The 144,179-nt window shown below is 42.4% G+C and overlaps 3 long non-coding RNA genes across 6 annotated transcripts in view; 2 read left to right on the top strand and 1 right to left on the bottom strand.

Annotated features, from left to right (window-relative positions):
* Nucleotides 1–8,594, bottom strand: part of LOC112134585 (uncharacterized) — a 10,354-nt gene extending 1,760 nt beyond the window's left edge. The window contains exon 1 of the long non-coding RNA XR_002915972.3: nucleotides 8,426–8,594. This is a non-coding gene — a long non-coding RNA (uncharacterized LOC112134585). The remainder of the gene's footprint in view (nucleotides 1–8,425) is intronic.
* Nucleotides 8,595–44,332: 35,738 nt separating this feature from the next.
* LOC129060916 (uncharacterized) lies at nucleotides 44,333–72,757 on the top strand. 2 transcript variants are annotated; one of them, XR_008527809.2, is made up of 3 exons: nucleotides 44,333–44,507; nucleotides 50,089–50,548; nucleotides 72,660–72,757. It is a non-coding gene; the product is annotated as an uncharacterized LOC129060916 (long non-coding RNA). The 2 variants fall into 2 exon arrangements; XR_008527808.2 differs by lacking the exon at nucleotides 72,660–72,757 and adding an exon at nucleotides 51,355–51,977.
* A 6,646-nt stretch (nucleotides 72,758–79,403) lies between these two features.
* On the top strand, nucleotides 79,404–110,412 carry LOC129060917 (uncharacterized). 3 transcript variants are annotated; one of them, XR_008527811.1, is made up of 5 exons: nucleotides 79,404–79,599; nucleotides 80,159–80,247; nucleotides 81,635–81,741; nucleotides 106,121–106,159; nucleotides 106,501–106,845. It is a non-coding gene; the product is annotated as an uncharacterized LOC129060917 (long non-coding RNA). The 3 variants fall into 3 exon arrangements; XR_008527810.1 differs by lacking the exon at nucleotides 81,635–81,741; XR_008527812.1 differs by lacking the exons at nucleotides 81,635–81,741; nucleotides 106,121–106,159; nucleotides 106,501–106,845 and adding an exon at nucleotides 110,210–110,412.
* Nucleotides 110,413–144,179: the final 33,767 nt, after the last annotated feature.

Here is a 144,179-nt window from a genome sequence, read left to right as displayed (position 1 = left end):
TTGTTTTATTTCCCATCCTGCATGAGTCATCCTTTCTTCTTCCTATTGCTTTGGTCAAAACTCAGGGACGTGGCCACGCCTGACTGCAGGGGAAGCTAGGAAATGTAGTCTACTCCCAGGAAGAGTGGAAGGGGTTTGGTGAACAGCTAGCCAAGTCTCTATCAAAGGTAGGTATTCATATCCATATTTTACAGATGTGAAAATGAGTGGGTACCAAAAGCAAACAGAAGGGCCCGTTTCTGAATTGGGGCACTTATTTCATTTCTTTTCAACCTTCTGAGAATTATATTTCTAAATTTCCAAGTACACATCTGAAATAACATATTTTTACTAAATAAAAAGATCACATTCAGGCAAAAGGTAAATCAGAAAAAGTTAATTATAGTGATTCTTCTCAAGATAGAATATGTGTTAATAAACAAGTGGATGTAAGACGATAGACTTAGCGTGGTACACCCAAACTATTAGTTTTTGCTTATTAGTAAGTCATTTTAAATGTTTTACTATTGAAAAAAAACCTGAATATATATAGAGAGGAATCCAAAATTGGTCTGAAATTTTAAGATTAAAAATGGCACTTTAAATAAAAAACGTGGTTGCAGTGGGCACTGCCAGACCCTTGGACACCTAGGAGTTCAAGATCACTCCTTTTAGTTTTAGTGATAGGAAGATTTAAGATAGTTTAGATTTTTTTAATGAAAAAAATTACATGATACATTTATGTGTAATTTCTGACTAATCTTTACTGTAATTATTCTAAATATCAACTTATGTTTTGGAACTCACACAAAACTTTATTTTGGTTGTTTATGTTCTACCCATTTTTGGACCTCAGCTTTGTGAGTTTGGGGGTTCTAAAGACTCAAAGCATATCTCAGCTGACAGATTACCTCCTCCTTCAGGGATAGTCTGTTCCTTCCCCAAATCGAGGAATATCCTGTTTTATTTCTTTTTTTTCTTTTCTTTTCTTTTACTTTATTTATTTATTTTTTTGAGACAGAGTCTTGCTCTGTCGCCCAGGCTGGAGTGCAATGGCACGATCTCGGCTCACTGAAACTTCCACCTCCCGTGTTCAAGCGATTCTCCTGCCTCAGCGTCTTGAGTAGGTGGGATTACAGGCATGTGCCACCACACCTGGCTAATTTTGTATTTTGTAGTAGAGACGGGGTTTCTCCATATTGGTCAGGCTGGTCTTGAACTTCTGACCTCAGGTGATCCACCCACCTCGGCCTTTCAAAGTTCTGGGATTACAGGTGTGAGCCACCGTGCCCAGCCTATCCTGTCTTATTTGTTTAGTTTGGAGCTACGTTCAGCTTTTTCTGAGTGAAAATCCTCTTTCTGCTCCACTGGGAATAATAAAACCTTGTATGCTTTTCTTACCATATCAAAAGAACATCACCCCAACTCCTCCTATCTGCTTTATATATTGAATTAACCAATGTAATCTGCATATAATGACTGAGGCTAATTAATAGTTTTCCCACAGCTGGTTCCCTCTAGAAACATTTAGCAACTGCCTTCTAGTAGAAGCTGCCCCAGAAAGAAGAGTTCAACTTAGCAGTATCTCTTTATAATAGAACAGCGCGTTTTCACACTAACTGCCTTTATCGCCAAAGGCGAGAATGGCTCAGTGGTATTGTGGATCAGCAAACATCTGGATGTGTGACTCAAAAGATGGTGGTGAAAGTCCCTTCCCATCTATTATGTATTTCTTTACTTCCTGCTTATTTATTTCATTCCGTTTTACTTTTTCTTTTGCAACTTTTCCCTTACTCCTAAGTGACTTCGCATCTGATAATATCTTCACCAAATTGCATTTTAATGTTTTTCCTATTTTTAAACTCTCTGTGGACCTTAGGTCCACAGAATTGGATCAATTCTATCCTTAGTACATCACTCAGTTTCACCACAGGGATTTATTTAGTTATTTTTAATAATATAATGAGCACTCACCATCAATGCAAATAAAAGCTCAGCCATTGATAATAAACCTAATCTAACCATAAGGGTACCTCCGCCTCTTCACTTCTTCTGGTTTCTTCCGTCTGAGGCAACTCTTATCCTGAATTTTGTATGCATCGTTTTTGCTTTATTTTAAAAATGGTTTTATTTCACCTCTTTGTGGTCCTAGAAAGTCTATTTTGATTTTAGTTATTTTAGACTGTAAAAATGATATAGAGATTTATGTAATCTTTGGGGGGTAACTTTCCCATTTAACATTAAATTGCTAAGATTTATCTCTATTTTCACAAATTATAGCTTATTCACTTCCTCTGTTTATAATATGTGATCATTTCACCCTTTTATACTTGGTTCATTCATTCTCCCATTGATGAGCATTCGGGTAGTTTCAACTTTTTTTGCTAAGATGCACAGTGACAATATGAATGATTTGTATCTATTTCCTATTGTATATGCTTATACATTTCTTTTGAGTATTTAATTAGGAGTGGAATTGCTGGGTTATAGGTTGTATAAATGATCAAATTTAGGAAACATTACCAAACTGTTGTTTAAAGTAGTTGCACTTTGAAAAACCACTGATGGACAACCATTTATGCAATTTATTGCATCAGTCTCAGTTGCAATGTGATCCTATGAATTCACATCTTTTTTTACACTTGATTTTGCTAGACTGGTATGTATTTTGCCAGTTAATTAACTATAAAATGGTATCTCATAGTGATCTTAGTATTCATTTCTATAATTAAATAAATCTTATGATTTTTAGCCATGCATTTCTTCTGTGAAATATCCATTTGTACATTTGTCTATTTCTCTATCTGATCATTTGTACTTTCTCTATTGATTTGAAAGAATCTTATTTTCTATATGTAATTGTTTGTTGGAGCTAAATAATAGAAATGTCTTCTCCCAATTTGTAAATTTTTTTCACTTTCTTTAAATAATATTTTGAAGAATATATGTATTTTAAGATGGAGTCTCACTCTATCACCCAGGCTGGAGTGCAGTAGTGCGATCTCAGCTCACTGCAACCTCTGTCTCCTGGGTTCAGGTTGATTCTCCTGCCTCAGCCTCCCAAGTAGCTGGGATTACAGGCACCCACCACCATGCCGGGTTAATTTTTGTATTTTTAGTAGAGATGAGGTTTCACCACGTTGGCCAGGTTGGTCTCAAACTCCTGACCTCAGGTGATCCACCCACCTCGGCCTCCCAAAGTGCTGGGATTATAGGTGTAAGCCACTGCGCCCGGCCTATTTTGTTTATTTTCTGTTCAAATCAATTTCTCCGTTTCTTTGCTTCTATTAAAATATCTAATACAATTTAAAAATTATCCTTGTAGAATCTTGCATGTCTTTTGTTAAATACATTCTTAGCTATTCTCTGATACCATTATAAATGGTGTTCTGGGTTTATATTTTCCAGTTGTTTCTTGATGCATTATCAATTGATGTTATTATATATCCGACACTTTGCTAAATACGCCCATTCTTGTCATTTATCCATATATTCTTGCTGGTTGTCCACTTAAAAAACTACATCCTCTACAAATCCTTATGAGTCTAATTTCTTTCTTGATTTATTTTGCTGTCTAAGATTTCCAGTACAAGCTGGAATATAAGTGGGAATTGTAATTATTCTACAATCTACAAATATGGGATCATATTTTACCTAGATTTTAAAACAGATATTCTTCATAAGAAAGTTTTTGTTTACTATGAATTTAATGATAATTTATTATGAGTGGATATTGAGTTTTATCAAATTATTTTCCTGCATTAACTAAAAAATTATATATGTATTCCTTAATGTGGTGAATTACGTTTCTTAATTTTCAAAGTATTAAATTATTATTGCATACCTGGGATAACATCAGTTTGGTCAAAGTGTATTTTCTTTTAAATATGTTTTTAGGTTACTTGGACTTTTTAAATATTTTAAAAACTATTTGCATTCATATTAAAAATGGAATGGCATGAAATTTTTGCTTTCTGTAGTTTTAGTATTTGGGCTATTCTGAACTCATAAATAAGCTAGGGAACATGCCCCCTTTTCTATTTTTTGCAAATATTTGAAAAACTCATAGTTGTTTATTTCTTAAAAGTTTAGAAAAATATCAATAGTCAAATATTTTATTTGTGGGAAATTTTAAGGCACAGTTTTAATTTCTTTAATAGTTCTAAAGCTGTTTATAATGTCTTTTTGAGTTGTTCTAGTTCGTTACTATTTTTGTAAGAGTTTCTTCACTGTATCTAAGTTTTCAAAATTACTGGCAAGCAGTTGTTGGTAGTATTATTTTATTATCACTTACGTTTTTTTCTAATTTTTTTATTGTGGCAAAATACACATAACATAAAATTTACCATCTTAATCATTTTAAGTGTACCACTTAGCAGTATTAAATACATTTATAATGCTGTGCAAACCTTACCACCATCCATCTCCCATAGTTCTTTTCATGTTGTAAAACAGAAACTCTGTACCCATTAAAATATAAGTCCCTACCACTGGCAGCCACCATTATACTTTCTGTCTCTGTGATCTTGACTACTCTAAGTATCTCATATAAGCAGAATCATATAATACTGGTTTTTTCGTGACTGACTTATTTCATTTAGCATAATGTCCTTGAGATTCCTCAATGTTGTAGCATATGTCAGAATTTCTTTCCTTTTTAAGGCTGAATAATTTATTGTGTGTATATACCACCTTTTGTTTATGCATTCATCTGTTGATGGACATTGGGTTGCTTCTGTGTTTTAGCTATTTTTGGTAGTGCTGCTATGAACATGGGCATATCATTTAATCTCTTTATGCCAAGTACTTTTTTGCAGATTCTCCCCTTTTTTAGTCACAATATTTTTCACTGTGGTTTCTTTCATTTTCTTGTTAGTTTTCAGAGGCTTCTCAAGTTTTTTGTTTTTGACAAATCAACTTTGGCTTTGCTGACATCCTGTATTATACGTTTGTTTCCTATTTTGTTAACTTCCATTAGTATTTTTATTATCTCTTCCATTTTATTTATTATTTTTGGCTTATTGTTTTGTTCATTGAAATAACAAACAATTAGCTCATTAATTTGAGGTTTCATTATTTTCCAACACAGGTGTTTACATCTTGAATTACTATTTTGGCTGTACCCTAAGGTTTTGATTATCATTATCATAGGTTATCAATTGTTAATACATTATCAATTATTTTCATTGTCATTCAATTCTGAATCATTGAACATTTTATTATGAAACAGATGTAAAAATTCTCAACAAAATACTAGCAAACCAAATTCAAATTCAACAACACATTGAAATGATCATTCACCATGATCAAAGGAGATTTATCCCTGGGATGTAAGCATAGTTCAACATAGGCAATTCAGTAAATGTGATACATCACATTAACAGAATGAAGGACAAATACCATATGATCATCTCATTAGATGCAGAAAAGCATTTGAAAACATCCAATACCCTTTTATGACAAAAACTCTCAATAAATAAGGTATAGAAGGAATGCACCTTCACACAATAAAAATCATGTGGGGCAGGTTCACAGCGAACATTGTACTCAATGGTGAAAAACTGAAACCTTTTCTTCTAAGATCTGGAACAAGACAAACATTCCCACTCCTTCTTGCCAGTTCTACTCAACAAAGTATCGGAAGTCCTTGCCAGAGCAGTTAGTCAAGAGATAAAAGTAAAATGCATCTCAATAGGAAAGAAAGATGTGAAAGTGTCACTGTTCGTTGATACGGTCTTATGTATAGGAAACCCTAAAGATTCTACCAAAAAACCCACAAAAAACTGATAGAACTAATAAACAAAGACAGTAAAATTGCAGGATTCACAATCAACAATAAAACAAGTAACATTTCTATACACTAACAATGAACTTTCTGAAAAAGAAATCAAGAGACCAATTCCGTTTACAATAGCTTTAAAAAATACGTAGAAAAATAAATTTAACCAAGGAGGAGGTGAATGATTACAAAATGCTAATGTAAGAAATTCATGAAGATGGGGATACATTCTGAGAAATGCATGGTTAGGCAATTATATCGTATGAACATCATAGAGTGCACTTACACAAATCTAGGTGGTATAGTCCACTACACACCCATAACATACTACATATGATAACAGCCTATAGTTCCCAGGCGACACACCTGTGCTTCTTGCTACTGTACCGATTACTGCAGGCAATTGTAACACAATGGTAAATATTTGTGTATCTAAGCATATCTTAACATAGAAAAGGTACAGAAAAAATACAGTATTATAATCTTATGGGACCACCGTCATATATTTGATCCTTTATTGACCTAAACATCACTATGTGGTGCATGAGTTTACTTCAGGTGATAGATACATGTTAATTAGATTGATTTAATTATTGCACATGGTATTCATAAATAATAACATCATTTTGTGCCCCATAGGTACACACAGCTATAATTTGTCAATTTACACTTAAAAAATAAAAATATAAAAACTTACATAAGACATAATTTTTATTATCATTTCTTCTTTAACTTATTAACTAAGCACAATGCATTTCTGAATTTTCAAATTGTAGGAATTTATTTTTTTGGTTTATATTTAACATAAATGAGCTATGTTCAGAAACCAAGGTCTGTATGACACAGTTTGAAATTTGTTCAGGGTTTTCATGTGTGCCTACGAAATTTACAAATTTCCTTTGTAAATTTTTATAATTTCCACATATATAATTAGGGAGTGTCATGCCCTCATATTCAAAAGACTCTTTGGCTAAATATAATACTCTAAATTTTATGGATATTTTTCTGAATACTTCGAAATTATTACTCTATTATCATCATCTTGCATTCAGTGTTGCTTTTTATAAAATCTGTTTCTTGTTTTTAGATTTTTGTTTTTTGAATGCTATATGCTCTTTTCCTTTGTAAATTTTTATAATTTCCACATATATAATTAGGGATATATCCTTAAACTTTTTAATAGTATGTCTGAATGTGGGCTTTTCCTTATCTCTTCCTTTATGGATTTTTTTTTATCTGAGATCTTTATTTAAAAGACAATTTTAGAAAATATAGCTCACTATTCAAATATTTTCTCTTTTTTATTTGTTTCTCTCTCTTTCTGGTACTTCTTGTTAATTGAAATTTCAGCACTTTAACTTCTATTCTCCATTTCTCTTAACTTCTTTTATATTTTCTATTAATTTGCCTTTTCATTCTTCATTCAATCTCCTGTCTCCTATCTTCTTTTATCTCTCTCTCTTTTTTTTTTTGTGGGACTGAGTCTTGCACTGTGGCCTGGGCTGGAGTGCAGTGGTGCAATCTCAGCTCACTGCAACATCCACCTCCCAGGTTCACACGATTCTCTTGCCTCAGCCTCTCGAGTAGCTGGGACTGCAGGCACACACCACCATACCCGGCTCATTTTTTGTACTTTTAGTAGAGACAGGATTTCACCATGTTAGCCAGGGTGGTCTCGAACTCCTGGCCTCAGGTGATCTGCCCACCTCAGTTGCCCGAAGTGCTGGGATTACAGGTGTGAGCCACTGGGGCTGGCCACTTTTATCTCTCTTAAGAAAAATTGTCTGAAACTTGGAACTAAGGCAAAGGAAAAGCGCAAGCCCTTTTAGTGTCATACTGGAGCATTGTTTAGTTCCATTCAAAGATTATCTAACTCTTAGGATAATTGCTTTTGACTTATTCTTTATAACTGCTTAGGGCTCATATTGTGTGAAGCTACAGGTTAATCTGTCAATAACTGATAAACAAAAACTAATTTCTGTCTAGTAGAAAAGAATACCTTAAAGGTTTTATTTTTGTTTTCTTTTGCTCTGTAAGATATTAACTGATTTGGTGTCTGATTTAGAAATCATATTCTAGTAATCTGTCTTCCATTGCCTATACGTATATACCCCATCTTTCAAATTCTCATTTGAACCAACTTTAGCATTCTTTTGGAGTTAAGTCTGAGTTAAAATACATTTTTCACTATGACTTGTATGAGAGTCATATCTTTAACTGTTTGAAAATTATTCTTTGCAACCTCCTTTTAAGTTTTTTTTGGCTAATTTAAAATGATTGGCTTTCTAATTATTTTGCTTCTAATTATTTTACTTCTGGTGCACACCATAACCTAACATGTTTTTGTTTTGAAATGATTGGGCCCTTACAATGTCTTTTTATTTTGACATATGTGCCTTCCCCTCACCAACAGAGATACTGGGTATTTTGTAAGGAAATGAGTATTCAGAGAAATAGACCCTGTAACTGTGAGTCCCTGTGAGCTTAGTGTGGATGTAATGAAGAAGATATGCCTGGGGAGGACTGTCCAGCACCAGAGAGCTGGAGTGGCACCTCCACCCCTGCTCCTAAGAAGGTGACAGTTACCCGGTCACCTTCTTCTGTCCTCATGCTGGGGGAGAAGCAGCATCAGGAGGGAACTCTCCTTACATTTGCATCCCGACTCACCTGCGCTGAGGGTTTAGATGAGGAGGGTAGCAGAGACTGATTTTACCTAGATCCACCTGTTTTCGTCAGTCTCTCTCAAGCATAGGGCGTCTGGGGTGCCCTCACTTGATTCCTGAAGGTGCTGGATTCAGAGCCTGAGTCCTTCCAGGTGTGGGGGCCATTGCTGTATGTCCCAGGGGGATGTTGGGGGGAGAGGGAGCAACAGCACTTTAACGGTTTGTTTTCTTCTTCCCTGCTCCCCACAGCCCTGTCTGGTCCTCTTGTGCCCTGTTTCTCCTCTGCAGCTCCTCCAGGGTTGATCTTAGGGAGGGATCCAGACGTCCTAATGGTTTACCATCTTGGAAGGAATGAGAATCAGTGCTGGCACCTCAAAGTGGGATTCTGCTGCCCACTGCCTTCGTGGGCAGATATTCCTAAGATACGACCTATCCCCAGGTCCTGGGATTCAGTCTCCTGTCATAGCCCTGCCTATTGCTTTACTCCTGGTGCCCTGTGAGACCTCCACTGTGCCCAGCTGTTCCCCCAGCCCTGGCTGTAGGGGAAGGGACACTGCTCTCCACTAGTCTGTCTCCAAGGTGGTGCAGTTTCCGTCTTGAATTTCCCACACCACAATGATAGCAGGTTGAATGGACCTCCCTCAAAAAAAATCATGTCCGACTGGAATCTGCGTGTGACTTTGGAAATAGGATCCTTGCAAAGTAATGAAATTAAGCATCTCAAGATGAGATCATCCTAGATTACCGGGGTGCACTCTAATTCCAGTGATGGTGTTCACATAGGAGAAGAAGAGGGAAAACAGGCACGGAGGCAAGGCCACATGGAGACAGAGCGTAGAGTGATGCAGCCACAAGCCAAGAAGACAGGGGCCTAAAGCTGGGAGACAGAAAGGATTCTCCCCAAGCCCTTGTAATAAGCACAGTCCTGCCGACAGCTTGATTTTGGCTTTTGGCCTCCAGCACTGCGAGATAACAAATTTCTGTTGTGTTAAGACAAGTTTGTGAATCTGTTCAGCAGTCATTGGAAACTAACTCAAATAAGAAAGACCAGGCTGTAACCTTTAAGTGTCTTTAGTAAAAGCCTGAGGATAGGCCCAGTGTGGTGGCTCACGCCTGCAGTCTCAGCCCTGTGGGAGGCCGAGGAGTTGGGCAGATCACCTGAGGTTGGGAGTTTGAGACAAGCCTGGCCAACGTGGTCAAACCTGCCTCTACTAAAAATACAAAAAATAGCTGGGAGTCGTTGTGCACTCCTGTAATTCCAGCTACTTAGAGGCTGATGCACAAGAATCACTTGAACCTGGGAGGCGGAGGTTGCAGTGAGTTGAGACCACGGCACTGCACTGCAGCCTGGGCAACAGAGACTCCGTTTCGGGGTTTGGGGTGGAGGTCTACAGATAATGGAAGGAAGAAGAGTATGGAGAATAACTTATAAGCACAAAATAGGCCCAGAGCCATCCTGGGACCCTCCCAGGACTGTCCCTCACCAGGGATACTTCCTGCCTCCCTATGGCCAGAGCAGCGTTTGGAAGTTGTTGGGGTGTGGAGATGCTGGCCCAATTTCTATCCCTCAGCCTAGAGAGAGGAGGAAGTTCTTTTGCTCACAGCTGTCCAAGACTGGCCTTTCAACCCCTCGCAGTCCCAGGATTGACCTTTCCCTTGTTTCAAGAGAAGCTTACCCCCACCTGCAGGCTCTGAGCTCCAATACAATCAATCATCAAATTACCCAAGGTAGGGTTTTCTAGCCTAATTAGGGGCACAACACCCTGTCCAGGTGAGGCAGCTCCAATTCAGCCCACTGCAGTTTGAATTTCCAGGTTTCAAAAAAAATCTCAAAATTGGTGTCACTTGGGTTCATCTTGTTACACTGAATTCATTTAAAATGCTTTAAACCTGAGTTTGTAGGAATAGACGCTCTTCGTGAAATAAGTTTTGCTGACAGTTACAGCTACATGAAGTCAGTGCATGAGTGAAGACCTGGAGGGAATCCAAGAATTGCTAATGATTTTGTTAGGCTGGGAAGAGTATGTTAGGTTTAAGGTGAGATTATAGGTGAGATTTTTGCTGTTTATCATGTCTTGACTTTTAGAGTGTACAATGTTGTTTTTATGGTAAATAAGGATAGACAAAGTTCTGGTGCCGTAAGAAAATTTAGGGGGAAAATGTCAGTTTCTAGGGACCAATTTCTGTGCTGAGAGAACCTTACAGTTCATGTGCATTTCAAATAGTTGATCTGTTGGGGAGGAGAAATGCTTTTCTCTCTTGATCATAAAGAGGAAACATTTTTTCCCATAGAATTAAAAAAAGATCGGTCATGAAGTATCCAGATTGGGTGAGATGAGGGAGGGAGGGAGAGGGAGAGTGAGAGCTGGGGGGAGAGGGAAAGAGGGGAACAGGGAGAGGGAGACAGAAGGGAGAGGGAGGGAAAGAGGGGGAAGAGAAAGGGAAATAAAGTGGAGGGAGAAAGGGAGAGGAGAGAAAAAGAGGGGGGAGATACAGAGAGGGAAAGAAAGAGGGGAGAGAAAGGAGAAATTATAGGAGAGAGCAGGAGAGAAAGGAGGGGGAGAGATACAAAGGAGAGAGGGAGAGAGGAGCGGGGGAAAGAAAGTGGGGAGAGAGAGGGAAATAGAGAGCAGGGAGAGAGGGAGAGAAGGAGATAAAAGAGACTGGGGAGAGACACAGAGGAGAGATGAGAGAAAGGGAATTGGGAGAGGGAGGAGGAGAGGGAAAGGAAAGAAAGGCAGAAAAACAGGGAGAAAAAGGGAAAGAGAAGGGATGGGAGAAAGGAGAGAAAGAGTCGGGGGGAGAGGGAAGGGAGAGAGAAAAAGTGAGAACGGAAAGAGATACAGGAGAGAGGAGAGGGAAAGAAGGAAAGAAAGGGGGAAGAGAGGGAGGGAGAGTGGGGGGAGGGAGAAGGAAAAAAAGATGAAGAGTCGGGGAGGGAGAAGGTGAGAAAAAGAAGGAGAGGGAGAGAAGGCAGGTGGGCACCAGGCCAGGGAATGGGGGCAACACGAAGACAGCAGAGAGGGGCCAGGGGAGCACCCAGGTCGCCCCCTTTAATTGGCCCCCCCGCCGCGTTGGGCCAGGGCAGAGGAGGGCGGCAGCAGGAAGCTGTGCAGAGCCCAGCAGGAGGAACCTGGATGCCCCCAGGCACTGGGGCAGCTGCTCTCCCCACCTGGACCATACTTCTTCATCTCCACCTGTTGGCGTCCCAAGGGTTCGGTAAGGCTCGCCCCACAAGGTAGCTTTTCTATAAAATCTTTATTGATCAGCCCTCCCCAACACACACACATGTGGTTTGCAAGTTTCTTAAATATTTATTCTATTCTGGCCTGTATGTGCCTCCCTCTTTCCTTAGCCTCTCCTTTCAGACCCTCCGCAGGCCTCTAGTGTTGCCTTATACGATTCTTCAGGGCGACAAATGTGTGCATTTTCAGTGCCTACATTGCGTCTTCCATGTTGTCAAGAGGGATATGTTTATAACTAATTTGAAGCCCAGTGATGAAATGATAGTTAGATTATGCTGTGATAATAACAGAAATCAGTGAAAAGAACATCAAATTATACTTATCTCTTCATTTGTTAAGCACTAGGTTTAGTGTATATGTTTTAAAAATCAGTTACAATTTAGACAAAGCTGTATTTTATAGTCAAAAACAGAAACAAAAAAGTACTGGCTGGGGACAAGTTGCTCACGCCAGTAATCTCAGCACTTTGGGAGGCTGAGGCAGGCGGATGACTTGAGGTCAGGAGTTCAAGACCAGTGTGGCCAACATGGCAAAAATCCGTCTCTACTAAAAATTCAAAAATTAGCTGGGCATGGTGGCATATACCTGTAATTCCAGCTACTCAGGAGGTTGAGGTGGGAGAATTGCTTGAACCCGGGAGACGGAGGTTGCAGTGAGTCAAGATCGCACCACCGCACTCCAGCCTGGGCGACAGAGCAAGACTCCATCTCAAAAAAAAAAAAAAAAAAACTACCAACAAAAGATTGAAAAGCCATGCCACTCCTTATGATCTGTTCCTATCGTCAGAATCTGTTTAGGCCACATGGCCGTAATGTAGTCACCTCTACATGTGGATTGTGTTTTATTTTATTTTATTTTTTTATTGCATATTCTTCTTTTATATATATTTATTATACTTTAAGTGTTTTAATAACAGGCAATATGAGGGTGCGTTAAATGATCATAGAAAGCCTTAATGTTACCATGTTCAGTTGAAAAATGGTGTTGTCTAAGGTTCATTTAAACTGGAAGGGCTCGTGATTCTGTATTACTGTTATTTAGATAGCAGTCATAACATTTGTTGTTGCTCCCTCGGTGTCAGACACTGTTCTGAATGCTTTGCGTGTGTTTGTTGGTTCCATTTTAATAACCACATGAGGAAACTCGGTCCTTAGGGAGGGGCCACAATAGTTGCAGCCCTGATCCAAACCCATGCCATTTCCCTCCATGTCTTCAACACGATGCTCTCCTGACTCATCATACCTTGTTTTGTTCCAAAAATGTTTTGAGGTGAATGACTTTTTACTCTTAGTTTCGCGCAAACATAATTGCAGTTGTTGACATTACTTTTAATGGCAAGATGCATCATTACATTTGCGTCAACCTGGCAATGACTAGCCAAGTGCAATGGTGTGTGCCTATAGTCCCAGTTACTCAGGAGGCTGAGATGAGGTGATGGCTTGAGCGTAGGAGTTTGAGATGACCAGCCTGGGTAACATAGCGAGACACCATCAAGAAAAAAAAAAAAAGACAAACAATTGAAAGCAATGAGCTATATGGAAACATGGAAACATGGTTCTTTTTCTGTAAGCCTGTCTTTTTGAGAAGCTACAAGTTGTATGAAGGTAGCACAGTAGGGGACAATGTGCAGAGGGCCTGCTTGAAGCAGCTCCATACTTGGCTGACTATGTGACCTTGAGCGAGTCTCTGAACCTCTCTGAGCTTTATTTTCTGAATCTGTAAATGAGTGGTTGTAAGGATTGAATGAGTAAATATGTGTCAAGTATCCAGCACAGTGCCGAACACAGAGAGGATGATAGCTAGGTTTGTTGATGTTCAGTGAGTGCATTGAACTTCACTGTGCCCCAGAAATTGCACTGGGCTCTGGGGATGGAGCCCCTAATGCAGTGCTTGACCTAGTGTATTTGATGAAATCATTCTAACAAAATGTAGTAGAAAACAGTTTGGGAGAATTGAAGAAAGTGTACCTGTCTTGATCTGGATGGAAAGAACAGTACAGTCATGTGTCACCTATGCACTGTTAGGCGATTTAGTCATTGTGCTAACACCATAGAGTGCACTTATTTCACAAAGCTGGATAGAATGCCTACCACACATCTAGGCTATGTTGTAGGTGGTATAACCTACGGTATAGATGGTAAAACCTATTGCTCCTAGGCTATAAGCCCATACAGTATGCTGCCATACTGAATACTGCAGGCAATTATAACATAATGATAATTATTTGATAATCTAAATGTATCAAAACATAGAAAAGGTAGAGTAAAAATACAGTATAAAAGATGAGAGGCCCAGCACTATGGCTCATGCCTGTAATCACAGCACTTTGGGAGGGCTAGGTGGGTGGATAACAAGGTCAAGAGATCAAGACCATTCTGGCCTACGTGGTGAAACCCTGTCTCTTCTAAAAATACAAAATTAGTTGGGCGTGGTGGCACATGCCTGTAATCCCAGCTACTTGGGAGGCTGAGGCAGGAGAATGGTGTGAGCCCGGGAGGCAGAGGTTGCAGTGAGCTGAGATTGCACCACTGCACTCCAGCCTGGTTGACACAGTGAGACTCCATTTCAAAAAAATAAAAATAATGGTACACCTGTATAGGGCAGTTACCAGAGTTTGCAAGACTGGAAGTTTCTCTGGGTGAGTCTGGGAGTGAGCGGTCAGTGAATGTGAAAGCCTAAGGCATTACTGTGCACTACTGTAGACTTTATAAACACTGCACACTCAAGCTACACTAAATTAAAAAAAAAATTTCAATAATAAATTGACCTTAGCTTACTATAACTTTTTTACTCTATAAACTTTAAAAACAATTTAAACTTTCTGATTCTTTTACAATAATACTTAGCTTAAAACACAAATACATTGTATAGTTGTACAAAAATATTTTCTTATATCATTCTATAAGCTTTTTTCTATTCTAAAAAGTTTTATTTTTTTTAAACTTTTAATTTATTTATCTTTTTGAGATGGAGTCTCTCTCTGTCACCCAGGCTGGAATGCAGTGGCATGATCTCAGCCCACTGCAACCTCTGCTTCCCAGGTTCAAGCGATTCTCCTGTGTCAGCCTCCCAAGTAGCTGGGATTACAGGCGCCTGCCACCATGCCCAGCTAATGTTTTTGTATTTTTAGTAGAGACAAGGTTTCGCCATGTTGGCCAGGCTGGTCTTGAATTCCTGACCTCAGGTGATCCACCCGCCTCAGCCTCCTAAAGTGTTGGGATTACAGGTGTGGGCCACTGTGCCTGGCCTTTCAAAAAACTTTTAAAACATTTTTGTTAAAAACTAAGACACAAACAAATGCATTAGCCTAGGCCTATGCCGGGTCAGGATCATCAATATCACTGTCTTCCACCTCCATATCTTGTCCCAGTAGAAGGTCATTAGGGTCAATAACATGCATGGGGCTGTCATCTCCTATGACAATGCCTTCTTCTGGATACCCCTAGAAGGGCCTGCCTGATGACATTATGCAGGTAAATATTTTTTATAAGTAGAAGGAGTATACTACTCTTAAACAATAAAAAGTATAGTAAATCCATAAACCAATAAATGATAATAGTCATTTATTAAGTATTATGTACTGTGCATAATCATATAAGCTAGACTTTTATATGACTGGCAGCATGGTAGGTTGTTTACCTGAGCATTACCACAAACATGTAAGTAATGTGTTGTACTTTATGATGAGAACAACAATGTTACTAGGCGATAGGAATTTTCCAGCTTCATTATAATCTTATGGGATCAATGTCGTTTGTGTGATCCATCATTAACCAGAAGGTTATTATGTAGGGCATGACTGTCGTTGGCTGCCGGAGATGTGATTAAGTAAGTCTGAATGGGGCCCAGAAACAGCTCAGCTGATTCTGAGGCTAGGGGCATCCAGGAAGTATACCCTAGGAGGAAATAGGTGGAGGGTTGTGGGAAAAATTGGTGGCCCTTTTCACTTGAGGGTTAAAAAAAAGCTCATGAGGGAAGTAGGTTTATGAGCAAGAGCAGGGGCTATGGGGAAATGTCCGTTCACCTATCTATGGGTCATTTTTTTCCTTGGGTAGCTCCTCTATTCCTGTTGGGATGAAGTTCCCTTGGAGGATCCAGGACCCAGGGCCCCCTGCATCCCCATCTGCCTTCCAACCTGTTCTTTTCTGTGTTCTGTCTGAGCTCTGCCACCTCATGTCAGTCCCCAGCCATGTGGCTAATGAGAGGCCTATTCAGACCTCATTAGGAGATCAACTTGGTTTCTTCCATTCCCAGAAGCTAATTATGTCTCTTTCATTAGTTCAATTTTGGCAATTAATGTACTTCCATATACATAAATGGCTGTTTGTTTTCAGGCTAAGTGACATGTGTGTGGCTGTCCTTTCCTCTCCCGACACGTGTTAACCTTTCTGTCTTGTTTCCCTTTCCTTACAAACAGTACCTGAGCGGGGTTCTAGATTTAAGCAACTGAAATTAACACAGCACGTTTAATAGTAAAAAGGGACCTTGGTAGAAATACTGGCCAGCTCATGGGATCAGTGAAGTGCCCAAAAATCGATTCCTAGAAATGAGAGGAAACTCTGGGAGCCCCGAATCCTCTGAAACAATAAGGGCATTTTAATCTCCCATTTAAAAGCATTGCCAGGCAGGGCGGCTGCAGAGTTGGTATAATCAGAAATCATGTTGTCATCTTAAAATTGTGGCCCATTTTCTTACCTGCCTCCCCACTGCCCCTTCCCCATGGTTCTCAGATGGGTCAGGTGGGCCAGGGATGATGTTCCAGCAACCACTTCCTGAAGCTGCAAAGAAGGTTAGTTAAGTTTAGTCTAAAGCTGCCTCCTGACATGTTTTAAGTTTGGTGTAAAGGTTTCTCCGGCCATAGTGAGCCATGGTAATTTCCTCCACCATGTAGCTGGATGTGTAACAAAACCTAACTGGATGTGTAAACAGACTGTAACCTCCTCTCCTGCTCTCTCTCTCTGATTGCACAGAATTTCAGCCAATCACAGGTGGCCAATTGTTCGAACTAAGTTCAAATAACATAATTCCCGAGTTGTAACCAATCCGGCTGTTTCCATACATCACTTCCGTTTTCTGTACATCACTTTCCCCTTTGTGTTCATAAATTTCCTCTACTACGCAGCTGCACTGGAGCCTCTCTGAACCTATTCTGGTTTGGGGTCTTCCCAATTCACAAATCACTCTTTACTCAATTAAACTCTTTAATTTGTCCAAGGTTTTTCTTTTGACAGAAGGATTTTCTCTCTCACCTTTCTCTCTCTCCTTTTTCTCCTCCTTTTTTTTTTTTTTAAATATTACCTGTTAGAAGTCTTTTTAGGGGTCTCTGAGCAGACACTGTCATGTTTCCTTGGTCAGTATTGCATCATTGGCCAACTGCCTACCCAATCTTTGCAGATAGTTGTGATAGGGCAATAGTGTTTCAGTCCTAGGCGCTGGGGAAGGGGTTGGACCCCTCTATAGCACAGAGCCATGTGCCATATGATAAACGTCACGTCTCTGGAAAGAGAAAAGGGAGGAAAAGCTAGTAAGGGGGGAAAGCTAGTAGGTGTTTGCCACAGCAACTTCTCAAGAATCACAAAGAGTGAGAGAAGGACCTTCCAAAAGTGGAAAGGATGCTAGGGAGATATCGATTGCAGATATCCAACGTCAGCCACTGAAAATTCAGATTCCAAAGTTTTGCCAATTTTCATGCTCAAAAAATCAATTACATATGTATAGAATAGGGGTAACCTGCCAGGACTGCAGCTTCTAGGGACAGATAAGGGTTTTTAGATTAATCATATAATCAGAGTACTAATTCTGTGATGCAGACCTTGGCTGCAATACAGGTGAACATCTACCAGCTCCCCAGAGGGGCCAGGTTCTCTGTTTTCTGTACCTGTCAGTCCATATCAAGAGTGCAGGGAGTCATTATGGGTGCCATGTTTCAAAAGGACACTGATGACTGCAGCAAACAGAAAGCTGATCAACTTAACAGCAGGAGGAAGAAGAAAGAGTGTAAGCTTGAGACTGGGGCCTGGTCTGGTGGCTAATGAGCAATGCTAATTTCAAGTGCAATAAGTCCTCACTTAATGGCATCAATAGGTTCTTGGAAACTATGACTTTAAGCAAAACGATGCCCAACAAGACCCATTTGTTTTCCTTATCCAATGTTATGGTGAAGCATTGAATGAAAGAGCATTATTTGAGGACCTGTGATATAATATGTTGTTTCACTTAAATTAGCAGTTTTGAAGAACCTATAGAAAACATTAAGGGAGGACTTGCTATATCTGAAGGGTGACTACAAGAGAAGGGTTAGATTTGTTCTGTTTGGAGCTGGAAGATGGAACAAAGACCATGGAGGTTAGCAAGATGAGATTTCAAAATCCAGCACAAAAATTACCAAAAACTTTACATAGCCTTCACATTTCACATAACCTTCCCTGTGAACACCATTCCCATTTCAGAAAAGGAAACTAAAACTTTGAGTAAATCTGTGACTTACAGATTGTGTAGTATAACATTTGGCTAAAATCCTTGTGTCAGGCCCATGGGAAGCATGGTTTAAGAAGGAGTTTAGTGAGACAAACTAGAGCCCCATTACTGTGGTTGCCCTCAAGGCTGCAACTGGTATTCCCTCTTCTTCTACTGTCCATGCTAAATTATCTCAACCTCAGCAGTAACTTCAGAAGATATTGGGGGGCTTACTGGTGGTGTGACCCACACCTTCATTCCTGAGGTGTCTGAGTTTCTAGAACAGGTGGCTATACAAGGAGTTTCACCATTATAAGGGAGCACGGACATACCAGGAGGTACCCAACTGAATTAGCTGGGTTCTACACATATTCCTCAATGCTGCCATTGTATGAAAGCACCAATACTCAGGGCCCGTGGCCCAGCAGTATATTGACTGGTCTCTTTCTGGGGCATGGACACAGGGAAACAAAAGGGCCCTGGCAGCAGCCATAACTTGTATTTCAATGGGATCTGTTTTGTGTGCTCTGGAAAGTGTGTGTCCCCTTTGGATACCAGGACCTGCAACCCTTTTAAAAGTTTCAGGGTTTCAGGGACAAGAAGCATAAAAGTGCCCCAGGAGCTCATTGGGACTACTCCTGCTGTCTTGGTTCCTGAATCCGTGTGACCTTCCTGTTGGGGTACCATAATGTACCTCAGTGGTCTCTGATATAATGTAGATCCTGTACCCTGAAGGATGGTGCCCCATCCCTTATGTGTTGTCTCTGAGCTGGCACATCAGCTGGGCCTCTAAAAGGCCATTCCAGCATTTTATGAGGCCAACTGATTTTGGGTGGTTACAGGTTGTCTTAGTCCACTTTGTGCTACTTAACAGAATACCTGAGACTGGACAACTTACAATGAACAGAAATTTATTGGCTTACAGTTCTAGGGGCTGGGAAACCCAATATAAGCTACCAACATCTTGCAAGGGCCTTCTTGCTGCGTCATCACATGACAAAAGGTTAGAAGGTAAGAGAGAGGAAGAGGGGGCCAGACTTGCCCTATTAAAACAGCACCAATCCCACCCATGAGGGTGAAGCCTTTGTGCCCTAATCATCTCTTAAAGGTCCTACTCCTTAATACTGTTGCAATGGCAATTAAATTTCAACATGAGTTTTGGTGGGGACAAACATGTAAACCATAGCATAGATCTGCTTCCACACCTCAGAAGTGGGTCTCCTACTTGGATGTTAATGCTGCATGAGATTCTATGCCTGTAGATCAGACATCCATACACCCTTGGATAGTGGCACCAACTGAGGCTCTAAGAGCAGAAAAGGCAAATTCACACCCAGAATAAGTTTCTGTCCTCATGGGTATGAACTGCTGGCTTTTTTTTTAGGATGTGTTGGGCCAACTATAGTCAATGTACCACCAAGTGGCTGTTGGTCTTCTTGGGGAATAATGACATATCAAGGGTTCAGCATTGGTCTCTGTTGATGACAGGCTGGATGTTCGGAGGCCACAAGACCTAAATTCATCTGGTAAGTGGGAGTCCATGCTTCCGGAACCCTGTGTGGCCTCCATTTCTGCCACTATAACTACTCCATTTATGTGCTCATCATGCTAGTTTCAACGTGGCCAGTGATGAAGGCTGCCTAATGCAAGATGACTACATCATTTTCACTATTTACTTGGTCAGTGTCTCTTCTGTTGTGGATGTTTTCTAATGTGTATTGATTTGTGGTACAAAAATACTCACACTTTGTGTCCACTCCTAATGTGTTCATTCACATGCCTTTACCCCAGACCTCCTTGTCACCGATCTTTCAGTCTCCTCTCTTCTAGGCTCCATTGGCCACTGCCCAGTAATCTGTACATATCTTCACCTTGGGTTGCTTCCCCTTCCACACAAAGTACAAGAAAAGCTGTACCACATATCCATACACTGGGACAATTTTTCTTCTTCATTGTTTTTTAGGATAGCCATGAATAAAGCTATAATGTAGCCATCATTGAGTTTGGCTTGCACACATATGCCAAACCAACTGGTCCATAAGCCAAACTTGGGGTTTTTTGCTCCTCCTTCAGCTGGTCATACTGGACCCCCACATGGCTTGTGTGACTGTGGTTGCTGACATGGTGTTCTGGGCCAACTGCTCACACAGCTCATGTATGACCTCAGAACTTGCTTAGGCTTGATCCAGCCTTGATCTTGTGGTGATGGCTGCTGGGTATGTCTGACTTTGACTGGCAGGTCCAGGAGAACCAGGTCGTAGTCAGCAGTGCTGGAGGACACATGATCACTTTGTGCCTCATGGTCAATGAAGCCCAGCATTATGCTAAGATCTATTTCTCAGAAGGTGTATAATTTTCTGTTGTAGATGGCATGGCCTTGTTACAGATCCCAAGAACCTATGGTATGGGTTTCTTCCAGGGCCTTTCTAAAAGCTCCATCCAGTGTATTTTCCCACTACTGACACCTCTAGTACCTCAGGATCTGCCAGAGTGTATGGCCCAAGTGCAGGGCTGCTTGCACGGCAGCCTGAAACTTCCACAGAGCCCTTTGCTGCTCTTTGTCCTACTTGAAGCTGGTAGCTGTGATAGTACCCTGTATGGTGGTTGGAACAGTATTCCTAGGTATGGAATGCATTGCTTCCAGAACCTAAAAAGCCTAGCCAGGCACCGTGGTTCCTTCTTGCGGCTGAGATTCAGGATTTGGTCATTTGTCTTTCCTTTGGAGAGGATATCTTGGCACACCCCTGATCACTGGGTACCCTAAAAACATCAGTAAAATGGGAGATCCCTGAATCTTCATCAGCCTTATCTATCACCCTCAGGAACACATGAGCCTTAGGAAGACCTGCAGAAGAGTAGCTCTTGCTTATCCTGTTCAGTCAGCATGATCCCATCAATGTAATGGATGAGTGTGATATTCTGTGGGGTGTCCAGGAAGTCCAGGTCTCTTCAGATGATAATATGGCAGAGGGTAGGAGAGGTAACACAGCCCTGAGGTTAACCCTAAAATAATTATCATTGTCCATCCTATGTGAATACAAACTTTCTGATTTCTCTTTTCAGATCAGAGTGGAAAAGAACACATCTGCCTAATTAATGGCCACACACCATGTACCCAAAACCATATTAATCTGTTGTAATAAAAACCCCATGCCTGGGACAGCAGCTGTGATTGAGGCGATGATTGGGATGTTAGTTTGCATCCAGTCTCCAGGGTCCATCTAATTTCTACAGAGGCCACAGTGTCACACTGGAGGTAGATAGGGGCCACTCTTCCTGCATTTTTTGCCTTTAAGGATGGCACCAATCTCTGTCATCAGCTCCAGGATGCAATATTGTTTTTGATTTACTGTTGTGGCCAGTGCCAGAGCTGTTTCAGAAGTTCCCAGTTGGCCTCCCCAACTATGATAACGTTTTCCTCACAGGCAAGGACCCAATATGGTGGTTACTCCAAATGTCAAGTATATTAATTCCAATTACATACCAGTGGCCAGAGGAAATGACTACTGGGTGGGGCTCAGAGACCTTCCTGGGGTCAGACTTCAACCAGGACTCCGTTTATTACCTGGCCACTCTAAATACCCACTCTAACAGGAAGACCAGGTTAATGCTTTGCATATTTGAATATCAATGCTAAGGTCAGACCCTGTGTCTAATAATTCTCAAAATACTTCAGTTTCCCCATTTCTCCAGTGTACAGTTGCCCAATTAAATGGCCACCCATCCCTTTGGGAAAGAACTGAGGGAATCATCACATTACAGTTGGTCCTTGAACAACATGGATTTGAACTGTGTGTGTCCACTTATATGTGGGTTTTTGTCAATAAAAGTTACATGGGACATGCCTGCCTTTTCTGCCTACCCTTCCGTCTCCTTTACCTCTTCCACCTTTGTCACCCCTGAGAAAGCAACACCAACCCCTGCTCTTCCTCTTCATCCTCAGGGTACTCAACATGAAGACAATGAGGGTGAAGACCTTTACGATGATCCACTTGCACTTAATGAAGAGTGAATACATTTTCTCTTGATTACTATTTTCTTAACATTTTCTTCTTCACAGCTTACTTTATTGTAACAATACAGATTATGGCCATGCGTGGTGGCTCACACCTGTAATCCCAACACATTGGGAAGCCGAGGTGTGAGGGTCCTTTGAGTCTAGGAGTTTGAGACCAGCCTAGGCAACATAGGGAGATCCTGTCTATACAAAAATTTTTAAAAATTTTAAAAAATTAGCCAGACATGATGGTGTACACCTGTGGTTCTAGCTACTTGAGAGACTGAGGTGGGAGAATCACTTGAGCCCAAGAGGCTCAAGTGAGTCTGCAGTGAGATGATACTGTGCCACTGTACTCCAGACTGGGTGACAGCATGAGACCCCTTCTCAAAAAACAAAAACAAAACCAAAACAAAACCCCAACAGAATATAATACATATAAAATACAAAAATATGTGTTAATCTACGTTTATGTTATCAGAAAGTCCTCCAGTCAACAGTAGGCAATTAGTAGTTATGTTTTGGGGGAGTCTAAAAGTTATACATAGATTTTCAATTGGACAGGTTGGGGTGTTGGTACCTGATATGGTTTGGCTGTGTCCCCACCCAAAATCTCATCTTGAATTCTATTCCCCATAATCCCCATATATCAAGGGCAAGACCAGGTGGAGGTAATTGGATCTTGGGGGCGGTTTCCTCCATGCTTTTCTCGTGATAATGAGTGAGTCTCACGAGATCTAATGGTTTTATAAGTGTGTAGCATTTCCCCTTCCACTCACGCCATACTGCTGCTTGTGAAGAAGGTGCTTGTTTCTTCTTTGCCTTCCACCATGAGGCCTCCCTAGCAATGCGGAACTGTGAGTCAATTGAAGCTCTTTCCTTTATAAGTTACCCAGTCTCAGGTGTTTCTTCATAGCAGTGTGAGAACGGAGTAACAGAGTACCTATAACCCCCGTGTTGTTCAAGGGTCAACTATATATTCTCGCCGTAGTACTGCAGGGTCCTTCCTTGTCATTCAGTGGGTTTTGGACCTGCATATTGGCTCGGGTTTGAGAACTGACTACAAGGTTGTGACTTCTTAGGGTGATCACGGTCAGCCACCACCTCCTCTGTGGTTGCCTTTTTGGGAGTTTTGATGATAAGCATCATAATGTTAGTTGCATGTCTTTTTTCCCTTATGGACACCATGCTGTATAAACTGTCTCCATAATGCCCTGTGAGTCAAGTCTCCTAGTATGCCTTTAAGGTCCTTCCATGGGCCACAGTCTCCTGGTGGTAGGTCACTGACCTTCCATAATATATCCCTGCCAGTATGTCCACTTTCTCATCCTCCTTATTCCCTCCTCTATTTTCTTCCAGAACAACTCACTTCCACTTTACCAGTGTTGACTCTTTCTCTAGGCTTCTAAGAGATCCCCTCCCCCACCTCTTAGCAGCAGACATCCTGTTACAATGTCTCCCAAGAAAGAACCCCCAAGGCAATGAATCCCTTCTTATTCAGCCTTACATTCTGACCCTCTTGATCAGGCACCCTTAAAATCGAAATCTAGTAGTACTTCTCTGGCTCCTGCCTGCAACTGCTAGCTGATTCTTGGAACATCTTTGGTGCAGTCCTTTTCCTCCCTTATTATGCTCAGTATATCTGTAGTCAATTAATTCTAGTTATCAGCCTAGCAGCCAGTACTTGCATTTGTGGGGAGCAGGTTGAGGAAGCTCCTGAGGAAGGTACCTGCTGCTTTTCAGGAAGGAGTCCCAGTGAAAGTGCTATCTCTTGTTAGGGAAGAGTGAGAACCTTCCCTAGTTTTTGTAACTCTGAGGATTTAAGGCAGCCTGGAGGACTAACATCTTCATTTCTCAGTGCCACAGGTTTTCCCCACTAGGGTTCTGATCTTACCATAACATACCTTCCTTGTCTGAGCACTCAAATGTTGCTCAGCTGTGTATGCTCTTCCATAGCAGAGTATAAGAACGCATGCACCCCTAGCCATTAACTGCTTGTTTCTCATCATTCCTTTGCAGAACATCAGGACAATTTAGCAGTAACCAACCAATTCTAGCTTCTTTGTAGACACTGTTTCCACATATTTAGAAATGCATGAATCGTTGTGTGTGCAATGGTGCTTCTGTCCACCAGAACATTTTTTTTCACCTGCAATAGTGTTCTCGTCTACTGAGATGTTTTCCTAGCTCAGCCCCAGTGGAGTTTTGAGCAGTTGGGCCTTCCTTTTTTTGCTGTGGCCTCGCCTTGCACCACTTCCCATTTGGGATCAGGAGTGTGGTGAATGGGCCAGTCCAAAGTCCTACACTCATTGCCTGTTTGCTAAAAGCTCGCTCTTGGTACCACTTGTGTTTGTTTGGGTCCTCTTAAAAGCAGATGTCAAGACAAGATTAGACATACAATATATAATTGAGGAGAAACACCTGTGAGGGGAAAAAAGGCAGGAAGATGAAGCAGGAAGAGCAGTCACACTATGCTGTAGGTCCCTATGAGTTTCCTATTGCTGCTCTAAGTATCACAAACTTAGTGATTTAAAACCACACGAATTGATGATGTTACAGTTCTGGAGGTGAGAAGTCTCACTGGCTAATGTCAAGATATTTGTGTGGCTATGTTTTTCCTGGAAGCTCTAGGAGAGAATCCCTCACCTTTTCCAGCTTCTAGAAGCCATCTGTATTTCTTAGCTTATGGCCACTTCCAACTTCAAAGCTAACAGTCACATCACTCTGACCCCTGCTGTCATTGTCACATCTTTTCTGACACTTTTGCCATGTCTTCTAAAGGTGATTAAATGAGGCCCATCAGAATTATCCAGGATAATCTCCAGCAGAAGATCCTTAACTTAATCACATCTGCACAGTTCCTTTTACCATAGGAGGTACATAGTCACAAGTTCTGGAAATTAGGATGTGGAAAGTTTGGGGGCCTGTTATTGAGCACGCAACAAAATCTTTCCTCTATAAAGTAGAGAGGGAAGGAAGAAGTGGATAGTAAAGATCTCAGACTGCAGCACACTTTTTGAAAAGTTTTGCCTAAGACAAGGGGTGTGGGTCCTTGAGCTAAAGTTGCCTGTCAGAGGAAACATGTGATTCCCAGGGGTGGAACTAGCTTGAGGTCACTGCCTCTCCCAGTCACTGTCTGGGTGATGGATAGCTGGGTTTCCTGTCCATTATGTTCCCCACTGCAGGAGATTTCAGGGCATATGTTGACGGCTGCCATAAATCAATGACTCCTGAATCAGAACTACCCAGGTTTTCATTTTAGCTCTATTACATAGTTAACTATAAGCACTTGGGGAAATCACTTTTACTTCTCTGTGCCTTGGTTTCCCTTTCTGTAAAATGTGGATGATATTGGTACCAAATTAATTAACCTGATAGATCGCAATAGGGTTTTTGGGAGGAATAAATCAGAATAGTACTTCCAATGAATGTTATCTAAACATATCCATTGCTCATGGCAGAATTGTGACTCAAACTCTGTACCTGTGATAATTTTCTGTGCCCTTTTTGGTACACCACATTGCTATGTTGAAAAGACTTCATAATGGGACAGTTATAGGTCCCTGTCTCTGTTTCTTTCTAAGTAAAGGCTTGCAGACCACCCAGAAAAAATACTGTAGGCGAGATTCTTATATTGGGTAGGAACAGGACAAGATGGTCATTTAGTCTCTCTTATGCTTAGATTGTATGATGTCATGACTCCTGACAAGAGAGAAGCCTGCCTGATACAGATGAGTGGGTTGCCCTGTGGGAGTGTCCAGTACCTGCTTAATAAAGCTGCTCATGTTGAACTTGTCACTCAGCTTGTCTGAACATTGGTTCTAGTCAACTTAGATAATCACACTTTCCCACTTATTTCCTTGTTGGGCTGTGGTAATGAGTAAGGAAATAATACCTGCCACTCCCCACCCCACCTAAAATTAGCAATATATGAAATCCTTTTAGAAAAAGAATACCTTTGCACTCCCTCCTCTCTAACTGTTGACTCAAAGTATTTTTAATTATATCTTACATATTTACAAACATGAAACTAGGCGTAAACTCCTTATGCTTGTATTGTGATATTCTATAAAAGCAAATCAAATTTATAAATTAAATACAAACAAATCCACAAAACCAATAAAGTTCAAATAAACAAAATTAACAACATGCAATGGATTTTTGAAAATGAGAATGAATTACTTGCAATCATACTGGCTGCCTTAGTGTCAGTTGTTTTCAATGACAGTATTTAGCCTCTGTTTGGTAACTAAGCATAATTTATTCTTTTCTCACTAGTTCAACACAATTAGCATGGTAATTCTTACTTGTGATTACTGTATTAAGACAAATTTAAGCTTGGGCATGAAAATGATGTGCCGGATTACTCTGTAGGTATCTGGTTATATGAAATATGCTTTTTATTTGTTTTAGATTATGAAGATAAAACCTTCTAAATCTTTTGAGAAATGATTGGAGAAATATTCAAAATGAAATTATTGGAGAAAACATGGAAATCTCTGGGAATATATCCATGATCAATCACAGAGATAATGAGTGTGAATATCTGAGACAAGATTGAAAGCTAAAAGCAGCTACCTTAAACCGCAGGAAGTACTGCTGCTTGTCAACCCATCTCCTGCCAACATCCCAACAGGTTAAAAGGTTTCCATTTTCTCTTAGATTGCTTTGAATTCCTGGTCAGGCTGCTGGAGACACATAGGAGGCTGCAAGGATAAAGTAAGCCAGCAGGGCAGCATTTCTGTAAGGGGAAGAGCAGACGGGGAAGGGGAATGGCAGGTAATGAGTCAACCAGTTTTCTGGATACAACTTCACCTTTCCCATTACTTTGCAGGCAGGACCATGGTTTTTCCTCTTTCAGCCAAGTAGTAACTCTGGCTTCTCAGGGGAGTCTTATTTATAGAACTAGAATAATTTGATTACAGGGCTCCATGGGATCTTTAAAACTTTTACTACAAGGTTAACAAGCCTAATGATGACTTTTGTGCTCTGTTTCTGGAGAGAGTAAAGGGAGGAAGCTTAAAGGCTGTTCTTTACCCCTTTCTTTGTTCCCCTCCTCTCTTTTCCTAATTTACTTTCCTTTTCTCCCTATTTTTTTTCTTTTCTCTTTTTCTGTCTCCTCTTATGGTTTTCTCTTCGTTAAGTACATAGATTTCCTAGGTACTTGTTTCTCTCTCTTTTTTTTCCTATTACTCTTTTCCCAGCCATCACACTTGTGGCTGGTTAATTATTTGACTGCTGAATAAATAAAATAACAGACTGGGCGTGGTAGCTTGCTCCTGTAATCCCAGCACTTTGGGAGGCCTAGTCGGGTGGATGACGAGGTCAGGAGTTCAAGACCAGCCTGGCCAATATGGTGAAACACTGTCTGTACTAAAAATACAAAAATTAGCCAGGCGTGGTGGTGCATGCCTTCAATCTCAGCTACTTGGGAGGCTGAGGCAGGAAACTCACTTGAACCCAGCAGGCGGAGGTTGCAGTGAGCTGAGATCATGCCGCTGTACTATAGCCTGTGTGACAGAGCAAGACTCCGTCTCAAAAAAAAAAAAAAAAAATTACTATTATAAATATTATTTCATCATGTTTGCATAATGTTTTTGAATGTACAAAATGCTTGTGTGTATGTGTGTATGTGTATAAAATATATAATTTTGTATGTGTGTATAACTCTTATATGTAAAATCTTTTTTTATCTTTGCACTGACCTGTGACATAGTTGTTGTTTTCCTGTTTTACAAATGGGAAACTGAGGCTCAAAGAAGTAAAGGGCTCTTCTTCCCCTTTCCTATCCCCTTTAGCACCTTCCCTTCTCCAACAACTCAGTCTTCAAAACACGGGCAGGACCAAGTCTGGTAAGGATATGTGCCAGGGTAGGGAAGCTGCAGTGGCTCAGTGTGGAGCATCAGAGCTTGACCAAGTTGCTCAAATATATTGAGTAAATACATGGAATATTCAACAGAAAGTGTGACTTAGGTTCAGGCAAACATTTCAGGCAAACACATTTGACAGAAACTAAGTCTAAGTGGGCTCAGATATAGGGTATTTAACAGAAAAAGACTTCAAAACAACTTTTATAAATGTTTTAAAAATTAAAGAAGTGATGACAATAATTCAACAAATAAGGAATTTCAATAAAGACAAAACTTTTTAAAAAGAACAAATGGAAATTCTGGAGTTGAAAAATATAGTTGAAATGAAAAATTTGTTACATGGGCTTAATAGCAGATTTGAGATGGCAGAAGAGAGTATCAGTGGTCTTGAAGACAGGTCAATAAAAATCCAGTATACATATTTAAAAATAAATAGAAAAATGAGCAGAGACTTAGAGACCCAAGAGACAGCTTCAAGAATACCAAGATATAAAAAATTTCAAACATGGCCCAAACTTCTAAAATTTTGTATAAAACATTTAATTATGAAATGAAGAAATGCAATGAATCTCAAATAGGATGAGCACAAAGAGATAAACATTTAAACACATATTTAAAAAGATGAAAGCCAAATACAAGGAGAAAATCTTGAAAGCTACAGGAGAAAAATGACTCATTATATACAGAGGAACAACAATATTTTAAACTGCTGACTTCTCAAAAGAAACAATAGAGGCCAGGAGGCAGTGGAAGGACATTCTAAACATTGGGAAAAATATTGTTAAGGAGCAGTTTTATATCTGCTAGAAGCATACTTCAAAACTGAAATTAGAACATTCCCAGGAAACAAAGACTGAGAGTAGCAGACAGGAAACACTAAAAGAAGCCTTCAGACTAAGAAAATGACACATAACTAAAATTCACAGGATGAAATGAAGAGCACTAGAAATATGTGGCTAAATACAAAAGATTGTGTAGATATTTTTTTTTACTTCTGTTTATTTAAAAGAACATAAAGCAATACAACACTGTTTTGGGATTATAACATGGATGTAACATATATGAAAATGACAGCACAGGGGATGAGGGGAAAATGGAGCTATCCTGGAGCAAAGTTGTGTTTTACTCTAAGTCAAAATTAACCAGAAGTATGCTGTAATAAATTAAGATGCATATTATAATCCACAGAGCAAGAAAACAACTGAAGAATATGTTGTTAAATCTACAATGTAACAATGAGAAATGTTAATTCCTCAGTAGAGGAATTGAAACAGATTAAAAGCAAAAGAATTGAACACAAAAAAGTGCTTAAAAGAAGCATTAGAAGAGGCAATAGAAGGGGAAAAAGATGAAAATATAGAAAAAAAATCAAGATGGCAGATGTAAATCCAGACATAATTACATTAAATTTGAATGAACTGTGTGATCCAATCAAAAGGGAAACATTGTCATATTGGATTAAAATAAGCAAAGTACAACTATATGCTACCCATGAAAGAAACCTTTCAGATTCAAAAACAACGAATTGGAAAGTAACAGGTTGAAAATATAGTATGCAAATAGCAACCATATGAGAGCTGGAATGGCTATATCATTATTAGACAAAATAGATTTTAAATATTAAAGAGACATTTCATAATAAGAGGTCCAATGTATGAGGAAGCTATAACAGTTAAAATAGACATGCACATAACAAAAAAAGGCCCCAAGTATATTAATCTAAAACAGAATTGAAAGGAGTAGACAATTTAACAATTAGAGATGGAGATTTCAATACCACATTTACAATATTTGAAAAAACATGAAAAGTCAGCCACAAAATAGAAGACTTGAATAACCTTACCAATTAATGTTACTTAATTGATATTTATAGAACATACCAACCCAAAAGAGAAGATTATGTATTCTTTTCAAGAGCACTTAAAACATTTTCTAGTCTGGGCACAGTGGCTCATACCTGTAATCCCAGCACTTTGGGAGGCCGAGGTGAGTGGATCACCAGAGGTCAGAAGTTCGAGACCAGCCTGGGCAACATGATGAAAACCTGGTTGTACTAAAAATACAAAAATTAACCTGGTGTGGCAGCAGACACCTGTAATTCCAGCTACTTGGGAGGCTGAGGCGGGAAAATCACTTAAACCCAGGAGATGGAGGTTGTAGTGAGCCGAGAAGGTGCCACTGCACTCCAGCCTGGGCAACAGAGCAAGACTCCAAAAAAAAAATTCCAAAAAAGGGCTACATGCTAGCCTTTAGTATATATTTCAGTAAAGTTTTAAAGATTAAAATTATTCAAAGTATGCTCCTTGTATATAACAGAATTAAAAACAAAATAAATTTAATCAGCCAATGTTTTGAAATCAAACAAAATGGCTTATAAATAACTTATGGGCTAAAGAATGCACAAGGAAAACTAGAAAATATTTGAACTGATGGAAAAGAAAATGTAACATATCAAAATTTACTGGACGTGACTAAAGCAGTGCTTAGAGGAAAATTTATAGGCTTAATTGCCCATATTAGAAAAAAGGAAAGGTCTCAATCTAAATACCTACCTTAAGAAACCAAAAAAACAGCAAACCAAACTTCTAACTTCTTTTACATTTTTGGAGAAGTTGACAACACAGAACCTGTATTCCTGCATGGAAACACTTGTCTGGAGTTGAGCAGAAGCTACCTCCTTTACAGGCGTGATTTTCATATGTCTAAAGCCCTTCCGGTTCCTGACTACCAATAATATGGCTCTTCTAAGTGCCTGAATTCAAGATCCCTGATGTGTATGCAATTCTGGGAGCTAGTCCCAGGATTATGCAGGTCAGCCTGTGTGGCTTGGCTTTTCTAAAGTATGGACAACTAAAAAATAATATAGCCTTGTGATTTTATTTTTGGCTTTACCTATAAATGTAAGTTATACATACTATATATGAATTAGTAAGGTTTCCTCTAAGATAAATAAATACAAATGCATCATGACAAATCTAATTTTAAAAGAGAAAAAAAATTAGGTACAATGCCTCTGCATACAACTTGATAATAATTTCCCCTAAATCAATCTCTTAAGTTGTCTTAGTGAATGCCTCAGTAGGATGTTGTCAGAAACAGATCATGGCAGGAAAGGAGGCTCAGGGGGAGCATCTGGCTGGTTGAGACAGTGGCTAACAGGTGACACAAATCTGGATTTGACCGCTGCCCTTTCTGATAAGAATGAAACGAAGATTGTTAGTAACTAGCCCTACACCCAGCCTCCTGGCAAATTAGGAATAAGATAATTCTAAAAGAGGTCCTGGAAATAGAAAATTGCCTAGTGTGTTTGGGGAATATAGTCATTCAGGAAATACAATGGGGAGGGGGACAGCCCAGATAAAAAGTCTGATATGCCTGGACAGGGCATCGTCATTTATCTTACAGGCAAGGAAAGTCAGTGAAGGACTTTGAGCATGGAAACAAACACGATTAACTATACAAAAGTCAGTGACTTTTGTGGCAGGGAGGTGGATGGATTGGAGGAATGGGCGACAGTGTACGGCCAGTTAGGAGACTATTGGCATATCCAGGTGAGAGATTTGCTTGAACGAAGACAGTGACAGTGGACATGGATTGGGAAGAAGGCTGACAAATGAGATATTTAGGAGGTAAAGTAGGTACGGTTTGGACACTGTTGAGGATAAGGTTGATGGAGGTGTTGTGAGTTATTCACAGCTCTTGGGCTGGGGAGATAGTGTGGATGCTGGGGTAACCTGTTAACACAGGGAGTGGAGGGGGAAGGGAAAGTTAAATGTGGGAATAGGGGATGATAATGAGTACACAGTTTTTTGTTTTTTTTTTAAGATACATTGAACTTAGGGTTCTTGGATCCCTTTCCAATGTTCTTTCAGTTTAACCAGTTCAGCCTTCCACTGCTTGCTGGCTACTGGCCCAGGCATGGAAGTAACTCTGTTCCCCTAATTTAGTATTATTATTGTCATTGGATCCCATTTGTATGCCAAATGGAACACATATCATTTCTGCTTTGCTCTTGTGTCACTAGACAAAAGCAGCTGGTTGGGCAGATAGCTTCACATAGGGTTCCTGCAGAAATCCTCATTGCACCGCATGTTCCCAGCCTCGTTCTTGTTGATACACAGATAAAACCTGACAACAACAATACAAAACTACTATTTAGCACCTACTATGTGCTAGGCATTATGCTAAAGGACTTAATCCTATGAGTAGGTACAATTCTCATGATCTGTTTTCAAGTGAGCAAACGGAGGCACAGAGACATCCAGCAACTTGGCCAAGGTCATGCAGCAAAAGGGAGGAGCAGGAAACTGAACGCAGGGAATCTGGCTTCATAGCCTATGCATGCAGCCTCATGCCAGGTGGGGTGCTTAGGGCTGGCAAAAATACACTTGTTTCCTCCACAGTGTCCCAGCCCATCAGTGTGACTTCTCTAGCTCAGCCCCTGCCCCTCCCAGTGCCTTGTCTTTGGGACCTTTGGGAACCCATCATCATGCTTCCTCCTCTTCACCTCCTACTCTCCCTGAACCCTCCTCCAGCTGAAAACCCATGCTGGTGAGTCAAGCCTGATGTCTAGTGAATTATGTTTTTCCAGATTGCAACATTAATAAGGGCTGTGTGTTCCTAGAGGATCGTTAATTACAGACACATTTTCATTTCCCACTGAAATACATCCTGTGTTTGTGCTCCATAACACTGAGGCACAATCTTGCCAAACCTGCCTGTGTGTTGCATTTGACATCTGTCTCTGACTTTCCGGCACACAGTCCTTGCAGTTACCTGCTGTCTGCATCTTTCTTCCTCCTTGGTGTGCATCTCTTTCCCCCAGTGCTGAGAATTCCCCCATGCAAGCCTGGATGGGGGTGGAGGTCCCCATTTCTCAACCATCTCCAATCAAAACCCATTGCTATTGCTTCTAGGGACAGTGCAGAGTGGCTGAGGGTGAAAGAACCAAGAAAATGATGCCTTGCTGATGTTCCCCATCAAAGACCTTCCTGGATTCAGGGTGGTTCCAATAATTGGGATGCCTGGGTAAGGCAGGAGGCACTGGGCCCCTGCCTCGGCCCATGTAGCTTTCCGAAGCTGAATCTACTGATGGACTCCACTTTTAGGCCCAGGCTTTGAGCCAAGTAGGACTGAAGCAAAGAACCTGGCAGAGCTCCCTGCTCTTACTATCCGCTGAGGCTTGGAGGCAACAATTCTATCACCATACTCACTCTTTGAGATGTCAGGGCTGAGCCACAGACACCACCTGCTAGTACAGCCCATGAGTCAAAGCAGTTTCTACCCTCTCTGCAGTGTTGATCCCCAGAGACATGGGCTCCCCTGATTTTACACTTCTTAATCAACCTGGACACCTGCTTAGAACTTCTGTCCCCCTGTACATCATTAGATGGGAATATTGATCCCCATCTAATACCATGCCACCTGTTAGAAGCACCTGGGGGAGAATTGGGAAAATTTACAAAACATTCATGTCTAGGCCACCATACAGACAAATTCAGAATCTCTGTGAGACTCCAGCATGTTTAAGAACTGTTCTAATCCTTGCCACTCAAAGCAGAATTCGTGCAACAGCAACACGAAACATTGTGTAGGAGCTTATTAGGAATGCAGAATCTCAGGCCCCACCGTAGGCTGCCTGAATCAGCATCATCTACATTTTAATAAGATCTCCAGGTGATTTGTATGCACTTTAGAGTTTGAAAGGCACTCTAGCTCAAAATGTTTTTCAAACTTTAGTGTGTAAAAGAATCACCTAGAGAGCTTGTTAAAAATAAAAATCCAATTCAGTAGCTGTGGGAGGGGGCTGGGAATCTGCTCTTTTAACAAGGTCCCTAGGTAGTTCTGATGCAGATGGTCCTGGGACTGTACCTTGAGGTGCACTGCATCTAGGATTTGGGCTGTAGCCTCCTGGGCTGTGGGCCCGCCAACCTTGATGAGGTTCTCCAACTCAGGAAGCAGCTTTGCTTGGACAGGAGGGGTCTCCTGGGTTAGGGAAGCCTGTCTGGCTGCCCTCTCCTGCAGCCAGGAAGATTAGACCCTCTCGCCTCTTGCCTAAGCTGGTGGAGCTCTTTGGTCCCCACTGAGGCAGGTCCTCTGTTCACTTGTCCTCAGCTTGCCAAGGTCTGTAGATTTTAGGAGCTATATGTATTTTTAATTGAGATATAATTCATATAAAATTTATTATTTTAAAGTGGTTTTTAGCATGTTCACTATGTTTTGCAAACATCACCACTATCTAATACCAAAACATTTCTATCACCCTCAAAAGCAACCCTATCATCCTTAGCAGTGAGTCCCAAGATCCTTTATGCCATCCCCTGGCAACTGCTAATCTACTTTCTGGCTCTTTGAATTTGGCAAGTCAGGACATTTCATATGAATGGACTCCTACAATGTGTGGCCTTTGTGGCTGTCTCCTTTCACTTGCCGTGATGTTCCCAGGCTCATCCTCGCAGCAGCATATACCAAGGTCTGCATATTTGCTTTCTCCACTGACCACTTGAGGGCGTGTTTGGCCTTGAGTGGTCACAGGAAAGCCCCTTACTCTTGTCTTCATCCTACCTTTACCTCTTTAGCCCCCATCCAACAAGCCTCCAAAGATGGCAGTTTTGGCTACAGGCTGGGTCCCACCAGGGACCGGAACAAGAAGAGGTCTTCCAGGCCACGTGGCCCAACGTCTTCATTTCCAAAATGAGGAAACTAGGGGCAAGAGGGGCTTTCATCTACTTCTGTGCCCCTCCAGAACACTCTGGGGTTCCCCAAGATGGGGAGTTAAGCTGTGGGAAAGGGGAGGAGGAGGTGGTAGGTGAATGAGGAAAGCAACTGGGAACAAGAGAGGGGATACCCGGAGGCAGCCTTGTGTGAGTCTGGAACTCCATTTCCCTAAGGAGAGAAAAATGAAACCCAAAGCTGAGATTTATATCTGCGATTTTCAAGTTTTCAGAAGACATTGCAGAAAAGACACATTTATTGAGAGATTATAAATTCCCTCTTTGCAGATTTATTAGAACTTGTATAGAGCTGGATCATAGATTTTTTTTGGGCAAAAGCCCTTAAACTTTTATGCCCCATTATAATGGTAAATGAAGTCCAGTAAGAAGTTTAAATAATTCTTGATTAAATGATCCTCCCTTGCTGCATGTTCCAAGTTCCTGCCCCTCTAAGGCTGGGCCTGGCCAGTAAGAGGAGACATCTGCAGGCCCCCAGGGAGGTACAAAATCAGGGAACAAAATCTCTAGCATGGTAAAGAGTTGCTTCTAAGCTAGAATCCAGGGTTTAAGCTCAAAAAGGGTGTAGAGTGGGTATAGTCTAGTGAGTAAATAATTGGATTAAACTGATTTTTAAAACAATGTCTACCATGCAGTAGGTCTTTTAAGATCTGGTGTCCCATTTAATGCACTGTGAAATAGAATATTTGTACAAATTCTTCCTTATCTTCTCCCTCTCTCCCTTTGTTTATTCTTTTCCAGCTCTACTGGTCTTTTTGCTAATCCTCAAGCACACCGTGCTCTTTTCTGCCTCAGGGCCTTTGCATCTCACCCTCTTGGCAAGGCTCTTCTTCCAGAAATGCTTATGGCTTGCTCCTTTACTTCTTTTAGTTTTTCTGTTTAAATGTCGCTTGTCTGGCTGTCAAAAATAGCCCTCTCTATTACTCTTTTTCTCCTTATTATGCTTTACAACTCAATAATAACTCAAAGAATTCAATGAATATAATGAACAAAAGAATTAAAAATACTTCACAAAAGAAGATATATGGAGGGAAAGCAAGCACATGAAAAGATGTTCCACATCATTAGTTAATAAAATGCCAGTTCAAAACGTGAGATATCACTACACTTCCACTAGACTGGCTTAAATTAGACTGATTATACCAGGGGTTGGTGAAGAAGTGGATTAACCAGAACTCGCACACACTGCTACTGGAAGTTGATAACCACTTTAAGAAATGGGTTAAATAGCTAATGAGACGTCTGCTATTTGGCTCAGTCATTCCACTCCTTAGTTTATACCCAAGAGAAAAAAAAGCTTACCTCATTCACAGACTTGCAGGCAGATGCATAGCAACTTTGTTACAGCCCCAAATTCGAAAAGACCCAAATAGTCACTAACAGGTGAACTGATAAATTGTTATAAACATACAATGTAATATTACCAAGCAATAGAAGGAAATATCAAGACACAAAACAATAGGATGACTGTCAAAAATTATACTGAGTTAAGCCCATGGAAAAGAGAATATACTATAAGATTCTATTTATATAAAATTCTAGAAAATGCAACTAATTGGTAGTGCTGAGAACAGATTACTGATTGCTTGTAGTTGGGAGTGGGGTCAGGGTAGGTGTGAGGAAGTGATTATGAAGGGAGATGAGTAGTCCTTTGAAAGTGATGAATATATTCATTATCAGCGTGGTGGGGGTGATAGTTTTACAGGCATAAAAAAGTGATATAAATTTTAGATTATGTATGAGATGGAGTCTCGCTCTGTCGCCCAGGCCGGAGTGCAGTGGCATGATCTCAGCTCACTGCAACCTCTGCCTCCCAGATTCAAGCGATTCTCCTGCCTCAGCCTCCTAAGTAGCTGGGATTATAGGCATGTGCCACCATGCCGGCCTAATTTTTGTATTTTTAGTGGAGATGGGGTTTCATCATGTTGGCCAGGCTAGTCTTGAACTCCTGGTCTCAAGTGATCCACCCACTTGGCCTCCCGAAGTGCTAGGATTACAGGTGTGAGCCACTGTGCCCAGCCAGTTTTAGACTTTAAATATGGGCTATTTATTATACGGAAATTATACCTCAGGAAATCTTTGAAGTAATAACTTTCCACTCCTGGCTCAATAATGGAATCTGTAGGGCATAGAGTAGGAGATCCTGGCATGGGGAAGCAGAGCTTGTCTCTGGAATGATAGCGTCCTGTGGGCAATGCCTACTCTGAAAGACTTCTTGAAGTCAAAGCCATCGTGGCTATGAGAGGAGGTTAAAGATGGCTTATGCTCTGGTTTATTCTCCTTCAACAATCAAACCTGGGCTATCCTCTGCCCTTTAGGCCAGAAATCTCTTGTTGATTTCTAGCTCTTTCCTCCATTCACCCCAGAAATCCTGATCTCATGGCTTGGATATGATGGGCCTAACATGTGCCTCCACCTCCACTCAGCTCCTTGTGTTGAAGTCTCTATTATTGTGGATATATCGGTTTCTTCCTGCAGTTCTGTCAATTTCTGCTTCATGTATTTTGAAGCTCCGTTTTTAGTTGCACAAACTATAAGAGTCTCTTCATGAGTTGACCCTTATCAGTGTAAACTGACACCCTGTATGCCTGGTAATATTATTTGCTGTGAAATCTACTTTGTCTGGTATTGATAAAGCCATTCCACTTCAGCTTTCTTTTGATAAATATTAACATCTTGGATTTCCCCCTTAAGCTTTCAAATTTAAACTATTGGTGTTTTTATATTTGAAATGAATTGTTTTGTAGGTAGAAGGATATAGTTGGTCTTGCTTGTTAATTTGGGAATCCACCTTTTAATTGGGATAAATTTTATCCTTCACATTTAATATAATTATTGATATGGTTGAGTTTAAATCTATTTTGAAATTTATTTTCTATTTGTCCCATCTTTTCTTCCTTTGTTTTTCTGCCTTCTTTTAAATTAATTTTTATTATTCCATTTTATCTACTTTGTTGGCAGCTTAGTTTTGTTGGCAGCTTAGTTATACTCTCCCTTTTCTAATGGTTAAATTACTGTTGTAGTTTTCTTTTTTTTCTTACATTTTATAATCTAATTTCAAGTAATATTGCTCAAATTCACATATAGTATATGGACTGTGTAGCAGTACATTCCAATTTTTCCCCTCTTGGCCTCTGTACAAATTATTGTCCTATATTTGCATTTATATTTAAAACCCACAATATAATGTTACTATGTTTGCTTTAAGCAGTTACTTTAAATATCTATAGAATAAAGATGAAAGTATTTTGTATTTACCAACATAACCTATTTTTGATGCCCATCTTGGATTTATGTAGAGTCTAATGATATCATTAAAACAACAAATATTGTCTCACACACCTTTTGTGGATTTTATATGTTAGTTTCAAGTGGATGCCACTTAGCTGGGTATTTCTGACTCAGGGTTCTCACGAGGTTGTAGACAAGTTGTTGGCCAAGGCTGTGATCCTCTGAAGGTGCTGAAAAATCTGCTTACAAGCCTACTCCTGTGGTTGTTGTCAGAAGGCAACATGTGGGCCTTCATAGGGCTTCTCATGTGTCATGGCATCTAACTTCTGCCAAAGTGAGTGATCAGAGATAGAGAGAGAGATTGAGATCCTCCAAGATGAAAGCCACACTCTTCCAGTATTTTTAGAACCTGGCATCCTCATATACCATGGCTTGCACCCATGATATTAGTCACCCAGGCTAGTCTTGGAACAATGAGGGAGATGACACATGGTGTGAATACTGGACTGGAGATCATTGGGAGTCATCTTAAAGTTTCAAGGCTGCCCACCACACCTTGATCTACCCCGGATTCCCAGCATGTCTTTTCAACTTAGGGGACAACTGGGCTCCTTCTGGATCCCTCTTCCCTGCTTCTGTCTCATCACTTACCCTGGAGGCTTTCTGCAGGTTATAAGGTAGAACAATGATAGGGCTCATCCTGTTTGCTTCCTGTCTCTCAGGGATCATTGTCCAGTGCTACCAGGTGTCCAGTGTCGGAGAACCATAGTTTTATATGTTTTGTCTGTTTTTGTTTGTTTCAGGAAGGAAAGTAAATTTGATCCTTTTTATGCCATCTTGGTTGGAAGTAAAAGTCTTCATGTATTTTGGTATAAAATCCAGCTGTTGACTAAGGCTTTAATCTGATAACACATTTTTTTTTTTTGTCAGGGACAGTGAAATGGATGGAGGGGGAATGTGAAGGCTCTGTAATTTGGCACCTGAGGTGGATAGTGGTTGTTTGAAGCTGTGGGATGGACGGGTCTGGGTGAGGAGCACAGTGAGGAATCAGACTATGGAACAAACATCTTCCTAATTTTATCAAAGGCTCATCTTGGTGATTTTCATCTCCATCCCATTTGATAATACCTCTTCCCCCATGATATCCCTTTGGTAAGTTTCCATTTCAGTTTTCACAAATTTGATGTATAATCTTGTGGTTTCTCATTTTGCATTGAGATAATGCAAGACTTGGGGTGAGAAGACTCAGGTGAGCCTTGCACTGAGATGGGGGGTGGACAAAAGGGAGTTTGGGGCAGGCCTGGAATGGGGGCACCTGAGCTCTGTCAGGGGAGGATGACAGGAGCCCCTCCAAATGGGTAGGAAACTGTGATGACTGTCTTTGGCACCTAGCTGCCTTCATTGACCCCAGCATCATCTGACAATTTGTTAATTCATTTCTAATTTTTTATTTTGATTGAGTATCTACCATGTGGTAGACCCTTGGAGTACAGCAGTGAGCAAAACATGCACATTCCATGGTCCCTTGGAGTTCATTATATTCTAGCAGGGAAGAGACAGTCAAGCACTCATCAACCCTTGTCTACTTAATTGTAATTTTGGTGATTGCCAAGGAGACTCCTAGGTGCTAGGCAGGCATGTGTCAGGGGGACAAGATGAGAGGAAAGAAGTCTGTGAAGAGATCAGGTGCCCAGCTTGTTGCAAGGCTATCCTCCAGATCCCAGCCCTCCATCTCTCCCTCTCCCTGGTGGTCTCAGGCTTTCCTGGAGGGGCTTTTACAGTGGAGCTATTAGCATAAGTCAACACTACTCTGGCTCCTGGGAGCTCAGGTGCTGCCTAGGTGGATTCAGCTGCTCTGTGGAGTCAGTTTTCTTGGCAGAGTCAATATGTATAGGATTAAAACATACACGGATTTTGTTTTACAGTCTCCTGGGAGCCTCAGAGACCTGTGGTTTTCTGTGCAAATATAAAGTCAGTTGATTCTTTCTGAACCCTGATTTTATCAACAGAACTTAGATTTCTTCCCCTATATTTACACAGCCATGCCTGCGGAAACTATGCAGGCCAGATGGGCTGAAAACATGCTGTTGGAGCTGTGTGTGTGTGTGTGGTTGTGTGGTTGTGTGGTTGTGTGTGGAGGCATGCATGTGTCTTTGCGTGTCTGCATGAGTGCTTATGTATTTGTCTCTGTCATTTCTATGTGTCTATGTGCATGTCTGTATGCATGTCTACATGTGTGTATGTCTGTTTATATGTCTGTACTGTGTGTGTCTGTATAAATGTGTGTTGTGTGTCTGTGCCTGTTTGTATATTTATGTATGTATGTGTCTGTGCATTTCCGTATGTGTGTATCTGTATCTATGTATGTCTGTGTCTGTGTGTCTGTGTAACTGTGCATATGTCTGTGTGTGTATGCGTGTGTGTGTCTCTGTGTATGAGTGTCTAATTCCATGTCTGTGTGTGTGTGTGTGCAGTCTGTGTCTATGTGTGTGCCTGGGTGCATGTATATAGAGTGCTTGCTTTGATGTGGTCATTTGTGCAGTTGTTCGGATGAGGTGATGGCTGATTTTCAGTCCTCACTGGATCCCTGATCCGCATCCATCCCTGACAATGTGTGTCCCGTTTGTCTCTCATTTTCATGTTGCGTCTCCTTCCTGATATCTGTTCCCAGCCGTGGGCTTTTTTCCAGTCAGCTCTATCCCACTCAGCATGTTCACTTCTTGCTAACCTATCAGTTTGGTGCTTCTAAAGTGTGTGAATTCATGTGTGTGAAGCTCACATTTAGCACATTTTGTACATTAACTCACATAAACCAGAGGGCCATTCTGTAGGTGGGTATAAGGATGATGATCATTTTCAAATGAGGGAAGAGAGGCTAAGAGAGGCTCAGTAACTTACCTAACATCAATCAGCTAGAAAGTGGTGGGCTTCAACTTTGTAGCAAGTGGTCTGGCTCCAGAGACCAAAATGGCCAGATGTGACATTGTACAAAGGAAGAGGTGGCTTCTAGAGAAGAAAGCCATCAGATCCAAGGAAAGAAGAGCAGAGGAAAATGAAAGCAGTACTTCCGGCCTGAAAATAAGTTCTTCAGGGAGAGGTGGGGGTTTTTACTTGGGGTGAGGACATGAATGGAGAGGGCCTGGGGAGGGTGGGCAGCTGGACAGGTTGGCCTCCACATTGTGGCTTTGCCCCTGGCTGGCAGTGTGCCCCGGGCCAAGTCATCTGACCTCTCCACTGCTAGAACCTACCTTCCAGGAGCATGGGTTTGGTCAACTGAGGTAATGTCAGCTGAGTGTCTGGCCTGTAGTGGGGATTACAGTGGGTATATTCAGCGTAGTCTGATTAAGGGGCACATCTCTCGCCTTGTTCTTGATAGTTTGTAATTTTTTTACTGGTATCTGTGTCTTTCACTTTGCCTCACCTAAAGAAACACCATTCTGCTCAAACGCAGGAAAACCTTTCATTTAAGCAGTGAGAAACTGAGGTGGTGTAATCAATGGGTTTCAATGAATTTGTGGAGGGCTTTAGTATGAAATGCAGAGTCCTGGGCCCCACCCCAGTTCTGCTGAATCACATAGGTGAGGCAGTACCTGTGAATCTGCTTTTGAGGACCACCATTCCTACTTCAAAGGGTTAGATTGTTTAACCTTGGGTTACATGTTTGACCTTATGAAGGGGTTGGGGATGCCTTTTCCCCCAGGGATTCTCTGTAGAGCTTACAGGTACCCTCGGTTAACTCTGGAAGCTGTGTCCTATTTCAAGGGGGTAGTGGAAGAAGGGGCAGGGTTGACTGTATCATGTTCTGACTTGGGGGCCATTCTGGGGGGCCAGAACACCCTGGCTCTGGCTGACCTTCACTCTTCAAATGGCTTAAGATGCAGTGGCAGGAGAATTCATCTCCCCCTTAGGCCTTGTGGCTGTCTGCAGTCTCAGCCCACAGATCTCCCCACCTAGAGAACAGCTAGGATACAGAGGTGACCTGCAGCCTCCACCCCTCCTGCCAGGCCCTGTAACTCCCCCAGCAACTACAACTGCAAGAACAAGTTGTCTTCATTCCCAAAGCTGTAGCTGGTCCCCTAGAGCGCCCTGTGTTCTGAGAGCTGGAAGGCTTTTCACTATTTAAATGATTTTTTTCTATGTTAGGGTGGAACCAGCCCACTCCACAAGCAAAATCTATAGTGCTGAGAAGCGCCAGAAAATTGGCAAGGCTTAATAAACCTCATGCCTGACGCGCTCCTGTGGCTATATATCAAAGGGAAAACAAATATATTGACTAATTCCTCTTGGAAGAACATCCATAAATTACAGCTGTTTGAAACCAGCCCGTTGTGAAAAAAGGTTACAGATGATGTAATTTGCACCATTATAGGTATAACTGCACCACACCCAGGTTTAACTTTTGCTGCCGCCTCTTAGCTCTGAGTGTGGGAAGGACCCAGCATCCTGGGGAATGTGTGGTTTTGGGGAGGAAGGAGAAAAATACCTTACATTTGATTTCTCAGAGTTCCCTGCTACCAGCGGCTTTGTATGACCCTCCTGACAGCCCCCTGGCGAAGGTCTTGGCTTCTCAGAGGCAGGATGAAGACAGTGTCTGTGGGCTGGGGAAAATAGAACAGACTCAAGTTTAATGACCATGGCCCTGAGCTCTGGACAGAAGGCCTTCGACAGGCCTGGGTGCAGATCTGGGCAGGGCAGCTTCCGCTGCCACATGCCTACGGGAGAGATTGCATGGCCTAGACCCTGTTCTTGCTCATAGGCCCACCCAGGAGTTATTCTGATGGGTCCTGTATCTCCAGACCCCTTTGTTTCCTATGTTCACCTTGGGCATTAGGAACAGTAGTGCTCTCTCTACTTGTCTTGAAGAAGGGTTATCCTTTTTTGTTTTTGTTTTTGAGACGGAGTCTTGCTCTGTTGTCCAGGCTGACGTGCAGTGGCATGATCTTGGCTCACTGCAACCTCTGCCTCCCAGGTTCCAGTGATTCTCCTGCCTCAGCCTCCCGGGTAGCTGGGATTACAGGCACACACCACCACGCCTGGCTAATTTTTGTATTTTTAGTAGAGATGGGGTTTCGCCATGTTGGCCAGGCTGGTCTCTAACTCCTGACCTCAAGTGATCCATGTGCCTCAGCCTCCCAAAGTGCTGGGATTACAGGTGTGAGCCACCATGCCCGGCCAAGAAGGGCTATCCTTCTGTCTGTAAATGAACACTGTGAGAGCAATGTCCTAGCAATGCTCCACAGAGGTCAAAGCATACCAGTCCCCAGCTCCTGTGGTTACATTAGACCCCATCTATTCCCATCTAAGAGATGAGAAAACTGAGGCCAGCAGGCTTAGTGCTGAACGTACAGGGGACGATACAAGTGTGCCTAGTTCTCCCATTTCCCATCTCCTTGGCCTACATCCCTGCCAATAGCTCCTTGGTTTCCAAGCTTAGCGCCTAGGGTGCATGGAAATGCAGATTCCAGGGCTTCAACCCCAGGGAATCTACGACTGCGAAGTTGTATTTTTTTAAACAATACACAGGTAGTCACGATGTACCTAGATTAAAAACTATTGGACTTGGCCCAAGGGTCTTTTGGTGAATGCCAGATTCCTTGAGTCTTCCCCTGGCTTTTCTTGTTAACCAAGGGTACAGGTCAGTGGTTCTCCTGCCCCCAACCCACTGCTTCTCCAGATGGTTCCAAATGAACCCCTTTTTCCGAGCTCTTAGTGCTGACACAGGGGCAGAAGAACTCAGGGGCTTTTCCACCAGTTAGGCTTTTTGAGAAGGGGAGGAAGCAATTAGGAGGGTCTTAAGGGAGAACATAGGCTAGGCCTGCATCAGAAAACTGGAGCTTGAATCAAACTTCATTATATGCCTGATTTTCTTATTGGACAAGTCCAACTGTGAGCCATTTCCAGGTGTCACATCCTCACGGTGTCAAGAAGGGCTTTCACCACCCACACCAAGGTAGCCCACAGAGACCCTTCCAGCCACAAAGCTTGCTACCCTAGGCCCCACTGTTTACTGGCTCCTTTGTAGCAGGTGTGGGAAGCAGAGGCAGCTCTGCTGACGCAGGTGGACAACCCCCTGCGTCTGATTGCAGTAATTGCTGGCTTGATGTTTTGTATTTGTCTACAACTACCCCGTCAGTGGCAGTCTCCCACTCGGCTTGGTTTCTCTGAGAAAGGCTCTCACTGTCCTCTCCCATACGCACATGTTCCTACAAACACAAATACACATGGCCATGGGCCCAGCTGGCCCACTCCCGGCTGGCCTCTAGTCACAAGGCAAAAATAGCCACAGACATGCTCACAAATGAGTCTGTACTGCCAGTTGCTCTCCTCCTTTGTGACATCCCTGAGAGCCACCCACCCACTCCTTGTTTCCTTAGAAGGTGCAGCTGAGAGCTGTGTGGGGGTGGGAGAACCTGCGAGTGGGCTCCTGCTTCCTTTTCCCTCCGGCTTGTTACAGAACGTCTGCTTCCTGGAACCTTCAGGGCAGATCGGAGGAGGGACAGGAATAGGGCTTCTCTAGAGCTGTGGATTGAGAAGGAAGACCCGAGTTTCTTGGTGGGTGAGTGTAAATTGGACCTATTTGCAAGATGGATTCAGGGTCTAAAGGTGATACAGACTGTGGGATTATGCCTTGCACTTGGGCTCCAAAGCTTAGCATCTGGTCCTAGCCACATCCCAGACAGGCTAAGAGAGTTTAGGAATGCCCTCCTCCCCATTCACCATTGGTTTGTCATTGCTTAGTTTTAATTCAATTAAAGAAATTGTCATACAGTAAAATTGAGCATATATATGCTAAAATTCATTGAACTGTACACCTATACACATCTGTATATACAGACATACATGTATGTATATATCGCACATATATACGTGTGTGTACATGCACATATATGTATATATCACACATATACATGTATGTATATATCACAGACCTGCGTATGTATACATAGACATATACATGCATATATATACACACATAATGCACACATATATACGTATGTGTATACATATATGTATATGTATATATGTATATGTGTGTGTGTATATATATATACATATATTGGTGTAGCCATCATCACAGTCAGGATACAGGGCACTTCCGTCACTTGCAAAACATCCTTGGGTATCCCTTGATTGTCACACCTTCCTTTATCCCTGATTCATCCTCCATCACTACGGTTTTGGTTTTTTGATAATGTCATATGAATGGAACCATACACTGTGTAAGCTTTTGAGACTAGTTTCTCTCATTCAGCATAAGGCCTTTGGGAGTCATCCAAGTTATTCCATATATCAACCAATAGTTTGTTCTGGTTTACTGCTGCGTACTGCTCCATCATGTAGATGTACCATAGTGTCTTCATTCATCCTTTAAAGGATGTTTGGATTGGTTCCAGTCATCGATGATTATGAATAGAGCTTTTGCAAACATTCATGTGTAGGTTTTTGTATAAACCTCATTGTTCAATGCCCTAGGGTAAACCTCCAGGACTGAGTCATATGGAGATACATGTTTATAAGCAACTGCCAAACTACTTCTAGAGAGGCTGTGCTCTTTTCCATTCCCACCAGTAATGTATGAGAGTTCCAGTAGCTCTGGATTCTTGGTAGCATTTGGTATCATCCATATTTTTTATTTAAAATATTCTAATAAGCGTGTAGTGGGATATCATTGTGCCTTTAATTTGTATTTTCCAAATGCCTAATGATGTTGAACAATTTTTTCATGTACTTGTCATCTATTTGGTAAATTATGTGTTAAGTCTTTTGCCCATTTTAAAATGGGGATTTCTGTTTTCTTACAATTGAGTTTTAAGAGTTCTTTATTTTGGGTCAAGTACTTTGTTGGATACATGAGCCACAAATATTTTCTCCCAGGCTGTAGCTTGTCTTTTCATTCTTTCAGCAGCGTCTTTTTAAGAGCTTTAATTTTAATATTATACAATTTACAATTTTTCTTGGATCACGCTTCTTGGTGCATGTCTATGAACCTTTGGCAACTCCCAGGGTACAAAGATTTTCCAGTATGTTTTCTTTTAAAACCCTTATAATCTTTTTATATGTAGATTTATGATCTACTTTGAGTTAATTTTTGTTTATGGTGCAAAGTTTAGTTTGAGGTTTATTATTTTTTTGCAGATGGCTATCTAATTTTTCCAACAGCATTTCTTGAAAAGATTGTTCTTTCTCCCTTGAATAGTGTTTGCACCTTTTAAAAAATCAATTGTCCATGTTTCTGTGGGTCTGTTTCGGGGTTTCTATTTTGTCCCATTAATCTATGTTTCTGTCTCATTATAAATACCACTTGGTCTTGATTTTTGTGACTATATAGTAAGTAATAAAATTGAATAGCTTGATTTCTTTAACTTTATTCTTCTCTTTCAAAATCATTTTAGCTATTCTACTTCCTTTGATTTTTCCATATAAATTTTAGAATAAGCCTGTCTGTTCTACAAAATATGTACAAAAAGTCTCCCTGGGATTTTAATAGAATTGCATTAAACTGATAGATTAATTTGGTTAGAATCAGCATCTTTACCATGCTGAGTCTTCCAAGCCATAAGCTTCATTTATTTAGTTCTCCTTTGATTTCTTTCATCAGCATTTTGTGGGTTTTAGCATAGAGATTCTTTGCATTAGATTCATACTAAAGTATTTGATTTTTGGAACTACTCTAAATGATTTTGCTTTGTTTTCAAGTAATATATTGTTAGTATATAGAAATACAATAAATTTTTGTGTATTGACTTTGTATTCTGTAACCTTGCTAAACTCTACTATTAGTTCTGGGAGTCATCATCCTTACTGTCCTCCCCCTCCTCCTCCTCTTTTTCTTCTTCGATACCTTGGGATTTTCTACATAGACAATCATGTTGTCTGCAAATAGAGACTTTTTTATTTCTTCTTTTCTAATCTTTGTCTTCAATTTACTTTTCTTACCTTATTGCACTTGCTTGGACTTTTAGTACAATTTTGAATAAGAATAATGAGATGGGCATTATTGACTTGTTCCTGATCTTGGGAAAAGCATTTTTTCTGCATTAAACATTGTTAGCTGTAGGGTTTTTAATAGATACCCTTTATCAGGTTGAGAAATTTTATTTGTATTCCTAGTTTGTTGAGAGTTTTTATCATGAAAGAATGTTAAATTTTTCAAATGCTTTTTCTACACCAATTGATATGATCTTTTTTTTTTTTTTAGATGGTACTAGCCTTGCATTCCTAGATAGACCTCACTTGGTCATAGCACATTGTTTTTTAAATTATATTGATGCATTTGATTTACTACTATTTTGTTGATAATTTTTGTGTCACAAAAGAACATTTCGTGATTAAATTTTCTTAAAAAATATAAATCTGTAACTTTAAATTTTGTCTACTGTTGGTATCAAGATAATGGTGACTTCATAAAACTCAAAGAGTTGAGAAGTGTTTCCTCCTTATGATTCCTCCTTATGATTGTGTAGAATCCTTACATGTTTGATGGTATTTGCCTGTGAAACCATCCAGGCTTGGAGTTTTCTATTTCAGAAGGTTTTAACATTATGTATTTAATTTCTTTAATAGTTATTGGACTATTCAGATTATGTACCTCATTTTTGCTGAACTTTGGCAGATACTAGTTTTTGAGAAATTAGACAATTTCATTCAAGTTGTCGAATTGATGTGCATAGAACTGTGCATGGAATTTATTTATTATCCTTTTAATGTCTGTAGAGTCTTTAGTGATATTCTCTTCTTTATTCCTAATGTTAGCAATATGTAACTTTTTTGTTTCCTTTTTTTCAGCCTTGCTAGAGGTTGATCATGAAATTTTTTGGTTTCATTGATTTTTCTCTGTAGTTTTGTTTTCAATGTCATTGATTTCAGAGCTTATTTTGACTACTTTTTTCCTCCTCCCTACTTTAGGAATGTTTTGCTTTTCTTTTTCTTAAAGTAGAAGTTTAGATTATTGATATGACACCTTTCTTCTTTTCTGACAGAAGCATTTAATGCTATAATTTTCTCTCTAAGCAATTGCTTTATGTACATTCCACACACTTTGATAGATTATGTTTTTATATATTTCAGTTCAATTCAAACTAATATTTTTTGAGAATTCTGTGACCTAAGGATTACTTAGAAGTATATTGTTAAATTTTCAAGTAACTAGTAATTTTCTTAGAATCTTTCTGTTATTTATTTTAATTTAATTTCATAATTGCAGAATTAACTTTTTTTGATTTCAACTATTTTAATTTGTTAAGGTTTGTTTTATGATCCAGGATCTGGTCTATTGTGATGAATTTTCCATTTGTATTTGAAAAGAATGTCTATTCTGTTTTTGGGTTAAATGTTCTGTGAATATCAATTAAATTCCGTTTTTTGGTGACCTGTTCAGTTTTTCTATATCCTTGCTGACTTTGTCTAATTTTTCTGTTTATTACTGAGAGACGAGTATTGAAATCTGTAATTGTGAATTTGTCTATTTTTCCTTTTAATTCTGTCAGTTTTTGCTTTCTATGTTGTGAAGCTCTGTTGTTAAGTGTATGCATATTTAGGATTACTATGTCATCTTGGTGAATTGATTCTCTTATCATTATGTAATATCCTTTAGCTCTTACAATTTTCTTTGCTCTGAGGTCTGCGTTGATGTTAAAATAGCCATTCCAGATTTGTTTCTTTTTTGAGACAGAGTCTTGCTCTGTTGCCCAGGCTGGAGTGTAGTGGCATGATCTCAGCTCACTGCAACCTCCGCCCCCCAGGTTCAAGCAATTCTCCTGCCTCAACCTCCTGAGTAGCTGTGATTACAGGTGTCCACTACCACACCTGGCTAATTTTTGTATTTTTAGTAGAGGCATGGTTTTACCATGTTGTCCAGGCTGGTCTTGAACCCCTGACCTCAAATGATTCACTCACCTCAGCCTCTGGAATTTCTGGGATTACAGGCGTGAGCCATCACACCCGGCCTCTGGCTTCCTTTTTTATTAGTATTTCTTAGTGTATCATTTCCTATTGTTTTACTTTGATTTTCCCATATTGTTATATTTCAGATGAGTTTCTTGTAGATAGCACACAGCTGAAACATAGCTTAAGTCAATTCTGACAATTTCTGTCTTTTAGTCTATAGGTTTAGACCATTTATACTTAATATAATTATTGATATCTTTAGATTTAAGTCTATAATTGTACTATTTTTTGTTGCTCTATTTTTCCTTTCTCTGTTTCCAACTTCTTGCCTTCTTTTGCATTATTTGGTTTATTCATATCATGTCACACTTATTTTTTAATATTTCAGTACTTGCTTTTCTTTAAATTTCTATTTTGTAATGTCCTTGAGGTCAGCAATTGTATCTTAGTCTTCTTCATGTTTGTTCTTTATCTTCTGTCATTGTGGGGCCAAGGTAGTACTTCTTATGCAATGGCTGTGCACTAGCTTTCCATTAAATAAATCAATGAACATTGAGTGATTTGAATTTATGTTTGATGTTTGATATTTCATGCTCAGGGAGTTTTTTCTTCTTCCAGAGGGGTTATAATAATTTCCTTTCCCCTGACACATATGGCTTAGCTTTAAAATCTGCTGGCTTGAAATTTTAGATTTGTATTTAGCCATGTCTGTGGATATATAAACAAGAAGATGATGATGTTTCTGTTAGCCTTAAAATGAAGTGTCTTAATGAAAAACCTTAGAACTTAGTTTTCCCTCTGTGTGTTAAAGATAATATCAACTCATGAAGGATTTTGGTAATGGCATACAAAAAGCCTCCCAGGTCTGTCAGATTTGACAGTAGCTTGCCTGAATATATTAACATGTTGAAAGAAAGGTATTAAAAAGGGCTGGTGAAAAATGGAATCATAGGAAGGGAAGACTCACGGGACAACACGGGCAGTGCCCATCTGAGTGTTGTCCAGGAGAGGCATGAACTTTGAATCTCAGGGTCCTATTGGTTGGATCACCTATCTCCAGGTAGTAGATAGATGCATGAGGCCACCTTAATCTGATTCCATTAAAAATTCAATTATTTTACCTCTCTTTGTTCTGGTTTTATAATTACCGGGCAAATTTCCTTATAAGCAATTTTCTTTTAATTATGAAAGCAAGAACTAGCGGGTAACAATGGGAAATTAAACACATGCATCTCATTTTGCTTCCTTAGGAAACTCTACTAAATTCACAGTAAAGGGATTTTTCAAAAAGGCATAAAGAAGAACAAGAATGAGTGAGGACATAACAGAAACAAACATTTGAAGGTGGAAAGCATATAGATTAATACTATATTACCAGGCACAGGAAACTAGAATACTACGGAGGCAGTGAGAAAATGGAGAGCAGCTAGCTTTATGTTTTTAAAGCCTCAAATGATTTAAGAATTGGCTGCAGCAGGCACGCCCTGTAACAAGGGGTGGAGAGAAAGCCTACTATTAGGAGGACTGGTTTCAAGTCTGTAAGTATTTAGATTCCAAATCCCCTTTCCCACTCTGTCCAGCTTTGTGAATCCCTCACCTCTGCTGAACACCAGAGGTTTATTCCTAGAAGGATAAAGCAGATGATCATGGTATTTGGAACTATCCAAGCACAGCTGATGGTATGGGCACTGCTGAAAATAGAGGCATCAGGTGAGACCCCTACCCTTAGCCTGCTTTTCTACTTGGTTTCCAGTAGTACACTGTCAGCTGTATTTTTATCTTTTTTTTTTTCTTTTTTTTTTTTTTGAGTCAGAGTTTTGCTTTGTCACCCAGGCTGGAGTTCAGTGGTGTTCAACCCACTGCAGCCTCCACCTCCCAGGTTGAAGTGATTCTCATGCCTCAACCTTCCCAGTAGTTGGGATTGCAGGCATGTGCCATCACATCCAGCTAACTTTTTTTTTAAGTACAGAAGGGGTTTCATCATATTGGCCAGGCTGGTCTCGAACACCTGGCCTCAAGTGATCTGCCTGCCTTAGCCTCCCAAAGTACTGGGATTACAGGTGTGAGCCACCTCGCCCACCCTATTTTTATCTTTCAATCAAGAGATTAGAAAAACCTTCTCTAGAGATTGCACCAGTTCAGGTACGATGATATAATGTTACCAAATTGGGGGTTTTCCAATGTAACAGGCCAACCAGATTACTCCAGTGTGATAGTCCACAAGACTCATCCACATACCCAATGCTCTCAGACACCCAGTCTTAAAGATAAGGAGATGACAAGGAAAGTTAGAGATAGATCTGAGGAAAGCTTCCATCTAGAAAGTTCAACACCAGAATAAAGAAATAGAAAAAGGTAACTTGATGGAACAGAGACTACAGAGAGAATACAAAAAGTAAAATCATCCAAATATCTTTAGGGAAATAAGAGAATATAGTGCAATCCTGAAACGAGAACATCATATTTTAAAAAGGAATATTCAGAGAACAAGATTTTTTTTTTTTTTTTTTTTTAAGAAATTAAAAGTATGACGGCTGGGAGATAAAGTTAAGGTATTCTCAGAGAAAGTAGAGCCAAAAGTGAAGAGGATGAAAAGCAGGGGTGAAAACATTAAAAATGAGACAGCTTGTCCTGAAAGACTAATAACTGAATCATAGTTCCATAATGAGTGAAGAGAGGAAATAGAAGAGAGGAAATCATCAAAAAATAATTTAAGAAAATTTTCTGTATTTGAAAGACATGCACTTGCAGATGAGAAGAGCCAGTGAAGATTCAAACAATGAGTGATAACAGACTCACATCATGGCACATCTTTTTAGGAAATTTTAGAACACTGGAACTGAAGGTTCATCTTACAAGTTTCCAGGAGGGGAAAAAATGTAGATTGCCTACACAGGATAAGCAAACAGAATGACTTCTGACTACAACAGCAACACCAGAAATTTAGGACTACTCAAATTTTTTAAGCAAAATGATTTGTAACCTGGAATGCTGTATCAATAGCATTGATACAAATTTATCAATTACATGTATGGAGAGAATAAAAACGTGAAATGTTTCAAAAGATTTACCCCTAAGGCACCTTTTCTTAGGAAACTATTGGGAAATTTGCTCTGCCAAACTGAGACAGTAAACTAACAGAGAGGAAGACATGAGTTATAGGAAACAGGAATTTCTACACCGAAGATAGACAAATGCCAGGATGATAGTGAAGGGAGATACTAGGATGCATCAAAGGCAAGTAAGCCAGATTGGAGTAGCTCACAGGGCTCTGAGAGAGAGAGAGAGAGTTCTTTAAGAAAATGAAACTGCTGGAATGTTTGATGGGTCCAACTATATTGAGAGGAGATTTAGACATTGGGCAGATGGTTGGGGTTGAAATTGTGATAAATACACAGAGATGAACAAACGAAAAAGGTAAAGCGAAACAAAAACAAAAATTGAGACAGAATGGAATAGTGCTGAGAAGGAAAAGATTCACAGTGTACCCTGAGGCCTAGCCATGCCCAGTGTCTGTATGGTGATAATAGTAATGTACACCGGGTGAAGATGAATATGCCAACCAATCACAGTACATCTCCAGTGGGGGTACATGGGGACTAGTTAGGAATGTGTGTATGTGGTGAGCTTGTGGAGATGAGAGCAAACTCATGTCTTACCTTTCATACCACAAGTCGAGAGACAGCCTAGAATTGGTAAAACTCAAGAAGTAGTTAGATATGCACGCAACTTAGAGGAGTGGAGACAAAAGTAATGGCAAAAACCACAATTGCTTTTTCACCAACCTAATAGTAACTGAATGCTATAACTGTTGAAGATGTTGGGTTCTGGTGACTGAGCAATGAGGGAGATGGAGAGAAGAGGGCAGGGGCTAATGCCTTCTAAGGCATGCATGAAATAAAAGCATGTGTGATAAAACCTTAAAAATGGCAAGGAAATTTGAAAAAGTAAATTTTCTGTTCATATCTAGCTTCTAATAGAAAGAAAGAAATAATTAGATAAAAATAAAACCACTCGTGGCCATTATAGAAAAGCTGGAAATGCTAGTAAGTATGTAGATGATACTACTATTTTCACTATTCATGGCCTTTTCACTCCCATCCACTGCTATGTGAATTGCAGTCCCCTACCTACTACAGGTGTGTGATCCTCTCTTTGACTGATCATGCCAGGCTTGCTCTGTGAGGTTTTTGGCCAATGGAATGTGACTGGAAGTGACATTCAGCTGTCCAGTAGAGGCTTTAAAAACCTTTCCAATTTCTGTCATTGTTGTTTTTCCACTGCTTTAGAATGGCCTGCCTCACTTGGGAGAAGTTCTTTTATTGAGTGTAGAAGGACCTGTGAGATAGAGCCACTGTTGTCCCATAGACGAGTATAACATGAGCAGGAAATAAACCTAGAAAAGAGCTGAGTAATGCAATATGTAAAAGTAAACAAAACAAAGCAACACGTCTCCTTCACTCTGAAATAATCACATTTAAGCTTTTGATATTGTGTAGAATGCATTATTGTTCCCCATTCTTGGGCCCCCAATAACTTGCAGTGTCTCCCCTGACTGGCAAGTGCATCTCCTTACCCCTTGCCTTGGGCTTTGGCTCTGTGACTTGCTTTGGCCTCGTGGAATGTGGGCAGAAGTGATGCATGCAGAGGCTAGAGATGTGCTCCTGTAGTTGGGCTTGCCTTCTTATGCTTCTGCCATGATAAAAGATGCCTGGATAGCATAGGCACTGGAGAGACATGTGGACCAGGACCTCCCCTGCAGCCCTATTGCCTCGCTTCCCTCAGGAGAGACATCCTAATAACGCACAAAAAACAAGTGTTTCTTATAGGCTTTGGGATGTTCTGTTAAACAGCATTTTGTGGTAACAGCTAATTGATACCTAACACTGATACCTAGATTCCTTCCCTTTAAGACTTTTTCTGTAGAAGTATGTCTGATTTCCCCATATAGGGATCATACTGTCATACTATGCTGTTTTGTAATTTTTGACTTAATGTATCACCTCTTCTTCATGTAACTATGCATTCTTCTTATTGTTCTTTCTTCTTTCTTCTTCCTTCTTCTTTTTTCTTCTTCTTTTTAAATGGAGTCTCATGCTGTTGCCCTGGCTGGAAAGCAGTGGTGCGATCTCGGCTCACTACTAGCTCCAACTCCCGGGTTCAAGTTGTTCACCTGCCTCAGCCTCCCAAGTAGCTGGAATTACAGTTGTGTGCTACCATGCCTGGCTAACTTTTGTATTTTTGGTAGAGGTGGGTTTCACCATGCTAACCAGGCTGGTCTAGAACACGTAGCCTTAAGTGATCTGCCTGATTTGGCCTCCCAAAGTGCTGGGATTACAGGCATAAGCCACCATGCCTGGCCTCTATGCATTCTTCTATAGCATATTCTTAAAAAGGGTTGTACCATTTCCTGTTTAAATAATCATCTACTGCTCAACATTATACTTTTTCTGTTTTTTTTTATTTCACAAATATTTATGTGATAAACATTGTCATACAAAAATATTTTATAGATTTGTGGTTATCATATTAAATTCCAAGGTATGTGATCAAGTAATAAGGCTTTTATAGTTATTGTCAAATTTATTAGAATTCTATATAAATGCCCATTTTCCATTTTACCAACACTGAATATTGTTATTCCTTAAATTGTGTACAAATTTGAAACATAAATTATATTGTATTTTAATTTGCATTTATTTGATTCTAGAGAGGTTGAACAATAATTTTGAAAAATAGCTTCATGGAGGTATAATTTACATACCATAAAATACACACATTTTAAATGTGCAATTCAATTATTTCATAATAAATTTACAGTTATGCAACCATCACAAGGATCCAGTTTTTAAAACATTTCCATCACCCCAAAAACATGGCTTCAACCCATTGGCCATCCCTTTCTGTTTTCTCAGCCCTGGTCAACCTTCTACCTTAATGACTTTTGGTCTCTTAAAAATTTATTGGCATTTCCTGTTGTGTGAATTGCCCACTTTGCCCTCTTGCCTATTGGAGTATAGTTCTTGTCTTAGTGATTTATAAGAACCATTCAAAGACTCAGTTAAAAGTATGAAATTTTAAGTCAGCGTACATAGCCCTGCTTACCTGTCCGGTCATTCCTCCTGCAATTTTCCCACTTCAACCCTGTGCTCCACTGTCCTTCTGGCTGCTGCCGCCACATGCCACAGCGGTCTTCTCTTGGCTTTGGTCCTTACTCCCCACGCTTGTCCTCACTCCTACTCATCTTCCTAGTCCCCAGAACAAATAACACATTCAGAGAGACCTTCCTTGACTATTAACTGGAGAGCTCCCTGGTATGACTTTCAATTTTTTGGCTTCAGAGGGACTTATCTCTATGTCTAATGATTTATTTGAAGGTGGTCTTGATTTTAATGTCTGTTGTCCATGGGGTTGAAAATTCTGTGAAGGTGTAGGTCCCATGTGTTTTGTTTATCACTGTATGCCTGGCCCCAGGTTGCTGATTTTCTTATTTTTTATTTTATTTTATTTTATTTTGAGACAGAGTCTCACTCCATCACCCAGGCTAGAGTGTAGTGACATGCTATCAGCTCACTGAAACCTCCGCCTCTCAGGTTCAAGCGATTCTCCTGCCTCAGCCTCCTGAGTAGCTGGGATTACAGGTATAGACCTGGCTAATTTTTGTGTTTCTTTTTTTCAGTAGAGATGGGGTTTCGCCATGTTGGCCAGGCTGGTCTCGAACTCCGGGCCTCAAGTGGTCAGCCTGCCTCGGCCTCCCCTAAGTGCAGGGATTACAGGCATCAGGCATGAGCCACTGCTCCTGGCCTTTTTTTTTTTTGGCCTGTTTCCTCTTAATTTTATTTGTGGCATCTTCAGATCTTTAGAAGTATTTAAATGTTTATGTAGTAAACTTACAATTTTTTTCTTTTAGAGTTTCTTCCTTTCCTTTTATGCTTAGGAATGTCTTTTCTACATGACAGCGGATAAGTATTCATTTATATTTTCTTCTAGGTTTTCTACGTTGTTTTTAATAAAAAATTTCAGTGCTTTTATCCATTTGGAGCTTATATTGGTTTATAGTGTGAAGAGCACAATATAAAGTAACTGTATTTTCACAAACAGCTAACAAATTAACTGCATTTACAAAATAAATCCATCACCTTCTCACTGGTTGGAAATGCCACCTTTACTGGATACTAAATTCCTATGTATGCTAAATTCTATTTCTGGACTTCCTAGCATGTACCACTGCTTTATTGATTTACTTATTTTAGTGCCAGTGTTATATAGGTCAAGGAACCTTCTAACTGTAGTGATGCTTTGCTTGTAGCATATTGTCAATATAAAGGTAGGGACAAGGGATTCTAATCTTCAGGACCATTTTATTTGTCATTGCAAATTCATAATTGGACACTCTGGTTTTTGACATTGCTGTTATCAGCCCAGTGAGTCTGAGGCTGCCTCTGATTAAAGCCCCTTTCTTGATGTGCCTGCAAAGTCACATTTCTGGATCTGCCAGACTATAGGTCCTATGCCTCATCTGCAATGGTGTATTCTGCTTATCTTTAGAGTACCTTATTGGGGTCTCAGATGCAGACTTTCAAGACAACATTATGAGTAAAAAGTAGGCTAGATGTGAGACAATATGGAGAAGTGGAGACTGTGGTATCTGGAGAGTCCAACCTTGTCTGAAGTCATTCCAATGATTTAAAAGTGTACAAGCTGAGCAAGGAATGGAGCAGACTGGATTTTGCATGAGGACTACATGTTTTCACTTCTGTTTATATAGCAGTGAATAGTTTATTTATAGATTGTTTTATTTGATTGCTACAACAATCCTTTGAAGCAGATACTGCAATGTACCATTTTATAATACACATACTACATCTTCAAGAGGCTGAGTAACTTGCATAAAGCCTGTGAGCCAACACGTCATACTACAGATCCAGGACCCTGACCTGATCCAGGATTATTTTCTCTTTCTTCCGAACCATGTTGTGGTGCCATCCATAAAAAGAGCAGGAATAACTGTGAGAAGCTTGTATGAGCTATTTCTATTATTGAATCTGAAAATAGCATTATCGAAGTGACCTACAAAGTACCTATAAGCCTGACTCTGGCTGGATTCCAAACATCAGGGCATAAGGCAGAGAGAAATGACACTAGGCAGTGAGAGTTAGCCTGGCCAGAGAGGCTGTGGGCTGAATAACCCACTGCTTTCCATCCTCTTATTGTTGTAGTCATTTAGGAAACTCCCAGAGAGGCTGATGGAGATGACGCAGACTTTTAAATTACCAGTTCATTTCCAAAGCTGGTGTGTTCTCTCTCTCCTCTCGCCTTTTCCACCTTTCCTGCATGAATTACCATGGCACTCAAGTCCTGTAAGGGTAGATCACTTCTGGATGTCAGGATCAAAAGCAGGCAGAAAACCCATCTCCATTTCTAACTTTGAGCCTCAGCAGCTCTGAGTCCTTCTGAATGATATGGTCAAGGTAGATGTGAAGACTCATGCAAAGAAGGCTGCTGTCTTCTGAGCCTGCTATCCTCTGATATAATGGCTGGGGCAGGGTCTCACTACCAAGAGGGCTCTTTAATTCCATTTGAGAGGAGAGGGTTGGAGGCACTGGGAAATGAGACACTCCTTCTAGAGACCACCTGCTTTGTCTCAACAGCCAGAAGGAGGATCCTGATGAGCTTGAACCTGGAGAAAGGGTACCCCATTTTGCCTGGCACTAACTGCCAGTGTGTTTGTTTGAGCTGATGACCTTCTGAGAGTTCTGGGGACAGTGTAACCAAAAGTTTCTTTCAGAAGAAAAAGAAGGGTGACTTCAAGTGAGCCAGTGGGATACATCAAGATCTTCCTGGGCTCTGCAGTAGTTTTCTGACACTGAACAAGTCTCATTCACTAAGCCTCTGGTTTCTGGCTTGCAAATTAAAGAAGTTTTAGACTAGCACATTATAGAGAAAGCAGAAAAGCCACGTCCACACAGAAGACATGCCAACTATATGGGGACGAAGTACCTAAACAGAATAGCAGTGGAAAGCCTTAGACTGAGGAGTGGTAAGGCACCTCACTAGTACAAAAACGTGAGCAGTCTGAAGATGGAGAACAGGTCCTTCTCTTTTTAATTGCAGTAGCATTCACATGACACAAATTTTACCATCTTTACCATTTTTAAGTATACAGTTTACTAGAGTTAAGTATATTCACATGACAATATGAATATAAACAATGCTATATGAATATTCACATAACAATGTGAACATACTTAATCTCCAGGACTCTTGTCACCATCCCGAATTAAACTCTGTACTTATTAAACACAAATTTCCCATTCTCCCCTCCACCCAGCCCCTGGCAGCAATCGTTTTACTTTCTGTCTGGATGAATTTGACTCCTCCAGGTACCTCATGTAAGTGGAATCATACAGCATTAGTCTTTTTATTTAACTTAGCATAATGTCCCCAGAGTCCATCTGTGCTGTAGTATGTATCATAATTTCTTTCCTTTTTAAGGCTGAATAATCCATTGTATGTATGCACTGCACTTTATTCACTTGTCAATGGACATTTGGGTTGCTTCCACCTTTGGCTTTTGTGAATAATGCTACTATGAACATAGGTGTGTAAATATCTCATCATGACCTGCTTTCAATTCTTGTGGATGTATATCCATCCAGAAGTGAAATTGCTGAATCATATAATTCTGCTCTTAATTTTTTGAGGGATTACCACACTTTTCTATAAGGGCTGCATCATTTTACAGTCTTGCCAACAGTGCATGAGGGCTCCAATTTCTCCACGTCCTTGTCCACACTTACTTTTGGGTTCGTTTTTTGAAAGTAGCCATCCTAATGGGTTTGAGATGGTATCTCATTGTGGTTTTGATTTGTATTTCCCTAATGATTAGTGATGGTGAACATCTTTTCATGTGCTTGTTGGTCATTTATATATCTTCTTTGAGGAAATGTCTATTTCAAGTCCTTTGCCAATTTTTAAAATTAGGTTGTTTTTTGTTGTTGAGTTGTAGGAAGAGAACAGGTCTCTTCATGTTGATATCTTCAGAACATAGAATAACAACAACCGTGAAAAAAATATTTGTTGAATAAATATGTCCTGGGTTGCTTTCATCCAATGATCTTATTCTAAGATTTGATGTAAGTAATGACCAATAGCTAGAGTTGGAAATTAATACTGATGGGTAAAATACAATTCTATATTTAAACTGAGATTGCGTAAAAGACAAAGAGGTGAATTTTGGATTCTACCACTTAGTTGGATGAATGTGCCATGGACCAATTCAGTCTACTTGGCTTCTCTTGGTACTTAAGTTAAGCCTTGTGTTCATCAATAATGGGGTTGGGAAAGGAAAAAAAGGAGACAGCCATATAGTTACAAATTAGTGCTTCTTAGAAAAATACTTACGTAATAAAGGCAGTTTCTCTTCTTAGGAGGTTAAACAAAACTTCTGTCCATTTCTCATGGTCACCATCTTTGATTTATTTTGTGACATTTCCTTTCCCCCAAATCCCTCAAATCTTCTCAGTAGTGGCTTAGAAGAAGGATATGAAAAACAATTAGTCTGTGCCTTCTATCTTGCCACTGGACGGCAGTACACCTACACCCCTGCATGCCCTTAAGGAGAAATCTTTCTGTGAGCACAATCTTGACTTGTCCAATTGGAGAAGACTGGAGATTTTAGCAGAAACACTTGTTTTTATATTTATTCCTGAGTTGCTATGGTAGAATGTTAACGTCCACTTCTTCATATTTATCCTATAACCCAAAAGAACCTTGGCTTCCGTGTCATTTCTTCTGATACTTCTTCCCTTCCCTCAAGTCTAATTTACTTGTTACTCTTTTGTCTTCTTGTAGTGCCTATGCTAAAAAACCGCTTAATAACACTGCCATGTAACCAGTGATTTGTTGGTTTGGAGATCATCTTTGGAGAAATATCTATTTCAAGTCCTTTGCCCATTTTTTTTTTTAAATTTGTATATTTAGGGGGTGGGTACAAGTGCAGATTTATTACATACAATGTTGTGTCATAAACTCCAAGCTTTTAGTGCACGCATCACTTGAATAGTGAAATTGCACCCAATAGGTAATTTTTTAACCCTCACACCCCTTCCGCCCTCCTTGAATAATAGACATTGAAGACTACAAAGGACTATCTTTTGTAGTCTTAGTACCTTTTGTAGTCCTTAATATCTATTATCCTATTCTGCATGTCCATATGTAATTGGTTTGTTTTTTTTGTTGCTGTGTTTTAGGAAAAGCATAGATTTTTTAATGCTCATATCTTCAGAATTTAGAGTAATAACTACCATGATAAATATGCATGTGTCTGTATTTTACTGAGGGGAAGAAGAGGACTCATTTGACTTGCATCTCTAGCACTTGCCATGGTGCCTGTACATAGTGAGTGGTCAATCAAGACTTGTTAGTTGAGAGAGATTCTGGAGGAGTGGCATCAGAAAGATGGCAGAATAGAAGATTCCTTGGTATCACTCCCTTCACAAAAATACAAAGAAAATATTCAAAGACAAGAATAGCATCATAAGTTTACCAGAACTTGGGGGGAAAAGTGGAGAAACCCACTGGGACCACAGAAAAAAGAGAAGCCACAACAGCTAAGAGAAACAGTCGTTTCAGACTAGTGCACATTCTCTCCCCAAAGCCAGCATAATGCCACTAATAGAGAATTTCCCTAAACCAACAGTTTCTGAGGTGAAAGGAGGGAATTGCCGGTGGACATTTAATCTCGCTAAAAATCTGGGAATGTTTGCAGAAAGCTCACTTCAGTCCCATCCTGCGAGAAATGCTGATAGTGCCAGAAGGGCTGACCCATATGGAATGAATTGGGGTCAAAGAGCAGAGCACTAATTATAGAAACTGGTGTGCAGATCTTGGTGGCTATTTTGCATTCCAGTCAGTGGGGCCACCATGTAGAAGAGACTGTCCAGCATCAAATTGTTGCAGGGGACAGAGTCCATGGGAAAACTAAAATTCCTGGCTCAGTTCTTCACAAAGCCCAAGTACTTAGGTGGAGCCTTGCCTTGGTCCAGAAACAACTAAAAGGTCAGGATTAGGATCTGATGCCTGATCAAGTCTTCTCCAAATGAAAAACAATGGCAGGGGAGCAATATACTCCAGGGCAACATTTAACTTCCAGTGCTCACTATAAATTTTACCCAGACCAGGAAACAATAGCAGGGCAATGAATTAGTTCCAGTGCAATGTTTTAGTTGTGGTGCTGACTATAGTCCTTCCTAGAATAGCCAGAAACTACAGGCCAGTGTTTAAGTTATAATGCAAAGTAGTATAAGTAAAACACCATCAAAAACCTGAAAAACTGGAAGAAGTGGCTCTGTTGTCAAATGCACAGGCATCAATGTAAAGACAAAAGGATTGTGAAAACTCAGGGAAATACAACACTACCAAAGGAAACAAACAAAGCTTTAACAATAGACCCAGAAGAATTGAAGATCTGTGAAATGTCAAACAGAGAATTTAGAATAATTCTCTTAAAGAAGTTCAGGAAATCACAAGAAAATATTGATGGAAACTAAATAAAATTTACGGAACAATACAGGAACAAAATGAGAAATTTGTCAAAGAAATAGAAAGTTGAAAAATACAAATAGAAATCCTAGAAATAAAAAATAAAATAACTGAACTACAAAATTTATGAAAAAGTTTTAACAGCCTTGATCAAATACAGGAAAGAATTACCAAGCTTGAAGACAGAACTTACAATGAAATTACTCAAGTAGAAGAGCAAAAAGAAAAATGAGTGAGAAAGGGTAAAGAAGGCCTATGAGAATTACGGGACATGATCAAGCAAACTAACCTTCACATAATAGAAATTCCTGAAGGAATCAAGAGAGAAAAAGGCCTACAAAGCATATTTAAGAAAAACAATGGCTGGAAATCTCCCAAATCTGGAGAAAAATGACAGTAGCCAGGTACAGGAAGCTGAGAAGTCACCAATCAAATTCCACCCAAAAAGGAAATCTCTAAAGTACATCATAAATTAGCAGAAATCAAAGACAAAGAATACTCAAAGTAGCAAGAGAAAAGAGACATATCACATTTAATGGTGCCCCAATATGCCAATATGGCTTTTAGTGGATTTCTCAGCAGAAATCCTGCAGGCCAGGAGAAAGCAAAGTGCTTACAGGGGGGATGGGGGTTGGGGGAATAGAATTTGTCAGCCCAGAATATTGTATTTAGCAAAGCTATCCTTCAACAGGATATTTTCCCAGAACCCCCACCACCAACACCTCCCAAAAATGCTAAGGGAATTAATCAACACCAGACCTACCTTAAAAGAAATGTTAAAGGGAGTCCTTAAGTCTGAAAGAAATTAGTGTAATAACAATAACAACATGTAACAAGAAAACATTAGAAGATATGAAACTCAAGGGTAAAAGAAATAAAACAGAAAAATTTGGAATATTCTAATACTGTAATTGGAGTAAGTAAACCTGTTTTTTTTTAATTAATTAATTAATTTATTTATTTTTTTTAAGACAGAGTCTCACTATGGTGCCCAGGCTGGAGTGCAGTGGCACAGTCTTGGCTCACTGCAACATCTGCCTCCCAAGTTCAAGTGATTATCATGCCTCAGCCTCCTGAGTAGTTGGGATTATAGGTGTATACCACCATGCCCAGCTAATTTTTGTATTTTTTAGTAGAGATGGGGTTTCTCCATGTTGCCCAGGCTGGTCTTGAACCCCTGACCTCAGGTGATCTGCCTGCCTTGGCCTCCCAAAGTGCTGGGATTACAGGCATGAGCCATCTCACTGGCCATAGTAAGCCGCTTATATTTCAAGTAGGAAGACTAAAAGACAAAACTGTTGAAATCAATAACAACTACAACAATTGGTTAAGAGATAAGCAACAAAAAAGGTGTTAATTGAAACATTAGTAAGTCAAAATGTTGGAGGGGGGTTGTTAAAGTGCAGAGTTTGTTTTTGTTACTGATTTTTATTTGAGATCAAAGTTAGGTCATTGTCAATTTAAAATAAACTGTTATAATGATAGGATGTTCTATGTAAACCTGATGATAACCACAAAGCAAAAACCTAAAATAGATATACCAAAAATAAATAGCAAAGAATCAAAAAGATATTACTAGGGAATATCACTTAACTACAAAGGAAGGCAGTAAGGAGGGAAAAAGAAAGAAAATATCTATAAAACAGCTAGGAAACGAGAACAGTGAACAATCTAAAAAAGAAATCAAGACAGCAACCCTATTTATAATAGCTAAAAAAAAAAACTAGAAATTCACCCAAGAAGTGAAAGATATCTACAATAAAAATTATAAAACACCGATGAGAGAAATTGAGGAGTGTAAAAAAATTGAGTCCATGCTTACGGATTGGGAGAATTAATATTGTTAAAATTTCCATACTACCCGAAATCTACAGATTCAATCCAAAGCTTATGAAAATACCAGAGACATTCTTCACAGAAATAGAAAAAAAAAATCCTAAAATTTGAATGGAAGCACAAAAGACTTCAAATAGCCAAAGCAATCCTGAGCAAAAAGAACAAAGCTAGAGGTATCACACTACCAGACTACAAAACTCTAGTAAACAAAACAGCATGACACTGGCATATAAACGGAGATATAAATCAATGCAACAGAGTAGATAACCTAGAAATGAATCTACACATGTACAGACAGCTCATTTTCAACAAAGGTGCCAAAAACATACATTGGGGAAAGGATAGTGCCTTCCATAAATGGTGCTGGGAAAACTGGATATCCATATGCAGAAGAATGAAACTAGGCTCCTGTTTTTCAACATTTACAAAATCAAATTGAAACAGATTAAAGACTTAAATGTAAGACCTGAAATTCTAAAACTACTGTAAGAAAACATTGGAGAAATGCTTTAGGACATTGACCTGGGCAAAGATATTTTGGGTGAGACCTCAAAAGCCCAAACAACAAGAATAAAAATAAATAAATGAAATTATAGTAAACTAAGCTTCTGCACAGCAAAGGAAACAGTCAACAGAGTGAAAAGATAACGTACAAAATGGGAGAAAATATTTGCCAACTATTCATCTGCAAAGGGATTAATAACCAGAATAGATGAGGAACTCAAATAATAAAATAGCAAAACAACAAATAAATAACACCCAAATAATCCAATTGAAAATGGGCAAATGATCTAAATAGAAATTTCTCAAAAAAAAGCATACATATGGCTAACAGGTGTATAAAAAAATGTTCAACATCACTCGTATGAAGGGCAAATTAAAACCACATTGCACAAATTAAAACCACACTGAGATATCATCTTACCCCAGTTAAAATTGCTATTAAGAAGACAAAAAATAACAAATGCTAATGGAGAAAGGAGAACACTAATACACTACAGTTGAGAATGTAAATTAGTACAGCCACTATAAAAAACAGTATGGAGTATTCTCAAAAACCTAAACATAGACCTATCATATAATCCAGCAATCCCACCAGGGGGCATATATCCAAAAGAAAGGAAATTAGTATATTATCTGCACTTCTGTGTTTATTGCAGCACTATTCACATTAGATGAGATAGGGAAGCAAAGTTAGTGTTCATCAACAAATAAATAGATAAAATATGGTATATATACATAATGGAATATTATTCAGCTATAAAAATGAAACTTCCATCATTTGTAGCAACATGGGTAGACATCATGTTAAATGCAATATGCCAGGCATAGAAAGGCAAATACTGCATGTTTTCACTCATATATAGAAGCTTAACAAGTTGATTTCATGAAGGCAAAGAGTAGAATGATGGCTATCAGAGGCTGAGAAGGGTAGTGGGGTGGAGGGAATGAAGAGGTGTTGGCTAATGGGCACAAAAATAGAAGGAATAAATTGTAGTGTTTGATAGCACAGTGGGGTGATGATAGTTAACAATAACTTACTGTATATTTCAAAATAGCTAGAAGAGAATATTTGGAATATTACCAGTGCAAAGAAATGATAAGTGTTTCAGGTGATGGATATCCTAATTACTCTTATTTGATTGTTATATATTGTATGTGGGTATCAAAATATCCCACGTACCTCATAAATATGTACAATTATTAATGTATCAGTTAAAAAAGCTAAAAGGGAACAAAAGACTTATTGGTTAAATCCATCCAGTAGAATAAACATAAACTGATAAATGATCACTCATTCACCAGTGTGTCCAGATAGCATAAAACTGAGCCTAAAAGTAATTTACATATTTCTGAATGTACATTTAATACATACAATTTGATTGATGATGAATTATATTCCTTAGAAATTTACATATCTTTCATTAAAACTGATATCAAATATTTCTCAAATGTCTATTTTGACTCTGCTATTTCTGGTTTTTTTTTGAACTGTGTCTTTCTGACCTTTGCCATTTTTGTCCGTCGTTACACTCGTGTTCTGAAAGCTTTGGGATTTCCAAGTGTCAACCTTAACTAATCCTTGCCGCTTGGTTCCTGCATTCAATCAGTCACCATGTCTGTTCATTTTGTCTCCTAAAAATCCCTCAAATCTGTCTATATTGCTTCATCCTCCTGGCCCCTGTCCTGGCTCAGCCACCATCGTCCTTTCTAGGCATCAGCTCCTCAGAGGTCTCTCTGCCTTTGATCTTGGCTTTTTCTAATTCATTCTCCACATTTACAACTAGAGTGTTCGTTTCAGAGTACAGGTCACATCCCTACTTAAAAACCTTTTTTAAAACCCTTAAAACATCCATAGTTAAGACCATTAAAAAGGGCTTCCTGTCACCCTCAAAGTAAGTCCAAGCTTCCTAACCCAGCCCCTGGAGACCCTGTTAACTCCTCTAGCTTCCTCTTTCTCAACTCTCCACCTTAAGCTTTCTCTACTGCGATGAGGAGCACTTGTGTGATATAAGAATCTCCTCTGTGCCATTTCATCTCCCAGTATTCACATAGGCTGTCTTCTCTACCTCAGTTACTCTTCTGTCCCCTTGCCTAGCTGACATTTCATCTTTTAGACTTCACTTAAAACCACCACCTCTAGAAGACTTTTATGCACACTGGAGATGAGAATGAGTGGATTACCCTGCTATGACCCACTGTGCCTACTCCATTGTAGTTTATCCCTAGTGCCTAGCACAGTCCCCATCTCATAGTGGATACTAGATTGACATTTATCAAATTCATAGAAGTGCTTTTAGTTAACATGTATTGAGTACTCACTAAATGCCAGATGTGTGCCTAAAACAGCTTATAGATTTATCTCATGTAATTCTCACAACTCTCTTGGATGGTTATGCTCATTTTGACAGGTGAGAAAACTGAGGCTTGGGGAGATTGCACACAGGAAAGCAGTAGAGTTGCTGACATCTGCCCCCATGAAGAGCTGGCTGTCTGAGGGATCTGTGAGGGTCCTTCATATGTAAAATTCATTGAATCTTTTTAAGTTCTATTTGTTGCAAATATTTCCCCTAAGCTGTGATGCCTTCTAAAATTTTGTATTTGATTTGATTATGTTGAAGTTTAGAATCTTTTAGTTATTAAATAGTAAACCACGGCCCCTGCCACTCTTTTCTGGATGGTTTTTCTATGGATTATGCTTTAAAAAGTTCTACCTTTTCTAAGTTCAATTGGTCATGTACATTGTTACTTAATTTTTGTGGTCTCGTTGCTTTAAATTTAACTCTTTAAATCCTTTAAAGTTTGTCTGTGTAGAGTATGTGATGAGGAACTATTTCCCCCCCAAATGGTAAATTTTTCTAAAACCTTTTATTGGAAAATTCAATGCTTCCTGTAGGTTATGATGCTTTTATTATTTTTAATATTTTATACTTACAGCCTTTTGGGGGGAGGGCTTTTGCTAGTTGATATATGAATTCTTGAGCTACTACCATAGTGTTTTTATACCTTCTTTTTTATTTGGTAGGATAAATTCTGCCTCTGGTGTAACCCTTTCCCCCCAACAATCTTCCTTTCTGACATTATCTTAGTTGATCCCACTTACTGTTTTTTCAGATGATTTAATTTTTTTATCCTTGAAACATTTACTGGGATAATTCTTTAAAAATAAATATAACACATGTTTATTATATAAGTCAGGGAGTATAAAAATTAAAATAGATGTAATCCAGAAATATTAATAGTAATATTTTGTTTTATTTCCTCATGGTTTTATTCTAGGGGCCTATGGGTAACAGGGTTGGACTCATATTGAATACAACTTATGTCTTGCTTCTGCCTCCCTCCCCAGGTTACCTTGTAAGCATTTTCATATCTGATTAAATTTTGGAATCACGAGTTTTAATATTGCATGATACTCACTTAAATAAAATCCTGAAAATCTATTTAGTGATGCCGCTATTGGTGGATATTTAGGTTATTACCAACTTTTTCTCCTTTAAACAGTGTTGTAATGAAAATCTGTGTAAATGGATTTTTGTTCACATTTGATCATTTCCTTAGGGTGTATTTCTAAATCTGGGTCAACAGGTATGAGCAATTTTAAGGCTCCAAATTGCTTTTTTAAAAGATTGCACCAATTTAAACTCTCACCAGCAGTGTATGAAGATGTCTGTTTTCACTGCCAAAACTTGGGTATTATTATTTCATTGAGATTTTCATTGGGGTTATGTTAAATCTGTAAATCAATTTAGAAAGAATTGCTTTCTTTACAATATTGATTCTTTTCTTTCAGGAAGATAATGTGTCTCTATTTAATTAAATTTTTATTTTAAACGTCTCAGTGAAGTTTTGTTGTTTTCCTTATGTAAATCCTGCTTATTTATTATCAAGATTAATTCTGAGTATATAATGGCATTTTTCTCCTTTTCTTTTCAGCTATTGTGAATGCCATTAAAAAAAATTATATCTTTTACTTTTCCCAAAGTGTGTCCTGTAAGCATTCAGCCTTCCAGATGTTCTGTAAAAAACAAAGGGGTTCTGTGTTCAAACTGGTTTGAGAAAGACTATAATCTTCACATGGAAACCTTCATGACACATACAAACTTGAGAAGTCCTATTGAAAACAAACCTGTTTAACATTATTTATTATTACACCTAGCACCTACCAAACTTATTTGATCATAGACTATTTACTTATGTAAAAAATAAAATTTTAATGTAAAATCTATTATTGTGCAGTAGAGCTGATAGAGTTGCTCTGAGTCTAATGTCATGGACTGAAAAATGGCTTCAGTCTCCATTCCTCCCTGGAACTACACCCTTTGCTGTGTAACTGTGGAATGCTCTTCTGCTCTAACTCTGAGCTTGGCCTTGTGATTTGGCCAGTGGGACAGTAGCAAACATAAAGCACACAGTGGCTTTAAAAGTGGTCTTGCTCACCAGTGTACTCTTCTATGTCCATGAGAAAGACATGCCTGTGGCACCCTGTTGGAAGATGAGATATTGGGGCAGAGTTGAGTTATGCTAGTCAACCCAGTTGAAACCCAATGACATAATCCCCAAACCAGTCAACCTTCTTCATGAGCATGAGCTCAGTCAAGACTAGAAGAGCCACTCAGCTGGCCTTCAGACTCATAAGCTAAACCAATTATGGTTGATTTAAGCCACTGAGCTTTGGAGTGACTTGTTACACAGCATTATTGAGGCAGTAGATAACTGTTAGGCTCACAGTGAGCAGGTATAATATAGGTAGTTAGTTTAAACTTGATAGTCTTTATTAGGAAATTCTCTTTCATTGTTATTTTTCCAAATGGTTTTTACCAAAAAATGTTATTGAATAACTTTGGTGGCCACCATTGAGATTAAGTTTTTCTAAGTGATGTGGTATTTTGTATTAATAGACTTCCTAATAATATCATGTCCTGTCCTTGCTAGGATGAATCATTCTTGGTAACAGTTGATCATTCTTTTAATGTACTATTGAATTCCATATGCTATTATTTTCCTTAGAGACTTAGCATCTATATTCATAAGTGAAATTAGTTTATAGTTTACTATTTTTGTTCATCTTTTTCGTTTTTGGTACAAGACTTATGCCAACTTTATAAAATGACTCAGTTAGCTTTTCATCTTTACCGATGCTCTGGATCAGTGTTTATAATATGGAAATTATCTAATCCTTAAAGGACTAATAGAATTTACTGCTAAAGGCATCTGGTCATGGAAACTTTTGATAGCTTATTACTTACTTAATAGTTTTATTTTATTTTAATTTTTACCTCTGATGACTGGTCTTAAGGTCTTCTACTTATTTTTAATTAAATTTTTAGAAATTCAAATTACTTTTGTGATGGCCAATTATATACATCCTGTACTTTCTGTATTTTTGGAAGCTCTCTTTCAATCATTTTGGAATCATATCTGATATAATAAATATCAGGCTATTTATTTCAGTAACTGCAATTTAATATCAGACCTAACATAAATTTGTGTCTTAATATGATCTGATATATCTATGTATAACAGTATGGCTACCTGTGTGGTCATCATGTTTCCAACTTTTTGGTATTTGGGTAGTGGGAGTCCTGTCTCACAGCAGTTTGATGTGCTGCTTATGATTGGGGAAGACAGGCTAAAGTATTACGGATTCATAAATGATGGAAATTTGATATTTTGACGTGATTTCTGACCATAGTGTAAAAGAATACTTGAAAGTGAAACTCTTCTAAAAATCCTAGAACCGGATTGTCATATTTATTGGCCTTATGTTATGGTTAACATGGGATTTGAGGTTGAATACATAGTGTTTGAGAGCATCTTTTGCTGACCTGGGCTATTTCTCCAATGGCTTCAAGATAGCAAAGGAAAGGAAGGCACTTACCAGCCACAAAGCAGGATCTAGCTCTGTGCTCTGTAGCCTCTGCTGAGCTCTGCTAATTGTTCAGTTCTCAGATTTCAGGCACTTTGTTATGCTAGCAGCCATGGCAAATATTTATACAGTGCTTACCATGTGCCAGGCACTACTCTAAGCACTATTATCATATCATATCATTTTACTAATTAGAAAAGGAAGGCACCAAAAGGTTACATAATTTGTCTGGGTTCACCAGTTTGTGAGTGCAGATGTTAAGATTCAAATCCAGGCAGTTGGGCTCCATGCTCTGTGCTGTTAGCCACTCTGCAATGCTGTCTCTCAATCTTTTCCATTTTGCATTTTTTTTTATCAGTTCGCCAGAGTACCTGGCTCAGTGTTGGGCTTTTAGTAGATGTTGGATACTGTAGACTTTTTTATAGATGAGGATAGAAGAAGTGAAGAAAGAGAGAAAACAAGTTGAAGAGAAAAGAGTAACGTGGTGTCATGGGGAGAACCTGTGGATTCTGAGTTGAGACTTTGATTTCAGCTATTAAAAAAATAGAAACAATACAATATCATTCTCATAGGGTTATGGTGATGGTTTCCTAAGCAAAGGGCCTGACGTGTGATTAACACTTCCTGATACTAGTACTAGTGGATGATCATAAATGATGATGATGATGATGAATGATGACCATAAAACCAAACTCTTCCAGCAATTGGCTGTGTAATCTTGCTCAGGTCACTTGGCTTCCTGGCCCTCACTTTCTTCATTTGTTAGCCAGAGGACAACCTCATGACTGTATGACTGTATTAGTCCATTCTTGCATTGCTATAAAGAAATACTCGACACTGGATAATTTATAAGGAAAAGAGGTTTAGTTGGTTCATGGTTCTGCAGGCTGTATGCAAGCATAGAGGCTTTGGCTTGGCTTCTGGGGAGGCCCAGGAAACTTACAATCATGGCAGAAGGCAAGGAGAAGCAGGCATGTCTTCCATGGTCAGTGTAGGAGGAAGAGTTGTGGTAGGTGCTACACACTTTTAAACAACCAGATTTCAAGAGACCAGCACCAAGGGGATGGTGCTAAGCCACTCATGAAGGATCCATCCCCATGATCCAATCACCTCCCACTAAGCCCACCTCCGATATTGAGGATTATAATTGAACATGAGATTTGGGTGGGAACACAGATCCAAACCATATCAATGACCATGTGATCTGTGACCCACAGAGGAGATTGAGCAGAGAATACAAAGTAATGGCTACTGCTGAGTGGGGTATCTGTTTAGAGGATCCAGGGGACTCCCCCTGCATCTGGGCATAAAAGTTGGTGTCTGTCCAGCTCATTTCACTCACTTCAAGGCATCTTGTAGATGGAGAACTGAGCTAGGGGTGAGGGTGGTGTCCATATACCACCCTTCTACATATCACTCAATACCTTTGTGGCCCATCAAGAATAGAGTTGACAGACTGAGCAAACAAAAATCTAGGATGCTCAGTAAAATTCGAGTTTCAGATAGGTCACGAATAACTGTTATAAGTATGTCCCAAACATTGTATGGGACATACTTATACTAAACAATTGTTTGTTATTTAGACTCAGTTACCTGGGCTTCTCTGCCTGGTCCAATGTCCACATCTCCCAGACGGGGAGGCTGTGGTAAATCTGCACTGGGCCAACTTGCCCCTTAAGTCAGAGACCTGGGTTCTAGAATCTCTGTCTTCCCTGCTCCTTCTTCTTTGGGAGAAAAAAACAGAATCACTAAATGAGATTTTTTTGCTGTGAATTGCCAAGAGAAGAGCCTCTCCAGATTCAATAAGGCAATTATTATATCATGAGTAAATAACAATTGATTATTCCAAACAAATGTACCAGACTGTGCTTTAACAGAAATCTGTATCTATAACCTGTTGTAGTTGTTAAGTCAGAAGTAAATACGTTCTTAATAACCAACTGGTATTTATTTAATGTACAATAACTTGCCTGCTAAGCTTAAATGAAATGCACAGTTAATTAAAACTATTTCTGTACTAAGTCCTCTAGGGAAAATATTTTACACACACTCTGACTTGGGATTTTTTTTTCACCTTCAGTTCTCAACCCAGCCCCTGTTGATAGATTTTAATTTGATATGTTTAGAGGTCTGCAGATTTTTTTTGTTGGGCAATTCTCATCCTCCTCAGGGATATAGAAACTCTAAACTCTACTTATTTATTCAGAGTTCAGGAATCTTCAGGGAGACCTCAAGATGAGACTGCATGGGTTGGTGCCCCACAACTTGCTTCCACTTGGAGATGGTGGTTGCATCTGAATATACCTACTCACTCAAGGTTAAACTGGGCCTTTCACTTTGCATCTCTGAACTTGAGTTTTCCAATCTATGAAACAAATACAACCTCTCAGGTGTTTGACAGGTCAAAAATAATCAGAACACAATTTTACTTTTTTGTTTGTTTGTTTGCTTTTGTTGAGATGGAGTTTTGCTCCTTTTGCCCAGAATGGAGTACAATGGCGTGATCTCGGCTCACTGCAACGTCCACCTCCCAGGTTCAGGTGATTGTCCTGCCTTAGCCTCCCAAGTAGCTGGAATTACATGCACCCACCACCACACCTGGCTAATTTTTGTATTTTTAGGAGAGACAGGGTTTCATCATGTTGGCCAGGCTGGTAACCTTGACTTCTTAAAATGGTCTTCACTTGTGCCTGTCTCTCCTGCTGTGTGAATCCAGATTTGGGGCTTTTAGATAGCTTTGAGATGTTTGCTCATTTATCCACTCATTCATCTTCTCATTATTCATCAAGTATTAATGCCTAAGTGTCTACTGGACCCGAAGCCTCATGAGCGCTGTGATTCCAGAGAGAAAGTCCCACCTCTACCTGTGTCTCCTACAGAAGTGTAAATTTGAATTTATGCAGCTCCAGGAGTCATTTCACTCCCCTGAGTTTGTTTTCTTTTCTGCAAAGTGAGGAGAGTGCCTTCCCTACAAATCACTGAATGGCTGTGAAGTTCAAATGAGATAATGTATGCACAAACGCTTTCAAAAGTCTAAAGAATTAACATATAAATGTGTATTTCCCCCAACAGTGGTAGTCCTCGAGAGTCTCATGTGGGATCTGCTGATCTGCGAAGTGCTGAGGACCAAAGCATGACAACCTATGAATGCCAGGCAAGCTTGGTGTACCAGGGGATGGGCAGCTCAGCCTCCCAAAAAGACCCCTGGGGTGAGAGCTAGCCAAATAATTAATAAAGCCTGATGTTCATGTGGGATGTCGAGAATAGAAAGTACTTTCAAAGCCATGATCTCATTTGATTTTTATAGCATCCCTACGAGGATGGCAGAACAGACATCCTCCTTGTCAAGACAGGAGTAACCGAGCTTCAAAGATGGGATATGACTGGTCCAAGGTCACTCTATGCATAGTTGCCAAAAACAGGACTAGTACACAAGTCATGCCTTTACATCACAGTTGCTCTCCAGAGAACAAGTCTCTTCTCCAGTGGGCTGAGGACCTGAGGGTGTGGCTAGACCCAGACCTTGAGGAGTGTGTGCAGTGGAGGTGGGGCACCCTATGAATGGATTAGAGAAAGACTTGTTCCATGGTGCAGAATTTAGCAAGTGAGTTTGGACTGGATTTCAGGACCCCTCACTTCTCACTGGATTCTGTTACAGAGGATACAACCGTAACAGGAGTATCTCGTGGTCCTAGGTGGGTGGGGCATTGACTGGGCTGGATTGCCCCTGAAGGAGGTCACTGGGGCTGCTGACCTTCTAGGGACCACCCCAGGCTTCCTTGATGCTTTGATTATCTCCAACCTGCTCTCAGAGGGTATAATAAAAAGTTAATATCTGATTTCAGTGGGAAGCCATCAGCCGACTATAATTACTAGGGTGTGTAATATGAAAGGCTGATGTAATTATGATTCTGAGGTAATGGGGGGAGCACACTCAGCAAGGTTTTGTGCTAATGTTGTCATTTAGTACTTTGTCTCTCAAATTCTCTGCATTAATCGGATAGACTTATCTCTTCTGGTCTCTGAGATGAGTCTCCTTTCATATCCTTTCAGACAACAGTGGGTGTTTGGAGGTGGGGCTCAGATCCCAGAAGGGACTTCTAGGGCTGCCCAGCCTGTGCTGGGAACCACTGAGTTTTGCTTTTCCCATTCTAAGCCAGAAAAGAACAGGGGTGTGGGAGTGACAAGCCCACTCTCCAGTACTAGATCTGTCCCTGAAATGATCCTGGGGCTTCTGGCTCCTTGGCTCTCAGATTCCCCATCTTGGAGGTGAGGAGGTGGAAAGGATGATCTCCAAGGACATTACAACTGCATCTTGTGTTTCTTGGGACCCTTTCCCTATATAGGGGATGCCAGGCCCAGGCTTCAGGGCAACCAAAGGGACAGGCAAAGGGGGTCGGGGGAGCTTGGCTCCCTGGACAGGGAGGAGCTATTATCTGTGCTTTCCATTCCGGGAGCCACAAGCTACATGTGGCTTTTTAAGTTTTTCATTATTTAAAATGAAATGAAATGAAAATTAAATGAAGGCTTCCATTGCTCCATCTCCCTAGACACACACACTTCTAGTGCCCAGTAGCTACATGGGTTTGAGCCTCCCATATTGGAGAGTGCAGATTCAGAGCAGTTCCATTCTTGCAGAATGTTCCCTCGGCCGATGCTGAGGATGGCATTCGGGCTCTGGATATGGGGTGTTGGAGGGAAGGCAGGTTTGGGGTCTGGTCAGGCTTACAATCCTGGATATGTCATTTAAAGATAGGTGACTTTGGGCAAACCACTTAACTCTTCTGAACCTCTGTACAATGGAAATCATAATACCATTTTGTAGAGTATTCTGAGTATTAAATGATTTGAGCATCATTATGTTGAATATTAAATATGCAAAGGAGTGTCTTGTGGGACTGCTGCATTATCACCCTTTAGCAGTTCCTGACCCAGAAAGATGTCCTGTTGGGTCATTTTGGGAAGAGGTGACCTTGGGAAGACATGGCTCATCTGCCCTGATGTTTTTGTAACTCACTAAAGTGTTTGGGTATGTTATTTTATTGTTATTATTTTACAAACAAAGCTACTGCCTGCCTATTTCTTCCTTCCCTCCCCTCATCTTCTCTCTCCTACTCCCTCACCTCCACCTGTCATCTTTCTAAGGCTGCCACTAAGAATACAGGATATAAGTTAAATCAGAATTCTAGACAAGCAAAAAATCTAGTGTTTTTTTTTTTTTAAGGATAAGTATATCCCATGCATTATTTAGGACATACTTAGACTAAAACATGACTTGTTGCTTATCTGATACTCTAATTTGACTAGGTGTCTTGTGTCTTATCTGGCAACCCTATCCTCCTTACTTGCAATTTTGTTAGGCTTGAAGATCAGATGCTAGGCCAGAGGGTATGTGCTTGAGGTCTGGGGGATAGGTGTTGGGGATCCTCTCACATTTCTATATGTGTTTCTTGGTGCGTGTCTGCTCATGCGAGAAGGTGCAGGTGAGTAGACGGAATGCAGAGGTCCATATAGATGTGGGCAAATCTAAGTCTGGATTAGTAGTATGGACAGGGGCCACAATGCCATTTTGCGGGTTCCTTTCTGTGTTCCTGCCAGTGAACCTGTGTCTCTGTGTCCCAGGCCCCATCCTCTTGAGGCCCCAAAAAGGAACAGAGGAAATGTCTTGCTTGCTTTTTTGGTGATTGTTTGATGGTTTGACTGCATTGCTTTTTTCCCTAGGAGTGGACATGACTTGCAAGGCTTCAGCCTTGGCGGGGCATAGTCAGGGTGTGAGGAGGGGCTGTGGCTCAGGAACATCGGGGTCCCTGCTTCCCTCTCCCACTCCACCCCAGCCCTCCTGCAGACACTCCGTGCAAGTCACAGCCCCGCCTCCTGCCGTGATCCACTCTGGCCTCAGATTCTATCTCAGTTCCATCTCCTGTCTCGGTGTGGGGTCCAGCCTTGGGCTATGTGCCCTGTATGGGATGGGGCTGAAGCAGGGAAAGGCAAGGACATCAGTGAGCCTCTTCATGCAAACCTCACACTTGCCCCTCTTTACTTTTCTGTCCCTTCCCCAGTTCCCTTCTCTTGTCTCCATCCCTAGTGGAAGTGGAGGAGGAGCTTGAACAGTACAACCTGAACTCTAATACACAGATAGGTCACACATGTACTGCTTTTGGGTTCTTTTGACCATTTGTGTCTTTGAATAGACTGAGAATTATTCTTTGCTTCTCCTCCCACCATCCCTTTTACTCTGTTACAGGAATCCTCCACTCCCAGGTCATCTACTCATTGCCTCCAGATCCTTCTGCTCATCTAAGCCTGCATTCCTCTGCAGATGCCATCCCTTCCTGCCTCTTCTCTATTTTCTGCTTCCTTTATGATTTCCTGTCTCGCAGGCACTGCTCTGGCCCCACTACCCCTAGGAAGCCTGTGCTGGCTACCCTGGCTCTGGAACACACAGGCCTGGCCCACTTCCTGGGTGTATCTTCTGATGAAGAATATGTCCTCTCCTCAGACTCCTTGTAAACCTATTAAGAGAAGGAACTGGATGTAAAACCTTTAGCCTTTTGGTACCTGTCCAGAGTGTTTGGTGCACAAATATTTGGTGGTGAAATAATAAAAATACAGGGGGTCCCGTGGAGGGCATCCTAGTAGTGTTAGGGAGGTGACTTGATACTTCTAGCTGGGCCATCTTGCTCAGAACACAGTGACTCATGATATTTATTTATGTCTGTGCTTCTAGCTGAAGAATCTCATTTTCAAATAAAATATCATGCAGAGCCTTAATGTACTGAGCAGGGTACCAGCTCAACTGCTAGGGAGACACGTGAGGAGGGGTCACAGCCTGTTCACCCTGACCCCTGTCCCCGAGAAGGTCCTACAGAAGAGAATTAACGGTCCCTGATGAGATGCCATGTGCCTCCCACCTCATCATGTTTGGGAATCCACTTCTTGGCGTTCCTGGAATGCTCCATGCTTGCTTGACAGTTTGGTTGAAATTTGATGTTGTCAATTTGTGTTTGGTTTTCCTTTCAGCATCTCTTCCTAAAAAAATAATGTGGTGAGGACTTAGGACAAAACAGAGAGGGTCCAGTATGTGCTGCCCTCCCCTCTCTCACCCTCTCGGAGCCCTGACTCGTGCCTTGGCAGGGTTCAGACAACCTTGCGGCTGCCTTGTTTCACATCAGACCTGTTCCTCACCCTGGACTGTAAACATCAAACTGATCTTTGACAGGTTGTGACACACTCCGGTGCTGGAAGAATTTTTTAGCTGTCAGGCAGGAGTGGCAGATGGGCCTGTCTCTCAGAACCTTTACTGGGCTTTGGCACATCTGCTGGGGGCTGCGGAGACACCCTACCCCTCCAGGCAGGTGCTTCTGCTCCTCTCTGCTTTATGATGCTGGGCTGGTCCTGGTGGGAGCTGGAGGGAACAAAGGATTTGGGGTAAAGCATCAATAACAGCTCCCTTTCTGGTGTTTCTCAATATCCACTTGCCCTCTGTAAAGGTCTGAGAGTAGAACCTAGCCAGGTTGGTGATATCAGATCCATCCCTATTGGGAGGACACGGAAGGAATGCTATTCTTTGAAGTGTATAACCTGTTGCAGCTTGCAAGGCGTTTTCTGATGCATTATCCTCTGTATCTGTTAGGAGGTCTATGAGGTAGGTAGGGATAAGCTCTCATTTTGTATGTGAGGAAATTGAGGTTAGTGTTTAAGTGAATTTCTAGCTAGTGGTAATTCTGGGTCTAAAGCTGAGGATACAACCATAAAGTGAGACCAATAATAATTGAAGGCAAATATTTTTTCCAGCTTTAAAAAAATCTACCAGGCATTATTGTAACTGTTTTACACATATCAACTCATTTATTTTTCCTCCCAAAACACTTTGATGCAGGTATTATGATTGTGCCCATTTTATGGAGAAAGGAGGTAGAGGTACTGAGAGGTCAGTCACTTGGCCAAGGTCATCAGCTGGGAAGAGGCTGGGAAAGGGTTTCAACTCTGACAGTCTGGCTCCAGCATTCTCTATGGCTGTTTCACCAATTCTTTGCCTGCCTACTTTGCAGAGTTGCCATGAAGTTCGGATGAGCCAATGGATGATAAAGCACTTAGAAAAGCATAAAATTTTTATGCAAACGCAAGGTGATTTATGGACAGCTTGCTCCTTCACCAGATACTGGGATGACAGTCAAATTTGACTTTTTAATTAATTTGAAGGCAAGCCTGTCAGGTGGAGGCAGGGAACACCAGCCCAATCAGACTCTAAGAACATCTCTGTCTTTTTTGATGTCTTCAGATGGCTTTGGTTTTTTCTCATTAAATCCTTGATTCCTGGTCTATTGAGAATTTTAGTCAGGTATATATTTGTTAAATAGTGAAATAGCCTCAAGAATCAGATGGGAGCAGGCTTTGAGACCACTGACCCACTCAGCCTGGTGAATATTTAACCTGGATTTTTAAAAATAACTATCTATGGACCTGTCATTTATGGCTCTTTCTAGGCCCTTGCAAAATTGATTTCATGTGTATTTTTTTTATCACATATCATCCCCTTCTAATAAAGGCTGTCCACCCACAGACTCTCATGGAGAAGCAACATGGAACTCCAGAATCAATGCAGGTGGGCAGGAGGGGAGTCTGGGTGAGAAATGGAGAGAAGGATCTGAGAGGTCACCCCATGCACACCTCCAGTCCTCACTCCCAGCACTGCCATTGGCAGGCATATCTGAATGACTAGAGCAATGAGGACCACCTGCCATTTGTATCACCACCCCATTGGGTCCCTATCTTTGACTCAAGTGGAGTCAGAACACATCCGTAGTTGGTGTTCTACCTTTCTCAACAGTCCTGTAATTTTCTCGAGTGCACTCGGTTTTCTGCTTCTAGTTAGGTGAAAAGTCCAATCGTACACACAGTCCTTACATAGGACCACATCTTTTGGGCAGAGATCTGGTTGGCAGAATCGGAGCTTGACTTTTCTTGACCTCTTTGCTCCCATTGTCTTGTTCCTGATCTATTCTCACTGAGTTTAGGATTTCCACACCTTAGGGTCCTTTGCTTCCCAGGGCGATCCATGTTTTACCCTAAGTTTGTTGCTGTGGGATCCTGCCCTCACCTGCCTCTTGGGATTTATCACACCTGCTTGTCTAGTCTTTCCTTGATGTTCACACATCGGGATCACTATGGTTTGCAAGAGGTAGCAACAACATGAATAAAGCAGAATGACCTTGAAAGCAATAAACTTGGTTCCACTAGTGATCAGAGAATCACTCTCATCACTCTTGAAGTCTAAAATCCAAATATTCAGAAGGAAATCGGTGAGGTCATAGCCATGTTTCATCTATTTTTCAAAAAGTTCTTTATTTTGTATTCTTTTCCTTTTCACCAATGGGAACCTAAGCTAAGGACCTCAAAAAAATACAAATCTTACAATGCAATGAATAAAGTCTTTAAATTCTTATAATTAAAAAATCTTAAATTTGCAATCACAAATGGAGAATCTTCCGCGTTTCAGAAACCATATTGGGCATGTTACAGGTTTCATCTAGTTTAATAATGTAAAATTGATCACATGAGGATTACACAAATGAGAAACGTCAGAGTCAGTATTCTGTACTCTGGGTAAAATGACTATTTGAGCTTGATGTAAGGTCATTGACCCCTTCCGATTACTAAACTGGGAACACAAAGACTCCACATCCCCCTGATGTTGTAATGGAGTTTAGTAGGGTGATAGCATTCCTCATACAGTGGCATAGGTGAACAACAGAGCAAGTGGCAAGAGAGGACCCAGGCCTCAGAGACTTATGGGCGTAACCCACATCCACAGTCAGTCCTGAACATCAAGTGAGGTTAGCAAGCATGAATGGCCAGCTTATGATTTGCTCATTCCTGATTCAGGTACTAGAGAGAAGGATCCAGAGGAAAACATAAGTCCTGGCTGTCTTCCTTAAGTACTTCAGAGATGTAGCCAACACAGTGGAAATATGCAAAAAGTATTAAAAGTAGACAGAGGATAAAGACCCAGGTAAGTGGGACAGCCAAAATGGAACATTTAGGATTCTAAATAAAACCCAATGGATCAAGCTGGAAAACATTTGTCAATGTTTCAAGCACTATGCTAAGTGCTTTGGGAATCACCAAAGCTGTAACAGGGGGCCCTTCTCCTGGAAGAATCTGCACTGCCATTGGAATCTGCATCTCATCAGAGAGCCAGAATTCACCTCGACCCACCAACAGAAGTGCTGGACTGGGACACACAGCCTAGAAGGCCAATGGGACTTTATTCTGGGGGATGATGTCCCTTTAAATTCCTCCTCCATTCTGTTTCTGTTCACAGATCCTTGGCTGGCACTAATGTGCCCTTCTTGAGCACAACTGGGAAGTCATAGTAGGAGGGGCTCTTGATGCCACCTGCCACATTTAACAGGGACGTAGGGTGGCTGATGAGTTCCACAGCTCATCCTTAATTAGGAAAGCCGCTAAAAACGCCACCAGAGAGCCCTGCCCAGAGCTGCGAAGCGTCTGTTTGCTAATGCCGAGTTGCTTGGATTGATTGATACTTGTTTTGTGATTCCTTCCGTCAGCTTTCTCGGGTCCAGCCATCTGTTTTCTACCCAACAAGAGGCACGTTGGCTCCAGTCCTTGCCTGATTTGCAGCAGCGATGACATAATGGTGGGTTGGGGGCTTAAACTGGGGGCTTGGCAGTGATTTGTTTTTGGCACAGTATCTTTGCTGAGAGAATGTGGCCATCTTGGGCTGGAACAACTTCTTGGGCTTTGGGTTTTATTGTCTGAGACTCAGGAAAAGTTAGCAGAGGTAATCTGGAGCACCTGATGATATTCCTTGACCTGCTGTGAGGAAGCTCACTGCCTTCTTTAAGTCCACTCAACAGCTCTTTCCACTCCATACCTCATCTTCCAGGACATTGTAATGTCTGCCCACTGGAACAAAGTCACACGTAACTTACACCTATATTTGTTGTTGTTGTTTTTTCTTTGTTTTGTTTTTTTGAGACAGTATCTCACTCTGTTGCCCAGGGTGGAGTGCAGTGGCACCATCTCAGCTCACTGTGACCTTCACCTCCCAGGTTCAAGCAGTTCTCCTGCCTCAGCCTCCCGAGTAGCTGGGACTGCAGGCGTCTGCCACCATGCCCTGCAAATTTTCTGTATTTTTAGTAGAGACTGGGTTTTGCCATGTTGGCCAGGCTGGTCTCAAACTCCTGCCCTCAGGATATCCACCCACCTCGGCCTCCCAAAGTGCTAGGATTACAGGAGTGAGCCACCGCACCTGGCCACATCTATTTTTTTTTTTAATAGATGTTGTTTTACTCTGTCACCCAGGCTGGCGTGGGGCCTCCACCTGCTGGGCTAAGGAGATCCTCTCATCTGAGCCTCCCAAGTATCTGGGACTACAGGTTTGAGCCACCATACCTGGCTAATTTTTTGTAGAGATGCAGTCTCGCTGTGTCGCCCAAGCTAGTCTTGAATTCCTGGCATCCAGTGATCCTCCTGCCTTGGCCTCCTGAACTGCTGAGATTACAGGTGTGAGCCACTGCACCTGGACTCACCACTGCTGCTTTTGAGGCCAAGGCCTTCCTTTTCTGGCAATAATCTTATTAAAAAGTATATTGGGAGAGAAAACAAGAAAGTAAGGCATAACCTCTGCAGTCTGAGAGCTTATAGTTTTGGTTGGAAACACACACAAACATACACACACACTTAAAGATCTGAGGAAAATGAAGGAGGAGTTACAGCAAAATCAAGATTTAAATTATGTTAGTAGTAGTCCTAAGAAATGAAGAGATCAATAGGGTTTAAAATGGAGAAAAAGTCTTTAAAAGGGAGGCAACTCATGATTAGACCCTTAAAGCCTGGATAATATTTGGGTAAGTGAAGCAACAAGGAATGGGTGGAGAAGAAATGTATTTAACACATAAATACAGTACATGTATGCTATGCATATGGGCTAAACTTTGCTTTTGAATAACAGCCTGGTTGTTAAAAGAAAGGCCAGAAAAATGCTAAATTGCTAAACTGTGTCTGCTAAATTACTTCCCCAGCATCATTCTGAGGTTGTTGATGGAATCAGCAGAGGAGAAGGACTGTGAGCCCCAGAGGGAAAGTCCCTGAAAAGCTCATCCATGTTGGGCAGGGCTGGCTGGGTGAGGTGCGTGGCTGTATTGGGGTTCTCTAGAGGGACAGAACTAATAGCATATATATATATATACACACACACACACACACACATATACACACACACATATACACGCACACACATATACGTGTATATGTGTTTATAAGTTTATTAAGGAGTATTAAGTCACATGATCACAAGGTTCCACAACAAGCTGTCTGCCTGCAAGCTAAGGTGCAAGGAAGGCAATCCAAGTCCCAAAGCTGAAGAACTTGGAGTCAGATGTTCGAGGAAAGGAAGTATCCAGCACGGGAGAAGGATGTAGGCTGGAAGGCTAAGCCAGTCTAGGCTTTTTGCATCCTTCCACCTATTTTTATTCTGGCTGAGCTGGCAGAATTGTCCCCACCCAGATTAAAGGTGTGTCTGCCTTTCCCAGTCCACTGATGCAAATGTTAATCTCCTTTGGCAACACCCTCACAGACACACCCAGGAACAATACTTTGCATCCTTTCATCCAATCAAGTTGACACTCAGTATTAACCATCACAGAGTCTGGGTAGGGGAGGCTCAGTGCTGTTCTCACCAGCATGCCAAGTTCTGGCTCCACTCAGTGGGCTCTGTGCACTGAGCAGGCAGAGAGGAGAGTCCAACTCATCAAATACCTGGGATGTTTGGCAATAGCATAATTCCAGTCACTGTCGTGGTTTGCAGGAAGCAACACACAACTGCAAAGGCCCACAAGAATTGAGGACACCAAGGGGAAGCAAGCAAGTTGAGGATCTGGGCACATAACTGGTTGTGGTGGGAATTAAATTCCTGACTAGGGTAAGAGAGGCAGAAGTTCAGCCACACACAATGGAAGAGTAGAGAATCATGTGCATTGAGGTATCTGTGGATTTGAGAAGCCACAGTTCTCCCCTGGCACTTGGCATACAGGCTCATAGGCAGTAAGACAGATTCCAGAGCACTGGGATAGGGCTGAGGCCTCAGGGATGCATTCTCAGTTCAGTAAGGGACTGTTGATTTGAATTACAAGGGCTTCCTATCCCTGGCAGGGCTGAGCAGAATAGGGGCTGCAGGCAGAGGGCATCAGCGGTCCTACTGAGCTGTGGGGAGCTGGGACAGGTAAAGGTAAGGAGAAAGAGCAGTGTCTGAACAACATTTCTAAAAGGTTTTCCAGGAAAACAAACCAAAAAAAAAAAAACTCCAAGGCCAAGGAAAACACCCAGTAAGGGGAGGCGAGAGCTTGTGACTCTGCTAGAGTGAAGTTCAGGCAATACTGGCAGGAATGATCACTCAGAATTTAACTGCTCAGAAAAGCTGACAGCAGTAAAAAAAGAATTGCTAAGTAAGGCACCAAGTTCGGGGTTTACAAGTCACGAGAAAAAACAGTACATTTGTGTTTTTACTTAATTATCTTTACTGAAGATTTAGCATTTCACTTTTGGTTGCAAAGTGTATAAACTACACTTTCTTTTAACATAGTAGTCGTTAATTAGTAGTTAATAAATTAACTACAAATTTGTTTTAAAATTTAAAAGGTATATATATCTATGTTCATATACACATACATACCTATATGTATAAATACATACATTGATTGACGTATGTAGTATAAACATACTGCTTGTGTATTTAAATCTGCAACCGAAGTATTTCCAAGTCCTCTAGTCTTGGGTCATCCTTCCCTTTTTTATGTAAAGAAACTGATAGTAGGCTCCTGTCTTTTGCACTGTTGAAGTTTGTGCATCAAACCCATCATTTCAGGCTGGAGTGAGCATATATATGAGGGAGATGGAGATTAAGTTTCTCTGGTTCACTTTCTGCTGCAGTCTCAGTGCCTACTTGGGTCCTACCTCATGTGGTTGTGAAACGGCATCATTGTCTGGGGTAAATACCCAAGGTTCGTCATCTCACACCAAAGAAATCAAGTAGGCATACACACAAGAGGTGGGTATAGGAGTGGAGGTTTAATAGGCAAAAAAGAAAGGAGAATAGCTCTCTCCTGTGAGAGAGAGGGGCTCCCGAATGGGAATTCTGGCCCAGAATGAGAGTTGACCAGATTTTATAGCCAGGCTTGAGGAGGCTGTGTCTGATTTACATACAGCCTCTGATTTAAACACATACAGCCTGTGACCACTGAAGTAGCCCTGGAGGTCTCTGTAATGACTTCAGGGTCATTCTTTGTCTTTATGTATAGCGTGTAGCTTCTCTCCACCCATATTAATCGCCTTATCAAACATTCACTTGAATACAGCCTAATTTTTCTCTCCTGACTCTCCTGAACATATTTTCACTTTTTTTTTTTTTTTTTGCTTGCAGGCTGAAAAGTTTCCAAATCCTTAAGTTCTGCCTCCATTTGGATGATGAATTCTGTCTTTAATTCATTATTCCTGACTCACATCGTACTATAAGCAGTCAAGAGAAGCCATGCTACAGCCTCATTGCTTTGCTTAGGTAGTTCTTCCGCCAAATATCCTATTTCATTGCTTGTAAGTCCCTCCTGCCACAAAATGCTAGGACATGAATACAATTCAGTGAAATTCTTTGCCACTTTATAATAAGAGTTACCTTTCATTCGGTTTCTTGGAACATGTTTCTCATTCCCATCTAAACCTCTTTATGGATGATAAAGAACGGCCTTTATCATTCATATTTGTGCTTTCTGCTCATGACCTTTTAGGTAATCTCTAAGAAGACTGAAACTTTATCTACAGCTCTCCTCTTCTGAGTCTTCACCAGAACCATCCTTAACCCATTTATGCCTGAGGTTGCAATTTTTTGAATTTTCACCATCAGACTTTGGTGATGGTCTTGAGCAATAGGACACAAATAACTCCCACATGCTTAGCGTGGAATGCAAGGCATGTTTAATTCACAGTAACACAGGCTTTTTCTAGCATGCACCACCAAATTCTTCCACCTTCTCCCTATTACCCAGCTCTGAAGCTGCTTACACATTTTTAGGTATTTGTTACAGTAGGACCCCACTCTTGATACCAATTTCTGTCTTGATCTGTTTGGGGTACTATAACAAAACACCCTAAATTGGGTAACTTATAGACAATAGAAATGTCTTGCTCATAGTCTGGGAGGCTGGGAGGATCAGGATCAAATTGTCAGCAGATTAGGCATCTGGTTAGGGGTTGTTCCTCATACAAAACATCTTCCATGTATCCTCATATGTCAGTAAGGCAAGCATCCTTCCTGAAGCCTCTTCTATGAGGGCACTAATTTCACTCATGAGTTGCAGCTTTTGTGACCTATGTTGGACATGTTTCATAACCCCAAAGGTCAGTTTTTAATCACCTCTCAAAGGTCCCACCTTTAATATTATTGCATTGGAGATTAGGTTTCAACAAAAAGTTTTTTGGGTGAAGGGAGTGGACACAACATTTCATGCAGACCATAGCATACCCCAGATTGAATATTACACATCCCTTCCAAAAGTCCTTTGGCCTTTCCTGCCACTTTTTTCATAACCTACCTCTACATCTTAAGGGCCTATCCTACCTCTTTCTCAAGGCATGTGCCTTACTGGCTGAGCTGTCAGCCCAAAACACAAACCTCTTCCATTTTATTAAGCAGAGCAAGTTAATTATCTTTGTTTCTACCTCTTTCTGCCTAGTTTGGTCTGGGCCTTGCCATTTATTAACAAACCTGTGAATATAAATATATATATATATATATATATATATATTTAACAGTAGAGTCATCTATCCTATTTTTAATTTTAATATCACAAAGGACTAGTTTTGAAATAAACTTTGAAATAACACATGTGTTTAACTTGTCCTGTATGAAATTCTTAGGCCAGGCTCCCTTTCCAGTCAATAATCTCTTTTCTCATAAATGGGGACAGTGAATGATGTAGTTCTCCTTTATCTGGACGTTCCCCAGGGGATATACTTTGTTGTGGTTGTTTTGTCTCTTCATGTTAAATATTTGTGCTTGGGAAATGTGAAATTCAAAATTTCAGTTCAATCGTATTTTTTTTTAAGGACACACTATGTTCCTGGCACTATGCTATGTTCTAGACAGAAAAGAATAAATAACAGTTGCTGCCCTATCTGAGGAGTTTGGAGTCTGGTGGGGGAGATGGACTCAAGCAGAAATATTTAATATTTAATTTTAGAAATATTTAATAGGACGTGGTAAATGCAAAGATCTAGAGATGCACAGGGCTCTCCAGGAGGCCAGAGGATGAGATATAGAACATCCTGGCAGTTCAAGTAAGTTTCCTAGGAGAAAACGAAGCCTGAACTGAATCTTGGAGAGTCATTAGGATTAGCCAGGTGCAAAAGGAAGAAACAACAATCTTGGCACGCAAAGGTGTATGGGAAAAAGCAGAGAGGCAGGGGAACAAAGGGCCTGCAGGGTCCGTTTTGGCAAGATTAGAGCACAAAGGAGAAGGCGTAGTCTTGTGGAAGACAAGACAGGAAATGAGACCTGAACCAGTCATGAAAATCCTCTTTATCATGCAAAGAATCTTGAACTTTATCCTGTATACAATGGCAGCTATTAGATAGGAGATGGACCATGGTCAGATGTGGACTCTTATGGTGTGATATTGTAAAACACATGTTTGGTCTTTATCCCCATTTCCTGGACATGGCTCCTAAAATTCTTGCAGATGGGGGGGCACTAGGAGACTCTTTTGTTCTAATATTTGGTCTTTGTTCCCCAATTCCTGACACAGCACTCCCAAGACTTTTGTAATTTCTTAGGGGATAGGAGAATCATTTGTTTTAATGAGGCGACTTTCAGTGGCCTCCTGGATAGCCTCAGGGTGGGCCTGGTTGCCAGGAGAGCCAACCAAATGTTGAGGCTTTCAGCTCCATCCCCTAACCTCCTGGAGACAGGAAGAGGCTGAAAGTTGAGTTGTTCACCAGTAACCAATGATGTAACCAACCATGCCTATGTAATGAAGCTAGTTTTCATAAAAACTTGAAAGTCTGGGTTTGGAGAGCTTCTGAATAGGTGAACACGTGGAGGTTCCTGGAGAGGGGCATGCCCAGTAACCACATGAAAACTCCATGCATCTTCCCCTATACCTTTCCCTATGCACCACTTCCATCTGGCTGTTCATCTGTATCCTGTTCATTTCCTTTATATTAAGCCAGTACATGTAAGTAAAGTGTTTCCCAGAGTTCTGTGAGCCACTCTAGCAAATTAAACCTGAGGAGGGGGTTTTGGGAACCCCCAATATACAGCAGTTTGGTCAGAAGTACAGGCCACAACTTGTGACTTGCAATTGCATTTCAAGTGGGAGGCAGTTTTGTAGGACTGAGTCCTCCAACTGTGGGATCTGACATTTCCACCAGGTAGATTGTGTCTGAATTCAATTGTATTGTAGAACACCCAGCTGGTGTCTGCTGTGCAACTGATTGGTTGCTGGTGGGGAGAAATCTCCACAGATTTTGGGGACCAGAGGCGACTGAGTGGAGGGTAGAACCGGATGGATTTTTCCTATCTCACAATACATGGCCATGACTTGGGACAAGATTGGTAGGAGGAGAATTATTTAGAAATGTGGTTGTAATTACTTAAGCAAGAAATGATTCAGCTTGAAGAGATTTGAAACATTTTGAGAGACTTAATTGGATTTGACAATCTGTGGGATGTTGTTGAGATGTGGACCTCAATGGTGTCCCCTCCCCAGCAGCACCAGCACATCTCATGCAGCCTGCAGACATGGGACCAGCAAGCTCCACCCTCAGAATGATGAGACCACAACCAGGCACTGAGGAAACCCACTGGGAAAAATGGGAGTTGGTGGATCTGTTGAGTGCTTTAGGGTGCAAGTAAGAAGATCTTCCATCTCAAATGGACTCAAACAATAATAGAAGTATCTCATGTGACATGTAACCCAGAGGTAGGGTGACCCACAGGCTGGCTAATCAGCTCAGTAATGTCAAGGGCTCAGAATTACTTTCCCATTCTGTGCTGCTGTCCTCGGCCTGAGTATTTGTTCTTGTCTAGCTGTCCTCATTAGGCGTTATAGTCATACCTGAAGATGCCCAAGGACAAACAATGCCTTCTCTCCTGCTCTCTTTTCCAAAAAGGCGGAGAATTTTTGGAACAGAATGCTTTCTCTCCTGCAGTCTCTTTTCCAAAAGGAGGGTTCCAGAACCCTCAACAAACATTCCTTCATCTCTTACTAGCCAGAACTAATATGTCCATTGTTTGACCATTGGCTAGTCGGAGAGGACTTCCATGATTGGGTTAGACCAATCAAGACAAACTCCCTGTACTGGAAAGGCAGCAGGATTGTTCTCCCTTGAAGTGTATGGCTGAATAAAGAAGAATAGCAAACCTGACCATAATCTGATCTCTGTTAGGAAGGACAGGGGAAGATATCTGATATGACTGGAGAGGCAAGTAGGAATTTAGTACACAAAGAAGCAGATTCCTTCATTCCAGAAGGTGGAATCTACAAGCTTCCTAATCTCTAAGGTTTGGAGGTACAGATCCAGAGGGAGGAGATAGGAAATGGTGACAAATATAGTTCTAGGGACTCATAACGCTTCCTTCTAAGATCTGTGGGTCCTGAGGAGCAAGCAGCTGGTGAGTGGGGCTTGGGAGAAAACCTCAAGCTCACCAAAGGAAGAGTAAAAGGAAACGATATGCTTTTGGGAGTTTGAATTGCAGTGACAGCAAAAAAGGAAAATGCATTTCCCTGCCATGTAGAAACAGAATCCCAACAGGAAAGATGTCATTTGTGCCATCACCTGCAGGGCTTAGCAGTGCTCTCTTCCTGGCTTAAAGTAGTTTGAGTAAATGTGAAATGTGGAAGAATTTATTGTGCTGTATGGCAATCCTTTGTGTGTTATGTGATTCACTCCCAAAGTTCCACTTGGGCTTCTTGACGAATAAACTTCTTTCCCCTCTTATCCTATTTTATAGGTAAGGAAATTGAGAACTGGGGAGAAGCGAGTGACGTAGCTGAGGTCACACAGCTAGTAAATGAAGGATTCCTGGGTACTTCTCTATGCCTCTGTTCATAACATGACCATCGTCCAATAGCATAGAAAAATGCCAGAAATAGTTTTATTTGCAAAGGAGAAAAAGACCAAATAAGAACAAAGCCCAGAGGTGGACAGTGAAAGGGTGGATGATCAGTCTCTGCATCCCCTACCTACCTCCACAGCACTTGGCCTTGATGCTGGGGTTGTGAGTCTTGAACCCACATCCATCAGAGAAGAAAGAACCTGCAATGCATGTGAGGGGTAGGGGGTGAATACCATACTGTTCTATTTTTCTGTCCCTTCCTTAAAAAACTTTAAAATTTCATTTTTTTTCCTTTTTCTCCTAAGAAGAACAACACAAACACACAGCTTTGGCATGTGTCTCCCTCCAGCAGCCCCGCCCTTGTCCTCCCCCCTCCACATAGCCTCTCTCTTTATCCCTTCACACCAAACACTTTCAAAGTTAATTTCAAAAAGCTGGGAACACTTGATAGTTTTAATTAATCCTATGCCTGGGGAAATACGATTTTGTGCATCCGAGGCCTCTCAGCTTCTCTCGATAGATAGCTTGCTCTGGATAATGCTAGCGTTTCCAATTTAGCTGTGATTATGCCACCAACTCGTTTGTTTGTTTGTTTGTTTATTACCTAAAAGAGAAGCTAATGCTGACGTGTGTGTCCTCAGGAAGGGATTTCTAGATTTCCTAATAATGCGTCCTAGTTAAGCAGCACTGTAGGTCTTTCATGGTGTTCTCTCACAGTAGCATCTTGGCAGGGACCCCACGAGACAGGGAGGGAAGTCACCATCCCCCACGTAGAGAGGAGGAAACTGAGATTCAGAGCGGTTTGGTGATGTGTGCGCAGTTGTTCATTTAGGGCAAGCGAGGTGCACACCAAAGCTGACTAGTTTGTAAATCAGGATTCATTGTACAACAACTCATTTTTCTTCCTGTGAGAATTCCACTGAGTTACTGTGCAAACCACTGCCAGGTGGGCCAGTTGGAAAGGTAGCTTTTGGTTACTTTCAAGTGGAGGGGTATTTTGCAATTTGGGAAATATTTATTGCTGCCACGCCAATTGAAGTTCAGGGTGCTGAGGCATGAGACCTGTATCACAATTCTTCCTGATATTACCTGGTCCTCTCCAGTCCAACCAGCTCCATTGCACAGCAAGAGGGCACACGTCATTTGACTAAAATGCAAGAGACCCTTGGAGTGCAAGAAACACCAGTAAGTAAGTCATAGGTAAATAATTCCATATTCTTGGCTGGTTGCAATGGCTCATCCCTGTAATCCCAGCACGTTGGGAGGCTGAGGCGGAAGGATTCCTTGAGCCCAGTAGTTTGAGACCAGCCTGGGCAACAAAGGGAGACCCTACAAAAATTTTTAAAAATAGCTGGGTATGGTGGCGTGTTCCTGTGGTCCTGGCTACTTGGGAGGCGGGGGCAGAAGGATTCCTTGAGCCCAGAGTTTGAGATTGCGGTGGAGCTATGATCACACCACTGCACTCCAGCCTGGGTGACAGTGTGAGATCCTGTCTTTAAAAAAAAAAAAAAAAGAATAGCTCCATATCTTGGCAAGGGTCCCAACTTAAGGTACCTTTTACAATAGTCCTATTCAAGTTTTATGTGAGTTAAGTCTCTTTTGGCTTAAAGTAATGGAAAATCCAACTCAACTGGCGACAGAAAGTCCAGTTCTAAGTCTGGTGTGAGATGTGGTTTGAGGCGGGAGCTCAAACAATGTCTCCGTGATTCAAATTTTCATCTCTTGGCTTTCCTTCCTACTGTCTCCATTCTCGGGCAAGCAAGCTCTCTTTTTGTGGTTGAAAGATGACCACAGTGGTTCCAGGTCTTGTCTTCTTTCAACTTCAAATTTTTGAGAAAGAAGAAAAGCTTCTCCTGGTGGTCCCACAGAAACCCCTGAGGATCACTCTGATTGGCTTGGTGAAGTTATGTGTTCACTGAGGATCACTCTGATTGGCTCAATCTATAATGAGCTGATTGGTTGGGTGGAGGCTACGTGCTTCACACCTGGTGCTGGGGACAGAGTCAATCTCACCCAAAAGCTGGTGGAGTAAGAATGGGAAGAGGGTTCCCCTGGAAAAATCAGAATAAAATTATCAGCAGAGGAGGGATAGTTGCTGGGTAGACAGCCCCCTGCACCCCCACAAAGTAGAGTGCATTCTGCTTCCTTTTCTCATTTTTACTTTGAAGTGAAAGTGACTGGAATAATTACATCCATCTCCCTTAATAACCAAGGAAGCAAAATCTTTTCTGATTGAGTCCTCAGCCCACAGCTGGGTTTTAGATACCTCATGTGAATGTCCTTCTTGGATTCCTCCCTCAGAATCTTCCTAAACTAAACTTTCACTTTTCACACCTCTTGGATTAGGGCTTCTAAATTCTTCAGGTAAGATAACACTCCTCTCACTTCATTTGAACCCAAGGTTCTCTAAAAACCTTGTTTATTTATAATTTGAACTCTTGCCTCCCACTATTTACTTTACTTAGCATCACTAGCTGTAACCTAGTTTCTTCCATCCTGCCCTAACTGACTCCTACTTTCTTGGGAAGACTCCTTTATCAGGTGGACTTCTTTTGGTCTGCTTATTTCTTTTTTCCAGATTCTATTTTTCCTTTTTCTCCCCATGGCTCCATGCATGTATGCACTCTTGGAAATAGAGACACATGCTGGGGAAATTAGAATAGAACCTTTTTAGCTTCTCTACGTGTCCCTCTCTAAGGAAATGGAAAGTAAACACAGCATGTCACCTACCGAGCCAATATGAATACATGCAATCATTATTATTGGGGCTTTGCCAACTTCTTCCAATAAAATAAGCATGAGTCTCAATCTTCTCATCATATTTCAGGAAATCGGAAAATCATAAGCATGCTTGAGACTTCCTGGGAGATGATGCTACTTTCCTTGTCTATCCATTTTGTTTGCTTGGTTTATTTTTTGGCCAGTGGGTGGATTATAGGGACACTGGAATCCTAATAGACCTAATCTAATGAGGACAGACTTCTGAACACTCATCTCTGTAGGCTTTTAATAAGCAAGGAGATAAGAGTTCTCTCAGTTGTTTACTCAAGCACTCCATTCAAACCTCTAAGATTTATTCACCCAAAGTGTTTTTTTCCCTCATAATTTTGATGAATTTGTCCCCAGTTCAAGAGATTCTCCAAATGTAGGGAGGATGTAGGTGTGCATGGGCTTGGAGAACATTTTTTTTTTTTTTTTACAAAGCACTTTGATATTTTTGAAAGAAAAGTGAAAGTCAGGAGGCAAAGGCCAAGAGTGAAGACAAGACAGTGATGGGTCCTCAGATGTGATCAAGACAGGTCTTTGGCAGAGCCCAGGGGCCTTTGGGGCCAGCAGCTTCCTCAATGCAGGTTGACTGGACCATAATTGCATGCGCAGCTCTTCATATTGTCTTGGTGGATGACATTCTGTGTTGACTTTCTTGGACTACGGTATAGAATGACACATTTCTAGATGGTGGGGACGGTATCTTCATCTTATTACCCCAAAGGACTTCACATAGCTGTGAATTCAGTGGTATTGATTAATGAAAGAGTGACTTACTATAAGGTTGGTGCAAAAGTGATTGTGGTTTTGCCATTGTTTTCAGTGGCAAAAATCGCCATTACTTTTGCACCAACCTAATAAATGCATGCAAGTACAAATGAATGAATGAATCAGTGTGAACAGAGCCACTTGTAAAAGCCTGTTTAGTGTGATATGTCACTGAGTCCAATTCAACACCTGTTTTATTGATAACTTAGGGAAATTAGGGACCTAATGATACTATAAAGCTTGATAGCTTCATGCCTTGATGTCACATGCAGTCAGATGTGACAACTATTATTGAGGTAAGATAAGCTTGAAATTATTTAATTATTTGTTTTTCCTTATGAAATCATTTCTTTCTCTTAGGGGTCTTTTTATGTGACTCTTCCAGCTTCCCAAGAAGGCAGGAAAGTGAAACCAGGTGCTGGGACTCTTTTGTATAAAATGATACTGTCCTGATTCAGCGGCAAAGATGTCATGATTCTGTCATCAGCCAAGTGTTCCTTCTGCCTGTGCTGTTCAGGAGTTCTCCCAAGCCTGTTGACGGAGATGCCTGGTGGAGGTGGAAGACATCCACCATGATGGCACACTCATGAGCCAATGTGTTCCTCAATGAATTAATAAGAAACCTAGGAAAGGACATTGATTTGTTTTCAGTTGGAGAAACACTAGAATCAGGCCCAGGGATCCTACTTCTCAGGCCCAGAGACATCCCCCAGCCCCTCAGTGTTTTTCCCTTTCTGACTCTTGCAGAGCCTTCTTTAAGGCCCTGTATTGGGTCTTGGGCCTCTGCTGTCTAAGAGCAAGGGACAAATGCAACATCCTCCACAGCCTTTGGTCATCCCAGCTTAGTAATGGGATGTCCCATGAGAGGAGGTCTCTCTCTTACTGTTCCCTCTGCCTCTTCCTGCAGGCAATTTGCTCTGACAAACACATAGAAGCTGGGTAATGGGGAATGAAGCCCTCGGGCAGCAGAACAGGAGGATGCAAATTGATAAATAAATAATTGTTTAATTAAACCAGAGATTCAGAAACTTCAGGAGACATGGGGTAAAGGAAAGCTTCAGACCTATCCCTGATGATGAGGAAGGAAAGGAGCAAAGTATGGGGCACAGAAAGGATCCCTGGAAACTGTTCTAAGGTCTTGCGACCCCAGATTTGAATCCTGGCTTCACTTTTTATTAGCTATGACCTTTAGACAACTCAGTCAACTTCACTGGGCATGTGTTTCATTATCTTTATTATAGGAATGGTGCCTACCCTACAGGGCTGTTGTGGGAATTACCCAAGACAATCCATTATTCATTCATTCATTTATTCTCTATAGAGATTAGATATAGATAGATCTATATAGATCTATATGTAGATATCTATATCTAATCTCTATAGAGAGATATAGAGATCTATACAGATTGATCGATTGGTCTATCAGTTGATCTATCAATCGATCAATCAATCAATCAATCAATCAATGAGGGTTAGGGAAGTAAGTGCCTATCAGAGTTTCAGAGTTCCTGGCAGATACTAGGTTCTGAGAATGATATATTTGCCTTTTTGCTTGGGACCTTGGTTTTCTCCCAGGAACCATGCAGTGATGGTCTCAAGGGACTCATCCACTCTAACATTTAATAATATAGACAGTCACCCTCCCAGCTCAGCAAGAGTCTGGCTGTGGAAGCCGGGTTTTCTGCTTACAGCACAGACCTGTCCTAGAAGCCAGACTCCAACTCTGGTGCCTGAGCTCTGCCATCCGGCTGGCATTCAGGAAACCACGCCTGTGCAGCGGTTTCGAGCCAGTTAGCATCAGCTGGCATTTGCAAGCGACATTTAAAGGTCACCTCTGATCCTCCTGCCGGGGAAATAGGGAGGGAAGGTACAGAAGAGAATGTGGACTTGGGTTGAATCTAATGAGCTTGGGCAAGAAGCTAGGAGGCTGCAACAGAGAGGAGTGGAGTGGGAAGGGCTTGTGGGAGAAACTCAGGAGGGGAGCCATGCCCAGGAAGAGTGGGAGGATCATCTGAGGTCTGGGAAGAATGGGGGCTTTGAGCTAGTGTGCCTCATCTACCCTGGTGTGGGCATATGCAGGTCCTGGAGTTTGTGTCCTCTAAGAAGTATGAGTGGGGAGGAAAAGGTTGATGGAAAATGCATGAATAAAGGTCCTTCCTTAGAAATCCTTTATCCTGCCTGAGGGACAAGTTCACCATATGGCTAGAGAGGTTCAGTGAGCATTTTTTTCTGAACCAATAATTAGGACATGTGTCATAAAATCTGACTAGCCAATACTCCATCGTGTAGGGGAGAGTTCATGGACATCCTATTTGAAATCAAGACTGCCTTAGAAAATAGGAGACACTTGGAACCCATGTAAACAGGTGATTGGGACTAGAGCACCACTGTTCTTAAAGAAGATAATGCTGCTGATGGAAATCAAAAGGGTGATGCATTGATCCTGTGTTCAGAGAGCTCTTTGATAATGAGGACGATGGGGAACACGTGCCCTCCTGTCAGCCCTGCTGGCCCTGCCAGCCCTAATCTGCTCATTAGCCTCTCCTTTCCTCCGGCAGTCTGGGCTTTCTATGCCTCCACCATTCCCCTTCCCTCTACACCCCAACAATGACCCCAAGAGTTGCCTCTTCCCCACCATGCTGAAGCAACATCATTGTCTGAGGTAATACCCGAGGTTCGTTGCCTCATGCGAAGAAAATTAAGGACACAGACACACATGAGGAGTGAGTTTAGGAGTGGAGGTTTAATGGACAAAGGAGGACAGCTCTATTGCGAGAGAGAGGGGCACCCCAATGGGACTTCTGGGCCTTGGTGGAGTACACCAGATTTTATAGACAGGCTTGAGGAGGCCGTATCTGATTCACATAGGGCCCAAAGATTCTTTGGGCCAGGTGTGATGTTTACATAGTGCACGAAGAAATTAACCACTACATCCTAATCTTATTATACAAATGGAGTCTCTACTTGGCCGGCCCCATGTTGACCGCTCGTTACTGTGCGTGTGATTGACAAGGAAAGGGGAAGATGGAGCTGCCGTGTTGGACATGCCTAACCCCGGGTAGACTTTTCCTATTGGCACACTTGCCAGCATTAACCTGTGCAAGCTTCTAGCTTGCTTATGTCTGCAGCTTGATTTTGTAGGCTGCTCTTTGTTAGAAAAGAAAATGACTTGGGGGCTGCTTTTTAATTAAAAGGAAAACCTTCCTGAGGACTTCTTACCCTCACTACTTGCTTAAATACTTTGTTCTTAACTTCTACGTCAATGCCACATGCACTTGTGCCTGTCTGGTCCTGTGCACCCTCCAACTAGGGAAGGGTTGCCTGCCTAGCGTTGGTGCTGATGGCAGCTGGGCTTGGGTGTGGGGCACAGTAGTGATGGAAATGATTTCTCGCCTCTCTCTTAAGGGAGGCATTTATCACATGGTCTGTTCCGGAGGATGTGTGTGTCTTGCGGTCACTTGGGAGAGGGTCATGGAAATTGTCTTGCTTTCCATCTTTTGTGTGAAGCCTATTGTCACCCCCCGGTACGCCGTATAAACCTAAACCAATGTCGAATATTAAATAAAACACTACCAAGGCTTTACAGCTTCCCCTCTCTTCCCAGTTTCCCTGTCCTTCTCTTCATATTTGAGTCGTGCCTGGAATGCTCAGAAGTGGGTCTCTGGCCAGGTGGGATGATTCCTGAAGCCCCTCCATTCCCCCAAGCCCTTTCTCCTGCCCTACCTTGTGCCCACGAGGCTGCGCCATTTCCATCCTTGAGGACCTTTCCACTATGTCTTCAGGAATCCCCTCCTAAAATGCAAGCACCCTGGGGAGGGTCTAAACTGCATTAAGCTAAAAGCACATTAAGCTGCTGTCAGTTTAGCCAGGACATTTTGGCGGGGATTAATTTATCAGGCCTCTTCCAGATGTGACACCTAGTTGAGAGGGATTTGGATTTAGGACTGAAGGAGTATGGTGGCAGGGAAAAGAGGAAGAGACAGACAGGAGGAGCCCTCAGAGGGGAAGCTGGCTGTGGGGGTGGGGTTAGAGGGTGGGCGGTGGTGGTAGTGCTGGGAGGGAAGGTAGGTGAAGTACACAGCTGGTGAGGACACAGGATGGAGAAAGCTGGCAAGGGCTTCAGGGGCTAGCCTGGCCAACAGCTGTGTGAGGGCAGACCTCATGCTCTGGCAGCACAGATGCCTCCTTCCTGGCATCTTGGGGCCCAGAAGCCAGGACAGTCTCAGGAGTACAGCAGTTGACTGCTGGCAGTGACTCCCTAGAGGCAGCAAGCAGCTGTTCTGTTCCCACCCCCATTTGTTCAGGGTTTTTCCTCTGATCTGTGAAATGCTTTGTGCGCCCTTATTTTTACAGGCTGATCTCCACGGGGACTTTAGCATAGCTTCTCCCTCACCTTCCTAAGCATCGCCCAATCCCCGGCTGTTCCCTCAGGGTGAGAGATTTTTCAAAAACAGAAACAAAGGGGCTAGAGTCTGAGCTGTCTTTAGCCTTGGCCCTTCCTTAGGGGCATTAATGACACAAATCTGAGGCAGCCGCCTTCGTGGCATTACACAGAGATCATCCGAGGGACTGGAGAGAGCCAGGTCTCTTGTTTAAAGAAGAGTCCTTTTTTTTTTTTTTCTTAAGTGGGAAGAGAAGGCCGAGAATAAGGTTGAGGAAGAAGAGGAGAAAGGAGGAGAATGGTGTTTATGGACTTTCTGCTATGTTCCCAGACTGTGGTAGGCATTTCACACACACCTTATTCTCTCCTGCCCCAGGCGTGAGATGTCACAGTCGTAATCACTCCAGTCCTGCATATGACTCAGATTCAGTGACTGGCCCAGCTGGTAAAGGGGGCTCTGGTTCCCAAGCCAGGGTGGTCTGACTCCAGAGGGGAGGAAATCAATGCGAGAAGAGGAAAGTGAAAGGAGAAACAAAAGAAAAAGCTGCTTCTGGTAGAATTAAGTCTCTGCCACACTCTGGCCCATGTTTACAGGACAGTGCAGTCAGGATGAGGTGGAGATCCTGGGATATCTTCCACTTCACTCTATGGATTTGTCCCGAATTCTTTGTTGTGTGAAGTCCAAGAATCATCTCTCGGGGTCTGGATTTGGGACCCTTTGCTGGTAACAATTCCATGACCTTTCTCATCTTGAGACCTGCCACATTCAAAGCATCTCACTCTTGCCAGTCAGGATAGGGTGGTCTTAATTCCTTAAATCATGGTAAGCTCAGGTCCTAGGATACTTTCATGTTAAAAAAATTTTCCTGTGGGCTGATACCCGAATAGAGAAAATAAAGGGGTAAAGGAGATAAAACAAGGCAAGAAAAACATGTCAACTGAGTCATAAGAGGCTGGATCACCTTCCCTCCACAGGGCTGGTTATTAATACTCAGAATTCTTATCCATTCATTAGTGTGGCAAGCACTGTCTAGTGACAGGTTAATTACACAGTTCTGGGTAATTAGAAAGTAAATATATGTTAAGAGGACACCACTGTCAAGATAAAAACTGTCTATTAGAAAGCCCTCTCGCATGGCAAATTCCACCTTCATCTTTTCAACCTGAAAGGATTTTTTTTCGTTGTTGGCTTGAGAAAAATCTCCTCTGCTGCTCCCTCTAGCTAAGATGTATTTAGTTCTGCTTCTTCCTCACCTCTCTGCTTCCCACCTTGGTCATGCATCTTGCTGGTCCAATTTGGAGCTCTGCTTCTTTTCTGGGGTAAATGTCTCTAGCGTCAAACCCCTTGCAGGTGAGACTTAGAGCTCTAGTGTGGTCTGGAGACGTTTGGAAGGAAATTCTGATTTTTCTGGGGCTGGGTGAAGTGTGAAGGTCAGGAAAGAAGATGACCCCGTTGAACAAAAATTTGACTTCTTCTGTTGCTGCATGACTAGGTGAAATGGAGGAGCTTCTCAGACTGTTGCGATGTAAAGTGTGGGTGCTATTGAAGCAGTGACACCCTAGGAGATGGAGATCCATTTAGTCATTAATCCTAACCCCAAAGACAATGCAGAGCTGGTCTCTGCAGGCTTTTCTCATGCTTGCTCTCTGAGGGTGAGGTCCCTTCTATCCACTAGGACCTGGAACACTGAAGTCATAGAAAGACCCATGGATAAGACTCCACAGGTGTGGCTCTGCCCACCTACAATGGCCAGAGACCCCACCAACCCTGACTGAGGATTTGAACAACAATCACAACCATGTAAATTAGGCTTATTCTTGGTGAGGTGTAATGAATAACCATCCCCACTGATAGGAAGCTGTAGGCTACTATTTTCACAGGCATCTCTTAGCAAGAAAGTGTTCCATGGTGTAAACATTTCTGTGTAGTTTTAAGTGATATGGTTCAAGTTGCTTTAGAATCAGGGTCTATAGTTGGTCTAAAATACCATTCGTTCCTGTTGCTGTAGTACAGGGGATTAGTAAGTTCGGCTAAGCTCTCACATCTCCTCCATGAGCCACGCATTGGAAACTTGAGCACTTAGCTCAAAACCCAAGTTGGGCCATTTCTGCATCTTTACCTCTCTCCCCACTCTAGCAGGCCTCAGGCATTTATTTTAAAAAGCCAGTGAAAAGCCAGATGAGTATCTGCCTCTACCTCCTTTCTTCCTTGAATTCATCCATGTATTCAACCAATGCTTACTGAGTTTCAACTGTAGCCAAGTGCTAAGCTGTGTGTGGGATACACAACTCTAAATTGACCAATCACTGCTCTCAAGGAGCTCATAAACACGATGGAGAGATGAATAAAGAGGCAGTTACCAGACAGAGTTGGTAGGAGGCACTGCTTATGTATGGAAGTCATGAGTATTGAAGGACCAGAAATGAAAGAATGCCTAATATCACCTTGTCTATGAGAACACCTAATATTGCCTTGTCTATGAGAACATCTAATATTGCATTGTCTGGAAATGCTTAAAGGATGAGATGAAATTTGCCCCAAGCCAATAACTGACCTGCTTAAGAAAAATCTCCTCTGCTGCTCCCTCTAGCTAAGACGTATTTAGTTCTGCTTCTTCCTCACCTCAATAGCCACAGAACCAGGCCTGGCACCCAGGTCTTCTTATTCTTTAACTAAGGCATGGGGTACCAGGCACACTGTTGGATATCAGAAGCTGGTGCAGAGCTGTTGGTTAAATCTGAGTCTCAGTTATGTGTCATGGCCACTCTGTGGCTAGCAAGAGGCCACAGCTCTACTGGGGGCCAGAAGCCAGTTAACAGTGAGAGGATGAGGGTCTTGGGGTAAGGTGAAGAAAAGCTCAGAGCACAAACAGTGGGAGATTGGGGGGTCCATGGCAGAGCTCAGGACCCCCACTCTTCTCCTCAGCACTTCCTCTTTGGGACTGTCCTCTGACTTCACCTGCCTCTCTGCTGTCAGGGGCCTTTCCAAATGTGAACTGATGCTCTACTAAGCAGCCTGGCTTCCTGGTGACATTCCTGACATGACATTAACGGGGAAAATGGCAAAATGCATCCCTTGGGCCAAGGAACATTGATTTTTTGTTTAGACCCCTTCACTAAGCATGAACAACAGATGTGGCAGGTTTGATTAGGTTTTTCCACAAGGGCTTCAGGCTAGGCAGGAGAGAGTGATCAGGCTCAAAAGAGTTGGGGAGTCAGGATAGAGTGGACGTAATTCCTTAAATCATGGTGTTGAAATGGAAGTGGGTGGTGAGTATAAAGAAGGGGCAGAGAACTGCAAGGACTGGGTTAGGAGGCACTTCTTTGCATCTTTTTCCCTTTGAGACAGAACAAAGCATTATGGCCTCCTTCCAAAGTCAAATATCTGTCAAAGCTCAGGATGCTGGGATCTGGAGTGCTTGTTCCCAAAAGAAGTATTATAACACTTTTTTGAGGGAAACCTTTATTTATTTATTTACTTACTTACTAACTAGTTTAGAATATTATACAGAGACAGGGTCTCACTGTGTTGCCCAGGCTGATCTCAAACTCCTGTGCTCTAATGATCTTCCTGCCTCAACCTCCTGAGTAGCTGGGACTACAGGTGCTCGCCACTGTAGTCCCAGCTAATTTTTTAAAATTTTTGTAGAGACAGGATCTGGCTATGTTGCCCAGGCTGGTCCTGAACTCCTGGCCTCAAGTAATCCTCTCTCCTTGGCCTCCCGAAGTGCTGGGGTTACAGGTGGGAGCCACTGCACCCGGCCAAGAAAAAAAAAAACCATTAAAATACTTCCCTCTGGAACTGCTCCCCAAACTCTGTTGATTTCATGCTTTGGCGTAGGCATCGGGATAGAACTGGTTTCTTATAACCAGCAAGCGCTGATCTTTTTCTTTTGTAACTAAAACTTTTCCTTTAAGAAAATAAAATATGATGGCTAGGAAATACCCACCAGAGACTTCCACCCAATTAAAACTTTTCCTGTAGTTGGGTAGAGCTCAACTTGTTCTCCGTCAAAAAAAAACCCTCAATTATCATGAAATGCATTCCTTACTCTGGCACCATAAATAAAGCATTTCCACAAAAGAATAATATTTATATTATCACCAGGAATAGAAAAAGAAACACACCAAATGAAAGATGCCGGGAATAATCAACAATGCCATTTCTACTGTAGTTCTTGAACCTCTTAATGCAGCAACACGCCAGTCCCAACCCCTTGGCTCGGCTCTATTTAAATATACATATCTCTCTTTGTGTATATATCTCACTCCCTGAATATATAGAGATAGATAGATATATATTATCTCTTTAAAATATTAAAATAAATTACATCTTTGCACAGAATACAGACATTAATTCTGTTTCCAGGAGATTTGTCAAATCAGTGGCCTGTGTTTGCATAACAAGTTCTTTAGTTGCGCTGTGCAGAATATAAATTACCATGTTGTCAGCTCCAGATGAAAATCACCAGATTTTCAGCAGAATCGCCTCCATTGATTAAGAAGAGCTTTATGTTATGTGTCCAGGTAATGTCTGTCAGTACCTGGTTCTTCTTGGAAGTAGTTGTCGATTCAGAAAGACTGAAAATTCCAAAAAATAGGGAATGAGGGGTCATACTGTGATTGGAAAGCTGCCCTCTCCACGCCCCACCCCCTTTTATAGAGAACAGAATTCCTTTCCTTTACCTCATTCATTGAATTTCATACATGCAAAGGTGCATGCACGCACACAGAGACACACACAGCTTCTGTTCTGGGTTTTGAATTATTGGGTGGAACAGTGGACAACTTCCAGATTTAGGACAAAACCTTTGCATGCATTTGGATCATTCTGAGGTTTAAGGCATAGAAGGCTCAAAACAGGCTCACAAACTCCAAAATCCCGAGAAACAGAATTTGTTCTAAGTGTTGTAAATAAGGCTTCTAACAATAGTTAATAGTTCGTGAATGCCTAGTATGTGTCAGACACTCTGCTAAGCGCTTTATGTGTACCATGTCTATGTCTAGTTCTATGATAGGTACTGTTACTATTTACCTGTTAGAAATTAGGAAACTAAGAGAAAGCTCAGGAAACTTGCCCAGGGAACACACACAGGAAGCTGTTGATCTGGAAATTGAACTCAGGTCTGTCTGAGTCAAGAGTCCAGGCTTCTGAGGCTTTTGACAGGCTCATGGCACTATGCCGCATTTTGATACCTTCTGCATCTCTGAGGACAGCATAAGGCTTCTCGCCCGGGGTACCAGGGTGGTCAGTTCAAATGATAGTTGATTCCTGGCTGCTCTTGTGGGCTTGAATGGGAGATTAGATAAATTTGTTTGAGAATTTCCCTGTACTTAGTGTGGGAATTTGAAGAACTAGAATGGTTTAGTTACTTCCTGCTTCTCCCACTCCTCTGCCTCTGTTCACCCAAATGTACACTGTCATCTCTTTAATGTTCATGAAATTCGAAAATGAAAGGATCTCTGATTAACTGGTCTGCATGCTTATTTTACACATGAGAATACAGAGGTCCAGGCTAGGCAAGTAACATGCACAGGGCAACTCAGTTTGGGGCAGACCTAGGGTTGGAATCTTCCCCAGTTTTCTGGATCCCTATGTACAGTCCAGAAAGAGATCATCTAGGCTGGCTTCGAATGGTGCAGAATCAGGCCAGGATGAGCTTCTGGAGCCATGCTGGGGGATGCTTTGGGCTCTGGGCTGGAGGAAAACACAGCCAGCCCAGACCTGACCCAATGCTACAGCGTTGTGTTCAGTGAGTGAACACCATGGGCATTTGGTTTGCTCCCCCTAGATTCCAGAATGCTAGGTCCGTAGGTGATTGTACGTTGCCTTTTTACAACTGTGGTATTTCCTCATGATCAGTTACAGTTGTAAAATATATCTACAGCTGTTTTCACAAGCTCTAAAATTTGTCTCTGCTCTGTTTCCTTTTAGAAATTTTCAGTTCAGCAAGATCAAAGGCCAATGGAGAGAACAAAATTTAACTGCGATTTCAGCCATTCTTTTTCCAGTCTTGAAATTTCTCCTTCCAAATTACATTTACATCAAAAACATTTCAGTCTGTAATTTTCATGACAATACATAAAAGTCATCTCTTGGTTGAGCAGACATAGGAAAACTTCCTGGGCTTCTCTTCAATGTTCACGGCAACCTTTGTTCCATTGAGCCCAATTGTCCCCTGAATAATAGCAGCAGGAACAGTGATCAAAATATGTTGCTTTTATTTTCCCATTTAGCAGCAGGACTAGATTGAGCTGACACCAGATGTGTCCAAATAGGTCTGAAGAATCCTCAAACAGATGATTTTTAGAGATTTTCTGCTACTGACAAAGAACATAGACTTAGGAATTCGTAAACTGGTGTGGCAGAGACTCCTGGTTACTTCTGAAATTCACACTTCCTTTTGTATAGTAACAGAGCGCAATTTTTAATTGAACACTTTATTCTCCAGATGAAAGGGATTTCCAGCAATCTTTTGTGACTAAGGCCACGTGGTTAAGTTTTAGCCAATGATCTGTAAGGGAAAGTGTCAAATGAGGGTTCCAAGAAGTCTTATAAAAGAAGTCTTGACAAAAGTCTTTTTTTTTCCATTTGGATGCTTGGATCATAAAGGTGATATCTGCAGCTCTAGCAACTTTCCAGAACCATGACAATGAGGACCACATCTTAGAGATAGTGGGAGAAAGCTAGAAAGAGCTTCATCTCTGATGACTGGAGATGTGCCGTGATACCCACTGACTGCTACCTCAGGATTTTTTATTTAAGAGAGAGAGAAAACTCTGTTATGAGATGCCACTATTTTTCAAGTGTTTGTTAATCTCAGCTGAGTCTGGTCTTGGGTTCAAATTTGTCTTTTTTTCCAAATAGTTTTTGGGGAACAGGTGGTGTTTGGTTGCATGAAAAAGTTCTTTAGTGGTGATTTCTGAGATTTTGGTGTACCTGTCACCCAAATAATGTACACTGTGCTCAATGTGTAGTCTTTTATCCCTCACTTCCCTTCCACCAGTCCCCCAAGTCCCCAAAGTCCATTTATCATTCTTATGCCTTTGCGTTGTGATAGCTCAGCTTCCACTTGTAAGTAATAACATACAATGTTTGGTTTTCCATTCCTGAATTACTTCACTTAGAATAATGGTCTCTAGCTCCATCAAGGTTGCTGCAAATACCGTTATTTCATTCCTTTTTATAGCTGAGTAGTATTCCATAGTATATATATGTATTTGTATGTGTATATTTGTAAAGAAAATGTGATGTACATATATTTATATATAAAGAAAATGTGACATACATATATCTATAAAGAAAATGTGATATATATCATATATAGATAAAGAAAATGTATATATATGTATATCATATATGTATATATGTATATATCATATATATATATCATGTTTTCTTTATCCACTCATTGGCTGATGCGTATTTAGGCTGGTTCCATATTTTTGAAGTTGTGAATTGTGCTCCTATAAACATGCAAACTTGTCTTCTATCATGCTGACCTTCAATTTCCTTGCTTACTAGTCTTATGGGTTTCTACTTTTAACATTTTCTGAGTTGTTCTGAGAGTTGAACATTTAATAAATGCCGAGTAGATGCAATGCGTGGCTCCGTTCCTCCTACTTTGTCTCTCCTAATATTTTCAGGGTGCTCTATGTTTCAATAGCTGGCTATAAAATCTGTGTAACAAGAATATTTAGCACAATCAGGAGGTGAACCATATGGATAGGTGGCCAAACTAGAAATACAGAGTGTCATTGCTCAATTTGGTTTGATGCAGGTGAAAGAACTGAGCATACTTTGAGTTTCTGTCTCTCCAAGGTTTTTAGCTTCTTTCCACAATGTAAGCCATAGCTCTTTTTCACAGTTGCCCTGTTTACTAAGGAAATATGAGCCTTACTGCATGTTTTCTTCAGGTATTACACCTGTAAAAAGGCTTAGCTTTGCTCCACTCAACTTCATGATAATGTAATTCTTCAAGTCACACAATCTTTACTTGGAGATACTTCTCTGAATTTTTATTTTCTCTCTCGGCTGGTCTACTTCTGCTTAGCTGCATAATTCCCTACTTTCAAGCCCTTTCTGACACTCTCTAACTGACTTTCTGGTCAGAACATCTTTAGGTTAAACTTGCAGCTCCTCCAGCTAGAATTCTTTTTACTTTCTGTTTCTCTCTGACATCTGTGTCCTGTCTCACTCAGTTTATTTAATATATATTTTTTAATTCAGACATATGATCTGTTTGCATAGTGTTCTGCTTTGTATTTACATATAATTTCATTTGATCTTTACAATCACCTTGCTTTGAAAAGGAGGTGGGCACTATTGTCCTCACCTTTGGCATGAGGAGACACAGCCTGGGAGGAGGAGTTAGAGCCTCACGCAAAAGCACACAGGTTGTTCCTGATGGGGCTGGTTCCAGAAGCTCATCCTCAGATTTCCAGTTTTATGGTCTTTTCATTATGCACCAAAATTTCCTCAGTCATGCAGGCTGCCTATCAATCAGGTCTCACGTTTCTATTATGATTTCTGCTGCCTTCTCCAGACAGAGATTCATTCTGATCCACATTTATTTTTTGAGGATTAAGGATTTGTCACATTTTATATTTCAGCAACATTTTTATACCTTTCCAAGTGCTTTCTTTTACATTATCTTATTTGATATTCACTGTATGTCTATGAAATAGGTGAGGCAGGCACTTATTTTTCTCCCATTCTGTATATGAGGAAATGAATGTCTGAATAATCTAAATGATGGGCTCAAGATCACAGGGAAAATTAGTGACAGAATTGGGACTGTGTCCCCTGATTGGAGAATTACTATTTCAAAGGATGGATATGGAAAGTAGCCCCCTTTGATTACCTAGACCTGATTCTATAGTGAATACTAGGTCAGACCACATGTAAGTGAATCAGGGATGAGCATACTCTTTTTTGAGGTTCTGTGGGAGAAGACAGATCCTCCCTCTTCCTTACCATTCTCAGGTGAATCAGTTACCTATTGAAACACTTGTTTTTCTTGTACCTTGTGTCCAGCATTCTTTCGAGTACTACAGGGGCTTGGTTCAGTAGGGAAGGCTAGATGATGACCAATTCAAAGATGACCCTGTCCAGTGCAGAAGTGAGGCTTTAATACTATGAAAGGTCAAAGGAATAAAGTAACAGTGTGATACCACGAGTCCTCAGGGAAGGCTTTGTGGAGGCTTGGGGATAGTCTGACTCTCAGGTCCCTAGAGTCAGTATAGGATCATGGAATGCGTTCTGAACTGTATGCCCGTACACAGTTTTGAGCCTCAGCTCTCCCACTAACCTTCTCAATGGCCTTGGGTAAATCACTTGACCTCCTTAGACCTTAGTTTCTGCATCTTTACCATGAGAAGGTTGGACTAGCTTTGGAGGGCCTTTATTAGTGCATTTGGGCTGCCAAAATAAATACCACAGATCTAGTGGCTTAAATAATGGAGATTAATTTTTTTTCCCCACAGCTCTGGAGGCTAGAAGTCCAAATTCAAGGTGTCAGCAAGGTTGGTTTCTCCTGAGGCCTCTCTCTTGGCTTGTATGTGGCCCTCTTGTTCTCTTTGTTTTTGTATAGTCTTTCCTATGTACCTGTCTGTGCCCAAATTCTCTCTTCCTAAAAGGACACCAGTCATATTAAATCAGGGCCCATCAGAATAATCTCATTTTAACTTAATTGCCTCTTTAGGGACCCTGTTTTTAAATATAGTTGTATTTTGAGGTACTGGGGGTTAGAACCTCAATATATGAATTTTGGGGGGAACAGAATTCAGGCCACAACAGTGCCCACATTGGATTGATCATCCGAATTACTCAGGAGGCTTTAACAATAACATTTTTCTGAATTTAGAATCTACTGCCTAAGAACCACAAGAGAGCAATGGAGCCCTGAGATCTGCCTATTTCAAGAGGTCACCAGGTGATGGCATGCGTGGTCATGTGTGGGACCTTCTGCACTAGAGGGTCTCCAGAATCCTATCATCTTTAATGACGTTTGTGCTTAAGAATCCAGAAGGAGGAGGAAAGGGGACACCCTTAGGGAGGGGTGAGAGATGTCTAAGCGGTGTCCCAAAGGGCTTCCCCTCCTCTTTGGTTTACACAAACACTGAGACAGATGTGGGAGAGAGAGCCACCCCTCTCTGCCATTCACCCCCGGAATCCTCCTGTTATGTTAATAAAAGAGGCTGGGCTTGGGACTTTTGACGGTTAATTTTATCTGTTTATTTGACTGGGCTAAAGGATTCCCAGATAGCTGGTAGCACATTATTCTGGGTATGTCAGTGATGGCATTTCTGGAAGTGATTGGCATGTGATTTGGTGGACTGAGTAAAGAAGATCCCCTCTCACCAATGTGGGTGAGCATCATTCAATCCACTGAGGTCCTGAATAGAATACAAAGGCAGAGGAAGAGCAAATTCATTCTCTGTTTGAGCTGGGACATTTGTCTTCTCCTGCCCTTGGACATGGACATCGACACTCTTAGTTCTCAGACCTTTGAAACTGGACTGAATTATACCACTGACTGTCCCGTTTCTCTAGCCTACAGAGAGCAGAATGAGAGACTTTTTGGTCTCCATAATCACATGAGCCAACTCCCTTAATAAACTTCTCTCTCTCTCGTCCTCTCTTTCTCATTCTCAGAGCCAATAGGATGTGTAAACACATCCATATATATATATGTGATTACATATATATATATGGATTACATATATATGGATTACATATATATGGATTACATATATATGGATTACGTATATATATGGATTACGTATATATATGGATTACGTATATATGGATTACATATATATGGATTACATATAATATGTATATGTAATATATATTACATATTGTATATGCATATGTATATCTATGTATACACCCTATTGGTTCTGTTTCTCTGGAGAACCCTGAGAACTGATAAATACAGAACTAAAACAAGGGATTCCAGAAAGAATGAGAGAAGAGATGCTAGAGTGGAATAGTCAGAGATTCTTACTCAGAGAGTTCTGACCTGTGAAGCAAAGCACTAACTCGGAGGGTAGTTTGTGTTTAAGAGAGCATGAGCTTTGAAGGTAAACAGATTGGGTGCAGATCTGATTTCTGCCATTCACTTGTTGGGTGATGCAGGGTGGGTCATTTGAAGTTTCAGAGGCTTGGTTTCTTCAATACATGAGGGGAAATAATGTCAGATGAGCAGAGTGGTTATGAGAACTCAATTAGATGATGCTTGTAAAATGCTTCAGTTCCTGGCAATTAATGGGACCTGCATAACCAATTTCTATTTGCTCTTCTAAAACAAAGTTGATCACACACAAACACACACACACACACACAGAAGGGAGGGGGGCAGCGCAAGGAAAGAATAAGGAGGAGTAGCAGCAAAGGAAAGCAGGCATTCCAGCATTCTATTCCAGACCTGCAGGATCCATTGCTGTTTAAGAGGGAAGTGGTTTCCCTTGTTGGGGGCTCATGCTCATTATCTAGTTGTTAAGCCAAAGGTTTCACCCTCAAAGAGTATCCCTTACCTAGTGTTCAGCATATATTCCAGGAATGGCCATATAGTCTAATTTGTGCTCCACTGATGACATCACCTTTGACCTGTCAATGATAACAGGTAATATTTACATTTAATCCATCACTTTTTAAAACAAATAAATGATTTACTTACACAGTTAACTTGCAAAGAGCTAAAGGTTTAATTTTCATCTTTATTTTATTTTATTTTTTACATAAATTCTATCTTCCAGATGGGAAACCCAGTGTCAGAGGTTAACATAACGCCTTGAAAATATGGAGCTCCTGATGAAAATCAAGGAAATTGGGGAAAAAGAGGAGGGGGTTGGTGCAGGTGGTAGGGTTCTGTGGAAAGAGCACAGAATTCATCTTAACATTGTTCTCTGGTTGTTCCTCATGTTGGCCTTTTCTCTGCAACTGGGTCATAGATTCCTTGAGGGGAGGTACCATGCCTGGGACATCTGCATGCCCAGTGGCACTTTTGTGCCACTGACACAGAGCAAATGGGCAATGTGCATGCTTGATGGGCTGAGTGGAAGGGACGTGGACACAGAAGGAAGTGAGAGGTGCCCTAGTCTTGGAGGCTTTGCCTGGGGTCAAGGTGGGTGGTCCTGAGGAAATGGGCACCCCTTTGTCTGGGAGACATTGCTATTCTTGCTGATCATGTAGCTTTGGCATCAGAAGATAGATGTGGAAGTAAAGCAGTATGATGGAAGGATCCTAATGTGCTTCCCTCCTCACAGCCCCCTCCATGCCGCGTGAGCACTTCCAAGGAGCCCAAGGGAGCTGGTTACGGTTTAATTTTATTTCTTTTAATTTTATGAGCGAGAACCCCTGGGTTGATCAACATGAAAGAAAATGGTAATTTGCAAAGTTTCTCTTCTTCCCTGCGCACTCTCCCCGGTTGTTTACCTGAGGATAAAGTGTCTTCCTTGCAAGGTGCATTTTCCACTCAGCACATATTCTTCTGTAATTAATTTTGCTTTATTTATTTATTAACTTCTCTTCTTTAGTGTTTTGTGCTTTGTTTCGAGATCATTCTCTTCCCTGTCTCTCTATGAATTTAATCTCATTGTGGATCATTCATTTGAGATACAGCTTCTTAAGGGTAAGGACTGTATCTATTTGGTTAATAGTGCTGCTAGGGCTAAATGTTTCTGTCCTTCCCAAATTCATACGTTGAAATCCTAATCCCCCAAGGTGATGATACTAAGAGGTGGGGTCTTTGGGAGGTGACTAGGTCATGGGTGCAGAAGTGTTATGAAGGGGATTAGTGCCTTTATAAAAGTGGCACCAGGGGGAGCTTGTTTGCCCTTTCTACCATGTGAGAATGCAGCAAGAAGGTGCCATCTGTAAACCCGATGAGCAAGCTTTCATCAGACGCCGACTCTAACGATGCCTTGATATTGGACTTCCCAGCCTCCAGAACTGTCTGAAATAAGTTTCTGTTGTTTATAAGATACCTACTTCAGTCTATTCTGTTAGGGAAGCCTGAATGGATGATGATAAGAACCTTGCATTTGCCCTGGCTTTTCCTGGAGTTGTGAGCCCTGACTTTCAACACCTTATATGTTTCAGATGGTTGTCTGCACAATTTTCTTCCCCACTCCAAGGGTGCAGCCTCCTCAACCCTTTGTTCCAGTTGACAACCAAATGTCCTGGGGGCATGGTAACATCTGTCACCTTGTAGGAGGCTTCAGATGGCCTCCTCACCATCTCCACAGAAACTGGCTTCCCTTTTCCTCTGTCCTCCTCCTCCACAGCCAAGTAGAGAGCAAAGAAAATGGGTTTTAGAGTTAAGCAGCCCTAAGACTGACCTCTGGCCTCTTCACTAAACCTGTTGACAAAGTCACTTTCCTGTCCAGTCCCAGTCTATTATTTATTTACAAAATGGGGAAATGCCTTTTAGCAGGTTAAGATAAGGAGAAGACATGAGAGAACATAGAAAAATCATCCAGTGCGGTGCACAGTAAGCATGGAAAATGTTTCTTGGCTGCCCCCAGGCTTAGTCATCTCTTCCTTTCACCTTCCTCCTTCTCTTTCAGCTCTTCACCAGCTGGATCTTCTCTCCCTTTTCTCATTCCATTTGTGCCTCAAAATATGGACAAAATCACAGCAAAAGGAACATGCCTAGGATGCAGCACTAAGAATAGGACAACCTGTCATTTTGGCGGAAACATTGCCCACATTTGGGCACCTGAAGTTGTGACCAAAAGTTGTCTTTAAATCTTCATAAAACCTTTTTACTGCCTCCTCCTTTTCCAATTAAATCCACTTTTCTTCAAATGCTGGTACTTGTGATGAATCAGAAACTGTTCCTTATTCCACGGTGTTATTATTATTATTATTTTTTGATGATTAGTATTGCAACAGTATTTTTCCTGCCATTTTTCTTCACAAATATAAGTTATTTCAGTTACATTATGGTTTAAAAAGCCTTTTGAGTTGGAGCCAGGGAACCTAACCATCATTTTCAATATGGTTTTCTATGGGAAAATGTACTACCTACTTCAAAACAACCTTCTGAAACAGGACTATGTAGAACACAGGCTACTTATAAGTTGAAGGTGGTCTCTTACCTTCTATTTCCTGAAAGCTATTTTATATGATTTACTTTGTTTCTCTGAGCTAGTATATTAGGCTGGTATGGCAGGACCCTGTGGCGTGGAGAAGTTAGGTCAGTGGAAATGAGTCACACAGCAGAGTTGAGCCCAAGTTTCCAGTCTCTGGCCTCTCAGGCCACTGCCCCTTCCTCAACCAGGAGATTTTCTAAATTAGTGCCCACTGGAGAGGACTGTGCATTGTGTGTGAAACCACCTGTCTAGGTTCAGCAGAAGGCTACCTGCTGTGCCTGACCTCTAAGGTCCCTCAGGCCACCACTCCTGCTGCTCTGCTCCAAAAGCCACATTGTCCCTTGTGGGGAAGCATGCTCATTGGTCATGCCATAAGGAGGACACAGGGCTGTGAGGCTGTGTGTGCTGGAAAGAGATGACTAACACCCCCTGCCACCAGGCCACATCACTGGCTGCTGCAAATGCCAAGCTGTGTTTGTTCATTTATTCAACAGATATTTGCCAAAGCCCTGTCACATCGCTGTGATAGGTGTTGAATGACACAGTCATGAGCAAACACTAAGGAGGTCCCCACTTTCACAGAGTTTATAGTCTGTTTACATTTAAACAAAGCAGCCTCACGAATGTCATCTCTGGGACAGATGTGGCTGATGGAAGCAGGTTGAGTCATGTGACACAAGGGAGGGTACAAGCAGAATCTTTCCTTCTGAGATCAGGGTTTCCATTTTAAAAGTATTCATCAGAAAGTTACTGTGCCCAGCACTGTGCTAGACTCTGAGACAGTGAATAAAATGTGATCTTGACTTCAAAGTGCTGATAATTGAGTAAGGGGGCAGCTGGTGGTCTATCAGTCAACTTTTGCTGTGTCACAAATCATTCCAAAACTTTGTAGCTTAACACAAACATTTCTTGAATATCTCATAATTCTTTGGGTCAGAGCCAGGTCTGGGTTGGCTTGGCTGATAACTGTGGTCAGCCGGCAGCTTGGCTGGGACTGGATGGTCTATTACGACCTCACTTTCAAGGCGGGCAGGCAGTGGCAGACTGGCCGGTGCAGGACCTCAGCAGGTGGCTTGTCTCTGTGCCACCTGGTCTTCTCAACTTCCAGTAGGCGGGCTTTTCTTGCGGCCATGTCAGGGTTCTAAAGAAAAAAAGACACTGGGCCGGGCACGGTGGCTCACACCTGTAATTCCAGCACTTTGGGAGGCCAAGGTGGGTGTATCATGAGGTCAGGGGATCCAGACCATCCTGGCTAACACAGTGAAACCCTGTCTCTACTAAAAATACAAAAAATTAGCCGGGCATGGTGGCGGGCGCCAGTAGTCCCAGGTACTCGGGAAGCTGAGGCAGGAGAATGGCGTGAACCCGGAAGGCGGAGCTAGCAGTGAGCCGAGATCGCCCCACTGCACTCCAGCTTGGGCGACAGAGTGAGACTCCATCTCAAGGAAAAAAAAAACCAAAAAAAACGGAAAAAGGACACCGTAAGCCCCAACACACGCACACACTTTTTGTCTCTGCTTGCATGGCATTTGTATTCTACACACTTGTCAAAGCAAGTCTGATGGCCAAGTCCGGAGTTGGGAGACGGGGGGAATATACCAGAACATGGATACAGAGAAGCGTGAACATATTGTGTGTCATAATGTTGTGATCTACCACTGCCACCTGAATTAAACCATGTGATGAAGCTAAAGAGAGATGTAAGCATAGGGAGACCACAGGGGACCAAAGAGGCAAGAGGGGCTAACACAAGAAATCAGGACAGGATTCTTAGGAGAGGCAACTTCCTGTCTGGTGGATGACAGAATTTGCCAAATGTAGAGTAGAAGACAGGGCATTGAGCATTCAGATGACCTGTGTCCTAGGCGAAGGTACAGACAGTCTGGGGGCTCCGCTGTGATTCCGGCTTTTCTAGCCCTTTGCCAGCAAATGACTGCATGTTATTCTTGTTTTCATGGAAACTATGTCTTTTGAAACAACAATTTAGCTACTCCCTAATCCCGATTTGTTCAGTATTTCTAATGGAATGCCATGAACAAAAATCTGTGTAATGTGTTTATTGAATTGTCTGACCTTATTGAGGCATACAGTTTTTCTTTTTCACTCATTGTCTTTAAGAACGTTTGGTGAAATTCCCTTTCTGATCCCTTTATCACGTTTTGGAAAGATCCAAAAACTTTCTGGTCATTTCCCATTATGAAAACCTAGTCCATCCAGGAATGTAATATTAAGTGGTCTGTTACTATAATTGCACTGACATAATATTTCACATTATATAATACAACTCTTTGAACATTGAAAGTCTCCCTGGGTAAAAAGTAAGTTTTGTGAGGGCACAGACCAATTTTGAAGTATTTACTCTTGAATTGCTAGCATTTAGAAGAGTACCTCGCATATAATAGACACTCAAAACCTGGTTGTAGTATGGAATAATGAATACAATTCACAGTGTTTAATGATAGAAATGGAAAAAAGTACTATTAAAAACATTTAGGATGGAGTTCAAACTTCATGGCCAGGTGTGGTGGCTCATGCCTATAATCCCAGCACTTTTGGAAGGCCAAGGTGGGCAGATCACCTGAGGTCAGGAGTTCGAGACCAGCTGGCCAGCATGGTGAAACCCTGTCTCTACTAAAAATACAAAAATTAGCCAGGTGTGTTGGTGTGTGCCTGTAATCTCAGCTGCTAGGGAGGCTGAGGCAGGAGAATTGCTTGAACCCGGGAGGAAGAAGTTACAGTGAGAAGAGATTGTGCCACTGTACTCCAGCCTGGGTGACACAACCAGACTCTGTCTTAAAACAAAACAAAACAAAACAAAAACAACCAAAAGCCAAAACCCAAAACCCAAAAAACAACAAAAAAATAAAAAGCAAATTTCATGATAAAAGTGTTAATATAGTAGAATAGACAGATGTTTACTTAATTTGATAGAATATATCTGTATACGCAAACCAGGATTATGCATAATGGTGTAACACTTAACAACCTTCACATTGAAGTCAGGAATAAGATAAAAATGTTAATTGCTTGAGGTCCTTGACAATGTAATTAAATAGGAGAAAGAGCTAGGTGGCATAAATATTGGAAAGAAGGAGGTAAAGTTATTAGTAATCACTGGTTGCATATACTTATATCTGGAAAGGCTTAAAACAGTTTTAAACTCTAAGAGAATTTTGTAAGAAAGCTAGCAGAAAATAATATTCAGATGTCAGAAGACTTCATATACATGAACAACCAGTTAAAGTATACAATGGAAGAAAGAGACAGGTTATAATAGTGACTACCATGATAACATAAAATATAACCATTGTAAAGCTACAATAATTAGAAGAAGGTGGGACATATGAGTAGAAAGATCAACACTAGCACCAAATGCAGAGGGGGAGACTGCAGGCAATAAGAGCAACAGTAATGACAGTGGACACATAGGGAATGTGCTTGACATTCTCATCTGATATTTGAACCCTGGCAATCGGATCCAGAGTTTATGTTCTTAACTGCTGTGCTATGATGCCTCTATTTTTGGCTGTAGGTACATTTGAAATGCATAAAATAAATGCTTCAGTTAGTAGTGTTGGAATACCCATGTAGTTATCCAGAAGACAATTAAGTCTGATTTGTGAATTACCTCTTGCTCCAAAATAAATTCCAATGTATCAAAGAGGTACCAAAAAAGACACCAAAAGAATTAATGGGAATTTTCTCTTGTTGTTAATCATCTCAGAGTGGGAACTGTCTTTTAGAGTTTGACACAAAACCCAGTAGCCTTAAGAAAAAAAAAAAAGACTAGAAAATGGGGCTATACAAATAAAACAAATTTCTTCATGGAAAAAATACAACAAATAAGATTAAAACATGACAGAGAAGAAAATACTTGTGACATATCACATATATAATGTGTACCTAAACACCAATAAGAAAAACAAACCTTAGTCCAAGTTGAATATGAGGAAAGCTATGAAGAACTCACATAAAAGGAAATACAAATGATTCCTCAATATTAAAATACGCTGATTCTCACAGCGTCAGAAGAAAAAATCAAATTAAAATTATAATAAGATACCTATCATATTGACAAAAATAAAAGTTTGAGGATGCAAAGTATCAGGCGAGTTTTAAGTAATGCGGATTCCTAACTATTGCTCATGGAAATTTAATTCATACACTCTTTATCAAAAGTAAATGCACATGCCCTTTCACTCACTGATTCCACTTCTAGGAATTTATCCTGCAACTGCGTTTGCATATACGCACAATGTTGTTTGCATCAAGTTATTGAATATCATTGCATACAATAAAGAAAGATCATGGGTAACTCAAATCTACAATAGGGGCCTGGTTAAATAATCAAGATCACCATATAGTGGAATGATCTGTTTGCATTTGGAGGGATGCAGAAGGCTTCAGGTATTGATATGGGAGTATCTCCATAAAATACTGCCACATAGGGTTACCCCTTAAAAAATGAGGTATTTCTCTATTCATTCATCTATCCATGTGTCTTTGGATCATCTGTCTACCATATATCTCTCTATCTGCTTATAAATGTCAAAGAAATCTCTAGAAAGACACAAAAGAAACAGCTAACGGTAGTGCTTTGGGGGAGGAAAACTGGGGGACTAGAATAGGAGACACACTCATTTTCATATTTTGTACCATTGGAATCTATAAATCTGATATAAAATGGCACTTATTTCTACATATAAATGCTTGGCAATGACCATGCTATGAGTCCTCATGAAGTAGTCAGATGCTTACTTCTACTGAGAATAAGTTTGGATTTAAGAACTGATCAGAGGGAATTATGTACAAAAAGGAAAAGAAAATGAAAGATCACAGCTATGGGTAAATGCTAAAATGAAAACCACCATTTGGATAAGAATGAACAGACCTTTGTACAGGATGAGAAATAGCAAAAACATGATGTTGAGTAAAATAGAGATAGTAGTCTAAGACAAAGTTTAGATTATCCCAGTGGAAAAATGAGAAAGTGTCTATTTTTATAGATGAGCAATGGGTCCTACATAAATGTCTGCATGGCATTAGGAGATCATACAAGGTATGGGGTGATGCTCTGTGTTGTGTAGGACTGTCCCCTCACTCCAGAGCATTCGTTACGCCTGGCCCTGCCCTCCAAATGCCAGTAGCCTAGTGGCAATTCTCAGTTACGGCAGCTGAAGACACCCCATCAATTTCCAAAAGCACCCTAGTAAGAACCAGCTGCTTGCTCTGTGTCTAAGATGGTCAAATTGCCTTCCACGTTTCTCCCTTTCTTCCTTAGGGGCTTGTTCTGTAGACCAGGAGGTGTGCTTGTCAGAGCTGGCCTTGGAGGATGCCTGCGTATTCTGCTCTTCCACACCCAACTCTGCTTTATAAAGGCCCAAGGGTTGGGACAAAGAGAAGAGGAGCATGGAGGGAGGGAAACAGGCACGGGGGATGGGTTTGCTCTTGCTGGAGTGTGGGTGCATATGAAAAGGGAGGATGTAAGCAGAGGGAGATGAGGGAGCTGGGTTACCCCGACCTACCGGGCACACTCAGTCTCCACCTGACCCCTGGGCTGGGATCTCTGAGCAGCAGACACTGGGTCTAAGGGGCACAACTGGAAGAGGGGCCTCCTGAGCAGGCCATGTTTGAGAAAAGGGGTGCCTAGTTTGAAAGGCTGTGACAGAAAGTCAGTCCAAGAAGGGATGCGTTTTCCCCACCAAAAGAGGGACCCTGTCTCATTGTCTGAAGGAGTTCTGCTTCCTCTCTTGGATGATTTTCCTTTTCTTGTCTGCTGATAAAGAAGGCTTGCAGAGCCCACTTCCTTTCCTTGTTTGCTGATAAAGAAGGCTTGCAGAGTTCCTGCCTGGATGGGCCCAATGTCAGGGATCCTACTCTGAAAGGATGTGGTCATGCAGTCAGTCCAATAATTGGAAAGCCCACACCTGGAAACACAGCCTCTGTTTCCTGTGCTTAGGGATCCTGTGACACACCAAGGCCCTTCCTGTCCCCACAGCAGGCTGGAGTTGGCCACATCCAAATGGGGACCTCTGTGTTCATCTGGCTGCCACTGGTCTGTACCTCTTATACCAGGTGACTATATTGACAATTAAAATGAAGTCACAAAAATGAAGGCAAAACTGAACTGTAGTGGTTGTAGTTAAATTCCAGTTTCATATCCAAGATCAACCTCATTTCTTTTCCTTACCCTTCAGTAGGCTTTTCGTGTGGATTGAGGAAGCTGCAGGGTATGTTTGGGTGGGAGATGAATGCCCACTCTGATTTTTTGCTTCCTCCTCTTTTAGCTCCTGCAGGGTTGAAATATAAAGACATGGAAGCACAGGGAAAGAGGCAAACATTTTCTTCATTAATTGAGCCTGTTGTTGGCTGTGGCTGCCTGGCCATCGCGCCCTTCTCTGCAGGAGTCCAGATACTGTTCCCTGTGGGGCACAGGTGCGCATCTTGGGAATTCTCAGGGGCTTCTCTTGCTCCCCACTTCAGCTCCCTGAATGGGTGTCCAGCCCATGGCTTTCTGTTGTTGGGTCCTCTCACCTAGTGGCCCTTTGCTGTGTTTGACAATGGCAATGCAGTGTGTCTCAGGGCACACCTGGGTCCATAGTAGCTGCTGCCTACTTGACATGCCCTGTGTTGGAGTGTCAGCTGCCCCACTACTACTCTCCTCCGGCTCTCCTCTCTTCCGTGCAAGTATCGTATCTTCTGCTCAGGAGGGGATGCAGCAGTTTAACAAGTTCTTTGCAGAAATAAACATCCATCCTGGAATTGAGTACTAATAGATCAAAGCAAACATTTACAGTGCCCTTACTATGTGCCAGGCTGTGCTCAAAATTACCATCCATGTGTGGTGCTCTGCTCAGGCTGCCGTAATGGAATACCATGGGCTGGGTAGCTTAAAAGCAGAAGTAGACTTCATGTAACCCTAATTACCCTCCAAAGGCCTTTCTCTAATTACCATTACATTGAGTGTTAGGGCTTCAACATATGAATTTGGGGAGATACAAATATTCAGTCCATAGCAACATGTAATCCTCACAATAACCAAAAGAAGTATTTACTGTTATCTCAGTTTTACAGATGGGAAAGTGAAGTATGGGAAGGTTAAGTAACTTGGTCAAGGTTACACAGCTGGGGCAGCAGAACTGGGATTTGGACCTCGACAGGCTAGCGTCCCTCGGTTTTGCTGGAAACATCTGTGCTATGCTGTCTCAGCAGCAGGTGCTGTGTCTACAATCACAGTCAGCCTCAGCCAGTGCTCCCCTTGGATCCTAACCCCTCACTGGAGGGGATAAAAAGGCTACTATACAACTGTGCACCTCAGTAACTCAGAGCTCCAAAGATACTCTCCCTCCAGCCATGGTTATCCTACAGAGATTGGGGGAAGGGAAGGGACGCGGGGGGTTGGGAGTGGCTGGTGGCAGTAGAGGCTGCTCTGCCACCTTGCACTAGATCTGGGTAGAAGTAGGGTCCGAGTCTAACTTTGAAAGCTTTCTTTATGTATGTATTTGTATCATTTTATGGGAGGTACATGTGCGATTTTGTTGCATGCGTAGATTGTGTAGTTGTCAAGTAACTGCTGTTGGGGTATCCATCACCTGAATAAGATACACTGTACCTATTAAGTAATTTCTCATCAGCCATCCCTTCACCCCCTCACCCTTCTGATTGAGTCTCCGTCGTCCATCATGCCACTCTCTACATCCGTGTGTACACGTTATTTAGCTCCCACTTATGAATCAGGATGTGCGGTATTTGTCTTTCTTTGGAGTCTCTCTTTAGAACATGGCATGCTCGGTGCCTTTTTGTTGCCAGATAGGGGTTCTGGTTGTCAATTCTGGGGTACCAGGAAAAGTCTCTTCCAGTATCCTGTTACATCTGTGTGGGAGAGAGACAGATGGATGTTAAACCCCAAGAACTGGCTGTCTTTACTTGAGGGAATGGAGACAGAAGAACAAGTCAACTCCACGAGATTCAGCAAATTCAGTTACCTGTCACTGCTCTGCTCCAATCTCCTACGCATCCCATTACCAGCACTGTGGACCCTAAACTCTTAGGCTGGCTTCACCCTGTTGTTCCCAAGTACTTCCTGCTTCAGCCCAGAGTGAAGCTTTTGCTCCAACCCAGCAGCTCCACGCAACTCCTTCAAAACCACCATTTTCTGCCCCTCCTTTGAGGGATATAAACTTGAGAGGAGATAATGGATTTGAACTGCTTTGTAAGCCACAGGTTGCTACACTAACAATAGCCACGAACCCAGGTGGAGCAGGGTTCAGTTTACAAAGTCTTTTAAATCAGTCCTTAAAGCAGCCCTCTGAGTCAGGAATGACTGTTCCCATTTTCCAATTGAGGGCACTGAGGCTCAGAGGGCTGAGGTGGTTTCTCCAGCCCCGGTGGCCAAGAGTTGCTGAGCTGTTGTCGGACCAGGGCCTCTGACTCCAGACCTTGTGCTTTTCCTCTTAATCTCTGGAGAAAGAAGAGAAGGAGGAGGAGGAGGGTAAGGGAGGAGGAGGAGGAGGGGTAAAGGAGGGGGAGGAAGGGAAAAGGACGGGGAGGAGGGGAAAAGGAGGGGGAGGAGGGGAAAAGGAGGAGGAGAAGAAGGGAATAAGAAGGAAGAGGAGAGGAGGAGGAAGAGAAAAAGAAGGTGGGGAGGAGAGGAGATGGGGGAAGAGGAAGAGGAGGAGAGGAAGGGGAGGAGGAAGAAAATGAGGGGAGGAAGGGAGGAGAGGAGAAAAAGGAAGAGGGGAAGAGGGAGAGGAGGAGGAGGAAGGGGGAGGAGGAGGAAAAGGGGAAAGGGAGGAGGGGGAGGAGGAGGAAGAGGGGAGCAGAGGAGAAGAAGTGTAGGGAAGGAGGAGGACCAGAGGAGGAGGGAGAGTCAATGGCCATCTCTGATTTTTTGGCAAGCCTGAAGCTTTTAGGATTGGTTGACTGCTTCATGGGGTGACCCATCCAGTCTTTTTTATGAATGTCATGTTGGAAACTCATGACTCTTTAAATTTCTAGGTCAGGGAATTTTTATTTCTGTTAACAAACACAGTGAAAAAAATAGGAAGTCCAAAAAGGGGGCCGGGTGGAATCTCTCAGGTTCACAGTGCAGGGAAGATAAAAGCTTGCCAGACACCTAATCACTATGTCAGAATGGCTGCCCTACACCTATACCATTAGATTAGGTTTCCTCAGGCCCAATGAGAAGAACAACAGCAAACATTCATCCGGCTAATCACTTTACATGGATTATCTCAATCCTCACAACAACCCTACAAGGTAGGTGTTCATATCAGTCACACTGTACCAGAGGAGAAAAGTTTCATTCATTCGTCCTTGTCATCCAGTCTGTAATCACTCGGGGTCTACCTGGGAACAATGAAGCTGGTTGTGCAGCTCTGCTCACAGTCAACTCCTGTTTCATGCAGAGAGAAGGGAACAGTGGATCAGGTACTGATGAGAAATGCAAACATCACTTCAATGTAGCATTGGGACATATGCCTTACCCTGGCATTTGAAAATAGCTGTGTATGATGTTTGGAGAATTCCCAGTGCGGTAAGCGGAAGCCAAACGAGGAAGCTACCCGGTGATGTTCTGACTAGAAAAGGATGAGGTCACTGGCTTCCCTCAGTGCTGACAGTGGTCTAAATCACCTCCCAGTACCCACTTCCCCCTCTTTCTCCCTTCCCCTTCTCCCCACTCTCTTTTTTTTTTTTTTTGAAATGGAGTTTCATTCCTGTTGCCCAAGCTGGAGTGCAATGGCTTGATCTCAGCTTACTGCAACCTCCACCTCCCAGGTTCAAGTAATTCTCCTGCCTCAGCCTCCCTAGTAGCTGAGATTATAGGCATGTGCCACCATGCCCCACTAATTTTGTATTTTTAGTAGAGATGGGGTTTCTCCATGTTGATCAGACTGGTCTCAAACTCCCAACCTCAGGTGATTCATCCGCCTTGGCCTCCCAAAGTGCTGGGATTACAGGTGTGAGCCACCATGCCTGGCCTGGCCTGGCCTTTTCCCTACTCTTATTCTCATTATTAAGGTTGATAATATCATTATTAAGGTTGACAAAATTATTGTTGCTAAGGTTGCCATGCCTTAGTGCATACGTGTGAGCCCTCAGTGACTGGTCCTTCACAGCCACACTCTGTGGGATGCAGAGTCTGTGCTGGGGCCAGCTCGGGAGAGTTGACTGTTAAATTTCAGAAATGCTGTGAGTCACTTGTTAAACCTGTAACTAAAAATAAAATTATATAAACTTACAATGAAATAGATTACAGTAAAAACAAAGGTAATAAACACAATAGGGGCATTGAATATTTACCAGCACACCACTGGAAGTACTATTATCCTTGTTGTGAATAAGGGAACTGAGGTTTTGGATAATGCCCATGTCACACAGCTGGAAAGTAGCAAAGGCAGACCTGGATCAAGCTGTCTCCAAGACTCTGGCTTGAGTTAGCTGCTCTTCCCTCTGACTGTGCTGTCTGCCACATTTTGGTCCCATGCAGTTCTGAGAGGTGGGGCTGGTGACTGAGAGACTTAGTTTATAGGAACTACTGCTAGGTCCTGATTTGTCTCATAGGAGAAACCACCACCACCAAAAAAAATAGACTGTGACAATAGCATTCTAGCCTTCTCTACCTGTGATATAAAAATGTGTCTAGAGCCAGAGGTCTGCAACTGCTGTGCCAGGAGAGAGGGCAAGGGGTCAGCTCTCCTACTTATAAGCATCCATTCATTTTCCATGGTGTCTCTGCCTCTCAGTACCAAGATCCCAGAAACGTTTGGGGCCACAAAGCTTCATTCGCAGAGGTAAAACTTACCCATGGGGACAAAGGGGTCACATTCCAGGTCTTTTACATAGAACAAGAACAAGAGAGGACTATCTCCAGAGGCCATAGAAATGTTAAGAGATGGGAATGAGGAGGTGCGTGGTGTCTCTTCATGGCAAAGCTTCAGATCCATAAATATATCCACTCGAATGCAGGACAAAACATAATGTATAAAAGATTGAATAGAAGATATATTATGCTATTGCATAGCAATACTGTCTGCAGGAATTTATAGCTTCCATATATTCCCCATTAAAAGTGGTTCAGCTAGCTGGTAGGGAAGCTCAATTCATCTTCCATCTGTTGCAAACCATCAATATTATGGTTTACCCATTTAAACTGGAAATGGGAGCAAATATTTGGGCTATTTATAATGAAAATATGAAAATCTTTGTATTGGTGTTCATCGCCTAACTTTTCCAGTTTAATTAGAAGTCTGCTTATAGAGAGCTCAGAGAAGATTTCTCACCTTTGAAATCTTGAGGATCCAAGCGGCAGGAATGAGGAGGAACACTGGATGTGAGGTTCCTTTCTCAAAGAGTGAGGCAGGTGCCCCTAGCATGGTGAGCAGCAGTGGCAGTGAAAACCTTTAGTCACGGGAAAGCCAGGAGGGTGTTTCCACCTGCCGATGTTTACATGTTCAAGATCAGGAGGGATGGAGAAGCTAGAAGGTACGAATATGGAGAGCCAGTTAGCATCAAAGTGCAGTTAGGCTGGGCCTGGTGGTGTGCGCCTGTAGTCTCATCTAGTTGGGAGGTTGAGGCAGAACAATTGCTTGAGGCCAGGAGTTCAAGACTGTGGAGAGTTATGATCACAACACTGTACAAAGCAAGATTCCATCTGTAAAAAAAATAAAATAAAAAACCAAAGTGTAATTAGCTGAGCCTAGCACATTCCCCGTATATTAGGCTACGTTCTTAGGGAAAATGCCAGCTCCAGGGCACTATCTTTGACAATGGTGTTGAACCCATTGTGGTGAAGTGTGGTAATTATGTTATCAGAATTCCCATGGATCAGACTATTGATCCTCAGGGGAGGCACTACTGATAGTTCGCAAATTTGTGAGAGGACTTTGGTTCTCTCAATGTGGGGTCCAAGGCTGCAATGCCTAGGACAGTTCTATGCAACAAAAAATTGTATGCCTTACTTAGATTTTTTCCTGAACAGCTCTTCCCATTCCCTTCTCCTGGGTTCTTCCACCCTCAGTTTTGCTCCGGTTTCCACTATCTGCCTTAAACCTGACTCTTGGTTTCTGATTCCCTTAAATCTATCACACTTGGGCTGTTCTATGTTCCGGAGTCTTGTCTGCACCTGCACTCCAGGGCACACCCACAGCTCTGAAGGAGACCCCACTGTCAGCTGGGGTTGTCTGAGCTGCACAAAGGCCCTGTGAGCCCCTGCCCAGCAAGCGGATTGAAATCAAGGATCACCTCTTTGGTCATTCCTGCCTTGGCTTCATTCCCTTGGTTGCCTGCTCTCCCTCTGTACTCCCTTGCTTTTACCATAACATAGCTGTCCAATCTTACACCAGCAGGATTTCCTTCACGAGCTTAGACACGAGCAGGGTCAGGCCCTTCATTATATTTGAATCCAGGAAGGCCCCTATCTGGGCAGCACCTTCCTGCCCAAGGCTGCTTGTTACACACACACACACACACATACACACACACACGTACGTAGGCAGAGGGCCCTTCTGTGGCCCTGCACTCCACACTGGCCTCAGTAGCTCCTGCAAGCCTTGTGGTGTGGGAAAGGGTCACTCCGGCTCAGCACTGGCATTCCTTGTGTCTCCCTCTTTGAAATACTCAGAGTGTCATTCTGCCCTTTTGGTGTGTGCCCAGGGCTTTCTGGGCTATTTTTGAACGCTTCTAGCACTTACTCTCTGTACCATTTGTTAGGATGGTTAGTCATCACTGTCTGTGAGTGTCGCCTCCTGACAGTGTGGAGTGCAGACAAGCCAAGCAGCAGCCGGTAGGCCTGGGAGGAAGAGACTCAGGCTATTCTGATGAGCAGCTTGGGACTGCTGGAAAGAGTCCGGATTAGCATGCAGACCCAGCATGATCCAGGACATGCAGTGGGATAAGGAGAAGGGCAGGGCATTCGTGGTTGGGTTTCAACATTAGCTCTGCCAGTTTGATGTCCTAGACAAGTCCTTTGACCTCTCTGAATACCACTCTCCACATCCTCAGCAGAGAATAGCCATGTTTTTAGAACAGACATTGACTGTCAGCTTGCATAGTTTCTCAGGAGGATACAGGATTGGAAATATACCATTGATTTTTCTGTATACACTTACTGTTCCCCTGGATAGAGAGATATTAGGAGAAAGATTCGTGCTCAATGTATGACCAACCTCCCCCTTTTGAGTTGAGCTTTCTCAATAAAGAAACCCATTCTCTTTTTTTGATCCCTGTTCCCATGCAGTGAGCCACCTGGTCCCCTGCTCAGGGTCTCCCTGCTTACACAGGTCTGGGGACCCTTTGCCTGCTGCTGTGGGGCCCTAAAAGAATGACCAAGAGTCTTCAGGGAAGACATAGTTTTATTGGATAGGAAGAACTAACAAGAGACTCCATTTTGGTCCCAGGTCCAAGTCCAACTCAGCCTGACCATTAATAAGGCTGATATTGTGATTTTCTGTGGCTCTATTTCTTAAGTGGCCAGTGTTGAGAAGGCAGGAGTCAATATCTCTCAAAGCTTAATGCATACTACCGTGGCAGGATGGTGCTGTGAATTACAGTGTCTAGAACTTTTCTTTTACCAAGTGGTGTCCATTATTTAAACACATGGACAAACTGAGTAATTTCATGAGGTCATCTAGGCCAACCATTTTATTGTTGACCCTCCTCTCCTAAAGAAAGGTGATCGTTGGAGTACCCATATTCTGAGAGTAAACAGTTTTCAACCCTTTTTTTCTTAAAGTTGTTTTTATTGCAGGGTATGCATTTAATTGTTTTATAGATAATAAACAGTTAACATTTATTGAGTAATTATATATGAGGCATTTTCCAGATGACAAAAATGAAGCACAGAAAGGGTGTGCAACTTCCTCCAGACAACCAATTGAGAAAGAGGCAGAGCTCATAATCAAACTCAGGCAGGTAACTCCAGCATTGATGCTCTTAACCATTCTTCTCTACCGCCTACCGTATATGAAAGACTCCCAGGCTGAGAGTGATTACTTAAGATGCCCAAGCTCAAGAAGGTAACAGTGAAAGAGCTAGGGTTTGAATTCAGCCCTCTGTGTGACTCCAAAGCTTGGCTGTGCCTGGCCTCAGCAAGTCCCTTCCATCTTGGGCTGTGCCCATCCTGGTGCATAGTGGGGAGCGTTCGGTCCTGGCCTCTTGCTTCTCCCTGCCCTGCCATGTAGCCAGAGGCCACTCACACCCCCTCCTTGGAGACTGCAAGGCTCTGCCTTGTTGGACCACAGGACAAAGGAAAAAGAAATGGATTTTCATTTTTTTAAACCAACATCACCCACCTTCCAGTAGTCCCCGCATTCTCCTCCCACGCAGATGGAAATGAACTAGAAACTCAGTTCCCAGAGACTACATGCAGCACATTTTCTCCCGATAAACTGGTTATCAGCACTTTGAGCCAGTCAGAGATTATTTACTGGCATTCTCTTCTGCAACTTCCCTTGAAAATGCTTGCACTGTAGTCCAATCCCCATGCTTGGCCCATCCAGGGTAGTGAAGCAGCTGATGGAGGTGAAGATGTAGGAAACTAAGATGAATAAGCTCACTGTTCCAGCAGTGAGGGCCCGGCTGGCAAGGAAGGGTGAGTGCCAAGATCCCCCACAGCAGCTTGTGAGGGTCTTCAGGGTTGGGTTACCGCTTTAGCTTGTGTAGCTTGTGCAACACACATGTATATATCCATGGCATTATTCATGGGCATCTGTGTACTGACAATGGAGAACAGCTTGCACCCACGTGTGAACATGTCTGTAAAGCCATGGGGAATATTGGGTGAGGGCACAGACATCTGTAACCACAGACATGTACATGCATAGGACGAGGCAGGTGGCTGGGTATGCAAGGACTTGACCTCTTTGCCCCTACAAGATCTTGGCACAAGGAGTCTCCTGTGACTTTGGGTAAGGCTGGGGTCTAGGTGGAGGGACTGGGCTAGAATCTCTTGTGGAGGTGGGAAGAGGGGCTGAGTCTTGCAGCTCCCTTTGTTCTCCTGCTTGTTGAATCTAGTTTTAGCTCTGCTCTCTTGTGGAATGAATAGGCTCAAAGAGTATTTAAGAGCAGGGGTCCCTAATCCTCAGGCCACAGAATGGTGCAGGTCTGTGGCCTGTTAGGAACTGGGCCGCACAGCAGGAGGCGGGTGCAGGTCTGTGGCCTGTTAGGAACTGGGCCGCACAGCAGGAGGTGGGTGCAGGTCTGTGGCCTGTTAGGAACTGGGTGGCACAGCAGGAGGTGACCCACAGGCATGTGAGTGAAGCTTCATCTGTATTTACAGTTGCTCCCCATGGCTGGCATTACCGCCTGAGCTCCGCCTCCTGTCAGGTCAGCAGCAGCATTAGATTCTCATAAAAGCACGAACCCTATTGTGAACTGTGCATGTGAGGGATCTAGGCTGCACGTTCCTTATGAGAATCGAATGCCTGATGATCTGTCACTGCCTCCCCACCTCAAAATGGGACTGTCTAGTTGCAGGAAAACAAGCTCAGGGCTCCCACTGATTTTACATTATGGCCAGTTGTGTAATATTTCATTATATATTACAATGTAGTAATAGTGAAATAAAATGCACAGTAAATGTAATATGCTAGAATCATCCTGAAACCATCCCTCTCTACTCCCATCCTGTCTGTGGAAAAATCACCTTTCACAAAACTGGTCCCTGGTGCGAAAAAGGCTGGAGACCACTCCTTAAGAGGATGCATCTTCATATTTCTGAATCACACAGTGCCTCCACCCAGCCTTGACTATTCCCAGATCACTTTCTCCAACCACAGTGAGGTGGCACCACCACCGACTGGCCCAAGACGCGCATGCTCATTCATGCTCCTGCCTTTGTGCCTGCCATTCTGCTCACCTAGGGTGCTTTCCCCATTCCCAACCTCCACTCCAAACACTATCGACCTTGCCATGACCACCCCAGTTTAAGGCATCTTCCCCTAGTGGGGCTTTGTCTGAGCCCACTAACTCTGTCCAGCTTTTCCTCCTTGAATTTAGTGGCTTCCTATTGCCTGCTTTAGACTTCCAAATGTATTATCTTACAGTATTGGCTGTTTGTTTCATCTGGGTAAGTCCTGTCTTCTGTAAATGGGGAAATGCAGCTAATGACAAAGGAGGAAAAAGAGTAGCTTGACGGTGGAGAAACTTGGACCACACTCCCTCAGCCTTGCGTCAAGGTCAAAATTGACAGGGATAAGGTACACACATCAGTTGTGTGTATCCTTGATAAGATGTGCCGAGAATGGCTCTTCAGCTGTGATCTTCCACCCCCAAACTCATACCCTCAGTCTGATCATGAAGAAAACATTAGAAAAATTTCAGTTGAGGAACATTCTGTAAAATATCTGACTGGTATTTCTCAAAACTGTCCACATCATCAAAAACGAGGAAAGTCTGAAAAATTGTTACAGTCAAGAAAGGCCTAAGAAGATGTGATGATTAACTGTAATGTGGTGTCCTGGATGGGGTAATACCAGAAAAACCAGGACATTAGGTAAAAACTGATGAAATCTGAATACATGGTGGACTTTGGTTAGTAATAATGTATCAATATTGGTTCGCTAGTTATGATTAATGGACTATAAGATTTTAATAATAGGGTAAACTGGGTGTGGAGTAAATTGGAGTTCTGTATTGTTTTTCCAATATTTTTGTAAATCGAAAACTGTTCTAAAATAAAACGTTTATTTTAAAAACATACAGCATACCTGTGATCCCAGAGCTTTGGGAGTCTGAGGTGGGAGAATCACTTGAGTCCAGGAGTTCAAGACCAGCTTGAGCAAAAGAGTGAGACCATTTCTCTAGAAAAAAAACAATAAAAAATTAGCCAGACATGGTCACATGCACCTCTTGTCCTAGCTGCTTGGGAGGCTGAGGTGAGAGGATTGCTTGAGCCCAGGAGGTCGAGGCTGCAGTGAGCCATGGTCACGCCACTGCACTCCAGCCTGGACAACAGAGCAAGACCCTGTCTCTAAAATTAATTAATTAATTAAAAGAGACAGTAAAAGGCTATTTAAAAATATTTGTCATCATAGATGGGATGAAAGTCCCATCAAATGAAATAAATGCATATAGGAAAAAAAAGAAAAGAAACTGCAACCCAGCTAATGATGATGACACATCTGCTATGTGAGATGCTGTGCTGGGTACTTCAATGCATCTTAATTTACTTAACCCTCAACCACCCTCCAAGATAGATCTCCGGGTCTATTTTTTTTTGTTTTGTTTTGTTTTTTAATAGGGTAGCTGAGACTCAAGTTGGGACTTGTCTGAGCTCAGGTGGTGAGTGGCAAGGCTGACATGTGAGCTCAGGTCTGTATGATTGTAAAACCAAGCCTTTTCCCACTTCTGCAAGGCACATCTAGTTTTGAATCGTTACAGCTGGGTGTTCCTTGACAGCAAAATCCATGCCCTGGACTTTTCCCAGTCCTCTGATTCTCCTACGTTATTGGACACTTAATCCATGCTGAGTTAATATTGATGATTAAATTAGATGAAATGTATTAAAACACCTAGTACATTGCAAGCCCTTGGGGGAAAAAGGCTTGTTGGTTTTTATTTATTCTAAAGAAATGGAAATGAGCTTGGAGGCATCATCTCATATTGAGGCACTTGGTCTCAGATCACCTTCCTATTGCTATGTCTTGAATGTTTATGTCTTTCCAATATTCTTATAATGAAACCTAATTTTTAATGGGATGGTATTAAGAGGTAGAGACTTTAGGAGGTAATTAAGTAATGAAGGTGGAACCCTCAGGAATGGGATTAGATCCCTTATAAAAGAGAACTCAGGGATCCTGTTGACCTCTTCTGTCATGTGTGGAAGCAGTCAGAAGGTGCTGTCTCTGAGAAATGAGCCCTCTGCAGCCCCAGGATAAGCTGGTGCTTTAATCTTGGACTCCTCAGCCTTCAAATCAGGGCCTAGCACAGTTCTATGTGTTTAACAGGACTCATTTTATGCATTAACCTGCTGGTAAGACCTTGGCACAGATGGTAGGGCCATGGATTATGATGACAATATTTAACAATTGGCTCAGCATGGATATCCACCCATCAGAATAAACACTAGTCTTTAAAAAGAAAAGATGGAGAAGTTCTGGTGGCTGCTGGCTAAATGCCAGGCCTGGGTCATCTGAGGCTGCCTGCTTAGGAGCTGTTTAGTCTTTTTATGCTGTTACAACACATGCCATAGACTGGGCGGCTTCCAAACAATAGGAATGTATTTCTCACGGTTCTGAAGGTGGGGAAGTCCAGGGTCAAGGCACCGGCAGATTCCATGTCTCATGAAGATCCACTTTCTGCTTCATAGTCAATGCCTTCTTGGTGAGTCCTCATATGGCCAAAATGGCAAGGGAGCTCTCTGGGGTCTTTTTTTATAAGGACACTAATATCATTTATGAGGGCTCCACCCTCGTGGTCTAATGACCTCCCAAAGGCCCTCTCTCCTAATACCATCTCCTTGGGGGCTGGGATTTCAACATATGAATTTTATGGGAACAGACATTCAGTTCACAGCAGGAGCCATGATTGGGAGGAGCTCTGAGCTGAGAGGGCACACCTCCCTTCACCTTTACTCTGTGCTGATGGAGGCAATGGCAATGCCATATAGTGATATCGAAGTAGCACAGTCTTTGGAGGCAGGCACATAGTCTGGAGCTTCACTGTAATATAGATCATTGATTAAATAATGCCTGGTTTCTTCCCTAAAGAATGGAGTAGGAGGAAAAAAAAGTTATAAAAAGTGAAAAAGTGTGCTTTGGAACCAAAATGATATGCACTTTGAGGTAAACACATACCAGTTTCTTTAATGTAGAAATGGATAATATCACCTCACATGGCAATGGTGAGGATTAACCAGGAGCTTGCAAATTATTTTCCTACTTCATAGAATATAAGTGAAAAGTCTACCACACAGTAGGTGCTTGGCTCTGCTGGTAGGGTGAAGTCTGCTGTCCCCAACTTAGGGCGCTTTGGTCTCTGCCTACCCATCCTGTGGGCTCAGCCCTCTGCTCTCTCTCCTTTCACCCCACTCGTCTCTGTTCCCATTTCCTGGGTGCACAAAAGTTAGAAGGATGATGTGTGGAGAGGATAATGATGGCCTCTTCTCAGGGAAGGATGGTTACTGGAAGTGAGGATATGATTTTTGACTCTCCAGTTTCTATGTCCTGACTGAGAAGGGTCCCTTTGGCCTTCTCTTCCTGCCCTACTCCTGCAATTACAGTAACACAGGACAAGTGCTGGAAGAGAAAACCCAGCCCAGTCCTTCATCTAACAGAAGGTAACACTGAGGGCTGAAAGGGAGAGCATCCTCCTCCCCATCAAACAGCTGATGGCCACCAGAGCTCTGACCCTCTGACCCCCTCCCCTGCAACTTCTCCTGTGAGCCACACCTTCTTCCTCTTCCTGGCTTTAGACAGGAATGACATTGATGGCAACAAGACGTCAACTGGGATTCTCCTGCTGTCCAGGAATGGGGACTAAGGCCCAAATCTCAGCACAAAGGACACTAAGTTCCCCACCTTCTAAGTGCAGGGAGTCCCTGCAGCTGGGCCAGCAGAATCCCACAGGGCTTACTGTGGAGCTGGAACTGATGCCTCCACTGTGCCCACTTCTGCCTCCCTAGTGCATGTAAGGGGAAGATGGTGAGAACGGAAGTTGACTGGGGAAGAGGAAAATGATTATTTTCCCTCCATGATGAGAGAGGGAAGCTGTGAGAGAATCACTCATATAGACCAGGGTTTCTACGAAGAGGCAAGACAGGCATTGTGTGCCCAGCCAGTGTCTGCCTATCCTGCAGCCTGGCTGATCGGTCCCTTTGTGACACAAACAGGCAGAAACCGAATGAGAGAGAGATGGCCTGTGGTTTCCCCATCTGATAAGGATGATAGAGTCTCTGGAGTTCCCCACCCTAGACAGGTGGGGTCAGCAGCAGAGATCTAGCAGCAGAGATTTGGCAGCAGGAGGTCAGAGGGGATGGCAGAGCTTGAGCAGAACTGAAGCCTCCTCCTGGGGGAATCGGGCAGTGGAGCTGGGTCCATGGCACCACAGTGTGTACCCCCTGGGAGCTGGCATGGTGATGCCTGCTGCACAGAGGGAGGTGGGTGATAGCAGGAGACTCAAGGGCAGCCCCTGAAGGATGCCTGCCAGCTGGGTGTGTCTCTGCTGAGGCCGTCCCTGGGGCTGAGAAGAGGCAGGGATGCCCAGGAGCCAAAAAAGCACTGTCTCACCCCAGGGTCTCTGGGTAAAATACAGGATGCCCAGTTCAAGTTGAATTTCAGATAACAATGAGTATGTTTCAGCATAAATATGTCCTAAATATTGCCTAGAAAATACTCTAAAATGCATTTGGATATTTTCATTCAGTATTCAATATTCATCAGATATTCAAATTTCACCGGGCACCCTATATTTTTATTTGCAAAATCTAGCAACACAATCCTCTCCATCCCTATCTCTCTGTCTCTCTCTCTCTCTCTCTCTCTCTCTCACACACACACACACACACACATACACACACACACACCCCAGGCTGCTATAGCCACAGGAGAGGAGCTTTGATCTGAGTTTGAGATTGAAGCTTTAAAATGAACAAGACCGAGTCTTAAGGACAACTCTGATACTGTTCTAATAAATGAAAGTGGCTGGTAGGTGATGGAATTGGGCCAAGATGCCATTCAGGAAGCTGCTGCCCAGTGACAGAGTCAGGGCTCTGAGAGAGAAGTGTGGAGGGACATTTGTTAGAAAAATAAAACTGTGTCCTAGTCATGGCCCCCGGGGCTGGCTGGTTACCTTCTCCTGCAACAGAACTCTGCTTTTGTAGCCCTTGTGACTTCCCTGGAAGATGCCATTTTCTCTTAAGTTCCTGTTCCTGCAGTGGATGGCATGTAGCTCTTTTGTCTTGCAGGCTGGGGGCCCTTTAAGGCTCCCTGTATTCCCCTTTCCCAGGTGATAGGACTCACACTTCCCTCAGGGCAAGGCTGAAGCTGCAGAAGATGGGACAGGAGGTTGCTAAGGGCACATGTGGCTGATTTGACCATTTTGCTCTGAATTTAACATATTCAAGGCTTAAATGCTAAAAATATCACGCTCACAGGTGCTTCCTCCCAATCCTGGACTGGAAAATGTGGCCATGCCTCCTCTGCCCACTGATGCCACCCTCAATCTAACACCTGGGCTATTTATCTCCCCTTGGCCTGTGCTTTCCCTACCTTCTCACTGCTACCACCACTGTTGTCGGGCCAGAACCATTACGGCTCATAGCCTCTTCACCTGCCAGGCTGGTTCCATGTTCTGGGTGCTTGTCCTTGTGAGCAGGTTGCTCTCATGCACCCCAGGAGCCGCCCTCTCCTTTGGGGCTCCTGTGTGGTCTTATGGGTGCCCCCTCCCCATTTTTTCCACCTCCTTGCTGCAATGCCTATGCGCATGTCCGCGCGTCTGCTCTCTGCCTGGCCCCATGTACATCCTGCAGAGGGGAGGGGGCCTCTGGGCTCAGAGCTGAGCCTTGTTGCCCTCACCTCCCTGTGCAGCACCTCTTATCAATCACTCCTTCCACTGAGCGTTTGGTGACAGTCAGTGGGCTATGGGATGCTGGTGGACCTGATTTCTAGAGGGCAGCCCCCAGGGTGGGGAGTTGAAGAGGGCAGTGGGGGCTGGGTCCAGTGGGCCTGAGCTAGGCTGGGCTCGGCTGGAGTGAACCCAGATAGCAGGGCTGACAGGAGCTTCACTAGGGAGAAGAGGCCCCACGGAGAGCAAGAGGAGGTGTCTGGGAGAGAAAATCTGGGAGTACCCAGAGGGAGGGAAATCCAGACACGGAGGGAAAAGGGAAGGAGGACGGATGTGTGTGGAAACAGGGAAGAGTACGGAGAACGCAGGGTAGACGGGTGTGCAGAGAGGGAGGGACAGAGAGAAAGTCCAGCTGGAGGAGCTGCATTTTCAGAAAGCAGAGGTAATTTAGCTGAGCAGGGTATTTTTAAGGGAGAATGTGCCGGCTGTGGCCCCAGCCTGTGTGTTGAACACACATGGCGCCATCCTATCAAACCCGCACACATCACTGATTTCCTCCTTCCAAGCCATTTCAGGGGGCATTGCGTTGTCCTCCCGGCTTTCCCTCCCCTAAACTCAGCCAGACAGTAGCACCATATGGGCTTCCTGATGTTCCTGTGTGAGGAAGTACAAAGAATCAGCTCTCCCCCACTCTCACCCTCTCGCTTGTCTTTCCAGGGCCGCTCCTGGAGCTGGAGACAAATGGCCTAGAGGTGCCTCCCTTGCCTTGCGGTTGCTTCCAGCGCAGCTACCAGCAGTCAGCCTCGGGAGAGGGTAGAGAAATGGAAGGGTACAAAGGTCAGAAGGGAGGGTCATGAGGAGTGACTGTATGCATGTCAGATGTGGGGAGGGAGGTAGGGCTGTGGGTGGGGCAGCATGATTGACGTCATGAGCCCACGAGATGCAAGGCTCTGAGGAGTCACCTAGTTTATCAGCTCCAGGGGTGTTCCTGCTCGCACCATTGGAGCTTCTGGGGCTAGGAAGGTCAGAGCTTGAGTCCATCCCCTCCATCCCCAGGAGGTCAGCAGTGTCTGAGGCCTCGGTGGTGAAGCCTACTGGGAGTCTGCCATTCTAGACTCTTTGCTTGAAGACAGCCTGCTTTGGCATCGTGAGACTGTGATGAATGTCTTCTATATAACTGTGATGATGTTGATGACAAGGGCAGTGATAGTGACGAGCTCCCATTTCTTGAGAACTTACTCTGTGCTGACAGTTTTACATGTAGGAACCCAGATAATTCTTACATGCTCCTATGAGGTTGCTACTATTATATACATAGTTATATAAATTATACACACATACACACATATATATATATACACACATTATATATATTTATAAGGAAATTGAGGTAGTGGAGATATTGAGTTACTTGCCCAAAGTCACACAGCTAGAATGGAGGAACGCATGATACTGTATGCATAGTGTCCACATGTGGAAAGCTCCAATGACCAAGGTCGTCTTCACCATCATGTGCACTCCTCCAGCCTGGCAGCCCTGAGCACCTGGGCAATGAGATGCATTCTCATGGGGACACCAGGATGCATGAACTGTGGTGCCTTCCTGTGGGCCCTGGACAGCAGCACATCCTCTCTGGCTGGAGCCCAGGCTCACAATCTCCCTACCTGGGAGAAAAAGGACTTTGACCAACATTTGAATTTTGTCCCGAGGCTGGCTGGATGAAAGGGAGAAAAGGCAATTGGCTGGTGGAGAGCCAAGCAGATGAGCACCAGTTAGTTGGAGAGCCAGGTGAGAAGCCAAGTCCTCCAGGCCTAGGAAAGCTGGGCCCTCTTTAGCGCATGCTGCCGATTGTCTATGCAATTCACACCTTGCCTTCTCCTTTCCTAACAGAGCCTGCACTGAGTTTAGACATCCACCATTCTCCACTTAGTTACCTAATTCAGGACTGCACAGCCATACCCTGTCCTGAGTGCAGATGATGGGTTTTGGCAAGGCATAACTTCTGTGTGTCTAGCATCTCGGGCCGATGAGAGCTGCAGGGGTTGGAGAGCCCCTGGGGAAGATCTGTTTTTTAAAAAGATGGCAAGAATGAACGACTCCAGGTCTATCTCAGTGAATGGCAGCTGTCTTGTGACCCTGATGGGAGAGACCTGGAGAAGATACCCTCATCTTGAACATTCTGAATGTGGCAGAGCATCAGAAACAAAACAAAGAACAACCTCGTCCTGTGAGGACGTGAAGCCAACAGAGCCACCTGTCTTTGGATTTTCCATGCTGTGAGATTGTAAAATTCCTGGTTGTTTGAGCGAGTTGAGGTGTACTGCCCATGACTGTGTTTTGTCTTGTTGTTGGTTTTGTTTGCAATGGATGCCCCACCCTGGGACGAAGTGGGTGTGAACTGAGGGAGGGCAAATCTCTGCTGGACCCTTCTCTTAAAGGGCTGGCGAGCAGCTCCACTTCCACATACCAGAGTTCAAAAGGTCCTGCTGCTCAAATTAGAGCTTGAGAATCATCGCAGGGGATCGCCTGGATTCCATTGGGGGGTAAAAAGACAACAAAATCTGTGACTTTCTGAAGGTGCATGTCTTTGCTTTCTTGAAAGGGGGATAACAAGTATGTTTTCGCTTGGGAAGACTCTAGAACTGCCTGTACTCCCAGACCACAGAGAACATTCCCAGAAGAAAGCCTGTAGGATTTTCTTTGTGGTTTGACTCCTCCTTCCAAACCCGCCCTTAGTTTCACCTTCTCCCCTGTCCTAGCCCAAAGCCTGGAGCATGCAGCCCAGGCAAATCTTCTAGGATGTGTGCAGCCTGAATCTCTCATCTGGTGCTTAATAATGTTGCAAGTCCCACAGGACCCTGTCTTAAAATCTTGGTGCTGCCATGTTGTGGGTGAGACTGGGCAGCCACAGGAAAGTGAAGCCCAGGTTGCTTCCCCAGAGTGAACTGTGGTCCAAGAGGAATGTTTTGGACCTCCTCCTCCAGTGGAGGGGACTTTCCTAGGGACCATGCATTATTCTGAGAGTGAAAAAGAACTGGAATAGAACTCAGAGGTCATTAAGTCCGGCTCTTTCATACTCAGATGAGAAAGTCAAGGACAAAAGAGGGAGGCATGTTCCCAAGATCCAGGGTTACCCCACCAACACTTGCCAGACTGAGCTGTTACTATTCCCCATGTCCCCACCCCCGTTTCCTGTGTCTTCGTCTCTTCTCGTGCTCTTTCCTCACCTGTGAAATGGGTGTTTGGACTTCGTAAACTTGTGATGAAGATTAACTGAGAGCCACTCCTAGTTCAAACTCCTGCGCAGGATCTGGTGCTCACAATAAATGCTCGATGAATGGCTGTTGGCTTTCCTTCCCTTGAGAGGTTTTCAGTGAGGGAGCTGAACATACATGGCTTAGAGACAGGCATTGGCTCTTCTGCCGACTGCTTGGGTGACCTGGGAACCCTTCTCCCAACTGGACCACAACTTTCTCAAGAGGAAGAACTGAGCCGGGATCCTCACTTAAATAGCCATGTTCCTGGATCACAGAGTGCTCGAGTCACAACTTAATAACAACATTAAGGTTGTTTAAGAAGCTTGAGAGCTCTAAGAACCCATTTATTGGTTCTAAGAACACATTTATTAGAGAAAAAGAGGAAAGAATAGGGTTTTTGCTGTTTTAAGAGGATTGGCAGAAGGCAGGAATCAAGGAAGAAAGTGGAGCAGGAAAGCCCAGTTTCACGGTCCTGCCTCCAACTGAGCCAGTCCCTCAGCAAGGTCCCTGGCCCCCCATTGTATCCTTCATTGCCACCAAGCAGCCTTATTAAGTGACTGCTGTGTATCAAGAAAGTGCAGTGGGAACTGGTCAGCTCTGGATGGACAGAGGAAAAAGTATGCAGGTATGAGAGGCAGATGGATATCTAATATCATAGCCAGGTATTGGAGCCAGGGCAGAGGTGGGACAGATTAATTACAACTGGGGCAGACAGAAAAAAGCCTGGCCACTGGCCCCTGGATTCTCTTGGTGGGAACAGGGTTTCAACCTCACCGGCAAGCCCAGTGTGCAGACTGTATCAAGGCATTCTTGCAAAAGGATGAAGCTTAGGAACACACTTCCAGGAGGGATGAAACCCAGATAACCAACCTGCAGGCAGTCAGCCTCAAATACCCTCCTGAGTTGCTTGCAGAGTATAGCACCCTAGCCACTAGTTTTCTCCCCCAGGGCTAGGACTGAGTGGCATGCAAAGGCTAACTGGAATCCTAAGAAACACACAAGGAGAAGATAGTGTATCAGAACAGGAACTTGGTACAGGGATCTAGGCAGGATACAAAGGTTAACTGGAGAGCAGGTTTGGGTCGTGGGGATGCTGTCAGGTAAAAGGAAGCGTTCATTTCTCAGCACTGGAGCACCGCCTCCTCCTAACATGGAAAGTAAATGGAGGCTCTGTCTAAGATAGCCTGCATCACGGTTGGTCATGGAACCCTGGGGTAGCAATGAGCCTATAGTAGCTCTGCTAAGAGGACGATGATGACTGCAGAGGCCCCAAAAGAACCCATCTGACGAACATTTCCCTCCTAAGAGCTTCCAGAAGCCAGGTAGCCAGTACGGGCACAGCCCCATGACTGAGTCTTTCTTTTTGGACTTGGAGGTGTTTAAGTCTCCTGTGGGGGGCCCACAAGGATTTAAGCAGGAAATGTCCATAGTTAATTAGAAAGGAGTCCCCTATTCTCTCTTCTCTTTTTCTCTATTAAATGTATTCTTAGACCCTGTATTGTCATTAAGCTATGACTCCAGCCCTCTCTGATCCAGGAACATGGCTATTTAAATGAGGGTCCCTGGCTCAGTCCTTGCTCTTAAGAAAGTTGTGGTCCAGTTGTGGACCTTTCTAATATCTTTCTAACTCATTATGGATATTTCCTGCTTGAATCCTTGCCTGCTTCTCTTTCTACTCTACGAAAGTTCTAACGGAGATTGCATCTACCCCCAGGGCTTTGGGTGGCCCCTGCCAACCACATGTCAGGCTGTCCCTGCCAGGCCTCGCTCCTGTGCTGTGGAGCCACATCCTGGAACTGCTTTCTCAGCTTCCTCTCTTTTGCAGCTCCCAAGCACTGGAGACTCAACCGCTCTGAAAGTGAGCCTGTCATTTCCCCCTTGCAAATCTGCTTCTCACACTGAATATTTTTATTCAGCAAATGTCATTGTCATCCACCCAGTCATCAAAATGAGTAATTCAGGATTACCCCCTCCTTTTCTTTTATCTTCCCTTCCTCTTACCTCTATCATGGAATCATTTCCAAGACCTGCAAATTCCACCTTCTAAACATGCTCCACTCCCAGACCACCCCCTACCCCCGGCACCCATCATCACTGTAACAGCCTTCTGCATGGATTCTTCTCTCATCCTTAGTCTTGGATGACTTCCTAACCACAATTCCATCTCTCCTCCTTGCAATGGGAGTCCTCTTTCTAAAGCACAAACCTGATCATGTCACACCCTTACATCATATCTTTCAGTGGCATCCCAGGCTCTCTGGGAGAAAATCCAGACTCCTTAGCATGATGCGCAAGGTCCCACTCCTCTCTTTAATCATCTCTCATTTCTTCCCCATAGAAACGGTTCTTTTTGGCCATATGGAAGTACATGTGATGGAGAAATGTACTTTGTCTTTTAAGTGGCCTAACCTGTGTATATTTTATTCCCTCTACCTAACCTTCAAAAGTCCACCCAGGCAGGCATCGCTTCCGTTGATCAGCATTCCTTGGCTCTGAGCAGGGTGTAGTACTGTCGCCACTATCCTCCTCCCCCAAGGCTGGGAGAAACTGGCCCTTCCTGCCCCACTCTCTGAGCAGAGCTTGGTGTCCTCTGTGCTTTCCACTATCAGAGCATTAAAAGCGCTAATTTCACTGATTGTTGTCCAGTTATATGCTTCCAGGCTGTGCCGTTTATCTCTGCACCCTGGAGCCTAGCACAGTGCCTGGCACTTAGGAGGCACTTCGTCAAAAGCAGATGAATGAATAAATGAGTCCACCAGACACAATTTTATTTTGATTTCTGGGTTTGTCCTTGGGAAACAGATCAAGGAAGGGAGATTTCCAGGTGTCTTCCCTTCGGAGGCTCCTACATGCCAGATACACACACCTTCCCCTCCTCTCCTTGGGGAGAAGGCCTGGGGCCTCATACAGCTGTGTCCTCAGCTTGTTAACTCAGAGGACACTCCTGCCAGATGCTGCTTGGGTGAGAGGAACGGCTTCTAGCCTCCTCCATTGCAGCAGAGAAGGTTATAAAACTCCACAAAGAGAAAAGGTTGGCTTGTTGCTTCCAGACAAGAATTAATAGGTGCAACCCATAATCCTGTCTTGAGGGAGATGAAGGGAAAAAGGAGAGAGAGAACATAATGGCCAAATCCACCCGTCTTGCTGCCTGAGTGCCTCTTGGTGTTTGAAGTTCAATGCATAGAAAATGAGCAGAGAGGCTCAGGAGTCAGCACTTTGGGGGAGTCCAGCATGTGGCAGCCTCCAGGGAAGCTCCAGCTCACCCCTGCCAGCCAGCAGAGGCGCAGAGGAGATCAAGGGAGCAGAGCTCAGCCTCGCTCTCATCCCACCTGCTGAGATGGCAGCCGCTGGGGATATTTAGCCTGTTCTGGTACCTCTGACCAGAGGAGTCAGACAGCCACTCGGTGCTGAAGGAGATAGTTGGGATGCTGCGGTACGATCCCCTTCACCTTTTCAGGTGAGGAACCAGAGGTCAAGCCAGGGCCAGGGACTCTTCCTCTGGAGTCACACAAGGAGGGGAGGCTGACAGGGGCGGGGTTAGTGGAAGGGCCGGTTAGCTTACGCAAACATAGGCGATCCTCCCCATCTCGACAGCTTCAAAGTGGCCTGCTCCCCTAGGCCAGTGCTGATGGGTTTGTCCATCCCACTCGGGACTTAGCCTGAATGCTTGCCCATCTATCTGGGCGCACAGAAACTGTCTCAAGCACCTGAAGTGGTGTGGGGTGTGCTCCTCCCAGAGTTAGAGGTCCTCACCTGAGCTGATTTGGGGGCCCTTTTCAAGTAGGCCTTGCTTCTTCTCCAACCAACCCCAGCATCAACCCCTCATGCCCAGAACAGTGATGGCCATGAGGGAAGGGCTCAGTACAGGGGTGTGGATGACTTGGATGATGTTGATCTTAGTAGCAATTATCAGCATTTATTGAGAGTTTACTATGAACCTTGTACTTTGGATACGTGACCTCATTTGTTCTTCCTAGCACGTCATGACAGGCTCCTGCTCTTATGTCATGGGGATCACAAAAACACCTGCCTCTCAGTCAGGGTGAAGATAGAAGGGGTTAATACCTGGAAAGCACTTTCACAATGCCTGATACCTAGGGAGTATTTAATCAATATCACTCATGCACCCCCTACACATTCATGCACTCATTCAACAATTCATTCAACAAAGGCTTACTGTGTGCTCCGTGTTGGGAACTGTCCTCATCTTTGGGGATCTGTCTGAAACTAAACACTGTGCCCTCATAAGGATCAGTGTAAGTAAAGGGAGACAGACAAAAAATAAATAAAAGGAAGATAATAGGCTAGATAGCAATAAGGACCACGGAGAAATATGAAATAGGTCAGAGAGGAAGTGCCAGGGCTGGGGTCAGAGAAGGTCTCGCTGAGAAGGTAACATTTAAGCAAAGTCGTGGAGCCAGGTAAGGGATGTGTCCTCACATATGTATCTGGGGTAAAGGCTTTGCAGGTTGAAGGTACTACAAGGGCACAGGGCTTGAATCTGGAGGGTGCGTGGTCAGTTCACAGAATAGGGTTAGGCTGGTGTGGTCTGGGCAGAGAGGACCAGTGAGATGAGGCTTGAATGGGAGCCAAACTGTGAGGGCAGAGCCTGTGAGGCCTTGTAGGCTCCGGGAAAGGTTTTGGCTTTTACTTTGAGTGAGACGGAGACCTTTTACAGGATTTGAGGGGTGCAAATGACTTACATTATAGTAGGATCACTCCACAACCTTCCTGCAGCTATACACTGGGAGCTAGGGAAGCTTAGAGATAAGCCAGGAGCTGATACAGTGGAAGAGTTGGTAGCTTGGAGCAAGGTGGTGGAGATTTAGGTGGGAAGTAGCGGTTTCCTTGATATATTTTGAAGATAATCCTGGGAGACTGGGTTATTGGGCAGGAAGGACAAATCTGAGAACTCTGGCTTGAGCAAGCAGGAGGGTGGAGCTGATGTTCACTGAGATGGGGAGACCAGGAGAGGCCTGGTTTGGAGTGGGAAATCAGAAGTTGAGCTTCAACCTGTTAGTTTGAGACTCCTATTTGATATTCAAGCAGAGATGTCAAGTAGCACTGGATATAGCCTTCTACCATTCAAGGGGAAGGTATGTGCTGGAGTTCTAAATTTGAGAGTTACACGCTCACTTTACAGTAAACAAAACTGAGCGTGGCGGCAGGTAATTAACTTGCCAAGGGCTAGTCAGTGTGGTGGGGGTTGAAGCTGGAGTCCGTATCCATTCTGCTTTATTTTCTACCCTGAGGCATCCTGAGGACAAGGGCTGAGTCTTCTTAAGGATGGGGAGGAAAGAGTAAATGTGACTCAAAGGCTGTCCATGCAGGATGAGAGCAGGGGAGAGGGGGTGACCTAGAACTTGGCAGGCCAAAGACAAGGCACCGTCCTAAGAGCAGTCCAGTAGTGCTAACTGGATGGGGGCACAGAGCCCTGTTGTTCTAAGTTTGGTCTGTGTGAGACAGTTACAGCTAAAGGATGGGAGAGTATTATTTTTTGGTCTTGCATGCCCCATGTGCTGAGGACATATACTATCTATCCAGCATAGTTTTAAGTCCAACAGGAGAATGCAAAGTGGTGTGTATGCCTGGCTCTGCCCTAGTACATGCACCATCTTAGGAAACACTTATTCTCTGAAAGGTTAGGGGGTCAAGGGAATGCTTTCTGTTGTGTGGAGTCTCTGGAGCTAGGAGACCTTCTGGGCACACCCTGCAACCTCTTCTGGTGGAGCGAGCAAGGATGAGATCCCTCCTAGGTCTGGTGGTTGGGATCCTTCTTTCAGAAGTCTGAAAATTCCCAAGGGGGCGTCCAGTGGAGTCACCCTTCCATGGCCAAGGTCATGATTGATGGAATGCTTGACATGATTTGAAATGCAGAAACTCACCCATATTCCTCTTCCTGCAGCCATCTCTGCATCACTCTGCTCCTGAGGCCTGGTGCTCCACCACTGTGCCTGCAATCCCAGGCACTAAGCCCTGTCTCACTTTGAGTTAAGATCTCACCAAGATCTTCTGCTTGTGAAGCTATTATTAGCTGTTATTGCCTCGGCTTAAGGTATTATTGTAGCCAGCTGTGGGCAGGCATGTGAGGGGAGGTGGGGAGAAGCTCCAGAGCAGGGGCAGTGAGGAAACTTGACCTGAATCGAGGCTTAGGGCCTACAGGAAATGGGCAGGGTCCTGGGAGTTGGAAGGAAGAACATGCCAGAGACCCTAGTGAAGGAGTCATATGGAAGCCCCTGTTGATTGTGTTGCACAGACAACCATGTCAGAACTGATCCCCTGTGTGTGTGTATGTTAGTGTGTGAATGTGGGTAGTGTGTGTGCGAACATATGTCAGATAGTGTGTGTGGGTATGAATATGTGAGTATGGATGTGAGATTGTGTGTGAGAGAATGTGGATGAGTGTGGGGGTCTGTAAACGTGTGTGTGTAGGACTGTGATAGGGTGAGTGTGTGCGAGATGGGATGAGCGTGGGCAAGTGGACTTACGAGTGTGTGAATAACAGATAATGTGAGTGTGTGTGAATGTGTGAATGTGTGAATGGGTGGGTATGACTGAGTGTGAGGTAATAGTGTGCAAGGGATGTGAACATGTATGTGTATTATTGACATAATGTGTATGAATGTGAATTCTGAGTGTGTATATGTATCAAGATAGTGTGTGTGAATGGTGTGCATATATGACTGTGAGACTGTGAATGTGAATGTTGGGTGTGTGTATGCCTGTGTGTGAGACTGAGTGTGAATGATGAGTGTGTATGACTGAGTGTGAATTTGGAGTGTGAATTCAGAGTGTGAGATTGTAAATGTTGAGTGTGTTAGTGTGTATGACTGAGATAATGTGTAAGTATGAATTCTGTGTTTGTGTGTGTGTGTGAGAACGTCGAATATGTGTACAACTCTGAGATACAGTGGTGTGTGAATTGAGTGTGTATGAGAGTGTATGTTAATGGTGAGTGTGTGTGTATGTGTGAGACTGTGTGAATTCTGAGTGTGTATGACTGAGTGTGAGTGTGTGTGAATTCTGAGTGTGTGCCTGACTGTGTTAGTGTGTGTGAGTGTGAATTCTGAATGTATGTACGACTGTGAGATTGTGTGTGACCTAGTGTGTGGCTGAATTCTGAGGGTGCATGATAACTGTGTGTGATAGCATGTGAGTTTGAATTCTGTGTGTGTGTGTGTGAATGATGACTGTGTGTGTATGTCTGTATGTGAGATAGTGTGAGTGAATGTGGTAGGAATGTGAAAGCATGGATGTTTGAGGAAGGAAGGGTGGACATGCGAAGAGATTCCTCCCAGGACAGCCCTTTACTAAACTGCTCTGGGTGATGCCCCATGGGAACAGTCAGGAGGCATCCCTGGCACCTGTGTCTGCATCTGTAGTTTTGAGAGCTTGCACCCTGCCTCCCTTCCTTAAGCATTTACTTCACACCCTTGCAAGAAAGCTCTCCTCATCCCAACAGTGAAATAAAACACAAAAGGCACAGGCCTGTGTGGGGAGATCAAAGCCTGCCCTCCTAGCCTGGGCTCCCCACTCACCTCCCGCCCCCTCCCCACCCCCGCTCCCTCTCTTTATTCTGATCACTCGCCTTTTCTTCAAAGGCCTCCTTTCTGGAAGAGGAATTGTGCACACTTTGTCTCAAACATGCTGTATTTTTTGTTAACAGCAATGCTGCACCAAAAGAGATCAAACGAGGGGCAGGGAAAAAAGAAAAAAGAACCCACCCCCCAAATAAATAATTTCACCCTCCCCAACCTGGGAAAGGGGAGCTTGAGAACAGGAGAGGGTACAGAGACTTCAGCCCACCTTGGTTCTTCCCGTGCGGTGGTCTGGAGGAGCCAGTGAGGGTCTGTCAGCATCCCAACACCATCTACTGCTGTTTTACTGACACTTTCTAATTCTGCCTCTGGTCTGATTCTTGCCTAAAATTTTTGGCTGCCCTGTTTGTGGGTGAGGGAGTGGTGATTAAGGAAGGAAAAGGCATCCCTCCTAACTGGTCTCTGCCAGGCCTGAGCCGCCAGCCTCTAGACCCTGCCGTATTCACACACTCTGATCCAGACAGAATTGCATTTTGTTTTTTAAACTAACCTGTCAGGTCTGGTTATATTGCTGGCATGTATTCTTTTCTCTTGCATTCTCCCTGAATTCCCTTGTGTCCTTCAGGCTGAAAGTGTGGTGCGTCTAGGTTGCAGAGTAAATTCAGCAGAAAGAGTAATTTCCAACTCTTGTAGGATGTAGAGTCTGGGATTCTAGGACCCTCGGGATTCCTGGCAAGTGAGCACAGATGAGATGGGCCCGGGCAATGAGAGTCAGACTACCAGGCAGTCTCAAAGGCACCTGGCCCTGCCCAGCCAGCTCTCTGGTCAGCACAGCAGGAGCGGCTCTGTAGTTCCCTATGGGGTCTGAATTTACACCAGATCCCAAAGGTTATCAGATGAGTGAGCTGACCAATGAAGGCAGGAGAAGAAAATCATCAATATCCTCTCTTTCACTGAGCACTTGATACTTTTAAGTCACCATAGAGGCTGGACACGGTGGCTCAAGCCTGTAATTCCAGCACTTTGGGAGGCCAAGGTGGGCAGATCACCTGAGGTTGGGAGTTTGAGACCAGCCTGACCAACATGGAGAAACTCCATCTCTACAAAAAATACAAAATTAACCAGATGTGGTGGTGTGTGCCTGTA

The sequence above is a fragment of the Pongo abelii genome, chromosome 7 (assembly GCF_028885655.2).
Source record: "Pongo abelii isolate AG06213 chromosome 7, NHGRI_mPonAbe1-v2.0_pri, whole genome shotgun sequence".
NCBI lineage: Eukaryota > Metazoa > Chordata > Mammalia > Primates > Hominidae > Pongo > Pongo abelii.
The sequence above is the reverse complement of the archived record's forward strand: the minus strand, read 5'-3'. Positions and strand labels throughout refer to the sequence as shown.